Source organism: Scardinius erythrophthalmus, assembly GCF_964197995.2.
Source record: "Scardinius erythrophthalmus genome assembly, chromosome: 11".
NCBI classification, from domain to species: Eukaryota; Metazoa; Chordata; class Actinopteri; order Cypriniformes; family Leuciscidae; genus Scardinius; species Scardinius erythrophthalmus.
The window spans coordinates 27,472,575-27,577,990 of NC_138231.1; the positions used below are offsets into that span (position 1 = coordinate 27,472,575).

The 105,416-nt window shown below is 40.1% G+C and overlaps 4 protein-coding genes and 1 long non-coding RNA gene across 7 annotated transcripts; 3 read left to right on the forward strand and 2 right to left on the reverse strand.

Annotated features, from left to right (window-relative positions):
• The first annotated feature begins 8,260 nt into the window (after positions 1–8,260).
• psmc6 (proteasome 26S subunit, ATPase 6) lies at positions 8,261–18,431 on the forward strand. Its single transcript, XM_081379344.1, has 14 exons — positions 8,261–8,847; positions 9,237–9,316; positions 9,419–9,458; positions 9,549–9,601; positions 11,613–11,680; positions 11,780–11,894; positions 12,580–12,667; positions 12,790–12,851; positions 12,962–13,085; positions 13,172–13,233; positions 13,382–13,502; positions 13,594–13,674; positions 13,774–13,845; positions 17,958–18,431. Exons 1-14 carry the CDS (start codon positions 8,685–8,687, stop codon positions 18,074–18,076), a joined length of 1,248 nt encoding a protein of 415 aa, XP_081235470.1. The 5' UTR covers positions 8,261–8,684; the 3' UTR covers positions 18,077–18,431.
• Positions 18,244–22,510, reverse strand: cgrrf1 (cell growth regulator with ring finger domain 1). The gene is made up of 6 exons (XM_081379349.1): positions 22,216–22,510; positions 21,901–22,037; positions 21,622–21,799; positions 20,034–20,181; positions 19,842–19,949; positions 18,244–19,085 (listed from the first exon to the last, which is right to left on the reverse strand). Exons 1-6 carry the CDS (start codon positions 22,317–22,319, stop codon positions 18,747–18,749), a joined length of 1,014 nt encoding a protein of 337 aa, XP_081235475.1. The 5' UTR covers positions 22,320–22,510; the 3' UTR covers positions 18,244–18,746.
• Positions 22,511–23,577: 1,067 nt separating this feature from the next.
• On the forward strand, positions 23,578–41,744 carry ddhd1b (DDHD domain containing 1b). Of its 2 annotated transcripts, none has more exons than XM_081379351.1 (13): positions 23,578–24,636; positions 26,250–26,426; positions 26,763–26,891; positions 28,361–28,508; positions 28,586–28,695; positions 28,803–28,909; positions 29,157–29,404; positions 31,757–31,832; positions 31,922–32,071; positions 34,238–34,302; positions 34,482–34,660; positions 39,147–39,395; positions 40,817–41,744. In XM_081379351.1, exons 1-13 carry the CDS (start codon positions 23,868–23,870, stop codon positions 40,996–40,998), a joined length of 2,589 nt encoding a protein of 862 aa, XP_081235477.1. In that variant the 5' UTR covers positions 23,578–23,867; the 3' UTR covers positions 40,999–41,744. The 2 variants fall into 2 exon arrangements, with proteins under 2 accessions (XP_081235477.1, XP_081235476.1); XM_081379350.1 differs by having other exon boundaries at positions 23,734–24,636; positions 26,223–26,426.
• Positions 41,745–52,150: 10,406 nt separating this feature from the next.
• Positions 52,151–57,945, forward strand: stxbp6l (syntaxin binding protein 6 (amisyn), like). 2 transcript variants are annotated; one of them, XM_081378257.1, is made up of 7 exons: positions 52,151–52,468; positions 53,157–53,324; positions 53,444–53,574; positions 53,649–53,892; positions 53,987–54,085; positions 57,029–57,222; positions 57,536–57,945. In XM_081378257.1, the coding sequence occupies exons 2-7, from the start codon at positions 53,168–53,170 to the stop codon at positions 57,554–57,556; spliced, it is 846 nt and encodes a 281-aa protein (XP_081234383.1). In that variant the 5' UTR covers positions 52,151–52,468; positions 53,157–53,167; the 3' UTR covers positions 57,557–57,945. The 2 variants fall into 2 exon arrangements, with proteins under 2 accessions (XP_081234383.1, XP_081234384.1); XM_081378258.1 differs by having other exon boundaries at positions 57,032–57,222.
• Positions 57,946–88,431: 30,486 nt separating this feature from the next.
• Positions 88,432–89,108, reverse strand: LOC308698185. Its single transcript, XR_014031034.1, has 2 exons — positions 88,997–89,108; positions 88,432–88,750 (listed from the first exon to the last, which is right to left on the reverse strand). It is a non-coding gene; the product is annotated as an uncharacterized lncRNA (long non-coding RNA).
• Between the last annotated feature and the right edge of the window lie 16,308 nt (positions 89,109–105,416).

The window sequence follows — 105,416 nt, forward strand, 5'->3', positions numbered from 1 at the left end:
AGTGCTTTTGCTACTGCTGCTGCATCTTGTTTTGATGTTGGAAAACCTCCGCCCATTTAGACCACATGTCCACCATAACCAAGAAATATTTCTTCCCTTCACATAGATTCAGTTCTATAAAATCAATCATCAGATGATCAAATGCTCCCTCTGGTGGTGGATGAGATGCCTGGGGCATTTTTATCCCTTTTCCCACATTGTGTGTGTGTGTGTGTGTTACAAATAACACATCGTTTACAAAAATGTTCAGCACATGTTGTGAACCCCTTTGTAAACCAGACTTTGGTTAATTGTGTCACCATCCCCCCTTTAGATGCAGGGTCCAACAACCCGTGCATCAATTTACCATAATGGTTAAAAAACGTTTTGGAATGATCATATTGTCAAATCCTGCAAAGTACAGCAAACTGTGGTGGCAAACTATTTTCTAATACTGAATAAGAGACAAACATGTATCAGTCTTTAACAATTATTTATTCCCTTGCAAGGAAAGGTCAGCAGTCATACAGTCACAACAAAGTTCCTGTAGAGTGTGACAACGAGTGGGGGGTATCCTTCATTCTTTATAGTCGTCCCTTCCCCAAGGTTGTTTTCCCGAGGCTAAATCAAGATACATCTTAGCCATAATTAACACATTGTTTGGATTTGTCTATCATATTTAAGCATATTACACCCTTGAATGGAGACTCTCTGTCTCAGTCATACATTCAGTCACATTAACTTTTGTCAGGTCCATACAGGTATAATTTCTTAATTTTGCACTATTATTTTTGTGTTATTTTATTGTTTATTGTCAATCTATCTGTGCACCTTTTTTTAAATGTTTATTATTATTATTATTATTATTATTATTATTATTACTATCATTATTATTATTATTATTATTATTATTATTATTATGTAGTAGTAGTAGTGGTCGTATATTTCAATGTATTTTTTCATGACATTTGTTTTCAGTTCCAATATCTCCAAGTGAACCAAAATTGAATAAAGATGATAAGTCTGATGGTGATGATGGTGATAATACTGATTATGATGAGGAGGATGGTGACGATGAACCAAGTAAACCAGCGCCGGATCTGAGAGAGCATGGTAATATATCTGACAGACAGACAGACAGACAGACAGACAGACAGACAGACAGATAGATAGATAGATAGATAGATAGATAGATAGATAGATAGATAGATAGATAGATAGATAGATAGATAGATAGATAGATAGATAGATAGATAGATAGATAGATAGATAGATTTTCAATACTATTAAGTACAAATGTCATTTTGTTTTGTCGTTAACAGGAACAAAGAGGAGTTGATGTTGGTATTTGCATTTTTATTTTATTTATTTTATGTATTTTTTTGGTTGCACTAAATGCCTGTACGCCCTGGACAAAAGGACATACATCTATTATGAGTTATAGACAAATGAAGCACGTCAAGGTCTGTTCTTTTTTGCCCATTAATCAGTGTATTTGCTCCAATTGAAGCCTTTAGCGTTGTTTGGTCATGAATTCAAATTTAAAGACTTTTTTTCTTGATTTCTTTATAAAACATCTGTACTTTGGGTTCACCAAACAACTATTATTCAACTTTACATATGCCTGCTAACTATAAAATAGGAAATTTGATCATTATTTTGTCTGTTGATCATTATATTGTTACCAAATGTAATAAACTATCATCTAAGTGGACTATGAGTTATGTTATACATTTCTGTGAAGCAGCTTTGAAACAGTGTGTATTGTGAAAAACACTATACAAAAACAATTGATTTGACTTGACCAAGTCCTTTGTTACAGAATAAAATAATAATTTTAAAAGTCCTATGGACTAATAGCAATATATCCATCAGAGAAGACCAACCAAATTATACATGATTATGTATGGTAATGCCATGTGATTTGTGGAGGATAATAACTTATGAAAACAGATGAAATTGACAGCATTCATGCTTATTCCTCAAACTCCAAAAAAGAGAAGATGTAAAAGGAAATATGTTCTTAAGATAGCTTTTACTTTGAGTATTGCATGTGACTGATAATAGATTGCCACAGTCTCAATGCCAAATCTGTTCTTTATAAAGGTTCAAGTAACAAAACATATATAAAAAAAAAGGTTATATATTTTCATTTTTATATTATTTTCTCATTTAATGGTTTCAAAAATTAGATCACAACAATTTATCGATTGCGGTTTAGAGTAAAGGGTGGGACTTGTTTTTGTCAGTCGAGAATTGATTGGATGGTTGTGGTTTGCAGTTGATCTCATGTGAGTGACAGGTTGTCCCGCCCTCATGCCAGTAAACACATCATCAGAGAAGAAAAAAGTGGACGCTGCAAAAGGGAGGGGAACTATTTTGATTAAATACCATGAGGGCACATAAGTAAAAAAAAAAGATGTGTAAGAATAATTTATTTATTTATAATAAATAGCCCTACTGCAATAATCCATAAAAATGAGAATTGTGAATATTGATTTCATGGTCACTTTTAACCTTTTCATGAATTATGATAAACTCAGTCAGGATTTTTTCCCTATGTGTTTTTATTATACTCAGGGCATGAAAAACAAGATTTGAAATGTTTTTTTGTTGTTGTTGTTTTCAAAGATTTTTTCATCTTGAGTGGACAGCATGCATTTATGGGTTAAAGTGAAAATATACTGTATTAAACATAATACAGTAACACAGCAATATTGTGTGCATTTAACAAACCAATCAATAAAATGATTTAAATCATGTGAAAACTATAACATATAATAGGCTACAAAAAAATATAAATGCGAAATATTGCAAAGGCAAGTTGAACTTCGCGTATCTTTGATATCAGAACATGAGGATGAGATTCCATCAGAGATCTCTACAGCCTGTCAAGGTACATCTGTGGAAACCCAAATCAGATGCTCCCTCCAGTGTACCAGAGTATGTCAATTTACCCTTATTAGCTGATAATTCTGATTATGTTCAAGATGGACACATTTCTAACATAACTAGAAAACCTAGGGATCTGGGCCCGTATTCATAAAGAATCTAAGAATCCTCTCCGAAAACTCTTAATTTAGCTTAAAAACTTTTATGTTGGAGTCTTAGCCTAAGAGCAATTCGGGAACGATCTGAGAGCAACTCTGAGTAAGGAAAAGACAAAAACTTTTATCTCAGTGAGGAGGCGGGGTTGACCCCGTTGCTATGTATGACACAATCTTTTGAAGACTGTGATTGGCTGGTTGTCCAAGAAGGAAAAAAAGAGTGATTTTAAGTAAAGGGTCTATTCTAAGCCTTCACTTTGAAATTACATGTGTAATTTTTCCTTATTTGACCGTTCTCTCACACACACACACACACACACACACACACACACACACACACACACACACACACACACACATTATATATGTGTATATAAATCCTTTTTTTTATTTACCATGCTGTTAATTTCCTAAAAAGGTATTTGATTGGCTTAGAATGATAAAAATTGTTCCACTCTTTCCAATTACACTGATTAATGGCATGTCTATTTAAGTGGTGGTTTGAATGTTGGTTTTAATGTATCAAACATGGAATCAAAACCAAGAAGGGCGAGAAAGCCCAACTGGACAGAGGAACAGTGTTTACTGTTAGCCCAGTTAGAGGAGGAACACAAGGCCATTCTTAAAGGAAAATTCGGGCCGGGTGTCACAGCACGGGACAAGAAGCAGACATGGGAGCGTATAGCACAAACTATTAACGGTTCATTCCCCCTGCTTGTGCGCACCAATGAAGACTGTGAGAAACGCTGGTATGTGTTGCAATCAAAAGCCAGAGAGGAAATTGCAGCACACAAGCGGGAGTCTTCACGCACAGGTGAGTGCTATAACACTTTTTTGTACGCTGGCAAACTTATCTCTAACAATTATATATGTATAGCCTACTGTACATGTGGTCCACTGTATTGTTTTCTAGGGGGGGGGACCACCTGCTAAACAGCTGTCCCAAGTAGCCCAAACCGTTTTTAACATCTTAGGTCACTCAGAAACGAGTATCACCGGTTTGAAGGAGGGCACAGACAGCTCAATGATTCAGCTGGTGGAACTACAAAAATGGTAATTTTAATAAACCAACAGCCAAGTAACACAATATAAAGACACATTTTTATTTAACATAGGCAAGGCCATTTCTATCTGGCATTCTATGAACAAAAAAAAAAAAAAAAAAAAAATTGGCCTACATTTATTTTAAATAACAGAGATTAAATGTTTTCTCCTTTCAGTAGCACAGAGCCTTCAGCAGAGGAATGGGGACCGTCGACATCGCAGGTGGGCGACCCTCAGCCCGAAGCGCCTCATTCCCTGCCTTCTGCTGCCACCACAGCTGCTCCAACACCATCCCTAGTAGACAAAAAACTGGAGATGGAGATGGATGTCCTAAAGCAGCAGAAAATAGTACTCCATCTACAGGAGGAGTACTACAAGCTAAAAATTGAGCTACTCAAAAATAAAACTAATAACAAATAATATTTTTTTTGTGTCTTCATAATATCTTTCTAATGAAAATGTTGGCTAAGGTGTGTCTGTTTAGTCACGATTTTTATATTACATTCACAGTAACTTACATGAAATGCAAATTAGTAAACTGAGCTCTGTAAGGATTCCCACTTTGGGACAGATCCCTCCCTTTTGGAGGGTATTCTTCATCATCCTCTTCATCAGCCCGATTGTCCGTGGGAGGGTCTGCAATTTGTCTAGCTTTACAGATGTTATGAAGCACTGCACAGGCTGTTATCACTTTGCAGACCTTTTCTGGTGCCAGTCGCACCTCTCCATGCAAAATGTGAAAGCGCCTCTTTAGTTGACCAATACCCCGCTCAACTACGGCTCGTGTTTTCTTGTGAGCTCTGTGAGTTAATGAAAATTAACAGAATTCAGTTGATATTTTCAAAACAAAATGGTAGGTTATTTATGGGAAGTAGAGTAGCCTACAAATACTACTGCAACACATTTGTTGTTCTCTAAATTTGAAGTCCACACACATTAAGTGTATGTGTTGTCACTGTTACCTGTTGTAATTTAGCTGTGACCCCTGGTCAGGACGGAGGTAAGGCGTGAGGAGCCATGGTTTACAAGGATAACCACTGTCCCCTAACAAGTGGCAATTTGCTGGAATACGACGTCCTTCAAACAGATGTCTCAGGCCACTTTCTGCCAGTATCCTGGCATCATGTGTTGCGCCGGGCCATTTTGCAACAATGTCTACAATCTTATAATCTGCACCGAAAACAACTTGAACGTTTATGCTGTGGTACCTCTTTCTATTAACATAAACATCCTCGTCTTCCGACGGTGCAATAATTCGGATGTGGGTATTACTCCGACAACACCAGGGAAGCCTGCTATATTCATAAATGCAGTTTTTTGAGCCTGCACGGTGGGAATGTCCAGTGGAAACGAAATGAACTGTGAAACAATAAGAGGTTCTGAAAGTGCTGTAATTGTTTGTGTGATCACTCTGCTTACAGAAGGTTGTGACAGACCCAAATCATCATTGTTGCATTTTCCCAGTTGCCAAATATCGTAATGTAGTGATAACTTTCATTTCTGGCACTATGGCATTTCTGCGCTGTGTCGGAGATGTTAGCGCGTCTCTAATAAGATCAGTCACAAACATAATCCCTGCACGATCTAATCTATAGCGTCGTATTAACTCACTGTCATCCATTGTCTGCAACACATTTCTTCTCCTTCGTCTTTCTGCCATTTTCTCCTCTGCTAAAGAAACTCTTAAGCCTCTTAAAAGTCCTCATCCGTGCTCCTAACAATTTTGACCTTAAGACCTCTTTTAAGGGTTAAGATTCTTTCTGAATTACTTTTTTCTTTACTAGGAGTTTTTCTTTAATTTTAAGAGTCAACGCCCACATTTCTACGAATTTTCTTAGAATTTCGTCACTAGGAGCTACTCTTTGCGTTAAGATTCTTTATGAATACGGGCCCAGGGCCCGTATTCATAAAGATTCTAAGAATCCTCTCAGAAAACTCTTAATTTAGCTTAAAAACTTTTACGTAGGAGTCTTAGCTTAAGAGCAATTCGGGACTGATCTGAGAGCAACTCTGAGTAAGGAAAAGACAAAAACTTTTATCTTAGTAAGAAGGCGGGGTTGACCCCGTTGCTATGTATGACACAATCTTTTGAAGACTGTGATTGGTTGGTTGTCCAAGAAGGGGAAAAAAGTGATTTTAAGTATAGGGTCTATTCTAAGCCTTCACTTTGAAATTACATGCGTAATTTTTCCTATTTGACCGTTCTCACACACACACACATTATATATATAAATCCTTATTTTATTAACCATGCTGTTGATTTCCTATAAGGTATTTGCTTGGCTTAGAATGATAAAAATTGTTCCACTCTTTCTAATTACACTGATTGTTGGCATGTCTATTTAAATGGTGGTTTGAATGTTGGTTTTAATGTATCAAACATGGAATTTTCCCAGTTGCCAAATATCGTAATGTAGTGATTACTTTCATTTCGGGCGCTATGGCATTTCTGCGCTGTGTTGGAGATATTAGCGCGTCTCTAAAAAGATCTGTCACAAACATGATCCCTGCATGATCTAATTTAAAGCGTCTTATTAACTCACTGTCATCCATTGTCTGCAACACATTTCTTCTCCTTCTTCGTCTTTCTGCCATTTTCTCCTCTGCTAAAGAAACTCTTAAGCCTCTTAAAAGTCCTCGTCCGTGCTCCTAACAATTTTGACCTTAAGACCTCTTTTAAGGGTTAAGATGCTTTCTGAATTACTTTTTTCTTTACTAGGATTTTTTCTTTAAATTTAAGAGTAAACGCCCACATTTCTAAGAATTTTCTTAGAATTTTGTCACTAGGAGCTACTCTTTGCATTAAGATTCTTTATGAATACGGGCCCAGGTGTTTTCAATCTCATCTGAAATTAACAGTGTTGGGGGTAACACATTACAAGTAACATGCATAACACAGTTAGATTACTTTTTTGATGTTAAGAGTAAAGTAATGCGTTACAAGTAACGTGCATTATGTAATCATATTTTTAATGTTTGAGTAATGTATTACAAGTAACACGCATTTTGTAATCAGATTACTTTTTGATCTAACGAGTAAATTAATGCACTACAAGCAACATGCATTATGTAATCCAGGGATGGGCAACTTCGGTCCTGGAGGGCCACTGTCCTACAGAGTTTAGCTTCAACCCTAATCAAACACACCTGAACAAGCTAATCAAGGTCCTCAGGATTACTAGAAAATTACAGGCAGGTGTTTTTTTCAGGGTTGGAGCTAAACTCTGTAGGACAGTGGCCCTCCAGGACCGAAGTTGCCCATCCCTGATGTAATCAGATTACTTTTGATGTTACGAGTAAAGTAATGCATTAAAGCAGCACTATGCAGCTTTGCCGATTTCTTCGCTGTTTTCTCGCTTTTTGCTCGCGGGTTTATCTATAGAGCTCCCCTTACAGCTTCGGAATAGATATTTGACAACACTGTCGTCAAAACTCGTTGGCGACTCTCTCCCCTCCCATCTTCTCCCGCTGGTCATGTGCATTTGCCATGTCCACTGAGGTGTGTATGATACACAGAAGGCTAGCAAATAAATGTTTAGATAGTGTATGTGTGCAGTGCCGTAAAGCAATTCGTTACATCGCGAGACCTGATATCACGCAATACTTCCTGATGCTGCGGCCCGCTGGTCCAAAGTTGCAAGGGTGGTTGTTCCGCTCACAGGTGCTCGGGGGGTGCGAGACGACCACCATTCAACTCGAAAAATGTCATATAACCATTCCAATGACTCCGAAGCTGTTCGGTTAAGGTAAAAAAGTTACTCAGTTCACCTTTAAAAGCAATGTGCATTACGTAATCAGATTACTTTTTTGATGTAATGAGTAAAGTAATGCATTACAAGTCTCAAACATTATGTAATCACATTACTTTTTTGATGTCAATGCAGATTACATTCTAATAACAAATACGTTTATTTACAGTCAAACAAAATTACTGCAGATTGTATTTTCAAAAACAACAGTCACAGTAATAATGAATTGTAGCTGAAATGATGCATGAGGTCCACTATAGTAGACAGATGATTAATCAGAATTTTCTCCCAATCTAAAATCAATACTTGGAAAATTTTACTGTGATATGACTCATTAGATATTGCTTGATTATTTTTTACCTACAAGAGTATCCTAGAAGCAATGGATGGATATTCTGGAGCAACTTGGCATTTCTGACCTGCCATTGGCCATCTTGGTTTGAAGGGGAAAAATGTAGGTTACACACAACAGCTTGCAACTTGATGGCAATTTATGATGGTGCACCAGGGTTCACTGAAGATGTTGATGTGCAACTATGCCATCAAAACCCATGCAACTGCAAGAAAATGCTTTTTGAAAAGCTGACCTCTATGCATGAAAGGGTTAAAGGCCATAATTCACACCGCACAGTCAAACAAGTTGGCTGTTGGATTTAGAATTTTATGAAAAACAACTGCCATGTTCACACTGTCCTCAACAGACACTGACAAAAGAGAACATGGTCAGTCGGGTGAAAACAAACCCCAACCAGCACCAACAGACGCCGATAATAGACGCCAATGATCTTACAAAAAAACAACAACAAACGTGTTTGTTTGTGTTTGTCCGTGCGCGAGCGCTCTGTTCCTCCAGTAGGGGACGGTAATGCGCGTCACATGCTTTTGCCAACCGCTGATATTAAACAGCAAGAAGAAGAAGCGACAGAGCGGAGCGGTAGGGAACATGGCGGATACCAGGGAGAAAGGTTTACAAGACTACAGAAAAAAATTACTGGAGCATAAAGAGATTGACGGGCGCCTGAAAGAGTGTGAGTAAGATGTCTTTCTGTCCACGCCAGACTGTTATTTACCAGTTTGACACCGTCTCCGGCTGTTGTTTGTTTTAATTCGACAGTCTGTGCTGTAAGTCGCTTTGTCATGCAGTGCTGAAATGAATTAGCGGCTAATGGTAACAGCTAAGATTACCGATAGATATCATTCACATTATTAAATTAATGTACACAGCATGTTTTTAAGCGTTCTTTCTATATTTAATAACCTGTACAGTGAAAAATAGTAATTTCTCACTCAGTTATTCTCTTTGAGGAAACACTCACTAATGGACGTTTAGCATCTCTGATACATGAAGAAGATGAAACTTTGATCACGTTTTTACATGTAAATAAACACTTTATGTCGCTTCATTGGCCCGTTTCAGTGAGAGAGCAGCTGAAGGAACTCACTAAACAGTATGAGAAGTCTGAGAATGATCTGAAAGCTTTACAGAGTGTGGGACAGGTAAGGTCGAAGCTAAATCTGCTGCAGTGTTTTATTATACCAATATGAAATGAGCCGGAGATCTGCTTTTCTGATGGTCTGATCAGTTCATTGTCTTTGTAGATTGTTGGTGAGGTACTGAAACAACTGACCGAGGAGAAATGTAAGTGCAGAACACCTTTATTCTGGTGTAACTGTTAGTTGATAGTCAGTCTAATGTTGCTCTATTCCTTAATTACTTCTTTTTTTGCAGTTATTGTCAAAGCAACCAATGGCCCACGCTATGTTGTTGGATGTCGCAGACAGGTGATTGTATTGACATTAATGAATACATTTTTTATTGTTTTTTTATTTAAATGAAACAGAATGGAACGTTTGTGTGTGTGTATATATTTGTGTGTGTGTGTATGTATGTATATGTGTATATATATATATATATATATATATATATATATATATATATATATATATATATATATATATATATATATATATAATATGGACATGTACATTTATGTCTATGTCATTGCATTGCATTGCATTCTGGGTAGTGGATGTCATATTTTAGGAGCCATTCAGGAGCTTACAATGAGGACAACTTACAAATCACCATAGAAAAACAACTGAACTTATGTTGATACTTTTTAAATGCAAAATAAACTGGCTAATATTTGAATCTCTTACGTACATTCGAGCACTCAGTCGTGCGGCCAAGACACTGCCCATATTCATCACATTTCATACAGAAATCATATGGCTGCCACACACAAGACCAAATTAATGTCTCTAATCTCTTTAATCACAAGGCATTCTCTAATGAATCTGTAATTCATAGTAAATACTGTATATAAGTACAAATTATAAAGCCAATGAACTATTATGCTATGGCAGTTCATAAGACAGCAAGCATTCACCATTATAATGTTTTAACTGTATAGTATAAATTTTAACATCTACCTGCACTATGCCTTTAGGGCTGGTCCGAATACCATTTTTTGAGCTTCGACGCTTCGGTAGTAATGAACATCGAATATTCGAAGCTTCGGAGAGAGGGTGCTGAACATATTCTTCTCTCTAATAAAGGCAGGAATCTCTATGTGTCTGTCTGTCCGTTTGCATTGTTATTATTTCGAGAACCGTTAATCCAATCGACTTCACACGGGAGTGCAGTGTTGCATTTGGTGCAATATAGATGGACACGCGAGACGCCACACATTCAGAATTTAAACTTTTAGTAAACTACAGAACAGCGCGAGCGGGAAGCGGCCCCCCTCACGCGGGCAGGGCTTATATTCTCCGAAAACGGACACTGCACTAGTGATATAAAACGCACACACACAGGCCTGCTAAATTAAGCAATACTTTTAAGGTAGTCTAATATTTTTCTGACTAACAAATTACTGACACAGTAAAGGGTAGATAAAAAAAAAAAAAAAAAAAAACTAAATTTAAATAAAGAAAAACGAAATTTAAATCAAGAAAAACTAAATTAAGTTAAATTAAAAACGAGATTAATTTAGATTGATAATAACGGGTAAAAATGCTAATACATTTTGTTTCTATTATATTTTCCACAATGTCAAAGCAACTTAGCTTAACCCAAAACACAAGCTCAGGCATGCACTTCGGTCCATACAAACTCCGCTGTTCTGCGCTCTAGCCAGAGAACACTCCCATTGCTTGAACACTTCGGTTCTATTTCTAGCATACACGCGTTTTCCGTGTGGCTCGAGCCGCGCCTGAGACGCATCTCACGCAGGCAGTGTGCAAACTCCAACCTGTTAACATAGGAGCCGAAATAAAAACGGACACGCCACACAGCCAGTGAGTTGCCGGCCTTATTCAAGCGCGAATGAGAACCGTTTCGCGGGGGATCCCAGGTGTGCAAAAAAAACCCCGAATATTCGAATGTCAAATTTTCACATCGAATACCAACCCAGAACCCACCGAACGATTTTTCGAATATTCGGGTCCAGCCCTATATGCCTCATGTCTCTTCTTGTCTGTGTCTTAAAATCCCAGACTGCATTGCGTGGCTGACTTCACATTCCCGTTCTCTATATGAAGTTTACACTCAAGGAGGAAAAAACTCCTGTCCCAAAAATATCCAATTTACTGCAGTTGATAACATTTATATAGCCAAAAAGAAAGTTGAAATTATGACAGCTTGTAAATCAATGAGCTCTTATAACAGTATAGCAGACTACTTGCATAGTTTTCAATCTATATCTCCCAATAATATGTCTTAGGAAAGATGATATTTAAATGGTCAAAACTCATGTCCTTTATGTTATCTGGTCATATGTTGTTGTTTTAGCTGGATAAAAGCAAGCTAAAACCAGGCACCAGAGTGGCTCTGGACATGACGACTCTCACTATCATGAGGTAAGAGGTTCAGTCTCTCTGCTTGTGCTCTTAGCTGCCAGTCTAGTTTCATTTGTGCATATATAAAATAGTATATTTAATATTAATTTTTTTATAAAGGTATTTGCCTCGGGAGGTGGATCCTCTAGTGTACAACATGTCCCATGAAGATCCTGGCAGCGTTTCTTACTCTGAGATCGGTGGATTGTCAGAGCAGATCCGTGAGCTGAGAGAGGTCAGAAAGTCGCTGTGTCTGTATATCAGTATATCAATGTCATCTGATGAAATGTTCACCAAGGCTGATCAACAAAACAGTAAAAACAGTGGTATTGTGAAATATTAGTACATTTTAAAATAACTGTTTCTATTTTAATATTTCTTTCAATTTAATTTATTCCTGTGATGGCAAATCTGAATTTTCAGCATCATTATCAAATAATATTATATGCTGATTTGCTGCTCGAGAAACATTATTATTATTATTATTATTATCTTAACAGTTGTGATGTTTCAATTGACATCACAAAAAAAATATTTTTATATCATACTATGTTATACATATTCTTTGAATAGAGCTCAAAAGAACAGTTATTTGAATTAGATTTCTTTTTACTAAAGTTTTCACTGTCAATTTTGATCGTTGCTGAACAAAAGTAATAATTTCTTTAAAAACGAAAACAAACATTTGAACTAAGCATTTATATTCTTGGGAACATATCAAATAATTTTGTTAGACCATTTTCATATGCATCAAAATCAGGTATAAATCTGATACCCAGTCGTCTGACCTGAGTTTAAACACTCGTATGCCTGAATGTAAAACAGTGTTTAAAGGCTGGATCTGTGCATTACAGTGTAAATGCAGCTTTGGACTATACTGAACTTGCTGAACAGTTTTAATAATGGATTCTCTGTTGTAGGTAATTGAGCTTCCTCTGACCAATCCTGAGCTTTTCCAGAGAGTGGGCATCATCCCTCCCAAGGGCTGCCTCCTGTACGGACCTCCAGGTCAGTCACCCTGTTATGGTTTGGTGGACACTTGATATTGAGTTAGTTATTGTGATGTGCAAATATGAAACCAATGTGTTGTTTTCACAAAAATATTTTATTTATTTGCATTTTTTTTAAAGGCACTGGAAAGACCCTTCTTGCCAGAGCTGTGGCCAGTCAGCTGGACTGCAACTTCCTGAAGGTATGTTGGTTTAGATGCAGTAAATTTACTATTTAGCTGGAGTTTAACTTGGCACAAGTCAACTGTTATGGTTGAGGTCATAGTGTTGAATAAAACATGTTGTTTATCAGGTCGTGTCCAGCTCCATTGTTGACAAGTACATTGGTGAGAGCGCCAGACTCATCAGAGAGATGTTCAACTATGCCAGAGACCATCAGCCCTGCATTATCTTCATGGACGAGATCGACGCTATTGGTAATGCTCTTCTCCACATCGTAATCAAGCCATGGGAATTATGCCGTTGTTCTGAATATATATTAACACACGCTTTGTTTTTGAAGGTGGACGTCGGTTTTCTGAAGGAACGTCTGCAGATAGAGAGATCCAAAGGACACTTATGGAGGTTTCAAAATTTGTCAATTGGAATTTTTCTTTTAATAAACTTTTATCTTGTCTATTAATGCCTAATTTAATTGAAGACCTTCCTGCATATCAAAATGTACATGACAAAAAACCAATCGCATGATTAAATGTTTTTGTCTCTATATCAGCTGTTGAATCAGATGGATGGATTTGATACTCTGCATAGAGTCAAGATGATCATGGCCACTAACCGGCCGGACACTTTAGATCCTGCGCTACTGCGTCCTGGCCGACTGGACAGAAAGATCCGTACGTTTGTGTTTCAGTATCCTCAGTACCCTCTTTACACATTCAGTGATTGTACTTGGAAACTTGTAACTTTTCTTTCCCCACCGTACAGACATTGAGTTGCCCAATGAACAGGCTCGACTGGACATTCTGAAGATCCACTCTGGGCCCATCACCAAGCATGGAGATATAGGTGCGTCTCCATGACTTTCCGGTCTCTTTTACAGTTGTGACTCTTTTTCTTTGGGAGTATTTCCTTTTCCTCTCACATCACATCTCCTTTTGTCTTCAGATTATGAAGCCATTGTCAAGCTTTCAGACGGTTTTAATGGAGCAGATCTGAGGAATGTGTGCACTGAAGCTGGTAGGAAACATCACATTGAAAAGTGCAAATCAAAGATTTTGTTTTAAAGAAAAATGAACTGTATTTGCCATGCTCGCATGTATATACAAACTAAGGATGAGACAAAATCCAGTCATATTTTAGAACAGGAAAGATCTGGTGATTAAAAAAAATGTGCACCATGCTAATATAATTAGAGCTGCAATGAACAATTATTTTTTTTTAGTTTACACGGAGACGATAATGGTATCATATTCAAAAACTTGTACTTTGAAACCCGTTTAAACGCCATTGTTGTGTAAATAAATGGCCAAAATGCACAAGTTTTCTGTTTTTTTAGAGTCGTGTAAATGCATCCATATTTAAATTTTTATTTTAAAAGGTTTTTCTACATCCTGGCCAATGATGCCCTCCAAACAATAGGGCTTTTTACTGCGCTTAACCCAGGGTTATCGTCATTCTAAACCCCACTTTTAACCGTTGTAATTTAATAGTGGGTTTGCATCGCTTTTACCTGGGGTTATGAAACCCAGGGTCAGTACCACAAAAAAAAAAAATCAAATGGTGATCGAAAATGTGATTACTAGATTGAAGAGGAGACAGTTTAATTATTACCTTTGATAGTCAGAAAAGTATATTCTGAAACGTCATCTTATGAAAACTCAGAATTATTTGTTAACTCCGGGTAAATCATGAGCAAGATAACCCAGGTAATCTTGCTTCACGCAAGATAACCCAGGATTCTGTTTACCCGGTTATAGAATGACCCAGGGTTAACTATTTATTACATACAGTGCTATGCATAAGTTTAGACACCCATGCTAAAGTTGACTAAAAAGAGGAATAAAAAATCATCTTTTGGAAATTGAATTTAATGCCTTAATTTAAAAATTAGGAAAAATCCAACCTTTAAGGACACCAATTTTCTTTGTGAATGAATAATGTATCGTAAATAAATAAATGTTCTTCCTTAAAGGAGAACTCCGGTCAATTTTAACATTGAGCTCATTTTTTTGTACATTTAGAGTGCTGTCAATACAGAGAACAACGACAAAAATCGGTGTTGCCTACACCGAGTTATTCTATTTTTAAAATTTGCACCCTGTTGACTTCAATAGGGCAAGTACTAAACCTGCTTTTAGCCTCTTAACATCCTTCATGTGTCATTACAAGTGCACAGAAAATGTGAGTGATTCCTTCTGAGTGAACACGAGTGGATCTGACTGCAGTAGATGTGAAAGAAATGTATAAAAATGATGTTATTTAAGCCAGCGCAAATACCTTTGTTTACATCCTGTTTTCGGGTGAAGTCCAAAGTAGTCAATTGCCGAGTTCACGCGCATAGGTTTAGGACCTATGATCACGCGCGTGAACTCGGCAATCGACTACTTTGGAACAACAGGGTGCAAATTTTAAAAATAGAATAACTCGGTGTAGGCAACACCGATTTTTGTCGTTGTTCTCTGTATTGACAGCACTCCAAATGTACAAAAAAATGAGCTCAATGTTAAAATTGACCGGAGTTCTCCTTTAAAATACAGGGTGCATAAGTTTGGACACCCCTATGTTAAATTCCCATAGAGGCAGGCAGATTTTTATTTTTAAGTATTTTTTTTTATTATTATTTTAGGATACTATGCATCCTGATAAAGTTCCCTTGGCCTTTGGAATTAAAATAGCCCCACATCATCACATAGCATTCACCATACCTAGAGATTGGCATGGGGTACTTTCCATAAGATCATCTCTCAATGCAAATCAAACTAGCTATTAGGCTAACTGAAATAAAACCATGCCAATCTCTAGGTATGGTGAAGGCTATGTGATGATGTGGGGCTATTTTAATTCCAAAGACCAAGGGAACTTTATCAGGATGCATAGTATCCTAAAAAAAAAAAAAAAAAAAATACTTAAAAATAAAAATCTGCCTGCCTCTATGGGAATTTAACATAGGGGTGTCCAAACTTATGCACCCTGTATTTTAAGTAAGAACATTTATTTATTTACGATACATTATTCATTCACAAAGAAAATTGGTGTCCTTAAAGGTTGGATTTTTCCTAATTTTTTAAATTAAGGCATTAAGTTCAGTTTCCAAAAGATGATTTTTTATTCCTCTTTTTAGTCAACTTTAGTATGGGTGTCTAAACTTATGCATAGCACTGTATTAACCATTATAAGTGTGAAAATCCCTAATGTCTAAATCGAAGGCTATAAAAAAGGGTTGTATGTATCTATGTAGACTGTAATTTATGGGCGAAATAGGTTAAAATTAGTGGTGGGCCGTTATCGGCGTTAACGCGAGACTCTTATCGCGCGATAAAAAAAATATCGCCGTTAATCTATTCTCCAAGTTGGGTTGGGAGCTGGCTCAAGCTACACAAGCTATGATGACGCAATCTACCCGCGGCCACGAGGTACACCCGGCTGAAACGCATCATATTCGTCGTCATCTTAAGTAAACACGGCTGAAAGTTAAAGCTGGTGTAAAAGATCGGTGCTGGTGCAACATCCATTATTTGGACTTGGTTCGGATTTAAGCCGTCCGACGTAGACTGTGTGGTGTAACAGTTCGGTAAGTTAACACACGACTAATCCGTTCTACCACCTCAAATTCAAAACGAAACATATCACTGAATACCAGCGCGCGTGTATTATTCCCAATATATCTGAGTGGTGTAGAACATAACCTCTGTCTGCGCCCGATTTAAAGAATCGTTGTTGTGTTTCTTTTTAACTGAAAAGACATCAGTTAGACCTACTTAAGTCTCTGCAGCTAGTGTACTTAAATTTTATTTATCTGCAAAATTATGTTGTATACTTACAGTTTTGCACAATATATGTTCTCAAAACTACATGCACCCTTTAAAAAAAAAAAAAAAAAAAAAAAAAAAACCTTTAGCAGTTGTTTAGCAGGGTCTGTGTAACCTGTTCTGAAATGGTTTTATTATAATATCGTTATCGCAAGAGGCTGCAATGTATATCACAATATGGATTTTAGGCCATATCGCCCATCCCTAATTGATAGCCTATAGTAGTTGATAATAACATAGGCCTACCTAATGTTGCCTACGGACGGTAACAGTACAGTAGTAACTTTTTACAGTCTATGAGTAGAACACCTTTCTCAAGCAGTTTGTGATGCATTTTGGAAAGAGGAGATGAGCCCCTGGTCTAATGCACCACGAGGCTTGAGAAACCCGTTCTCAAAGACTTACTTTTATAGTCATTATTTGGGTAGCACACATATTGTGAATGCCTTCGGCAGAATTCAAATGAGCCATTTTAATCTAGATTAATTTCAAAATTAATCTAGATTAAAAAAATTAATCTATGCCCACCTCTAGTTAAAATATACATTACATTCTAAAGCCCACCGTAATAAAGAAAAACAAAAGCACCAACTAAATGCCTGAAGTGTGTGAAGTTTAAAGCTGCAGTATGTAAGAATGACAACTAGTGGTTGAAATCGGCAGTCAAATTCAAAATATCGGAGATCGTTGTTTCTCCCTCCACCTGCTCCACAAACTCGACATCGCTCACTCGGGTTGCCAGTTTGAGCACACGCAACAGGAACGAGCACAATGAAAACTGACAAATTGGCAACATGCAGCATCACAGACCAAAATAATAACAAACAGTCCAGCCTGGAAACGCACATTTCAAAGTAAAATAACTGGCAGTAGAAGTGTTTTTCAGATAAACGAGTATGTGAAATTAGCATGTTTCCTAAATTTCTGCGAGTGAAAAAGTGACATACAGCACCTTTAACATTAGCTTTCTTGACTTTCTAGCATTCACTGAGAAACTGTTTAATGCAAGTTATGCGCTGGAGAAAATGTGTCAAACGCTAGAGCACCTGATAGGGCAAGCTGTGTTAAATGCTTACGAGTTTGAAGCGATCTTATGTTTATGACAACTTGGGTCATGCACTTCTGCAGCAGCAGCTCAGTCTGTGCCCTCCAATACTTTTCAGATTCTTTTGTCAATAGAAATGTGGACCAAAAAAAATTAGACTATTTTGAATTTTATGTTGCTTGTCAACTTTTGTTTTTTAACAGCTGTTAGTGGAGAGGTGAACTTTTGATTGAGTCTCTCCAGTGTATGACCTCCTCCTCCGTTTTGTCCCACAGGTATGTTTGCCATTCGTGCCGACCATGATTATGTGACTCAGGAGGATTTCATGAAAGCTGTGAGGAAGGTGGCAGACTCCAAGAAGCTGGAGTCCAAACTGGACTACAAACCTGTATAAAACCACATTTTTGTGCAAAGTGTAAACGTGAGGGGTTAGTGGGATATCAACACTGTCCATGGACACAACACTTTTTTTTTTGTTAAAGTTACTGCAATAGATTTTGTGTCAACATTTGAAAACATTTCCATTGCTACCATCAAGTGACTTCAGTTGTTCAGTTAATGCATTGTTTAACCCCAATTTAATACAAATCTTTACCTGTTGGCCGAGTATGTAGACCTGAAAAATGATACGGCTCTTTATAATTCTGTGTGATCAGTTATATAAAATGTGTGCCTGGCCTGCTTCCTTCAACATCATTAAAGTCAATGATAAAAGAAAGAAATAATAAAATATACTCCCATGGTTTTTCCACAGTATCGCTGTACCTCAATCTCCACAAGAAAAACTCCACAATGAGTCATTCTGAATCATGTATTTGTTAGTTCAACCAATATATTGGAAAAATAAATAAATATCCTATTCAACTTAAAATCTCTATATTAAACACATTTTACAAACACATCCAACTTCAAAAGCCTAAAATTGAAATAATTCTAGAAGTGTCCATATGTGGGGTTAAAGGTCAGCTGCCTGCATCTCTTAACCTTGAAGATGCTACAATGTTTCCTTTTCAGGTTTAGCCTTTCCAGCAAAGGCTTGCCTTTAATACTGACTTTAAATAGGTTTAGTCTTCCATTAAGTCCTCCTCTTCAATATCATGAGCTGGTCGGTTTGACAGCGCAAAGGATTCAAGGACAAAAGCTCTGCAGATCGGACAGTGCTGGAAGCGGCACACGCAGCCGTCACATACGCACGCATGTCGGCATGGCAGAAGCACTCTGTTTGTCGGTGCATTTTGACACACCACACAGTCCTTGCCTTGAGTATCAGGCCACTCCCCCTCTGAATCAGACGACTCCCCCTTTGCACATGGCGTTTCAGGTTGCGGCTCCGCATCTTGAGTGCTAGTCGAAGGCTCTGTGGATCCAGACAAGTTGCTGTTTTCTGCTGACATGAAGAGAGGCTGTGAAGAAAGGAACAAGTTTTAACCACACGAGACAAAATTAACGGCACTGTGCCATTTTGCTTCAGGGACGCTAGGTGATGAAGGTTAAATGTGATCAAAACGAGCATACAAAACATGACTGCACCAAGAACAGTAAAAAAAAAAGAAAAAAAGTTGTATATACACTATGAGTAAATTGTTTTTAGATGGGTAAGATGTTTAATGTTTTTAAAAGAAGTCTCTTCTGTTCACCAAGGCTGCATTTATTTGATTAAAAATACAAAAAACAACAACAGTAATATTGTGAAATATTATTACAATTTAAAATAGCTGTTTTCTATGTGAATATATTGTAAAATGTAATTTATTCCTGTGATCAAAAGATTCTATTTGAAAAAAATGCTTTTCTTTTAAACTTTCTATTCATCAAAGAATCCTGAAAAAAATTGTACACAGTTGTTTTCAACATTGATAATAATAATGTTTTTTGAACATCAAATCCACATTTTAGAATGATTTCTGAAGGATCATGTGACACTGAAGACTGGAGTAATGATGCTGAAAATTCAGTTTTGATCTGAGGGATAAATTACATTTTAAAATATATTAAAATAGAAAACAGTTATTTTAAATTGGCAAAATATTTAACAATATTATTATTAATTTTTTTTTATCAAATAAATTTAGCCTTGGTGAGCAGAAAGAGACCTCTTTTAAAAACATTAAAAATCTTACCGATCCATAACTTTTGACTGGTAGTGTACATTTTGATACCTTCAGATCGTAAAAGTTTCCATGTGCCGTGAGAAGATACTGGAACAAGATTCTGGCAGAGAGTCTGTATTTGACATCAGGAACATGGAGGACTGTCACACTGGCCACCTAGAAAACAAGAGCTATTAACAGACTTCACCTGTTCTGTTCCCATCAAACACATCTGATAATGAAAGACTCTCAGCTGCTTACGATATTGTAGTCATCCCTGATTTCCGTATTGGCCAGTGTCAGCACAGCTACCAAGGGGTATCGGTCCCTGGGGAGCAACCCAAAATCGGTTACTCCGAGATCTGGTGGCATCTGGGTGAAGTATTCGACTTTTTCTTCTTTCTGTATACTTGTATTATGTTAAGGACAAAACGTGCCATTGTGTTCCATCTATGAATTTAAAAAGTGGGAGTGGTGTAAGATCTGTTTGTCACGTCACATGACTCTTCTTCAGGAAGGCACACTATACAGATGCATTATTAGGCCCTGTCCCAAATGGCACCCTAAACACTTGGTCTTCTGTGGAAGTGTGCCATTTGGGACAGGGTCTTACTACAAATTCTAAAACACTTCATACACATTTCAAATCATACTGCTGCTCTACAAATAATAATTATCCGTCAATTTGACTCAATGAGCAGTAAAATTTCCTTCATGTTCTATTTTCAGACGTCAGGAGAATAGCGTAAAGCTTGGTATTTTAATGCGACACGGTATAACACTTTTCAGTCAATGGATTATTTTCCTCCCGACTATTAATTTTTTCCCCTTTATATTCGCTGAATCAGTATGAAAAAAGACAACATATACTGCACATTTGTGGTATGCTATCCTGATTTATTCCTGATATTTTCCATGAATAATCACTGGAATGCAGTAAGAGTGCATCCCTTTTCACTTCTAACCCATAGCAGTGTTTACTGGAACGTTTTTTAAAGCAGGTAAATAGAATATTATTATTGTCTGTGAAAATAATGGAAATCACTTTGAAATATCATCAATCAATGTTCCACTTAAAGGGATAGTTCACCCCCAAAATTACAATTTTGTCTTCATTTACTCACCCTCATGTTGTTCTAAACCAGTATGAGTTTCTTTCTTCTGCTGAACACAAAATAAGACATTTTGAAGAATGTCGGTAATCAAACAGTTGACGGCACCCATTGACTTCCACAGAAGGACAAAATACTATGGAAGTCAATGGCTACCATCAACTGTCTGGTTACTAACATTCTTCAAAATATCTTCTCTTGTGTTCATTTATACATGTTTGGAGCAACATTAGGGTGAGTAAATGATGACAGAATATTCATTTTTGGGTGAACGATCCCTTTAAGTGGAACATTGATGAATCCACTTAAAAGACACCATTTTTTACTAAGGCAACATATGTTTCATGATACAGGCATATATTTCTACAGTGATATTTATCAAGTCCATAATATTGCTACGGAAATAATTGAGCTAATCATTAAGTAAATCATCATGATGATGATACAGATTTAGGCTAACTAATTTATATGCAGTTATGTGCATTGATCATGATGACATAAGTCTACCCTTAATGTGAGGCAAGTTCTGTCATCAAGTCATTTTTATAGCCCTTTGATGCAACTTGTTAATTTTTAGTTGATGGCACACACATACTGAAATAGATTTAGATATTTTCTGTACAGCTCAAGTAAAAAGTGGCACAGCTTACCTCAATTACATATGGATCTGGTAAAAGGACGATGTGGAATGTTATTACAGAGCTATTACTACTATAACAGTTAAATTAAAAGGATACTTGAAACTTTGGTGGTGAAGATAGCTTAACTGCAGAGCCTCTTGAAACCGCTCCGGTGTGTCGAGCCGGAGCCCACGCTGGTGACGCTGAAGGGCCGCCTGGAGCGCCGGGACCCCACAGCCCCAGAAACAGCTGAGGACACAGTCTTCAAGACAATACGGCCGCAGGCTCACACCCTCTGATACAACACACACACAAAAACACACACACACACACACACTTATGGACTACGCTTGACTCATTTAAAATGGATTCAACATTGGGTGAGTTGATTCTCACCAGTTACTGTCCCAGCCGGAGAGTCCATCTCCAAAGCGAAGGGATTGGTCACCTGCACCATCTTCCTCTCAGGCACAGGAATTATGGAGTCAGTCTCATCCGAACTGCGTAGAATGACGGGAACATCAAATCCAAACCTTGACAGGAGATACTAAAGTTAGTGAGACAAAGATTAAGAGTGCAACTTCTGCTTTGAAAGAGGAACTAACTCACTGGAGAGGCACAATTCAGACTGAGAGAAATCAACATCACACATAGTTCACCACTTTAACACTGGCCTAAAATGCTCATTTATCCTTATCAACATTGTCTTACCAGCCCAATACGGCAGCCACAGTGATGATGAAACATACTGATATAACAGCAATGTAAAAGAGAGGAGAATACTCATACAACATCACTAAAAACTCCGCGGCCATGCTCAAAGTGTTACATTAATGCAATGCGATTAAATGCCTGCACGTATAATAAAATCATTAAAAAAATAATAATAATGCGGTTGTCTTGTTCAGGCTGTCAGGCTGAACCCTGCAAGACTCATCAACGTAAACTTCCGGTTGTGACAGCCGCTACTACGGTGGCCCAGAGGACCAAATCCGCACATGACACCAATACCGTCACGCATAGGGAGGAGCGTTATGAGCGTTACAGCAAGATAGCGAGGGAAAGTCAGATTCATTCTGTGAATCGGCTCTTTCAAACAAATCGTTGCATGGAATCGGTTCAAAACAGATTCCGTTTTTACGTCATCACGTAATTGCGGCGTCATCTGGAAATGTTTTTAAATAAACATTAACAGTACATTAACTATATATACAGCTTCAAATATTGAACATCATACAATTGTATATACAAAAATAAATATACAACAGTGATTTAAAAATCAGAATAAAGGTGTATATAAAATAAAATTCAAATAATTTTATTAAAATATATATATTCAAAATAAATACTTATTCAATATTCAAATAATACTTAATAGTAAAGTTCACAAACTCACAAAGCTTTATCCAACATCTCCATGCTGTCTATGGACAGCCTTACATTCCACAAAACAATAAAGTTGGGCCTTATATTAGTATATGCTAATTACATTTATGAATGTGAAAATTGTTCAGAGTGACGTCCGATGAGTGAAAACAATTGTTTCAGTAAAACAATTAAATAGAACACTTTTCATTCCCTTTAAAATATTGTAAAAGTGTTTTTTTTTTTTCATAAAACTGAAATTGAAATTGAGCATTTTCATTGATAAATAAATATGTCTGTATCTCACACCACATTATAACTGAATAGTGGCAAAATAAACACAAGGTTTCATGATAGTTATTGCAGAAAGTACAGAGGCATATTTACGTGTACTAAATTAACATTTGTACACTTAAACACAAATTGCATATTATACTTAAGGTTTAATAAGGTTGTAATTTGTATCATACACATAAAAACAGTTATTTAGGATACAATACTCATATTTCATCAGCCATATAACACAAGGCATGTTCCATTCAGCTATGATTTTTTTTTTTTTTTTTTCGAAAACATTCACGGTTGAACAGTTGATGGATTCGAGAACCGCTCGGACTAGATGAATCGTTTGACGACTCGTTCAGACTGATTCTGTGAACAGCAAGATTCGACTCAACAGAAAGATCCGTTCACTCATCGGACGTCGCTACAGAGCAGAGGGGCTACTCCACTACAGGGAGAAATACAGGCGGCATATTAATGGAAAGTGAACAGGTTGGCGTGTCCGCCCTATAAGTTTAGGACTGTAAGCGTGAATTCGCTTTTAATCAATGGCGTTTCAGGTTCGGCGTCTGTGATTGACGCATCTGTACAGATGCTGGCCGCTTTGGTCGCGCCGGAGGAAGGAGAGGTTTTGACATCGTTAGATTTGTTATCATAATCAGCTGACCGCGGCTGAAATCGCTCCGTTTGCTGTTTTCCAGAAAGCGTTGACAGCGATGAGCGCTTGTCAGGACAACACGTCTTTGAGTTTTTCGGAAAGCAGGGAAAATGTCAGCGGGAATGAATGGGCAAGGATGGATGATTCGTATACGTCTTGCTTTGACGAGCCCACGGGCGACGCGATACACGACGGGATGAATGCGGTGCAGTCGGGCATAGAAGTGCATCTGCCGCTTCCCCTAGGCCAACGCGAACTGATGCTAGGCCTGGTGGAAGAGGGTTTCCCCGTCTATCATGGCCGTCTCGGTTCTGATCCAGACTCGGATTATCTCGACATCCCCAGCGACCCGAACTACAGCGAGAGCGACGGGAACGTCACCACGAAAAAGCGCAACCGCTCCAACAGCTCGCGGCACCGCGGGGAAGTTGTAACAGAACTCGGACCCGAAGAGGTGCGCTGGTTCTACAAAGAGGACAAGAGGACCTGGAAACCGTTTGTTGGACACGATTCTCTGAAAATCGAGTTGGCTTTTCGCAAATTCTGCGAGCTTAACCCGAACGAGGTCAAACGGAGGGATGCCAGTGAAGAAGCAGAGGATTTATTCGAGTCTCCGTCAGAATGTGAAGAGCCGGCGGTCCGGAGACAGTCCGCGGCGGCGGCAGCAGCATCGGCGCCGGGACACGAGAGCTCGGATGCGGGATGCTGCTCAACGGACGACACGGAGCTGGAGTCGGACAGCATCAATGTGGAGGCAGTGTGTGTCCGTGGAGGACTCTACGAGGTGGACATTAAAGGGAAAGACTGTTATCCTGTATACTGGAACCGTGAGTGTTTTTACAGTCTTATTGTATTAAAGAAAACAAACAAGATGCCCTAATTCAAACATATTTGTTATGTGGTGTTTGGAAAACAAAGAGAGGTTTTGCCGAATGTTCATGTAGGCTAGTTCTTCTTATACAAGTTACAACGATAGTAGGCTACATCCTACTTGAGGCTGACAAAGCGCCATAAAAGTATCCTAAAAGTAATGTAAATACTGTATTCCAAATCTTCTCTGAAGCCATACGATAAGAAACAGTGTTGGGCAAGTTACTCTAAAAAAGTAATTGATACTATAGCTATACATCATCAAAAGTTTTATTACTCTATCTAAAGTAGCCTATTGGATTGTATTACTAGGCTGATTACTTTAGTTAAACAATGCAAGGATAGACATGAACTGCACTTTTGATTATTTCTAATAAACAATATTCAACTGCATAAATTATTCTCAAACTGACCAGAGTGTGTAAAGGGAGAAGGTTACATTAAAAACATAAATTTTAACCTTACATTTTGATGTTAAATCCACTATTGTTTTATATAGATTTGTTCTAGTCTATACCATATTTTTAATGCAATTACATCAGAACAGAAGTAGGCTAACTATAATTAAATTACTGAAAGAGTAATTCCTTACTTTACCTTTTCAAGGGAAAAGTAATTTACAGTAATTAGATTAATTAGTAATTTATTACACCCAACACTGGTGAGAAACAAAAGCTGAAATGTAAGTCTTTTTTTTTTTTTTTTTTTGCCAAAAATCTTTGCAGTAGCTCTCAAATCATATTTTAGCATAAGCTCCATATCCAAACTTGACCCTGGAAGATGAATTGTGCCAGATTTTACGTCAATGTTCGAATGTGGCTTTCAGCAAATAGCCTAACACATTACGGGTATTATCTAAGGGGACGTTCACATAGAACGCGTTTTTTAGCCTACATTCCAGTGCGTTACTCTTCCATTGTTTTTCAATGTAAATACGCACTAGACGGACGTCTTTATCCGAGGCGCTAGCTTTCGCATCTTTTGCAGTGTCTAGCGCATGACACGAAATTCTAAAAACGCAAAACCTTGAAACGCAAAAATGTGTTATGTATCCTAATCCTCAAACAAAGGTAAAATTCGCCGAACAAGGGTAAATGTGACCGCACCTTCAAGTCAAGTCATTTATTATTGTCATTACAAGTTACCAAGTACCATGCTACTCCTCAGACTATAGACAGACCAAATACAATATATATAAACAAAACTATAGGAATTGCCAAATGATTGCTAAACCGTATGACAGGCGTAGCATGGCGCTTCGCTTCTCGTCTCGACCCGTGAAAGACACCTTTATATTGGTTCTTCAGTGGACATGAGCCGTAAAACAGCTGTAGGAGTGTGACCCAAATTTTCTGACACTGCCTGAAATTTGTCTGAGGCTAAGCTTCATCCCAAAGACCATTAAAATCGCCATCTGTGAACATGACACCCTAGGTGAGCAAAGACTCGTGATTTTGCCCCACGACAACAGAAATTCTTTAGGAAAAACAATTGTAAACCAAAAACGTACAGTGTGCTTAAGTCAGATGAATTGTTGCTTTAGGACGATTCGGACTGCTTGTCTTTACAGAACAGGACCACATCCCGGTCATGAGAGGCCAGTGGTTTACGGACGGTACCTGGTTGCCTCTGGAGGAAGAGGACAGTGACCTCATTGAACTGGAACACTTGGCCCGTTTCCGAGGCCAGCAGATGAAAGACACCTTTGACACGGAAGCGGTGGCCATCACGGTGGACAGCAAAGATGGTAACAGTCCATGGAGCCAATAGGGTTAGGGAGGCTTTGTACTAGGGGTCAAGCACACAAAAAAGATCAACTTAACATTGAAGCTTAGTTCAGCTGACCCAGAGGCACAGTCATGAATGTGCTACATCCCAAACCCAGATATCCTGTTTGTCCCATAACACATTTGAACTAAGTTAAACTGACTTGTATATACTGGTATCGATTTTCAGTTGTGTTTGCAAATACTTAAAATGACCCTTTATTGAAATGAACTGATCTAGTTAGACCACTTAAGATTACTTAACACTCAGGTAATTTGAAACAGACCTGTTTGACTTCTGCTCTTAATTCACTCAGCCATTCACAGTTTGAAACTGAGCCGTAGCCATGTGGACTGGCACAGCGTGGATGAAGTGTACCTTTACAGCGATGCCACCACCTCTAAGATTGCACGAACAGTCACTCAGAAACTGGGGTTCTCAAAAGGTTTGTAACACCCTTGATTAGTAAGTACTTCTCAGTGGTGTTGTTTACTTGTAGACCACATGAAATGGCTTGATGAGTTCAGTGTTTTATGTTATGTTTTGTATTTTCTTGGGCAGGACATACTGAAGGCCCAATTTATTAAATATGCCAAATGGCTAAACTCGAAATAACATACTGGCATGCTATTTACTCTTACTATTTCTGCCATATAAAAGTGTAGATTCAGCACGATTCACTACTTGCTAGTTCGATTGGGCAAAAATTTGTGTGCAAGATGAGTCATCAATATTTTGAGTCTTTTTTTCTCATATAAAATGAAGAGAAAGACATTAACTCATGGATCTGCTTAAAGTACATTATTGGAGTACACTAGCATACACATGATTTCAAAACAAATAGACATGGACTAAAAGCCAAAATAAAAACATTTAAAATTTGATGTGGTCTTTAAAGGTTTAGTTCACCCAAAAATGAAAATTATGTCATTAATTACTCACCTTCACATCCTTCCAAACCCATAAGACTTTCGTTCTTCTTCGAAGATGTTTTAATGAAATCTGAGAGCTTTCTGTCCCTCCATTGATAGCTACGCAACTAGCAGTTTGACCCTTCAAAAAGTTCATAAAGAGATTATAAAACTAATCCACATGAATTGAGCGGTTTAGTCCAAATTTTCTGAAGAGACACAATCGCTTTATATGATGGACAGATTAATTCTCGTGTTACGCAGCACGTTTGAGCTTCAGCAAGAACCAATGAGGTTCATTCTCGTGTTACGCAGCACGTTTGAGCTTCAGCAAGAACCAATGAGATTCATTCTTGTGTTACGCAGCACGTTTAAACTTCAGCAAGAGGTTTGTTTTTGCGCATCAAGCAGGTTCGGTTAAGCCTCTCTTTATGTTCACTGATCAATGTTTATATGTGAATAAAAGCCTAAATTAAATCTGTTCATCATATAAAGCGATCAACCTCATGATTCATATGGATTAGTTTTACAATCTCTTTATGAACTTTCTGAAGCGTGAAAGTGGTAGTTGCATAGACTGTCAATGAGGGACAGAAATCTCTTTCATTAAAAATATCCTTATTTGTGTGTGTTCTGAACATTAACGAAAGTCTAACGGTTTTGGAACGACATGAGGTAAATGATGACGACATGAGGTAAATGATGACAGCATTTTCAAATTTGAGTGAACTAACCCTTGTGAAAAAGAAGTACACTTCAAAACTTTTAATTCAGTATTATTACAAAGTGCACATTTTAAAAATCTCTTTTAAGTACACTTAAGCGGCCTTTTATTCGAATTAATTAATATTATATTATCTCTAAGTATAGTAAAAAAACAAAAAAAAACTTTTAAGATTGTACATTCAATACAGTTAAGTGCGCATCTTTTTCACAAGGGAAGTCACTGTTAAAACTAAAGATAAAATAAAGTGCATGGTATCAATTTAGCATGTCTGGTTAGCCTCCAGTAGTGGGACGCGTCTCCACCGAGGTTACGTGGAGGAGGCCGCTCTAGAGGACACGCCCCCTGAAACAACGCACATAGTCTTTGTGGTACATGGGATTGGCCAAAAGATGGATCAGGGGCGGATCATTAGAAATACAAGCATGTAAGTCCACAAATCACAGAGCTGATTCTGCAAAAAACATCTAGTCCTGAAACTGATGCATTTCATTGACGGTTTAGGATGCGTGATGCTGCCCGCAAGATGGAGGAGAAGCACTTTTCTGACCGAACAAATGAACACGTTGAGTTCCTTCCTGTGGAATGGCGATCTAAACTTGCCCTTGATGGAGGTATTGCCTATGGATCATGCTAAAAATATAAAGTGCATTATGTTTGAAAACTATTAGCATGATTATACATGATTATGGTCAATTTATGATAAAGTCTACTATTTCAGACACCGTGGACTCCATTACTCCAGACAAAGTGCGAGGTCTGAGAGACATGCTGAACAGCAGTGCAATGGACATTATGTACTACACAAGCCCTTTGTACAGGGATGAGGTGATTTACATCTATAGTTCTCTACTCTTTCATTCATTTTGCTCTTTTTTTCAGCTCTCTAACCCACATACAAGATTTTTAAAGCATCATTTGGGCTCCTGATGTGAAAGCACATCAAAAAAGTACACTTTAAAGCTCAAAAGACGTCCCACTCATACACAGACGCCCACTCTGTCCCACTCTTTTCTAGTGCACAAATAAAGTGTCACACTTGTTCGTTTCACGCTCTCTGCACTTGCATCCTCAGATCACCCGGGGTCTGACCAAAGAGTTGAACCGACTCTACATGCTCTTCTGCGAGCGCAACCCAGAATTTGCAGAGAAAGGAAAGGTGTCCATCGTCTCCCACTCACTCGGCTGTGTCATCACCTTTGACATCATGACAGGGTGGGACCCTGTGCGCTTTGTTCACAAAGACGTGGCAGATGCTGTGGAGGCTGATGTAAGCAGACAAGAGCGTCAGCTACTGGAGGATCTTCGTATGACATGCTTAAGGTTTACAACTAATTATAGTTACACTCTACACTCTCATGAAATTAAGTAAAGGATGTAAGCAACCATGCAGAACACTCTAGCATAGTGGTGCCTGCAGGATTTCTACATGGAAAAGCAACACTAAAAAGTTCAAAAATTTAATATATGCTCATTAAAAATGCAACTCTGCTAATGTCTAGTATTTATGTAACTATTGTAAGTTTTATAAGACTTGAGACTCTTCAGACTAAATTATCAATGACACTCTGTAGACACATTTTAAATATTTTGAAATGGAAAAAGCAACAAAATGGTCCCAGACATCCATCTAGTACATGTTCATATGTTCAGAATAACAGCACGGGTGGACACAAAAACAGTTTCGGTGTAAAAAGTTGCCTTTAGATTACATTTTTTGTAGGTGAACATCCACTTTATCCATTGCTGTTTGCTTTTTGTGTTCTCAATACTGTATGTTTTACTGACAGAGAAACCACTTTAGATGATTCAGTGAGACAGTGGATGCGAATGTGAAATGCACTAAGAACACCCTTATAAGACTCTAGCAACCTCTCAGCAATCGCAAAGAAACAGTGTATCAATAACCATTCAGATGACATGCTAACCACCTCTCACAACACTCTAGCAACACGTTCACAATCAGCCAGAACACTCTAGTAACATGCTAACATCCCCCCAGAACACACTAGCAAGTAACCCAACAACCACTCAGAACAGTATCAACATGTTAACATCCACCCAGAACACACTAGCAAGTAACCCAACAACCACTCAGAACAGTATCAACATGCTAACATCCACCCAGAACACACTAGCAAGTAACCAACAATCACTCAGAACAGTATCAACATGCTAACATCCACCCAAAACACACTAGCAAGTAACCAACAACCACTCAGAACAAAGTATCAACATGCTAACATCGACCCAAAACACACTAGCAACAAGTAACCCAACAGCCGTGCTAACATCCACCCAGAACACACTAGCAAGTAACCAACAATCACTCAGAACAGTATCAACATGCTAACATCCACCCAGAACACACTAGCAAGTAACCAACAATCACTCAGAACACAGTATCAGCATGCTAACATTCACCCAGAACATTCTAGCAAGTAAACCATCAACCACTCAGAACACAGTAGCAACATGCTAACATTCACCCAGAACACTCCAGCAAGTAACCCAATATCCACTCAGAACACAGTATCAACATGCTAACATCCACCCAGAACACACTAGCAACACACTAACAATCACTACCAACATTGTAGCGACTACATAGCAACATGCTAACATCCACTCAAAGCACAAGGCTGGGCAACTTTGACCCTCAGTTATCCACTGTCTTCCAGAGTTTTTGCTCCAACCCTGATCAAACCCACCTGGTGTGTAGCTTTCTAGTAATTCTGAAGACCCTGACTGCATCCGAAAGCTTAGGCAGCTGACTTGTTGCCTCTCTGTCCTATCAGCCACTGTCTTCGCAGGCAGCGTTTGCACACGAAGCTACCTCACGAAAGTGATTTCGGACAGGCTTCTGAGACAGCGTTATGGTTTAATGATCTAGAGCTTAACAGAGAGAGCTTTGATGATAACTAAGCAAATATTTGTTTGCTTAGAAATAACATTAAAATTGATATTGATCAAAATCATACATTTACGCACAAACTGACAAGCAAATGCAACGTTCAGACACCATCTTTGTTTTTTAGCTTAACTGTCACGAAATGGAACGCACAGGATTGTGGGATATCAAAGGCAGCCTTAAAAATCAATCAGATGATTGTATCTCAGGAGACAGGAAGTGAAGCTAACATTGGATTCGGACTTGCCTTGATGCATCCTCCGAAGTCTTTTAAGCATTGGGACGCAGCCTTTGATTAGCTTGTTCAGGTGTGTTTGTTGGTTAGAGCTAAACTCTACTTGTAAGTAAATGTTGTAGGCCAGAGTTTCCCAGCCCTGCCTCAGGATCTGTTTAACAATGTATAATAACCATCCACTCTTGCATTGTGGCCGTCGGTTTTGCACAGGCTAAGACCACTCTTGTTTTCTTCAGAAAATGTAAAAGTCGTTGTTATTGTTATTTTAATTTCGGTTTTACGATAGGCCTACACTAACATTTCTAAAGATTATCTTTTACAATCTGTTAGTTCTAAATGTATTATCCATTTGTTCAGTTGCCAGTTGCATTGATTTTACTGTTCTCATGTTTCCGATGCATTCAATGGGTTATGTATTATTTAAAGGTTTTTAGTTTTGTGTGCACTCTACTCCATAATGACCATCCCTCTGTTAATCTGGTGTGTGTACTTTTCCTCTCCAAAAATCTAATTTAATATTCATTTGCAGAATGAGGGATTTGGAAGATAAGCTTCAGCATGTCCAAACCTCATCCTCAAGACCCTCTCCAGCCCTGAAATTCAAGGTACGTTAGTATAAATAACCTTCTCTTCTCCTTCCCACCATCTGTTTGTGTAAGTTTCATGTAATAAACCATGTGATTTGGGGTTGTAGGTGGAGAACTTCTTCTGCATGGGATCTCCTCTGGCTGTGTTCTTGGCTTTGCGAGGTGTCCGTCCTGGAACCGACGGAACGCAGGACAACATCCTACCTAAATATATCTGCCAGCGGCTTTTCAACATCTTCCATCCCACTGATCCTGTAGTAAGTGATGGTTTTTGGAGTAGAAAGATAGCCTAGGATCAGATTTCTCAGTACAGTTACATATAAATTATGAGCCCATTTATTTGTCCAAAATTTGTCTTAGAAGTAAAATAATTGGTAACACTTTACAATAAGGTTTAATTTTTTAACATAAGTTAATATGAAGTAACAATGAACAATACTTCTACAGCATTTATTAATCTTGGTTAATGTTAAAGGGTTAGTTCACCCAAAAAGTGATTTTGTCAAGAAGTCAAAATTTCCTGAAGAGACTCAATCGCTTTATATGATGAACAGATTTAATTTAGGCTTTTATTCACATTTAAACATTGATCAACAAACATAAACAGAAGATAAACTGAACCTGCTTGAGAACAAACCTCATTTGTTCTTGCTGAAGCTCAAACATGCTGCGTAACAAGAATGAACCTCATTGGTTCTTGTTGAAGCTCAAACGTGCTGCTTAACATGAGAATGAACCTTATTGGTTCTTGCTGAAGCTCAAACAGGCTGCATAACACAAGAATGAACCTCATTGGTTCTTGTTGAAGCTCAAACGTGCTGCGTAACATAAGAATTAACCTCATTGGTTCTTGCTGAAACTCAAATGTGCTGCGTAACACGAGAATGAGCTTCATTGAATGAACCTCATTGGTTCTTGTTGAAGCTCAAACGTGCAGCGTAACATAAGAATGAACCTCATTGGTTCTTGCTTAAGCTCAAACCTGCTGTGTAACATAAGAATGAACCTCATTGGTTCTTGCTGAAGCTCAAACATGCTGCGTAACACAAGCATGAACCTCATTGGTTCTTGTTGAAGCTCAAACGTGCTGCGTAACATAAGAATGAACCTCATTGGTTCTTGCTGAAGCTCAAACATGCTGCGTAACACAAGAATGAACCTCATTGGTTCTTGCTGAAGCTCAAACATGCTGCGTAACACAAGAATGAACCTCATTGGTTCTTGTTGAAGCTCAAGCGTGCTGCGTAACATAAGAATGAACCTCATTGGTTCTTTCTGAAGCTCAAACGTGCTGTGTAAAACGAGAATGAACCTCATTGGTTCTTGCTGAAACTCAAATGTGCTGCGTAACACGAGAATGAGCTTCATTGAATGAACCTCATTGGTTCTTGCTGAAGATCAAACGTGCTGCGTAACACAAGAATTAACCTCATTGGTTCTTGTTGAAGCTCAAACGTGCTGCGTAACATAAGAATGAACCTCATTGGTTCTTGCTGAAGCTCAAACATGCTGCGTAACACAAGCATGAACCTCATTGGTTCTTGTTAAAGCTCAAACGGGCTGCGTAACATAAGAATGAACCTCATTGGTTCTTTCTGAAGCTCAAACGTGCTGTGTAAAACGAGAATGAACCTCATTGGTTCTTGCTGAAGCTCACACGTGCTGCATAACACAAGAATGAACCTCACTGGTTCTTGCTGAAGCTCAAATGCGCTACGTAACACGAAAATTAACCTCATTGGTTCTTGCTAAAGCTCAAACGTGCTGCGTAACATGAGAATGAACCTCATTGGTTCTTTCTGAGGCTCAAACGTGCTGCATAACACACGAGAATGAACCTCATTGGTTCTTGAGAAAGCTCAAACGTGCTGCGTTACACACAAGAATGAACTTCATTGGTTCTTGCACGTCAAGCGAAGAGTTGATGAATGTTTATATGTAAATAAAAGTCTAAATCTGTTCAGCATATAAAGCTATCATGTAATGTTCAAAATTAAAAGTTTAATTAAAAGAAGTTCTCGAGATTCGAGACTTTGTGCGGCTCTTTGTATTAAACTATTCTGCACATACATGATGCTGTTTTATTCATAATTGTTTATGTATGAAATTATATAAGATTTTTAAATGTTAGTGTATTTATTTATTTTTTATTAACAAGACATAGGTGCTTATACTAAGTAAGAGACCAATGAATTGCATATATATATATACACACACACACACAAGTAAAAATAAAGGAGAGAGAAAAAAGAGAAAATAAAACGGCAAAATATATAGATGTTATTTCATTGCTTTGAATAAACAGTTTATTATTTTTTGTAATTAAAGGTGTATAATATCCAAATATCAGTCAGAAAATATGAATATATTCTAAATATGAAAATAAGAATAACAACTAAATAAAAACAAATGGTTTCCTGCAGGCATACAGATTGGAGCCTCTCATCCTGAAGCATTACAGCAATATATCACCTGTCCAGATTCACTGGTGAGTAAAGCGATGCTTTAGCTAAATTGAAATTCTTCCTTTATTTTCACTAATAATCATAAAGGATAAAGTAATCAATAAGAAATGTTTTTTTTCATCAATAAAAAGTGCATTTTTGTACATACGTACATGTGAATTTTTTTACATTTTTTTTTTTTTTTACAATTTTATTTTTTTAGGTACAACACCACCAGCCCAACACCGTATGACCAGATCCGTCCCACTTTACTGAATCCGTCAAAGGAAAGTGCTTATGTGTCCGATACGGAGAGCCTCCCGAGCCCATGCACCTCCCCTCCACAGCCCCGCAGACACTATGGCGAGTCTATCACCAACCTGGGCAAGGCCAGCATCATGGGTGAGATGGAGAGGAAGATCATTAAAAACAACTGGAAGTGTAAAACACTTGCAGGGAGTGCTGGATGTATAGTGTGTGATGTAGGAGTAGAATTACGGTTCCAAAATTTCGAGATAATGGCGGTCTGTCTTCAATTACTGAGCATTTGCAGTTTAAAGCATCTGATTTGAATGTAAAAGCGATAAACAGAAACAACCCAGCAAAGCATCGGATCAATAGAAAGCAATTAGGAAGTGTCAATAATAAATCTTATAAATATTTTATATATATATATATATATATATATATACACTCACCTAAAGGATTATTGGGAACACCTGCTCAATTTCTCATTAATGCAATTATCTAATCAACCAATCACATGGCAGTTGCTTCAATGCATTTAGGGGTGTGGTCCTGGTCAAGAAAATCTCCTGAACTCCAAACTGAATGTCAGAATGGGAAAGAAAGGTGATTTAAGCAATTTTGAGCGTGGCATGGTTGTTGGTGCCAGACGGGCCGGTCTGAGTATTTCACAATCTGCTCAGTTACTGGGATTTTCACGCACAACCATTTCTAGGGTTTACAAAGAATGGTGTGAAAAGGGAAAACATCCAGTATGCGGCAGTCCTGTGGGCGAAAATGCCTTGTTGATGCTAGAGGTCAGAGAAGAATGGGCCGACTGATTCAAGCTGATAGAAGAGCAACTTTGACTGAAATAACCACTCGTTACAACCGAGGTATGCAGCAAAGCATTTGTGAAGCCACAACACGCACAACCTTGAGGCGGATGGGCTACAACAGCAGAAGACCCCACCCGGTACCACTCATCTCCACTACAAATAGGAAAAAGAGGCTACAATTTGCACGAGCTCACCAAAATTGGACAGTTGAAGACTGGAAAAATGTTGCCTGGTCTGATGAGTCTCGATTTCTGTTGAGACATTCAGATGGTAGAGTCAGAATTTGGCGTAAACAGAATGAGAACATGGATCCATCATGCCTTGTTACCACTGTGCAGGCTGGTGGTGGTGGTGTAATGGTGTGGGGGATGTTTTCTTGGCACACTTTAGGCCCCTTAGTGCCAATTGGGCATCGTTTAAATGCCACGGCCTACCTGAGCATTGTTTCTGACCATGTCCATCCCTTTATGACCACCATGTACCCATCCTCTGATGGCTACTTCCAGCAGGATAATGCACCATGTCACAAAGCTTGAATCATTTCAAATTGGTTTCTTGAACATGACAATGAGTTCACTGTACTAAAATGGCCCCCACAGTCACCAGATCTCAACCCAATAGAGCATCTTTGGGATGTGGTGGAACGGGAGCTTTGTGCCCTGGATGTGCATCCCACAAATGTCCATCAACTGCAAGATGCTATCCTATCATTATGGGCCAACATTTCTAAAGAATGCTTTCAGCACCTTGTTGAATCAATGCCACGTAGAATTAAGGCAGTTCTGAAGGCGAAAGGGGGTCAAACACAGTATTAGTATGGTGTTCCTAATAATCCTTTAGGTGAGTGTATATATATATATATATATATATATATATATATATATATACACTCATATATATATATATATATATATATATATATATATATATATATATATATATATATATAATCATTGAGTGGTGTTCAGTTTTATGACCGTAGATTATTGTTTGTAGATACCATAAAAGCAAAGTTCTTTGTAACTTCTCTTATAAAAAAGTATTTCTTTATAATTTCCAAATATAGCTCATTCTAAAATGAATGTTGATAAAGATTAGCGTTCACTTATCATAAAGTTAAGCATACACCATTTATCTTGTTTAACACATGCATTTTATCATCATTTGTTATATCCAGCAAAGCAAACTCTCAGATTGAAGGGTGATTCTTACAAAAGTGGGTTTTCTTCAAGCTTTTTTTCATGGTAAGTTTAGGAGTCTTTCCAAAAAAGTTTTTTTGGAGACTCCAAAAGGACACCAAATAACCAAGTGATATAAGGAATGCATATAATTCATACATTTCAGGCATCCGAATGTTTTGGACTGATTGTTTGAATTAATTTGCTTACTGGATCATTGGACTGAAAACTTTTCCCTAGTTTAGTGGCTTAAAAGGATCTGATCACAAACATAGAAGCGAAATCGGAATTAAAAGGTAAGGATAGAAATTTCCGCCTACCAGGGTTACAGGTGCTTGTGGCATTGTAGACGCTCAGTGTGATAAACCCCCAACTTCTAAGATCATCTAACTGTGTGGCGTAAATTACATAAATGACGCAATTTCACGAGCTTCAGTCATCTATTTGCGTTAAATTATTTGAACATGTTAAAGATTTTGAATTAATTGCACGAGTTAATGCGTTAACATTGACCACAGATCAAGCAACCTCTCAGTTGCTTAAAGTGATGCATCAATGGCGGATGAGTTGAACCATTTATTTGCCTGTTTTGAGCTTGAGTCTCCTTAGGCAGCCACATTACATCCAACAGCTCACAGTAGCCACATCTTCATTGTGGAGGAGCAAGAGGTGAGGTGCACACTGTGGGTGGTGAATCCAAAGAAGGCTGCAGGACCCGATGGCATCACTGGACGGGCTCTAAAGGACTGTGCAAACCAGCTAGCAGGGGTTTTTACTAAGATCTTCAACCAGTCTCTGTTCTGGTCCACCATTCCACCCTGTCTGAAGTCCTCACTTATAGACCCGCTGCAAAAAAAAAACCCTACCGTTAAAAGCCTATGGGCAGATTTACTAAACAGGGCAAATTGAGCGTGAGAGCGCAATTCCAAACCAGCGCAGATGGGAGTGGAAAGTTCTGCACTTGATCAACTGACTTTAGAGTCCTTAACACCACCAAGACCAAAGAGCTGATCATAGACTACAGGAGGAATAAAACAATCATTCAGCCCTTACTCGTTTCTGGGCGTCCACATTGATTGGAGTGCCAATACCACAGGACTAATAAAGAAGGCACAGCAGAGATTTGACCTCCTGAGGATACTCTGGAAGAACCATCTGACTGAAAATCTGCTTGTGTCTTTTTACCGATGCTCCATAGAGAGCATCCTAACATACTGTATTTGTGTGGGGTTTAGTAGCTGGACTGTAGCGGAGAGGAAAGCAATTCAGAGGGTCGTCACCTCTGCCCAGAATATCATGGGCTGCCCTCTCCCCTCCTTGGAACATATGTACAGTTCCCGCTGCCTCAGGAAAGCCTATAACACCAACCCTGGTCTCCACAGGACAGTAAAATCACGGACAAACAGACTTAAAAATAGTTTTTACCCCAGAGCCATAGTTGCACTAAATGCTGCTAAGTCTTGAAATTACAAATGGGAAATATCCATTATGTGAAATTAGGGCTATCACGTTATCAGATTTTTCACACCATGGTTATAGAGGCCAAACTAATTCACAGTAACAATATCTATAGAAACCTTAGAAAAAAAAACGTAAAAAAAAAAAAAACGATGTTATTAGTCAAATTCATCTTTACTTTGTTTATTTTTTGTTTTGCTTTCTTTTTTTTTAGCCAATGAATACAACACTCTACTGTTGCATTGCCCATTGCATACAATAATTACAACAATGGAGACTCTGACTTTCTCTGGCTTCTTTGACACTGCCTAAGAAATAACCAGGAGAGAGACAAGTTCATTATTAATAGTTTTTAAACACAACTAATACCTTAACCTGTTAACTTGAGTCCCCATTTGGAACCCAAATCCAATAAGTGACATACCCAAATTAAAATACATAGTTTATGAAGCCTTCGGACTTCAAATATTGTAAACTCATTTGAAAGAAAACATTTGGCAGCTTGTTGTCATATCGTCAGAATTAATTAAATAATTGATAAAATTCTGAGATTTATGGAACACTTTTAAGACAGTGCTATATGATTTAATTCAGAGGAGACTAAAAATACAATTCATTAGAATAACAGCATATTATACTCCAAAATCACTTTATAGCGTCAGCCAAGTGATTGAAATAACTTACTTCTGTTGTTCCTTCACATTGCACTAATGTGGCTTCTTATCACAGAATGAGGCAGAAATTATTATTTTATAGTATTTATACAGTGATAAAGACTGTCTATTAGCATTGCATTATAGATTATTCTGATGACAATAACCAAGATGGCATGAAGAACAAAGATAAACCATATTCCATAGTCACAATGGTGTGTTAATTCTCTTCATGTTTAATCAGTCAAAATGTCACTACCTGCATTTTATTCAGCTAAAGCGATGGCTGGATGTCTTTGTCCATATTAGAGATTTCCTGGAACATCAAAAGTTTAATACTTACTACAGAAATCGTTTTCTGTAATCCAAAAAAACTCCATACTTGTTTTTTGCAGTTGGATGGCAAGTATCATTATTCATTTTGTATAGTATACGATGACAAAAAAGATATTCAATTCAATTATAGTTATCACTTTTGGTGTGAACAGGCCTTTAAAATGTAACAGTAACTACATACATGTGTATTTTTCCACAGGAGCGGCAAGTATAGGTAAAGGCATCGGAGGTATCCTGTTCTCCAGATTTTCCCGCTCGAGTGGACAGGTGGGGGGTGTGGACGAGGAGCCATCAGACTCAGAAGGTGGGGCATGTGAGAAAGGGGAAGAGGGCAGATCTGTGGAGTTAGACGATAAACCGGAGGAGAAGATTGAGGAGAAAATCGAGGAGAAGGCAGGAGACACCAGCATGTCACAATCAGCCTCTGTCATTATGGATAACTCCTCCTGTAAGTGGCCCAGAAATCGTGCACTGCTGATTTAATAGCTTTCTGATAACGATAGTTTTTGACAACTTTTTTATAATAATGGAAACCTGTTTCTGCCTCTAAATAAAAAAATAAAAAAGGCTAATTGTGAGATAGTTTAAAATAAGAAGTAAAGTCAAATTGTCAGATAAAAAGTTGCAATCACGTAACACAAAGGTGCATTGCGAGTTTTAAAATCGCGTTGCAAGATACAAAGTCTAAATTGAGATATAAAGTACATTTAAATATATAGCCCCATTTTATAAAATAAACTCACAATTTCAAGAAATAAAGTTGCAATCATAAGAAACAAAGTCATGAAATATAGTCAAATTGCCAGATATAAAGACACAGTTGCCAAAAACAAAATCACAATTGCTAGATATCAAATCATCATTATGGAGTTACTGTCACATTGCAAGTTGCACTTGCAAATCGCAATTGTTAGCTATAACATCACACTGGAAGATATAGGGCCCTATTATAACGATCTAAGCGCATTGTCTAATGCGTACGGCGCAAATCCACGTTTGCTAGTTTAAAAATGGTCGGCGCGCCCAGCGCATGGTCTAAAAAGGTTGTTCCTATTCTCTTAATGAGTAATGGGTGTGTTTTGGGCGTAACGTGCAATAAACCAATCAGAGTCTCATCTCCCATTCCCTTTAAAAGCCAGTTGCGATCGCGCCATGGCGGATTCGCTATTTACACGGCGGAATTTGTATGCAAAAAAACTGAACGCTTCTCTAGCAAGGAAACAGATCAGCTCGTGTGCGAGGTTAAAGCATGCGAGTAGACCATCTACTGGACAAACTAAACGCACGTTGTGGACCCCCTTTTAGGCGCACATTACTAACATATTCTTTAAATGACAAAAAAAAAATAATTGCGCCATTGACTTTAGACCAGGTTTCAGTTGGTCAATGGACCAGTCTATTGTTGGCATAAAAGATCTAGTCTAGATCAGTCTATTTCAGCTGCCTCAAAATAGCAACGCGCCAACAATACACCTGAACACTCCTCGTTTTCAGACCAGCACGCCCATGGGCGCAAATGCATTTGCTATTTAAACAACGTGGCAATGGACGTAATGATAAAAAATGATAACGATGTCGGGCTGAAACTAGCAAAAAACACTTGCGTCGCATTGCACCGGGTGTATGATAGGACCCATAGTCCCAATTTGGAGAGATACAGATATAATTTGCTAACTATAAAGTTACAATTTGTGGTATAAAGTCAAATTGTTTGATATAAAGTTACGACAAAGTCACAGTCGCACGAAATATTTTTTTACTCTGAGGCAGAAACAGCTTCCATAAAGATCTTTGATGATTTGTAAATTCGCTTGTGCAAAGAAATTCATCAGACCTCGAACATCTGTCCTTCTTTTTACTGTTTTTCAGTGGAGCTTGAGAAACGTATCGACTTTGAGCTGAGGGAGGGCCTGGTGGAGAGCCGCTATTGGTCAGCGGTGACATCACACACGGCTTATTGGTGCTCACACGATGTGGCTCTGTTTCTGCTAACGTTCATGTACAGGCCAAATGAAGCGAATGACATGACAGAGGACAACCCTGAATCTTAACACACACACACACACACACACACACACACACACACACACACACACATATGAACTCTCGCACCCTTGATCACTCCCTTAATTTAGTTTAGCAGACCTTGTTCACTGTGCGTCAGGGATCCTTGCCTTGTTTCTCCTTAATTTTAGAAGCACACCCATGGAAGAGACTTAATCTCTACCCTACATCCGCAAACTAGGATTGTTCTTAACCTCGATCGATGAAATGATGACAATGATCCTACTTGTTTCAGCTTGGACAATTCACACCTTGAATCTTCCCAAAGTTGCAAACTCTTCATATTGACTGATGTGTATTAACTTCACTTGTGGTTGGATAGTATGACTGACAAGAATCTGCTGAATTGGAGGTTCACAATCAGAAGGGTTTGAGGAATGCATCTGATGTGATCTATTTATTGGCCTAACAATTATACTTTTTAAGATTTTTTATAAATTAAGCATTACTTGTATGTTTACTTTATTTAGATGATAAAAATAATCTGCATCTCTCCTAAAAGTGGCCAAATATTGAGTTGATAGTTGATGGAAGCAGTGCATATAACCACAACATTATATATTCACCCTCATGTTGTTCCAAATCCATGTGACTACAAAAGGAGATTTTGAAGAATTTTACTAGTTGCTTTTTTTTTTCATGCTATTACAGTGAATGGAGACCAGTGTTATTTTGGCATAAATTATATACTTTTGTAATATTTTCTGGTTTAATTTAAATTTTAGTTAAACTTAATTTTGTTGTTTGTTTTTGTCATTTTTCTTAGTTTCTTTTATTTATTTTTTAATGTCTATACAGGTTTTGTAAATTTTCGTTTAAAATTGACTAAAACTAAAACTTCAGTTCATTTTAGTTAATTTAGTGCTTTTTTTAAAGTGAAAATGAGAAATGAGAAATTTATTTTATTTCTGTTGTCTTATTTTATTAAGTAATAAAACATTTTTTTTTTTTTTTATGGTTTTAGTTTTAGCTAACGATAATAACTTTGAAAGGAACACTCCACTGTTTTTTGAAATAGGGCTTATTCACCTGCTTTCCTACATTTAGATAGGTGGGCAAATGCATTTTTGTCTCAGTGCATGCATTGTTTTAGTTTGACAGGGTCGGCACTAGCTTAGCTTAGCATTAGCTTAGCATAATGAATGGAATCCTTTGTTGCCAGCTAGCATGTCCTGAGTAAAAGTGATATAAAAAATAAAATAAAAACACCTAATTACTTCTTGTGGCCTGCGTATTCACAATGAGTACAAATAGCGATGCAGATTAACACTAGGCGATTTCCTATGCAGATATTGACTTGGGACTATATTAGGGGGAAGCACAAGCGAAGCACTACTACTTGGGCGCAGAGATATCACGCCCAAGTAGCAGTGCTTCGCCTGTGCTTCCCCCTAATATAGTCCTTAATATATAAGTCAGTATCTGCCTAGGAAATCGCCTAGTGTTAATCTGCATCGCTATTTGTACTCATTGTGAATACGCAGGCCACAAGAAGTAATTAGCTGGGTTTTTGTTTTTTATATATTACTTTTACTCAGGACATGCTAGCTGGCAACAAAGGATTCCATTCATTATGCTAAGCTAAGCTAGCACCGACCCTGTCAAACTAAAACAATGCATGCACTGAGACAAAAATGCATTTGCCCACCTATCTAAATGTAGGAAAGAAGATGAATAAGCCCTATTTCAAAAAACGGTGGAGTGTTCCTTGAAGACTGAAGCTTTTATGTTTCAAAAAGCACCATGAAGTTTCATAAAAGGGAAAATATTCCCATTCCTTTGAATTTAATGTGAACAGACTAAAATTGAATTCGATATTCCCCAAACATGCTGTATATTCTTAATCCAGTACATTCTTAAAGGGATAGTTCACCCACAAATGAAAATTCTGTCATCATTTACTCACCCTTATGTTGTTACAAACCTGTATGAGTTTCTTTTTTCTGTTGAACACAAAATAATATATTTTGAAGAATTTTGGTAACCAGACAGTTGATGATAACCATTGACTTTCATAGTATTTGTTTTTTTTTCCCCCTACTATGGAAGTCAATGGTTACCATCAACTGTCTGGTTACCAAAATTGTTCAAAATGTATTCTTTTTATTTCAACAGAAGAAAGAAACTTGTACAGGTTTGGAACAACATAAGGGTGAATAAATGATGACAGAATTTAAAAATAAATAAATTGGGGGTTGAATAATCTCTTTAAGAATTGATCCATTAGTCTTACATTGAAGAAAGGAAGTCATATGGGTTTGGAATCTCATTATGGAGAATTATGACAGAATTGGTATTTTTGGGTGAACTATTCCTTTAAAGACATTTCCGGTCTTGTTCCCTCTACCTTTTTTCTGATACACCGAGACATTAGTTTCTCCTTTACAATCGCATGATAGACATTGAAATCTACTGCATATTTGAACTGCACCCTTTGCTATGATTATCTCCACCGAATTATAATTTATTCTTTGACATGCATGAAAGAGAAAGTCCACAGAGACTTAAACGAAAAAAAAACTTAGTTCTGTCCAGGTTGAAACACTTAACATTTTTCATATATAGCATACTCTTTTATGCCAACAATGTGCAATCGGCATATCAAACACATTACTGTTTTCTAATGTATTACTGCACTAAAGAACCACACAGTCACAAAGACTTTGCCATTTTTTTGTGTTAAGTTCATGTTTTATGTATTCATTTTGTATGATTTGTTTACAGTAGTCCTGAAAATTGACACCCCCATGCCTTTACGATGACAAGAGAAAAGCACTTAACATTTCTCCTTACCTCACCCTTGAATGTGCCAATAAACTGAACTGTGAGATCTTCATTAGGTCTGTGGTCAGAGGGTACGGTCTGCATTATGTGCATATATATTAGAACTGGACTCCAGTGTGTCTGTTCATGTTTAGCTTCAGTGAACGCCGAGCTGTTCCTCTTTTACGAACCTCGTGATTTTCATTAAAGTTGATATCGACCGCCTGCTCTGTCTCATTCTGTGAATTACTTTTAAATCCTGACTCTATAGTTAATATATAGGATCAATTAGTGTTGCTGTGGACCTTGAAGTAAATGGAAAGCAATGGAACTTTATTCATCTCTGAGGGGCATTTAGTTTTAGCAATACACAATAGACACTAGAGCTGGTGGGTTGTGTCACAGGTCACCAGTAGCATATACTATACACTTGTAAAATGGAAGGTTAAATGCTTCCCATATATTTTGTTGTTAATGTCATGCTGTACATAATATAAAACTCAACTGTATTTTAATGTAAATCCATGTGTTTTTTTTTTTTTTTTTTTTTTTAGCTAATACTAATACAATATTTTGGGCCAGTGTTTGTTATATGTGTTAAGATGGTAGCCTAAATTGCTTATACATTTAAAATTTCTATTTTCTATTCCACCAATGAAATGCTAATAATTTGAGATATTGTTGTGCCTTTACAGCTGGGCTATGATAATGATGAAAATGATAAAATTGAACCCCTTAACTGTTGATCATAGACGTGAAAATACACTGTCCGAACTGAAATGTTTTTAATTCATGAATGCTTTGGAATACAGACCTAAGGTTGGTCTCTTTTTAAAGAAGACACTCAGCAGATTATTGCTACATTTTACTTTTGTATTATATTTTTATTATTATTTTTATTTTATTGTATACAATATTTAATCTACAATTGCTATAAAACCAAAGCCATATGTCTAACCAAGTTGTGTTCCAAATTTGAAGTTGATATCACAAAAATTTAAGCTCCCATGAGATTGTGTTTAAGTGTTGTACCAAAAATAGCCACCGGGTGACAGACACATTCCATTGATTTTTTTTTTTTTTTTTTTTTTTTTTTGGATGCACTCATTCAGTCACAAATTAATACAATTCTGTCACAATATCTCTTCTGTCACAAAACAATCACCAAACATGGAACCTTGAGTCTCAGACCTCTCCAACGATGTGTTTTGTCAAGATTAAGAAAGGTTTTGATTATAAAATGTTGTCATATGAAATGATATCGCCACTAATGGGGGAGGAGTCCGCTAAAGAGAATTTAATGGAAACGTACTCGGTTACTAACGTAACCTCGGTTCTCTCTAGAAGAGGGAACGAGTACTGCGTTTTATCAAAACGCTACGGGAAAAGTCTCTTTTCACGAAACACTGAAGCAAAAAATTATCCTTTAATTTTCATATATGTAAAACGCGTTGCGGCAGCAGCAGACAGCTATGGCGAGACGGCTTGCTCGCTCATTGGCTGCTCTGCGGCAACTGCTTAAGCCTATCGAGCGAGGCCTGGGATGACATCAGGCCAATGAGGGCGCTTCGCGCCCTCCTCGCCACTTCCCGCCGAAACGGGCGTGGCTTACCTCTATAAAAGGAGCTCGAGAAGGCTGACTCACTTGATTTTGATCGCCGAAGCGAACCAGAGTGAACCGTACGCACGGCAGAGAACGCAGTACTCGTTCCCTCTTCTAGAGAGAACCGAGGTTACGTTAGTAACCGAGTACGTTCTCTTACGAGAGTCCTCTCGTACTGCGTTTTATCAAAACGCTACGGGAACCCCTTGCAAAACGCTGTGCGTGCTGGGATAAAAACACTGATCACCGGAAGCTTTTTCAGGCATACAGTGCATAATCACCAGATTGACTCACACAGAGTCAGGGAATAAGGGTGAGAGCCTTAAATCCCTAAATCTTAGCGTCGTAGAAAAAACATGTCCACAGACGCAAGTATAATCATCACATAGACAGGGTAGGGAACCTGAACTAATGTGGAAAATGTGGGTCTTACACAGTTCTGCCCAAGATAGTCGGTAGCGCATAGCGCATGAGTTTCAGCGGTCTGATTAGACGGCTGAACAGATTACACCGACAAAAGCTTAGCCTGCAAGGCGGGAACCTCTAGGTTATAAAACCTGATAAATGTAGACGGCGAGGCCCAACCTGCCGCCGTACATATATCCTGTAGGGAAATCCCGCTGGACCAAGCCCACGAAGAAGCAACGCTTCTCGTAGAGTGCGCTCTGACTCCCAAAGGGCATGGAATGCCCTTGGCAGTATAAGCCAGCGCTATGGCGTCAACTATCCATCTGGATAGACTTTGTTTCGAAACAGCCATTCCTTTGGAACGTCCGCTGAACGAGACAAAGAGCTGCTCTGTCTGTCTGAAGACAGCAAAGCGGGACATATAAGCTCTTAAAGCCCTAACAGGGCAAAGAAAACTCGAGTCCCCTTCCTCACTCGATGCCGGCAGGGCAGCCAGGGATATAACCTGAGCCCGAAAAGGCGTGTTGAGGGATTTCGGCACATAGCCATGCTTAGGTTTGAGTATGACTTTAGAGTCATTAGGACCAAACTCCAAGCACGCCGGGCTCACAGAGAGCGCGTGCAGGTCGCCTATGCGCTTCACTGAAGCGAGAGCCATCAAAAACACTGTTTTGAAAGACAAATGTTTGAGGCTAATAGACTGGATAGGCTCGAAAGGGGCACCTTTCATGGCCGCTAGGACCGTAGAAAGGTCCCACAAAGGAACTGAAGGAGGTCTGGGTGGATTCAGTCTCCTAGCTCCCCTGAGGAAGCGGATGACTAAATCATTCCTTCCCAGCGACTGACCCAGCGTTGAACCAAAGAACGCTGAAATAGCCGCCACATACACTTTGAGCGTGGAAGGGGATCTGCCCTTATCCAACAGCTCTTGTAGGAAGGAGAGAACCTCCGTTACCTCACATTCGAGGGGTGAAATGCTCCGAGCTGCACACCAGCCAGAGAAAACCGACCACTTCGAAGCATAAAGCCGCCGTGTCGACGGTGCTCTAGCCTGAGTGATGGTATTCACGACTCCCTCTGTGAGACCAACGGGTATCCGTTGAGCACCCACACCTGAAGGGACCACAGTTCCGGGTGTGGGTGCCAAATCGAGCCCCCGGCCTGCGAGAGGAGATCTCTCCTCAATGGCAGCGGCCATGGAGCGATATCTGCCAACTGCATCAGAACTGGGAACCATGTTTGGTTCTCCCAGAACGGAGCTACAAGCAGGACTGGGCATTTCGTTTCCCTGACCCGTTCCAGCACCTGTGGCAGGAGGGAGACGGGGGGAAAAGCGTATAACGGGCAGCGCGGCCACCTCCGGGACAGCGCGCTGTCGGTCTTTGAAAAGAACGCGGGGCAGTGCGCGTTTTCGCGGGACGCGAAAAGGTCCACCTCCGCTCTGCCGAATCTCTCCCACAACAGCCGGACTGTTTGTGGGTGTAGAGACCATTCGCCCGGGGGAACATTGTTCCTGGACAGTCTGTCTGGGCCCACATTCTGAAGCCCAGGTACATGCACTGCTCTCAGCGAGCGTAAGTTGTGCTGAGCCCATAGTAGGAGGCGTTTCGCCAGCCTGTACAGGGATATGGATTTCAGACCGCCCTGGCGATTTATGTAGGACACCACAGCCATGTTGTCCGAACGGACTATGACGTGTTCGTCCTTGATGCGGGGACAAAAACGTGTCATCGCGTTGTGCACTGCCAGCATTTCTAGGCAGTTTATGTGTAGGAGCTTTTCTCGTTCCGACCACAGGCCGAAGAACGGTCTGCCCTCGAGCAGAGCTCCCCATCCCGAGGTGGATGCGTCTGTCGACACCATCCTCACTCTCGAGGAAGTCCCCAGGCTTACACCTGATTGGTACCAGTCGTCCGCCGTCCAAGGCGCCAGGGCTGAAACACAGCTCTGATCGACCTTGAGGCGTAATCGACCGGTCGCCCACGCTCTGCGCGGTACCCGCGTTTTCAACCAGAACTGCAGCGGGTGCATGCGGAGCAAGCCCAGCCGGAGAACTGACGATGCTGAAGCCATGAGACCCAGCATCTTTTGAAACTTCCTGAGCGGGGTGACAGCGCCGCGGCGGAAAGACCTCGCCGCGCGCTGAATGATCAACACGCGCTGTGGTGACAGCCGCGCTGTCATAGACTGTGAGTCCAGAACGACGCCCAGAAACAAAATCGTTTGACTGGGGTTCAATGAACTCTTTGTCCAGTTGACTGTGATACCAAGATTCTCGAGGTGATCGAGTAAAATGGTTCTGTGCTCCACGAGCTGTGATCGTGATTGAGCTAGGATCAACCAGTCGTCCAAATAGTTCAGCACTCGCATGCCTCTGAGTCTGAGAGGAGCGAGCGCTGCGTCCATGCATTTCGTAAATGTACGGGGTGCTAGGGACAAGCCGAATGGCAGGACTGTATACTGGTATGTCTGACCCTCGAAGGCGAATCTCAAGTATCGCCTGTGGTGTGACGCTATTTGTATTTGAAAATACGCGTCCTTCAGATCTATTGACATGAACCAGTCTTCTCGGCGAACATGCGCGAGAATTTTGCTGGTTGTGAGCATTTTGAAACTGCGTTTCACCAATACTCTGTTCAACCATCTTAGATCCAGTATGGGTCTGATACCGCCGTCCTTTTTGGGGACTAGAAAGTATCTGCTGTATAGCCCCCCTTCGCTTAGAGCTGGGGGAACGCGCTCTATCGCCCCTTTGCTTATCAGTTTTGATATTTCGGCTCGAAGTAGGTGAGCTACTTCCAACGAGACCGTAGTTTCGACGCGCGCTATGAAGCGGGGAGGGCGTCGACAAAACTGTAGCAGTCCGAAACCCCTGGGAGCGCTGCCCATGCTTCTGCATGGCTGGCTAGGGGCTGGATACGGAGCGCACTCTGATCGCCGTGCGACAGAGGTGCTTCGGGGGATACAAACATAGGCGTTATGCCTGTGGCATTTGAGGCGGGGCACGCGCTTAATACAGCGGGCGAGACGCTCGTCCTCGACCTTACTACAGTGCTTAGCTGAGTGAGGGAGGACTGAGAAAGTCTCATAGGACCCATGTGAGCGAGTAGATGTGGGCTGGGAGCGGGCACATTTACTGCTTTGGGCGCGGCGTCTGCCTGAGCAGAGCGCGCGCTCACAGTTCTCGTTTTTACAGAGAGCCTGTGATGTGTTAGTCATAGTGTTCGTGGGCACTGGGAAGTGGGCACTCTCACTATGCTGGAAGCGCAACCGACCTGAGTCGATTTTATGTGCGCGGGCCCTATGTGTAGGGCTGTGCTTATGTGTAGTGATGGGCACTGAGGAGTGGGCATCGAGACTACATTTATAGCACCATCGGCCGTGGCCGGGACACCAGAAAATACACTCTTTTCGAGATTTATCTGGGTAGCCGTGAGAACGGCTTTTGTGTGCAGGCAAGCGGGCGGCAGTGCAGGCTTGCTCTCTGCAGAAAACACTGGAACAGTCGCAAACCTTGGGACTGAAACAGCGGGGCGCTTGGGTGGGAGGCCGGCCGCAACGGGACTCACACACCTGCGCTTTCCCAGGCTTGCTAGGACTTCTTCGGCACTTCCGGTTTTACCACAACCCTCGATCGCGGCCCGCGCGAAGAGGGGCGCCGGGCGCTGGACCGAGAGCGGGGCCTCGAGCTGCGCTGTTGTGGCTGCTGCGAAGAGGCGGCCGAAGGCGGGGGCTGAGGCTGAGAGCTCCGCGGGGTCCGTTTGTCACGAACCGCTGCAGAACCGGAGCGCTTCGGTAGGAAGTGCTTGAAGGCTTGAGACGCTTTCTGGGCCTCGGTAAATCTCTCCACGAACTCGGAGAGAGAAGAACCAAAAAGGCCGGTGGAAGACAGCGGGGCATCGAGAAACGCAGTGCGCTCGGAATCGGCCATCTCCGTGAGCGTCAGCCATAAGTGCCTCTCAGCGACAGTGGCGGAAGCCATACACCGTCCCATGGCTTGTGCGGCGGCTTTAGTAGCTCGGAGCGTGAGATCTGAAGCGCTCCTTAAATCCGCGATGCAGATAGCGTCAGGTCCCATCTCGTCCAGCTTACGGAGGAGATCACCCTGGTAAATCTGCAGCGTAGCCATGGTGTGTAGCGATGACGCGGCCTGCCCAGCGGCGGAGAAGATTCGCGCGAGCAGCGTCGACGTCATGCGGCAGGCTCTGGAAGGCAACACCGGTTTAGTCCGCCGTCCAGCAGAGGGCGGGCAAAGGTGGGTTGCTATCGCCTGTTCCACCGGCGGAAGAGAGAGGTAGCCTCGGTCACTGGCATTATCCAGAGAGGAAAATGCGGGTGACACAGATGAGCGCGTCCGCGCAGAGTAGGGCGCGTTCCAAGCCTTCGCAACTTCTTCGTGTAACTCAGGAAGAAAAGGAGCGGGCTTAGATTCCGGAGAAGTGCGCTCACCAGGGAGGAAACTACCATCCAGCCGGGTTCGAGAGGGGGGCTCCGGTGCAGACCACTCGAGGCCGAGGCTCGCCGCGGCCAGTGCGAGTACCCGCATGAGCTCCGTCTCAATGTTGGCTCTCGTTGAGGGCTTGCGGGCAGGAGGCGCGAGATCCTCAAAGCTCGCCCAATCCTCGCTGCCTGAAGCTAGCAGAGAGCAGGAATCCTTCTCCCCCGACGCGGCCTCTGAACCGACTTCCTCTGATGAAGCGGCGGCAGACTGCGGGCGCTGAGCATCAGGAAGTGATTCGAGAGAGGCCGGTGAAGCTGGCGGGCGAACCGGCGAGCTTGGTCGGGCTGGAGCGGGTTCCGGGACCCGCTGCGAGCGGCGCTTTTTACGGCGCGGCATCGCGGCGGTGAATGCAGGCTTGGAAAAGGATGCCAGGCGAGTCCTCAGAGTCACCATCGGCAAAAGCTCACAGTGAGGGCATCCGCCGTCAGCGAGCGCGAGCGCTGCATGGTCCTCACCCAGGCAGGAAACACAGATGACGTGCTTGTCTCCCTCGGTGAGTGGGGCTCGGCACGAGCCGCAGGAAGGCATCTTGAAAAAGACGCAGCTCTTTTAGGGGTGAGTGTTGCGAAGAACACACACACACACACACAGAAAAGCAATAATATGAAAAGGATATAGGCGTCGGAAAGCGCAGCAGGTACGGCTGTAGAAGGCGGCGTTGGCCAGCGGCTTCGAGGGCTCGTCCCGCTGATGTGCTTGCTTCAACGACGCTGCTTCCGTGATCCAGCGATGCGTGCGCTTCGCTGAAGAGATTAAAATCAAGTGAGTCAGCCTTCTCGAGCTCCTTTTATAGAGGTAAGCCACGCCCGTTTCGGCGGGAAGTGGCGAGGAGGGCGCGAAGCGCCCTCATTGGCCTGATGTCATCCCAGGCCTCGCTCGATAGGCTTAAGCAGTTGCCGCAGAGCAGCCAATGAGCGAGCAAGCCGTCTCGCCATAGCTGTCTGCTGCTGCCGCAACGCGTTTTACATATATGAAAATTAAAGGATAATTTTTTGCTTCAGTGTTTCGTGAAAAGAGACTTTTCCCGTAGCGTTTTGATAAAACGCAGTACGAGAGGACTCTCGTAAGAGAACGCAATGTTTGATTTCTCAAAATGGTTTTCACGGGATGAATACTGATACTGTAAGCTTTCGAATGATACCAAATTTATGATGATTAATAAAATATGTAGGGGGGAAATTTAACAAGTTAAATGTATGACATAAATTATGAACTTTCTATTGACAAAGTGACAAATATGACAAAGTGAATTTCACATGAATATTAAGCAGCTCAACTGTTTTCACCATTGCTAATAATAAGAAATGTTTCCTGAGCATCAAATCATATTAGAATGATTTCTGAAGGATCATGTGACACTGAAGACGGGGTGATGATGAAAATTCAGCTTTGATCACAGGAATAAATTAATAATAGCCTATATAAAAAATAAAGCAAGCTGTTTTAAATTGTAATAATATTTTGCAATATTAAGGTTTTTACTGTATTTTTAATCAAGTATGGTGAGCATTAGAGACTTTCAAAAACATGAAACATCGTGTCGAGGCCAATTTTGAACGGTAATATTTGATTATATTATATTAGGAACCAACTGAGATCAAACAAGAATATAGAATCAATTCAATGTTCATTCAACAGTTGAACATTGTTCATTGTTAACAGTTCATTCAAATGCATAATGAATTTATGAAGAGTTCGGTTTACTTAAAACATTTTTTTTTAACAGTTTTTTTTATAAAGTCAATATAGACATGTATATTGACTTCATAAACAAACTAAAATTCGTTTTTCCATTAAAAATATTTTCTAATAAAAAAATATCGGTCCAATCAATATACCAACCGGGCTGCACGTGACCCTTAGCGAGTTTCCAGTGTTTTTTGATTGACTCTGTCTCAAATCCAAGCAGTTACTCTAGTCTGCATGTTTGAGCTCAGCTGACTCAAACTCTTCTGAGTTCGCCCTGAAGCGCTCTCTCAGTAGGCACTAGGCAGCTCACTGGGATAGAGGACACAGCCTGTGGGTTTTCTCCGGGACTCCCCACACGCCCTGCAGTCTCTGAGTTGAACACATGCGGGATAAAGATGGCTTGAACAGCAGAAACAGACTGGGCTTCTGGAAACTTCTCACTGCTCTTTAAGGCTCGAGGGAGGAAGAAAGCCTCAGGAAGATCAAGCAGAAGGTCTGTTGTTTTATCAGTTTAAGGATTTGTGTGGTTTTACTAATGCAAAGTTCTGTGTTTGGAAACCTTTTAGAACAACAGGTGAGCTAACAAGAGGTCTGTCAATTATTACATTTTTTACAAAAACATTTAACATTCATACGTTAATAGTTTTAAAAATCTCAATTAAAATGTAGCCTATAATAATATACCATTTTGACCGTATTTTAATGAATATGTTGTGAATATTTTTAAATATAGGCTACCAGCAGTTATATGTGCTGGTAAATTACATTCATATTGAAGTCAGTTATTGATAGCAATTTACATGACACAAATTTAGTAATGTAATCTAGAATACTCATTTTAGGTAATGTATTCTGACTACTTTTGGACTACTTTTTGGATTACTTTTTAAATTACGTTTGACTTAACTAATTAATCTTGTACCATATTGATAAAAATACAGAGAAAAAGGAAATATTTTCCATTATTATTTTCAACAACATGAAGTGCATTATATATTACATTACAACATGGTTTCCCAGACTGGGGTTTGTGAGTTTAATGAAAAGCTATTAAGTAAAAACATCATACAAAATTATACATTAAAATATCTCATTTAAAAATAAAAACAATCAAAATAAAACATTTCCTGTTGGGTGCAAAAATACATTTATTGTTCATACATTGTGGAAATATTTTCAAGGCATTTTGAAGATGAACATTCAGTCAGCAATCAGCCGTGAGATCTTTGTCCCAAAAGATGAAAAGCTACTGGTAGCCATTGAGGTGAGGAGAAGGATGAAGAGGAAAGGACTGTCGTTCCTCAATGCAAGTCACAAGAGGGACTACTCAACTTTTCTCTGCTTGTCAGGTAATGTGTCTTTATATTGTGTCTTTAAGTATCTCAGCGAGTGAGTTTGAGAAATAAGTTTGAGCCATCAGAAGTCTTGAAGTTTAATGGAGACATCATTGACTCATGTTTCCATGTAGTTACCAACAGTCAACCAGCTCAAGTTCTCATCACTAAAGTTAAGAGGTATCCGGGCACACGACAGTTTGCTAAAAGATCTCAATGGTCTGTGGAGCAGCTTCGCCAGGTCAATGGCATCAACCCTGATAAGGTGACCGTTCTTCTAAATGCAGCTTTTTATTCCAAGTGCATTCCATTATTCTGACTCCTCTGAAAATTTGTTAGGACACTCCTGAGTTCGACCTAGTGTTCGATCGCACCTCTGATCAATGGGTGGCCGGCTCAGCTGCAGAGAAATGCATGTTTGTGCAAGTTCTTTATCATGCTTGTCAGAACTACTGGGAGGCAAAGCTTGGCAAACCATCGACCCCTGGAGAACAGAAGATACCAGGAGCTCCGGAGAACAAGAAGAGCCCTGATGCTCCATGCCAAACTAACTTTGTCAACTGTCAGCAAAAGCTAATGGGAGGTGAGTGCGTACAGGAAGCCAGATCGCTGTATTGACCTTTGTATGGAAAGCCTGAGATATGTAACAAAACAAAATGTATGTTTCCATATTTTAGATGCTTGTTCTGTTAATATGGTCATCTACCGCTGCAAGATTTTTTTGAAAAGAATGAAGAACAGTATGACTGCAAACCAGGGTCAGCTTCAGCGTGAAGGTTAGTAGGATGTGTGTGTGTGTGTGTGTGTGTGTGTGTGTGTGTGTATGCTTCCAAATTCATTGAGATCACGTTAGTGTCTTATTGTTTTGAAAATAATTTATACATTAAAAAAAAATCTAATTGAATGATGGTGGTGCAACCATCAAGGAAAAATATTATTTTAATACCATTAAATCATGGACAATATGGGTACACATTAATTAATAAATATTTACTTTTATAATTATAATAAATATTATTATTTTTAATTTAAATATCTATTTTTATTTTTTCAAGAACATTTATTATTGTTATTATATTTGTTGTTATTTCTATTATTACTAATATTATTATTATTATTATTATTATTATTTAAATATTTATTTTCAAGAGTGCTTGTTTTTTAATAATAATAATAATAATAAATCCTTTTCAAAGTGTTCAAGAATGCCTCTTTTTCTAATTAATTATAAAAATTATTATTGATATTATTTCACCATTTTTTTCTAGAATGTTTATTTTATATAATAATAATAAATCATTTTCAAATATGTTCAAAAAATATTATTTTTTAACTATTATTATTTCAAGATTTCTCAAGATTTTTTTCAAGAATGCTTATTTTTTATAATTATAATCATTTATTATTATTAATATTGTCGTCATTAAATGGCTTTTTTCAGTCATTTCATCCTTTTAATGAGGCTTTTTTTCTCCATTATGAGATCAGGATAGCTGTCACCTTGACATTTTTGACTTTATTAAAAATGTAAAATTCAGAAATGAAAACCAACATGGTCATCATTGAAGAGGTGTATTCAAGTCATTGTGTGTATCTATGAATAGCATTTTCATTTATTAGAAAAAAAAGAACATCATTGACCCCCCTAAGGTAGACAATGTATCACAAATGCATCTTTTAGGCAGTTCCATTGGTTTCCATCCGTTCCTGTCTGTGGAGTTGTGTGGGTCAGATCAGTCAGAGTCCAGGCAGGAAGAGAGGGCGCTTTGTCGACTGGTTGTTTGTAGTGTTGTGATAGATCTCTCGGCAGTGACAGAGAATGGCTCCATTGCAAAGAGGGCCTGATTAGTTCAGAGGCCACTTTGTTCAGATGAAGGCATGCACAGGGACACAAAGACAGGCGTTGAGGAGGGGGAGAGTAGCGGAGATGAGTATAGTGGCACCAGCCTTCACAGCGGATCATGGATGAATGGTGTGTAATGAATGGGAGAGGTGCCAAGCTGCCCTGGAGGCACAAAATGCAACGTCCCAGTCCACACACCTCAGCTATAATCATATACTGCCATGCCTGTTTCTTTTTGCAGTTAATACGATTAGTTAATGGCATTGCAGAATTACATTCCAAGTGTAGATGATTCCGATATATAGAATAAATAAGTGTGTTATTTGTAACTTCACACACCATACAAATCACACAGATTAATCACGAGTTACATAATCAGATTACTTTTCAAATAACTAGTAAAGTAACGCATTACTTTTAAATTTACACAGAATTTGACTAACTTTGAATCAGTAGAGAGCTGTGCCCTCTGCTGTACAGGCGTGCATTTGCATTTCCTTCAGCCTGAGGCTTATTCATTTCACCTTTGGTGTGAAAAGGCCTTTATATTTGTCAAAAATACAACCTTTTTTTTTTGTTATTAAAAAACAAGCAAGCCCAGCCCAGGTGAGAAAAAGTAACGCAAGAGTAACATAACACATTACCTTCCATAAAACATAACTAAGTAACACAGTTAGTTACTTTTTTTAAGGATTAACGCAATATTGTAATGCATTACTTTTAAAATTAACTTCCCTCAACACTGATTAAAGTTATTGGCTATGATCTCACATTCAGGATTCTTTGATGAATGGATTTGATGAATCTTTTGTAATATTATAAATATCTTAAATTTTATATTTTTAATGTGTCCTTGCCGTTCTCATCCCAAGGCGTCATATACTGAAGCTTTTGACATTTCGTCTACATCGAACGCACATGGCACCCTTTAGCGTCAATATATGAGACGCAGATAGATATGGGCCAGAATGCGCCTCCTAGCGGTCTAACCCTAACCCTACACTAGACCTAAACCTACCCATAACCGAACAAAGCTCTGTGCGTGTCATATTGACGCTAAAGTGTGCCATGTGCGTTCGATGTAGACGAAATGTCAAAAAGAGTTCTCAACGGGCCTGAAAATTACAACCCGACCCAACCCGACCCGGCCCGTGGCTTTTAAAGCCCGGACCCGATGTAACCCGACACATAAACATGAATTATCTGCCCGAACCCAGATTTTTTTTCTCTCTTACACGTATTATCATGACCAGCAGATGGGAATTCAAATCAACCTTTAACGTTCACGCCTTTTAACAATACAAACAACTGAAACAATAAACTTTAAATATATAAATAGGCTGTAGTAGCGACGGTGAATTCACCTGCGGCAAGTTTACTTCTCACCAACTCTCCAGGCTAAGCCTGTTTTATACTTCTGCGTCGGACCTACGCCGAAGCCTCTACGCTGTAGGCAACGCGATGGTTTTCATTTATACTTCTGCGTCATTGTCCGCGTTGACGCGCAATTACACTTGCAGAAGGGAGCATGTGAAACCCGAGGGAGGGGTTCTAGCAGACCAATCACAGCGCTTGTGTCCGCGTAGAGTTGACGCGTTGTTACATTTTTGGAGAGGTGCACGTCAGGGTACGCCGAAGGGTACGCGTGCTACACACAGCCTACGACGTAGCTACGGCGTTAGTTCGACGCAGAAGTATAAAACAGGCTTAAAGGCGTGCACGCAGCGGCGTCAGGTCTGCCCCCGCCCCTCTCCATGATGCACGTTACACGCAGCAGCCAGACTTTCTTTACGGTGAACAGCAAGTTTAAGTGTGTAAAATAAGAGTTTTTGGAACTTGACTTAATGCTCATATGTGTTTGTGCTTGTGTCCTCAGCAGCAGTGGCTGTTAAAGCATCCAGGAGCAGGAGCAGGAGTAGCCCGTCCCCTCGGGCCGGGAGGAAGATGGGGAATGTAATGCGGAGGGCCAGTCAGGTTCTGAGTGAGCGCGGGGAGCGTCTGATGAGGGCGGAGGAGAAGACCGGACACTTCTTCCACGGAGCCAAGCAGTTTGCAGAAGCAGCTCAGAAGGTGAGCTGATCACAAGACCCATTCACTCTGATTCACTACTTAAGTTCATGAAACTGCGCACTGTCATATGAACAACCAGTCAGTGATACACAGTTGTGTTTATATATATATATATATATATATATATATATATATATATATATATATATATATATACACAGTAGTGTAAAGAACAAGTCAGAAACAATTATGGGTGGGTTGAACCATTTGAAGAAGAAAAAAAAACAGCATTCTGTATAAACTAGTAGCCATTTCAGTGAATTATATTTAATATGAATAATATTAAGCATCACATTTTCCTTTATTCCCTCAGCTGGCTCTGAAGCAGATTTAGACGTGTTCTGGATGACCTGCCAATAAACTTTTTTTAAACATAGCTTTTAATCCTCTGGTCTCTGGATATTTTACAATACAGCTTTCTCATCTAACTCAGATTTTGATTTTGAGTGTAAGGCAGTTGTTTCTCCTCGCCTGCAGACTGGACTTTTTATTTATTTTATTTTATTAATGTATTATTTTTTTTGCAAGCCACTGAGCACTTCAAGCAGCTGTGATGTGGTCTATCATGCTGTTCTGTCTCACCTGCAGATCTGTTCATTTTTTTACCTTTTCTACAGTAGCAGGTGGCTGATCCTCTTCTGCTGAGATGCGTTATTCCGCGAGACGATTTGTGTCTTTTTTTTTTTTTTTTAGTGACAGGAGTCTTAAAGGGATAGTTCACCCAAAAATGAAAATTCTGTCATTATTTGCTCAGCGTAAAGTTCCTCCTTCTGTTGAACAGAAGATGAATGTTGGTAACCAAACAGTTGCTAGTCCCCATTGACTTTCATAATTTAGAACAAAAATACTATGGAAGTCAATTGGTTTGGTTACCAAGATTTTTCTAAATATCTTCTTGTTTGCTCAGCAGAAGAAAGAAACTCATTCATGAACTGAAAGGAGAAATGCTGCACTTGTGTTGACTAATGATTTCAAATCTCTCTGTAGTCTCGTCTAAGTGGATTCATTTTTATTCTGCCAGCTGTACCCTAATATTACTGTTTCATATTGTAACACTGCTACTTTTTGTATCTACACAGTGTTTTTTTTTTGTTTTTGTTTTTTCTCAAATAGATTGCTACTTATGAGGTTGAGGTTCACTTTTGGTAATGTGTACTAATTTAATGCACGTTTTGCAATTGATTTATTTTCTGAAGCTTTAACGACTTTGTAGTTTTTTATTTTATTATTTATTATTTTTCAGCACTGAAAGTATAATGGTATTATTTAATATTTGACATTTAAGGGGGTTTCAGACAGATTCTTACATATGATACTGGTTGCCTTAACAGAGGTATGTTACTTCAATATTTGTGCAACATTAGTTATGTGTATAACACATTGAGATGATATCCTCATGAATGACGGTACCGTCCCTCTGATGTTCAGTTCTGCTCTGATCACATGAGGAGCCTGCTTTTATCTGCTTTTTAGATTTAAGTTCATTAGGGATGCTGCAAGCTCTTTTATAATTACAGCTATTCACTATGAACTGAATGTTCATCTATTTGAATGTGAATGTGTGTGGATAACACATTTTTGTTCTTCTGTCTTTGTCTCCTGATTCTATGTAATGTTATAACAGTCAGTCCGCCTTGTTTGTGATTGTGATCATCAGTAGCAGGAGCAACATGTCATGAGAAGCCAGAGGGTGTTTTCCGCACAGAGTCGGACACCCTTCATGTATGTGTGATGCATCCTGCTTTCTGCTGTTCTCCTTGTGTTGTCTTTGGTTTCATATTCCATAATATGTGTGTAACAGAGAATTCTATCTGTCCTTGTCTTTGACAGCTTTTGTCTGCATTTAAAAACATGCTAAATATGTAAACGCCCATCATTTGTACAATAAATGAAATGGGACCAACTTCGGAAAAGCCTATTATTGCACAAAATTTATGTGGTGGTTGTCTGTGCGCCTTCACACCACTAGAGCGCGCTCACACACAACCAGTTCAACATGCTGCAGACAAGCATCTTCCTCTGTGTGTGTTTGTGTTTTTTTCTATCCCGATGGGGACTTCAACCTGAATGCACACAGACTCACGGGGACTCGTGTCACAGTGGGGACCTAAATAGAGGTCCCCATGGGTAAACAAGCTTATAAATCATGCAGAATGAGTTTTTTTGGAAATGTAAAAATGCAGAAAGTTTTTTGTGATGGGTAGGTTTAGGGGTAGGGTTAGTGTAAGGAGATATAATATACAGTTTGTACAGTATAAAAATCATTAAGTCTATGGAGAGTCCCCACAAAGATAGTAAACCAGACGTGTGTGTGTGTGTGTCCTAATGTCTGAGACCACTCTGAGAATCTGTTATTCAGTCTAAAACCTGGAATTAATTTTAGTAAAATGCTAAGTTTTACTCATCTAAAACTTTCAAACCAAAGCATATATGATGGGGGGTGGGGGGATATTTAAGAAAAATCTAAGATTCTTCAATATTTCTATGGCAGTAATGGAAAAAGCAATTTTGTGAAGCAGTTGAATGTTCTGACGGACAGATGTTCTTGATTCCATTCCAGCTTGTGTGCTGTTTTTAGCAAAAGAGGGACATATCAAATGTAATAAAATGCCATTCTGAAATGTATTTTTTCATTGCATATTGTTTTAATTGAGCATTTCACTTAAACGCATATAATACATTTAAACTCATATAATACATAAAAATAAAAATAAAAAACAGAAAATAAAACATTTATTTAACTATAATATGTTTATATATGTGAACACAAGATCTTGACCAAAAATGTATGCACCTCTTGATGGAAATAAATGTTGTGATGTTATTTCCATCAAGAATTGCATACATTTTTGGTCAATATCTTGTATTGGCAATGCAAGAGTCCAGCACTCTGTAAAGTCTCCTCTAGCACATCCTAAAGACTTTTAATGAATTTAAGGACTCAGAGGTGCCAATTTATGTGTGAAAATGTGAAGATCCCTCCCAACCATTCTTTCACAAATTTGAGCCTGATGAATCTTGACATTGTCATCCTGGAATATGGCCATGATATGTCTTCCTATATGGTTGTTTAAGAAATGAAAAGCTACACACTCCATAAATTAGGATGAGAAGAGCTGTTGCCAAACATTTAACATGCTAGAAACATAATTATCACTGCAATCCAATCATAGACTCTTAAGCATTTGACTATTAAAATCCAAACAGCATTTTTTTATTATTATTATTATTATTATTTTTTTTTTTTTTTACATTTATGTGTGCGAATGTATACACCAATTATTCTGAATATTCATCTGTGGTCTTTTGAACTTTTTCATATTTCTAGTTAATAGGCTACCAGATGTACACATACACATATTGATTTTTTGTTTACTGATGCATTTGTGTTGGCATTTACATTTTGGCAAAGTGCTGGCGCGTGAAGTGCGTGATGAACAGGCACAGTGTGCAGCCGGTGACCTGCACGGTTGAAGCGCTGCATTGCTGGATCAGCATCTACTGCATGCAGCATCCTGCAGGATTATGTGCTTATGCTGTGACCAAATGAAGGTCAAGACTCACCGTTTGACTCCAGGATTGATGACTTGTAGGACTGTGCATGACACTGCGCAATTTAATTCTCTCTTATTTCATAATCTGGTGTGCTATAGATTATACCATAATCTGCCCCTCTGAAAAGCATCATGGTGATCAATCGATATGATTTAGCATTCTCGATGTGCATTGTGGGTGTGATATTGACCCGGAAGATATATTTCCAGAAGCACGAAGCCAGAGGTGCAGGTCGTGACTTTCTGATGGTGAGACGGGACTTGAACATCAATCGTGTATCGACTGGCACAGGATTGTCCCTCTTGAGTTTTAATGTTGGACCGGATCTTCAAATGACAACCAAATGGCCTTTAATGAATTTTGAATGGTAATTGACCTTAGAACTGTTTTGTAATTGGGTACTTTAGAGAGCATGTAATACAATGGACTTGATTTTTCTTAAACAGATCGTTCACCAAAAAAGCGTATATTCGGACATCATTTACTCAACCTCATGTTCCAATGTTTGTTCCAAACTTGTATGACCTTTGTTAATGTTAAAATTGTTCATGTTAGTTTACAGTGCATTAATTAATGTTAACATAAACAACTTGCGATCTTAAAATTATATTAGGTCTAGTAAGAAAGAAACATCGCCGTTTGATTAGCAATTGATTAGTCTGGGTAAATAAGCATTGACCTATCGCTGGAATGGAAAGTTTTTTAAATCATGGCGAGTGCTCGTTGTCGCTGTTCCTTTTCGATACAGTTCACTCGCATTGCGTTGGTTCACTAAAGCTTATGGGAAAACACACTCTTTTAATTCGAATCCTGAAGCCTGAAGCCTCTTAAGCTCTAAGGGCCCTGATGTGCCTGCTCGTCCTCCGTAAGCAGAGGGGCTGACAGCGCTACCACCTGCGTTCTGAACGGGGTCGAAAGCACTTTCGGCACGTAACCTTTTCTCTGCCTGAGGACCACTTTAAAGTCGTTAGGACCGAAGGTTCAAGACAGGAAGGTTCCACAGACAAAGCCTGCAGATCTGGTTTAGAGTTGGAGATCTGCAGGCTCTGTCTGTGGAACCTTCTTGTCTTGAGTTCAGAAGTGTTTTCGACCCTGTTCAGAACGCAGGTGAAAGCGCTGTCAGCTCTTCTGCTTACGGAGGACGAGCAGGCACATCAGGGCCCTTAGAGTGTATACTGAGCGCTCTAGCCGGTTCCGGCAATCAGAGCAGCTGTTTGTCAGCTTCAGAGGCCACACCAAAGGGCTGCTAGTTTCGAAGCAAAGGATTTCCAGATGGATTGTGGATGTAATAGCGCTAGCTTACAAGGCAGTAGACTTGACCTGTCCCCTAGGGGTTAGGGCCCACTCCACTACGGGTATGGCCTCCTCTTGAGCGTGGTCCAGTGGAATCTCTATTGCAGATATCTGTGCGGCGGCCAGCTGGTCCTCGCCGTCCACTTTCTTCAGATTTTACAACCTGGACATTCCTGCTCTTCAAGCACGGTTGTTGTCAGTCTAAGTGCTTGTGTACTATGTAGTCCGGCGAGTCAAGCTAGCCACTCCACAGTCGAAAGATTCTGATGATTCGGCATTTCTACGTGGCTTATATTGGCAGCCAACCCTGCCCCTTTTGGCAGGCGGAAATGCAATTTGTCTGTGAAAAGCACAGACGTGAAACAATCAGGCTTCAGGATTCTGAGAAAACAGGAGTTTTCCCCATACGTGTTAGTGAGCTAACGCAATGCTCGTTCCCGGTATCTCGGGGAACCATACATGTTATCAGTTATCTCTTGGCGCTCGTGCACAGACGAACGCTTCAATCAATAGCTTAAAGGGTTAGTTCACCCAAAAATGAAAATTATGTCATTAATGACTCACCCTCATGTCGTTCCAAGCCCGTAAGACCTCCGTTCATCTTCGGAACACAGTTTAAGATATTTTAGATTTAGTCCGAGAGCTTTCTGTTCCTCCATTGAAAGTCAATGGACGGCATACTGTTCACGTCCAGAAAGGCAATACAGACATCATCAGAGTAGTCCATGTGACATAAGTGGCTCAATATTAAGTTTATCAAGCGACGAGAATACTTTTTGTGCGCAAAAAGTAAACAAAAATAACGACTTTATTCCACTATTAATTTCCTTCTCTCTGGGCCTCGAGCTATTTCACGTAGTGTTTTTGCACAGCGCATCTGTGTTGTACGTCACACGTAGGCTCACTATTGGCCGACGCTGGTCATGTGTGATGCGTGTGACGTACAACACAGACGCGCTACGCAGTTACGAAAGAAAGCTCTCGGACTAAATCTAAAATATCTTGACTGTCCTGAAGATGAACGGAGGCCTTACGGGCTTGGAACGACATGAGGGTGAGTCATTAATGACATAATTATCATTTTTGGGTGAACTAACCCTTTAACGCCATTGCGGAGACTCTGTTCGTTACAGTGAAATCACAAAACAAAATGCACTCAAACGTGTCCCTGCTCTTGATATAAGCTACAATCATTGATGAACACCTTTGGTAATTGTTTTTTATGAGAAAAAAAAAAAAATATATATATATACAAGGGTGGATTAGAACCCAGAACCTCTCTGACACGCTTAACAAAAGTTCTTTCACTAGACTATTAAGGAATTACTTTACTCGTTACTTAAAAAATGTTGGTGTAAATTTAAAAGTAATGCGTTACTTTACTCATTACTTGAAAAATGTAATCTGATTGCATACCTCAAGTTATTCGTAAAGGCCCGTTCACACCAAGAACGATAACTGCTGTATAAAGATAACTATATTAGCGTCCACACCAGCGGACGATATCATTCAATTTATTCTAAGCACGTGCTTGTCTGTCACTTTAAATGCTTGAGCTTGTTACAGCAGGATGGATTCTGATTGGCTGTCAATGTTTTTATTGTTCATCAGCTGGATAAAATCATTCTGAAAGTGATTCCAATTATATTGTTTCTCTGTGCTGTTATCGTTATAGCTGTGATGTGAACTCTGCTATTTTTTAATATTGATATTTTTTTTTAGAACTACATCTTTATAGTTATTGTCCTTGGTGTGAACGGGCCTTATTGCGTTACCCCCAACACTGTTAATAAATTATGTACAGGTAGAAGTATTGTACATTGTGTTACCAAAAATAGCGCTGTCCATTGTCATCTTAGCTTCAAAACAATAATTTAAATATGTTTAAACATAAACAGCCCATAATTCCACCTCCTGATGAAAATTGTATTTGTCACTGGTGAAAATGAAGACCTAGAAAAAGCGATTAGTGGATGGAGAGATCATACACCCAGTACACAAACAACATCATTCTTACCCAGAGTTCTCTCTGTTCCAGACAAATGCTGTGTTAGGGATGGGGGAATAATACAATTCAATTTGTTGCTCATAAGAAAACAGAGAGTAGAAGAGCAGGAGAGAGAGAGAGATATTGAGAGAGATTTAGGCCAGATGTTAGTTAACGGAAGAAGTGGGACAGGAAAGTCTCTCTCTCTCTCTCTCTCTCTCTCTCTCTCTCTCTCTCTCTCTCTCTCTCTCTCTCTCTCTCTCTCTCTCTCTCTCTCTCTCTCTCTCTCTCTCTCTCCCTCTATCTGTGTCAGAAGCCCATCAGGTCCCACACCAACGGATTAGATGAATTCTCAACCTCTCTGAGGGGATGTCAGACCCACCAACAGACATGCAGAGAGAAGAGATGGTACTTTATCAGACTTCTTGCAGTTGTCAGGTCATACTCGTATTCTAATCTCCAGTCTGTACCTACACAAGTACAAATGTTAAAGGACTAACCCACTTATTCAATCTCCATATGATTGATTTACATTACAGATTAATTAAAGTGGCCATTAGACATGGGCTTATTGAGTAGAGTTAAATGATGTAGCCATAATCTCAGGATGGGTTAAAAGTCCTAAATTAGTTGGCACTGATAGCCTCTTGGGCAGTGCGCCAACATACAGCACCATTGCACTTCGGGCGACTGAGTTCGAGTCCTGGCTCAAGGACCTTTCCCGGTCCTGTCCCCCGCTTTCTCTCTCCCACTTCGCTTCTTGTCTACATACTGTCCTAACATAATATAAGGCAAAAATGCCAATAATAAATCTGTTTAGATTGGTTTAGAGCCAATAGAATATAAAGAAAAGGAAAAAGCTTTTTGCAGTGTAAATCTCATGGGCCATGTTGAAAGTTCAGATTGGTTCATGTTGTTTTCATATAGTTTTGAAAAACGTTTATACCCCCCCCCCCCCAAAAAATAAAATAAAAAATAAATAAATAAATAATCGAAACTGTAATGTGATGCAACCATCAAGTAACAAGTAACATATTTTCCTTTCCACAAACATTGTTTTCATAATAAAATATATTAAAAGTTAAAAACTTTTTCACAAATATCATGAATTATTAATGTAGAAATATAATGGATTTTATGTCCCTATAAAACATTCTGAAACACTTGACAGGCTAATTCCCATGTCCTCAGTCATGTTTTCTCTACTTCACTTTAATTTAAAAATAAAGGTTACACATACATTTTAAAATAAGCAATTTTAATTACTCTTTGACACAAAATGCAATTTATTGTGGTACATTATTTTTAGTTTATGTCCCTCAAACTCCAGTCCACCCTTTTACATTGGTGCTACTTGCCCTTTAAAATCTTAAGCAAATGATCTAAATCACATGACTTGCTAGAAGTGACATAATATAATTGGAGGGAAAGAAACTTAAAGAACAAAGTATCAGTCATAAACCTTTCTCTCTTTTCCTTATTCTTAGAAGACTTGTCTAATGGTGTAAAACATAACATGTCCACCCGGTTGTGTCAATTTATATTCGGCATGAAAATGCATGAACATTTAAATTTACAATTGGATTTTATATAGCTATTAAAATTAGCTGTTATTCTTCTGCTGGGATGTTGATATTTCCTTAATGGGCTTTATTAGTTTAAAATATCCACCCTGTTACACATTGCCATGTAACTATGCCATTTAACAGGGTGGACAAAAGTCATAGAATGTGAAATATTTGGTCAGGATTGTTTGGTTATACTCGCCTGAGTTTGACCAATGTGTCTTGTTTTTTGTTTTTTTTAATGATTGACAGACCAGACATTCTCAGGTGAAACGACAGACTTCTCTCTGTTGAAGTACACCAGATTCTACAATCATTTAGTCCATTTAAACCCCACCTTTTTCTTACAATCAACTGCAAGCCCGTATTCAGATCTGCCTCCATCCAATCAACAACCAAATGATAGAACATATCCTGTACATCTCAACTTGAATGTGTTTTTGAATAAATTATGGAGTGGCAATGACCCCACTGTCACTGATCTAATAGTGAAGTGCTATTTAGGACACTATTAGAGTCATGGAAAGAGTGTGGAACAGCTGACAGAGCAGGTAGGGTTTTGCGCTATCAGTTGATTTCTCACAGGCCTTTCGCCAGTGACTCTGCGATATCTCTCACAGTAGGGCCATATGTTTCTCTCCACCTTCCATCCCAGCCAAACCTCTGGTAACCTTCAAAATTCAAGTGCTGCCAAGCCTCCGTCCTCTGAGAGATCACTGTCTGTGTTACTGTCTCTCTTACCTGTCACTGTCTCTCTCTCTCTCTCTCTCTTCGGACTGAGGAATACCCTGGTGGAGTCGCGTACCTGTTCTGATGTTATCGTTGGTGTATAAATCATTACTCTCTTTTTCTCCTGGCAGTCATATCAAAAACTTTTTGTTTATCCTTTGTGACAGCTTGATCTGGTTTTGAAATCAGTTTCCTATGTGGGTTAAAACAATGAGTGCATTTATGTATGGGACTAGAGCCAGGCAGAGGACAGTTTAGGTAAATAACAGGCAGTTCTAAGCTTCTTTGAAGATCACATCCTTAATCCCTCGGCTGGTGATTTATGAAGGGAGAGGTAAGTGTGCACGCGCGCATATGGGTTCATGGTCAGGACGCTGCACGGATATTGAGAGGTGGAGACTTCACCGCGAGGTCAACAGTGTTGATTTCATCAAAAGCATGGCTGAAACTCGGAGAGCCTTTCAGTTGAATGTGAAAAGTCAAATAGGCTTCACATCTGTATATCAAACCATTTACAAGAGGCATTTTTTGGGGGGATTTTAACTCTAATTTACTAATAAATATAGTTGTTAAATAGTAAATATAAATAAATATAGCTAGTAAGTAGTTACACACAGTTCCACAGCAGAACCGTTACGCATTTCCGAGCAGCTCAGTGGTATTTAGTTCATGAATTAATTCGTTTTTTTAACTTTGAGTGAATGATTCAATGAACCACTTGCTTTGTTACTGAATGCATCATTATTATTTAAAGGGACTATGTGTAGCTTTTTAGGTATTTTATTATCTAAAATCAATATTTTTATTCATAAATATGCCCTCAATGGTGTACAAATACATATGCCAATGATCAGACTAATCCTCGTAAACAAAGAATTTATTATCTTTATATACATGGGACGGGTAGGTCCACGGAGGCTTCCATGTAGTTCCGCCATCTTGAAAAACGTCTCGGTTACTGATGTAACCCTCGTTCCCTGAAGGAGGGAACGGGAGACGTAACGTCGACGTGACGACGTAATTGGGATCACTTCAGGGAGCCCTATCAACTTCGAGTGTCTACAGAACGAGCCAATGAAAGTTGGCGTACGTGAATCGCGTCACGCGCCCCCGCCCCGCCGCGCGGGTATAAACAGGAAGCGGGCGCACGCACACATTGTTTTTCGCTGAGGAGCCGAGATTTGTGACGGCCATGCAGCGATGGTCAGCAACGGTGGCGACGGGACGTTACGTCTCCCGTTCCCTCCTTCAGGGAACGAGGGTTACATCAGTAACCGAGACGTTCCCTTTCAGTCGCTCACGTTCGACGTAACGTCGACGTGACGACGTAATTGGGATCCCATGGAAAACGCCACGGTTGCTGCCACATCCAGCGCCCTACGCAAGACTCTCAGACCCCCAACTGCTGGGGCGGAAGACCTGCGTAGAGGGAGTTCAACTGCTGTTCCATTATACCCCACACAGCGGAACTCTTGGATAACACTGGGAAAGCGTACCTCTCCAGGGGAAAGAACGCTGCGGAGCCACATCCTGCCCGAAGGGAGGTAACATGTGGAGAATACACATATGGACTGGCCGAGGGGGCAGTGCGACATATGGAATGTCACTGGGGTGGCTCCACCCGAAGGGGGAGACACACCGGACAGTGACGGCAGAGCAGACTCTGCCAAGGGAAGACATGGGCTCACCGCAGGGAGCTGGTCGTGGAAGAATACACATATGGGATCGCCGCAGGGATCACCACATATGGAACCCAGCCTAGCACAAGTTACACAAGCATACGAGCACTAGGCCTGGCGTCGGACGCTCCGCAACGTCCGACTGCCGAAGGGGTGCGGAGGAACTCACAGGGTTCGCCAAAGGGGAACTCGACTGGAGTAAAAAGCGCACGTATCCGTTCCTAGGAAGGGAGTGGCGCAGCAAGCCGACACTAGAGCGGGAACTTCGGTGTTACCGGCTAGTAGAAGCGAGCACACAGGAAGAAACCGGCTCAACACGTAAGCTATAAAACCTAGCGAACGTGTTAGGTGTCGCCCAGCCCGCAGCTCTACAGATGTCTGTCAGCGAGGCGCCGTGAGCCAGCGCCCAGGAAGAAGCGACACTCCTAGTGGAGTGGGCTTTCAACCCAGGTGGGCAGGGCACGCCTTGGGCTTCGTAAGCCAAGGCGATGGCATCCACTATCCAGTGGGCCATCCTCTGCTTGGAGACAGCCTTCCCTTTCTGCTGGCCTCCGTAACAGACGAAGAGCTGATCTGAGGTCCTGAGGCTTTGCGTTCTGTCCACGTACAGACGCAGAGCGCGAACGGGACAGAGAAAAGCCAGGGCTGGGTCTGCCTCCTCCGAAGGCAGTGCTTGCAGGTTCACTACCTGGTCCCGGAAGGGAGTGGTAGGAACCTTGGGCACGTATCCGGGCCGGGGTCTCAGGATGACGTGAGAGTTATCCGGGCCGAATTCTAGGCACGATTCGTCGACCGAAAATGCATGCAGGTCCCCTACCCTCTTGATAGAGGCCAATGCAACCAGGAGTACTGTCTTACAGGACAGAATTTTTAACTCAGCAGATTGCAGAGGCTCAAAGGGTGGTCTCTGAAGTGGCGAAAGGACCAGAGACAAGTCCCAAGAGGGTATAGAGAGTGGGCGAGGAGGATTCAGTCTCCTCGCTCCCCTCAGGAACCTGACGATCAGGTCATGCTTTCCCAAAGACTTACCATCAACAGCATCGTGATGTGCGGTAATAGCGGCAACATACACTTTAAGGGTGGAGGGAGACAGCCTTCGCTCCAGCCCTTCTTGCAGGAAGGAAAGCACGGCTCTGATCGAGCAAGATCGGGGGTTCTCCTCATGAGAGGAGCACCAGTCAACGAACAGGTTCCACTTCAAAGCATAGAGGCGCCTCGTAGAGGGGGCTCTAGCGGAAGTGATGGTGTCAACTACCGCAGGGGGTAGGTCACTTAGAACCTCCGCGTCCCATCCAGGGACAAGACATGGAGTTTCCAGAGGTCTGGACGCGGGTGCCATAGGGTGCCCCGACTCTGAGAGAGCAGGTCCTCTCTCAGAGGAATGGGCCAGGGAGGGGCTGTCGCGAGGAGCACTAGTTCCGGGAACCAGGTCCGGTTGGGCCAATACGGCGCAACTAACAAGACCTGCTCCTCGTCCTCCCTGACTTTGCACAAGGTCTGTGCAAGAAGGCTCACTGGGGGAAACGCATACTTGCGAAGGCCCCGGGGCCAGCTGTGTGCCAGAGCATCCGTGCCGAGGGTCCCCTCGGTCAGAGAATAGAACAACTGGCAATGAGACGTGTCCGGGGCGGCAAACAGATCTACCTGAGCGGTCCCGAAGCGCCTGAAAATCAGCTGGACCACCTGGGGATGGAGTCGCCATTCTCCCGGTAGCACCTGCTGCCGTGAGAGCTCGTCGGCTGCACGGTTGAGCAGGCCTGGAATGTAAACGGCACGAAGTGACCTCAAATGCTTCTGACTCCAGAGGAGGAGATGGCGGGCGAGTTGTGACATGCGGCGGGAGCGTAGACCACCTTGGCGGTTGATGTACACAACGGTCGCAGTGCTGTCCGTACGGACCAGTACGTGCTTGCCTAGCAGCAGCGTTTTGAAACGGCTCAATGCAAGACGTACTGCTAACAACTCGAGGCAGTTGATGTGCCAATGCAGTTGAGGCCCCGTCCACAGACCTGAAGCTGCATGCCCGTTGTACGTGGCCCCCCAGCCGGTGGTAGAGGCATCCGTGGAGACCACAGAGTGCCTGGACACTTGTTCCAGGGGAACACCTGCCCGCAGGAACGAAGGGTCCGACCACAAGCTGAGAGTTTGGCGACAGTGCGGAGTAACTTGGACCCGGCACGAGCCGCTCTGCCACGCCCATCTCGGGACTCGATCGTGGAGCCAGTGTTGGAGCGGCCTCATATGAAGCAATCCGAGCGGCGTAACCGCGGCTGCAGATGCCATATGCCCCAGGAGCCTCTGAAACAGTTTCAGTGGTGCCGCTGTTCTGCGTTTGAGCGTGCTCACGCAGTTCAACACTGACTGGACACTGGCCTCGGTGAGGCGCGCTGTCATGCTGATCGAGTCCAACTCCATACCGAGAAAAGAGATCCTCTGCCCGGGGGTGAGTTTGCTCTTTTCCCAGTTGACCCGAAGCCCTAGGTGGCTGAGGTGACTGAGCACCATGTCCCTGTGTTCGCACAACTGCTCTCTCGACTGGGCCAGAATAAGCCAGTCGTCGAGGTAGTTGAGGATGCGAACACCACGCTCGCACATGGGAGCAATGGCCGCCTCCGCGACTTTCGTGAAGACGCGGGGCGACAGGGTCTGCCCGAAGGGTAAGACCTTGTACTGATATGCCCGTCCCTCGAACGCAAAGCGGAGAAATGGTCTGTGTCGAGGGAGAATCGAGACATGAAAGTACGCGTCCTTCAGGTCGATCGCTGCAAACCAATCTTGGGGACGGATGCATTTGAAAATGCGTTTCTGCGTAAGCATCTTGAACGGTAGCCTGTGAAGGGACCGGTTCAGGACGCGCAGGTCCAAGATTGGTCGTAACCCACCACCTTTCTTGGGTACAATGAAGTACGGGCTGTAGAAGCCGGTCTTCATATCGGCTGGAGGGACCGGCTCGATCGCGTCCTTCGCCAGTAGGACTGCGATCTCCGCCCTGAGCACCGGGGCATTGTCCGCCAGAACACGGGTGAACAGGATGCCCCTGAAAGCAGGGGGGCGCCGGGCGAACTGAATCGCATAGCCGAGTCTGATGGTACGGATGAGCCAGCGAGACGGGCTGGGAAGCGTTAACCAGGCTCCCAGAGACCGAGCAAGCGGGACTAACGGCACCACAGACGTACCCGGGGTGGGGCAGCGCGGCGGAATGCAGGGACCCGACTCGGACGGCACAGTGGCCCGAAGTGGGGTCTGAGTGTGTGGTGCAGCACATACCTGCTTCCGTCGAAGGGCAGAGTGAGTGTGTGGAGGCGACAGCACGTCCGGAACACAGCCACTGCTGCTCGCTGGCGATGAAAGAGGGGCTCGGGAGTGACAAGGCATGGCGGCGTCGTCGACTGCCAAGCGCACCCTCTTGGGGCCCAGAGGTTTCAGAAATTGCTATTTTTTTGAAAATGTGGGTACCACTGACCCGTGGGTCAGTGGCGGAACAAAAAGAAAAGGAAACAAAAGATTCTCCGCCCGGCCCTCCACCGGGGGAAGGAGTGGCGCCTTCGCCATCTCCTGAAGAGCAACTTGATCCACCTCTGGGCCGCCCGTCTCAGGGTCGTTTGCACCGTCGCTTGCCTCCTGGTTTGGCAGCGGCCTGGACGGGCGGGGTCGGCTTCCTGCGGCTTGCTCCACGCTGAGGCCTGGATGATGGCTGCTGCTGCTGGGGCTTAGCGGGAGCGGAGGACGCCGCAGAAGGCCGACCACGGCGACGAGCAGACGGAGGGTCTGCGGCCGGCGGACGGGTGGGAGCAGCAGGGGTCCGCCGGGGCAGGATGTGCCGGATGGCCTCCGTCTGCTTCTGTGCGGCCGAGAACTGTTGGGCAAAGCTCTCGACCGCGTCGCCGAACAACCCAACCTGGGAAAGAGGGGCATCCAGGAACCGATATTTATCGGTGTCCCTCATATCCGCCAGGTTGAGCCAAAGGTGGCGTTCCTGGACCACCAGAGTGGACATCGCCTGACCAACCGAACGTGCGGTTTCCTTCGTCGCCCGGAGGGCGAGGTCGGTTGCCACACGGAGCTCCCGGAGGAGCTCTGGGTCAGAACCACCCTCGTTCATGTCCATGAGCGCCTGGGCCTGGTGGACCTGCAAGAGCGCCATGGCATGGAGGGCGGAAGCAGCCTGTCCACAGGCCTTGTAAGCCTTCGCCGTTAGACCGGACGAAAACTTACAGGCCTTGGACGGGAGGCGTGGATTACCCCGCCAAGAGGAAGCGGACGCCGGACACAGCTGCATCGCGACGGCCCGCTCCACTGGGGGGATATCCACATACCCCTTAGCTGCCCCGCCGTCGAGGGTGGCGAGGGGTGAGGAGCCACTAGAACGGCTTCGGGCACTATACGGTGCCTTCCACGTCCTAGAAAGCTCCTCATGCACTTCTGGAAAGAAAGGTACCGGGGCGGCGCACTGAGAACCAGCACGGCCCGCCCCGAGAAACCAATCGTCCAACCGAGAAGGTTCGGGACGTGGTGGAGGATTCCACGCAAGCCCGACCTTCTCGGCGGCCCGGGAAAGCATAGCAGTCCATTCTGGATCCGGCTTGGACAACGCTACACACCCCGAGGGGGGCAACGCAGCCGAGTCGTCATTTCCAGAGGACAGCTCCCCCTCCGATGCTGCGATCGACATCTGGTCATCAGCCGGAGCCCCAAAGGAAACGGTTGGTCGTTCCGGAGAAGGACCAAGGCGTCCACTAAGGGGCTCCAGTGGCGACAGCGCTTGTGAGGCGTGAGGGGCCCGCGGAGGATGACTCGACGGGGAAGCCCTCACGGTAATCCTCAGATCACCCTGGTCATGCGCCAAAGTAGGTCTATTCTGCGGGGCAGAATAGACACGAGATCGGGGCATAGGCGAGGGGACTGCACCTCCCTTGAGGTAAGCAAGTCTCGATCTCAGCGCTGCGATAGTCATATTCCCGCAATGGGAACATGAACTATCCACAAAAGCTGCCTCCGCGTGTTGAATGCCCAAACACGAGAGGCAACTGCTGTGGCCATCTGCTGGCGCCAGGGAACGACGGCATCCAGAAACGCACAAGCGGAATGGCATCTTGAAAAAGACGCAGGGTCACGCATGTGTTGCTCTTTTAGTAAAAAATAAAAAAGGATTTAGAACTCTCTTTTTGTGTTGAGGCACCCAGGGGTAGCCGCAGTGTGAATGCACACACAGGGGAAACGCCCACCGAACCGACACACACACACAGACACAAACACAGTGCTGTGAAAACAGCAGTTGAGAGCTGCAATGCTCGCGGCCACCGCTGATCGCGCCGTCACACCAACACAGGAACAGAGAGAGATGATCCTCTTTGAAGTCTTCAAGGCTGATTCTCATAGACAAAAAAGTCTCACAGAAACTCGGCTCCGAAGTGAAAGACAATGTGTGTGTGCGCCCGCTTCCTGTTTATACCCGCGTGGCGGGGCGGGGGCGCGTGACGCGATTCACGCACGCCAACTTTCATTGGCTCGTTCTGTAGACACTCGAAGTTGATAGGGCTCCCTGAAGTGATCCCAATTACGTCGTCACGTCGACGTTACGTCGAACGTGAGCGACTGAAAGGGAACTATAGTAGCAGAGAGGGAAAAAAAGTACTAGGCCAACGCGTTTCCACAACGCGTTTTCGTTCATAACCAGCGTCACGTGACTGAAGCCAGCAGAAGCGGAGGCGCAGAGCAGTGGGAGGCGTCACTGCCCCGGCAAGTTTAAAAGGATGCACACTGCACGGTTATTTATACACCGTTCATTCATACATATGCTGAGTCACAGGATAAGGAGTCCTCGTCGTCGAAAAAGTCCAAAATAGACCGTAAAAGGAAACGTGACTGGAGATTACGAAAACAAGGGTAAATGTCGGTATAGCTAATGCAGGAGAAAGCTTTCAAAAGAGACCCTGAAGTTGCCTGCTTTATTCTTTTAGACAGGTAAGTCAATGTTAGGGTCTTAATTACAAGCTTTTTTTTCATTGCTTGGTTGTGTACTTTATTATATAGACAGTAGAACATTAATAGTTAAAAGTTAAACAGGCTCTTTGATGAATAGCAGCTATTGAGTAAAGTAATGTTAGAGAAGGCTCTGATGATGATGATATCTAACAATGCACGTACTTCAAAAAATATAACGAGTAAAGAAGGCATTACTACTAATTACCATAGTTAATGGTTTTCACAGTCAGTAATTGATAACTGTAACATTCTTTTTTTCATTGTTTCAAGTTTCAGTTTGTTTTAAATAACAAACCTGTTCACCTGAAGAAAAACTCGAAGTGCTATTATAAGACATCCTGTCATAGCTTTTTGGTACATAACGGCTACCGTAGATGCAACGCGCATTTGAAAAAGTGAGGCGCTGGAGAGCATTATTCGTTTGAATGCAAAATACAATTTCACCACTAGATGGGAGAAATTCCTACACACAGTCCCTTTAATAAATAGCTTAAATTGATGACTCGCTCATTAAGAAAGTGACTTGCCGCCACCTACTGTTAGTTTTAGTTTCAAATGTAAAATTTTCATTAAACTTTTTCCATCATTTCATATTTTTATATTCAAAATGCATATTTGCAGTGTAAATACAGTTATGCCACCTGAGTTGTGTAGATACATCTAAGGCCCCGTTTACACGTACATGGTTATTTTGAAAAACGGAGACATTTCCCTTCGTTTACGCCCTTCGTTTACACGCAAACGGAGGATTCGCCAATGAAACCGATTCTTTCTAAAAACTCCGGCCAGAGTGGAGATTTTGAAAATCTTCGTTTGCACGTTTGCATGTAAACAGAGAAAACCGGAGTTTTAGGTAGCGACGTCAAAGAATGTGACTATTTTCGGGATTCTGATTGGCTAAGGTGGGCTTGAGCTTCTCGTTACACTGCCACCTACAGGTTTGGCATGCTCTTGACAGCATAAACACAGGTTCGTGTGCACGATGTTATTTTTGAAAACGAAGAGGGGTGAAATGTCCGTTTATGAAAATAGCCACCTACGTGTAAACGTAGCCTAAATGCCACTTCAGATGCAGCCTCTGTGCAAAGATGGATTTTGTTGATATTTCATTTGACTAGTAGAAGCATTATAGTATCTTATTATTCTAATTGAATTGATTGAACAATGGAGCCAGTTTACTGGAAATAGAAAAGTTAATTTATATCGTGGCATCACACCAACTGTTATTTTACTCAGAAAGTTCTAAAGAGTAACTTTCTGTCAGTAATTTTTGTCGGACAATCATTTGAGGTTGTCTTCCGCAACCAAAGTTGTTGTTTGCTGTTCTTAGCACAGTTACTTAGCTAGGGCACTTAGTGTTTGTTTTGCTATTTGCTTGTGATGTGTAAATTTCATAAAAATCTATTGTATAATTAAAGCAGCATTCCTTTACTTCCCGAAGTGCTTCTCGGTCAGATTGCATCATTAGTGTTATTAACTAAAGGAGGTTTTGAGGGCGATGTCTTCCCTAATCACTGATTGGAGTGTGTGTGCAGTGGCTTTTCCACTGTTGCCATAGGTGATTGATTGGTTCGGTTTTGTTTTTATGTGATTACCAGGGCTACATCATATTCTCAATTTTACTATTGTGAAAATGTGAATGATTAAAAGTGACGTATTGATATTCTGCTCACGGCTGCATTCGTAGAGACCATTTGTGGCAATTGTTCTACGATCAACTTGGCTTACAATGCTTTTGGGAAACACAGCCCAGATTGGTCAGATGGCTAAGTCTGTTGTGATTGGTCTACTCTGCTCTGATTGGTCAGATGGTTTAGTCTGTTGTGATTGGTCTGCTCTGTTCTGATTGGTCAGATAGCTTAGTCTGTTGTGATTTGTCTACTCTGCTCTTATTGGCCAGACAGCTCAGTCTGTTCTGATTGATCTACTCTGCTTTGATTGGTCAGACAGCCCAGTCTGTTTTGATTGGTCTATGATTACAGCACATGTAAGTAACAAAACGCCTATTACCATGTCTGAATTTCAGCTACAGGTTCTTTCTCAGCACTTGATACACATTGATACGGACAGTAACAATGGCGTCGGTTTTACCATATCAAGTCAAGCCCGAGTCCTCATCCTTTGGAAGTGCATGCAATGTGGATTAACTTTTGCTGCACAGGAAACAGAGTCTTCTCAACATGTTTTTGCTAGAATTTGCTAGTAATTGCTAGAATATCAATGTTGTGTCCAAGTTATGTTTTAAATTTGAAGTTGATATTACAAAAAATGTAATACAAAATCTTTTTCCATGGTAACACAATGTCCAATTTCAAAACGGTTTTCAGGGGATGAATTTTGAGTGTTAATGCTTTTGGAACATGATTACTAAAATATGTAACGGGGGAAAAGGCAATAAAAAAGCTTCAGAGATACTGACAGTTAACAGGCTATATAAAAATGTACTAAAGCTACAAACTATATAATGCAAAAGTGTTATAGCCTTCAGATTATGTTTATTGTAACAATGGGAATACTGCTAGAGTAGATGAAGTATGACAGAAATGTGTTGTTGAATTAAAGTTTTTACACAAGCTTTGCTTTTATTGCTATGGTGAGCTATAGTTTGAAGCACTGCCATCACAAACATATTAAAGCCAAAAAACAAACAAAAACAATGCTCAGCTTTAGCACTCATACATATCTTGTAAATCTTTTTAAATGTTTAATTCACATAAAATCCAATTGTCTGTTTTGTGGCCTCAATAGGCATAGGCATAGTTCTGTCATTACAAAAAGAGTCTATGGCAAGTCTGTTCACAACAGACTGTTTGTCATTTATTAATCATGAAAGCCTAGTTGTGCCTACAGCCATCTACTGAGCTAAAACACCAAGATGTGATCTGCAGTAAAATCAGTGCCGAGGGTTCCTGGTGTCCCGTGTTTGTCTGGGCATGAATCCATCGTTGGAGCGGCTGGAGCTCTGGGCAGATGGTTGGCATCAACATACAGCCACTGTTTCAGCATAACTTTCCCCCATGTGTCCTCACGTCATCAGATCAGGCTATGATGCTCTCAGAGAGGACAGAAGAAGACTGAGAGAGAAGATTAAGGAATATAAAAATATAAAGATAAAAAATCACGCTTTATTTTGATAGTCCACTTTAGACATTCTACTAACTATAAGTAACTCTTCCACTACATGTCAACTTACTCTCATTAAAGTATTAGTATAGACTGTTAAACAGGTTAGGGTTAGAATGTTGGGGTTAGCAAAATAAGTTGGCATGTAGTTGCAAAGTTACTTAAAGTCAGTACAATGTCTGTTGGCATACCATCAAAATAAAGTGTTAGCAGATATTAAAGGCAGGGTAGGCGACTATGTAGAGTTGTAGACAGACACCAGTCACAGAGCACCGCAAACAAACATCAGCCACATTTTACAGTTCCTCCTAAACCAAAACAACAAGTTTATGCTGCGTTTAGCCATAACTACCGCAATAAATAGATTGTTCTTCTTGGAGCGGTTTATCCTCAGATTTGAATTCATGCCTTTCAATGGCAACACTGTCAACGGTGAAATGAATCTGCAGCAGTCAGGTGGTACAGGTCAGAGCTCTGTAAGTTGTTTACGTTCATTATTGTTGTAATGTTACTGTATGTGCTTTGGGACATTAGTTAATTTAACACTGTTTATCGTGACGCTCTGCTCTGAATGTGGGTTCATGTGTTTTGAAGGAGGCGTGGCTTTGGAGATGCTCTACATACAGAATTAGTCAATTACAGGCCGATCTCGAATCTACCTTTTCTGTCAAAGATACTAGAAAAGGCGGTATCCTCACAACTATGTTCCTTTTTTAGAAAGAAAAGATATCGCGAGGATTTTCAGTCAGGATTTAGACCATACCATAGTACTGAGACTGCTCTCATTAGAGATGCTCATCTACAAATTATTTGCTCTTATCATCCGATCGTGGTTGTATCTCGCTATTAGTGTTACTCGATCTTAGTGCTGCATTTGATACTATTGACCACAACATTCTTTTAAATAGACTCAAAAATTATGTTGGCATTAGTGCAATTACATTAGCATGGTTTAAATCATACTTATCCGACTGTTATCAGTTTGTAGCAGTAAATGAAGAGATGTCTCATCGATCAGTATATTCAGTATGGCGTACCACAAGGCTCAGTACTAGGACCGTTGCTTTTCACTCTGTACATGCTACCCTTAGGAGATATCATTAGGAAGCATGGAATTAGTTTTCACTGTTATGCTGATGATACTCAGCTCTATATTTCTTCACACCCCGACGAAACTTACCAATTCACAAAATTAACGGAATGCATAGGTGATATAAACAATTGGATGACCAGTAATTTCTTACTACTTAATTCTGAAAAAACAGAGATTCTAATTATTGGACAAAAAACTTCCTCACGTAATAATCTAGAATACTGTCTAACACTTGATGGCTGCTCTGTCAAGTCTTCGTCGTCGGTTAGGAACCTGGGTGTGCTCTTTGATACCAGTCTTTCATTTGAAAGTCACGTGTCTAGTGTCTGTAAAACCACATTTTTCCATCTTAAAAATATATCTAAATTACGTCAAATGCTCTCTTTGACAAATACAGGACAATTAGTCCATGCGTTCATGACATCAAGGCTAGATTATTGTAATGCTATTATGGGTGGTTGCCCTGCACGCTTAATAAACAAACTTTAGCTGGTCCAAAATGCAGCAGCTCGATTTCTTACCAGAACCAGGAAGTATGACCATATTAGCCCCAACACTGCATTGGCTCCCTATTAAACATCGTATACATTTTAAAATATTGCTGATTACTTACAAAGCACTAAATGGTTTAGCTCCGCAGTACTTGAGCTAGCTCTTAACGCGAGCTCTTAACTCTTAACATTATAGTCCTTCACGTCTATTGCGATCTCAAAATTCCGGCCAGTTAATAATACCTAGAATATCAAAATCGACTGCTGGCAGTAGATCCTTTTCCTATTTAGCACCAAAACTCTGGAACAGTCTTCTTAACATTGTCCGGGAAGCAGACACACTCTGTCAGTTCAAAGCTAGACTAAAAACACATCACTTTGACCTAGCATATACATAACACATTATAGACTTTTATAATTCAATGTTAGGCTGCATATATTAGGTCAGCCGGAACCGGGAACACTTCCCATAAATCCTAATGTACTCGTTACATCATGAGAAGAATGGCGTCTACGCTAATATTAGTCTCTCTGTTTATCCCGAGGTTTACTGCAGTCCGCCGGATCCAGGCCGTATCCAGATCTGATGAAGGACCTGCGCCTGGACGCGACGACAGCACAGTCCTGAAGTGTCAACTAGTGTCTCCCCTGTGAAGGCTTCCTTCCCTTTAACTCTCTACAGATAAAGGGCCCTATCTTGCACCCAGCGCAATTGACTTTGTACACCGACGCATGTATCATTCCTATTTTGCACCCGCGCAAAGAAGCCCTCCACAGAAGCACGTCGCTAAACTAGGGAATGAACTTGCGCTCCCTGGGCGGTTCAGCGCAAAAAAGGAGGCGTGTTCCAGCGCAAATGTTCCTTCATGCTATTTTGCAGGTTTAGAAAACAATTGCGCAACTAACCAGGAAAAAATTGTTTAAAGTCAGTGGCATGTTGCGCATGTTATTCATATGCTATTTTAAGGGCGCATGCTTGGCCATAATCAATGTAGCGTGTGCTCAACGCGCATACACTTTGATTCTCTCATCTACACAGAAGCAGCAGTTTTCATTTTTGCAAATCATACATTATTATGATAGATAGATAGATAGATAGATAGATAGATAGATAGATAGATAGATAGATAGATAGATAGATAGATAGATAGATAGATAGATAGATAGATAGATAGATAGATAGATAGATAGATAGATAGATAGACAATTTATTATAAAAGCATACATCTAGCTTACACATTTACCCAAATTATCATACGCCTGTTTAACCGAAGTTAATTTAGGTGGGTTTCTCCATTTCAATGTAACTTCTCTCTTTTACGGCCGTGACGAGAGCGTTGCTCTCCTTGGCTGTGAACCGCTCCTGGTGCGCGCCTGGCAAATCCGCCGTTATAATCGGAATCCGCTTTAGAAAAAGCGCGTCTGCTCTTAAAGGGAATGTGAGATGACGCTGTGATTGGTTTATTTCACGTTACGCCCAAACCACACCTATGAATAATGAAGCCACTTCAGACCAACCCATTTTAGATTTGCGCCTGGCGCAAGAGTCATTTATCCCGCCGGGAAAATAGCAACAGCGCCAAGACCCGCCCACAAAGTTACTTGCGCTTTGCGCTTTGACACTTGCGTTTCAGATCGTTAAAATAGGGCCCAAAGTGTTGTCGGGATAATTCCGGTTCGCGTGGCTATACGCGGAAGCGATAAAAATTCTGTATTATAAATTTTAGGGTTGATTTGTAGGGAAGGACTACATGCCTGCGAACATATATTCAAACGCACATACCTATAGACTGAACTCGTAATGTGCATGTGCACGCCATCGTGTTAGCGGCCCCTAAGTTAATAACTAATGATCGTTGTGACGGAAGTGAATCAATCAAACTAACTTTAGCTGGACAATAACTTTATTCTAGAGCTGCTATAAAGCCAAAACAATCTCTGTTACTTTAATTTCCTATTATCAATGTAAAGCCGCTTTGGAACAATCTACATTGTTAAAAGCGCTATATAAATGAAGATGACTTGACTTGACTTGACTGATGCTCTGAAGGGAGGGTGGGATCTTATGCTTTCAAAGCTAGCTCGCTATTTCTAGCCTCTCTAGAATTGCCTACCCTACCTTTAAGCAGACAGTCTAATACTCTAATGACTGGTAGTTGACATGTAGTTGCAAGTTAGTTAGTAGAATGTCTAAAGTGGACCACCGAAATTTTGTGTAACCTAATATAGTTAGTCTCGTGTAGCCAGACTTTTGACTTTCTGCATTAAGTCTGCTCCAGTTTGCGGCTTATTCTGGCCAAGAACTGGCCACAAATGGTCTGTTAACAAACAGTGAGTTTTTGCATTCCAATTTTTTAAATAGTTTTTCTAGGTAAAAAAAAAAAAGAAAAAAAAGTTGAGTGTCAAGAAGTTTGTCAAGAAGTGTCAAGAGTGTCAAGAAGTCTCAATATGCATTATTATTTAGCTGCATATCTTTTTTTTTTTTTTTTTTTTTTTTTTTACGGAACAAACCTTAAAGTTGTGATAGTCTTTTCTTCCCTATTGTGAAGTATATATGAGTGAAACAGCTTCTCCAACAAGAGCAAATGTAGAGTGGGACTTGACTTTGACCATTTGGATTTAACTTGATGGTTGTGGTTTGCTATTGGTCAATCTCATGTAAGTGACAGGTTGTCCCGCCCTCGCGCCAGTATACATGTCATCAGAGAAGAGAAGAGATGTCACTGCAGATAAAATTTGCTTTGTGAATAATACTGGTTGACCAATAAGTTAAGAACTGACTCTCTTGTCTCTGAACTCTTTTATAATCACAATAGCGAATACACAAATCTGTTCCAAAGCATAGTGTGTTGAAATGAGTAAGGTACACAAATGGTCTATCTATTTCCAGTAGACTTTTGAACTAATATTAGTTTCCCTGTGAACTGATAAAAACCTGTTCATAGGTTGTAATGTATAAGCGCGAGAGTATTATATAGGCTGTGGCTGCATCCGAAAATAGCATACTTCCCTAATATGTGACAAAACAGTATGTGACAAAAGAAGTATGTCCGAATTCACGGTACTCATAAAAGATTAGGCAAAAAGTACCTAGATGACCTACGTCTTCCGGCGAGATTCTGAAGTCTGCATACGTTGGACATTTTACAATCTCATGAGGCCACAGGAGAGGACTTGTGAATAGCAATGATGCTATGCAACTGACGCTACTAGGTCATGTGATAATGACGTCCCGCTCCGCAGCTGATTCTAATGATTTCATTGGTCATACCTACACAACTCTGAAACAAGAGCACTGCATTGATGACGCATTTTTGTAGGCCAGACCGGAAGTAGCAACACCCTGGTCCCTTCGACAAAGTCCCCAATAGGACTTTCCCATTGGCTTTTGGAAATAAGCTAGGTGACCAACAAAACTTAATGATTCTTACTCAGATAATCTTCACGAATGAAGACGACTTTCATATTTTGAAGCCTAAATACAACCGGCTGAAGTAAAAAGCTAAACGTATGCTATAAAGTCTTGACTTTAATGTCATCATCACTAAGCTTTTGACAACTCTTTTAGTCTTTATTGAAAAAAAATATGTCCCTGAAATATTGCATTTGAATAGTTTGCAAGAGCGCGATGATAAGCACAACAAGGCTGTAAAAGCGGACTACTGAGTAGATGAATTTACCTGTTCGGCTGATGACGTTTAATGTCACAAGACATCCTCTGTTGTCCCATTTAGCCACTTGTTAGTCAGGATGTTGGAACCAGATTTGTTGCACATCCTCCTATTTGTTGCAGTTGAATCCTTGATATTTCTTAACACTGAACTTTTTTTGGCTGGTGAATATGTGAGTGAATTGAAATCAGCTGTGAGCAGGATTTGCGCATGGTTTGTTGAAAGATATCATGCATGTAGGTGACATCAGCAGCACTTAATGCACTGAAATGGACTTCAAGGACTTTTTTAGAGGTTTAGAGGTTTCAAAGACTCTGCTGTTGCTGAAAACCATTTATTTAAAGCCTTCATTCAATATATCTTTTAGATGATCAATATATGTTCCTCTTTATTATCTAAGTCATCTTCTGAAGGCTTCAGCCAGAGAAGAACGGTGGATAGTTTATGAAGACTGATGGTGTCCAACAAAAGCAGTGGCGTATTGGATGACGAAGCTCAGCTGCATTAACGTCAGCGCCCATCCCCCACTGACCCCAGAACAGTGCTGACATCTCATAGTGTGAGCGTCTACACAAGGTCGACATAAAGGGGCACTGACGTCAGATCAGTTACTCGCTGCTGCTCAACTGTATCGTTGTGACTTCCAGAGGTGAAGGTGTACAGTGTTTGCTCGATTAGTCAGCAGAGGTTACCAGGTTCAGTGTAGTTTGTCAAAGCGTACAGAAGATTGCGGGTGAAATAATTCTTGTACATTTCCTGCCTGCTTTTATCTTCTTCATCCTCTGCTGTATAAATTCCTGGTTTAACCATCATGGCAGCTATTGATTTTTGTTGTGAGATAGCTTTGTCAAGTCAAGTCAAGTCAACTTTATTTATATAGCGCTTTTCACAATACAGATTGTATCAAAGCAGCTTCACAGTGTTAAATAAAATAGTACATCAGTGTTTGTTTCTAGTGTAAAACGTCCACGTTTGGTAATGCTGATCAATAGTATTGTTGATTGATTAATTAAATTAAGTATCCTTTGTCAAATTTTATTTAACCTGTTTATAGTGTTTGTGGCATGGTTGTCAAAGTTTCTTAGGTTTCAAATGATAAAACAAAATTACATTAAAGGGATAGTTCACTTTGAAATTAAATTTTGGTATGTTTTAGCTTACCTCAAGGGCACGCGTGCATCCTGGTGTGTGACGTGTACGCAGACTGGTGCATATACATATACACATATACACATACACTAGATGTCGCCTTAAAGACATTTGCTCCAATGAACTGCTGTAGACAAGGCAACATCTAGTGTATATATATCTATGCACCAGTCTGCGTACACGTCACACACCAGGATGCGCGCGCGCCCTCAGATCACTTGGACCTGGCTGTGTATAAGAGGTAAAAACGATATAAATACTGTTCGTTTTCTCACACAAACCACTCGTTTCATGTCTTAGGCCATCAATGTGTACTTACGATGGGGAATTGTTTAATTTGGACGATGGGGAATTGTTTTAATTTGGACTCTGTGCATGCTCTTTGAGACAGTGACCACAGGCCTGCATTCAATGAATGACAGACAAGAACGGTTTGACCTAAAAATATCAAAATTGAAACTACTGCGGAAAAAAAGACACCTACATCTTGGATGCCCTTGAGGTAAGCTAAAACATACCAAAATTCAATTTCAAAGTGAACTATCCCTTTAAAGTCCCCGTGAACCGGAAGTTGCAAACGACTTTTCCCCAGTGTTGTGACGTATTTCCAAGTGAAACGGAATATTGAATAGAGGGCAGGGTTTTACTTAAGTGCTCCTCCTCTCCATCTCTGCTCATAGCAGACTAACGGCTTGGTTAAGCATTTTCAACCCAAGCCGTCAAACTGACGTCATCAGAAAAGGAACGCCATTCCAGACCGGAAGTAACTTTTCAGATTTTGATTAAAGATTACCACGGCAAACAATTTTTTTTTCGGTGTATTAACTTGCACGGATTAATTGTTCACCACAAGACTAGTAATATGCGCTAACAAGGTAAATAGGGTCAATTTTGATTTCATGTCGACTTTAAGGACAAAAAAATTACATTAACCCTTAAATGCTTGAATGTTTCGCCAGTCATTATTACATATTCTGGTCTTTAGCGACCCGGATCTATATCTAACACGGATGGATCTCTAACTGCCACAATTGTTTAAAACTCTCCTGATATTTTAAATAACAATTACAAAACAAAAAAAAGAAAGCATATTTCGTTACCTTTTGGAACTTGGAAGGTTTTCATTTGAGTTTTACCATCATCACTGTCCTCGTCAGAGCTCATTTCCCAGTACATTCAGCATCTGGCTCATATGCGTGATATTCACTATCATAATCAATGTTTTTAAAATCAATATTTTGACAGCTGACAGCTTCTTCACCAGATCCACCATCAAGTGACAGTGACAGTAATATTTGATTGTGTTCAGTACTTGCTCTGCAGTAAATCGCTGAGCCATTTGAAGTTTTGCTGATGATCGTTCCTATTCTTTTGTTTTCTGCCTGCAGTAACTATGAGTGAAACGTCACTTCATCATTGTGTATTAGACATTGACACCTTGAGGAATAAAGGTGATTTGGACTTATTCAGTAATCAAAGATTCAAGTATTGTTGTGCAGAACAAAATATACTTATACTTTTACACACCTCAGGTCATTAGCGACCCTATACACTTTGTACAATTTTTGTTTTTAGAAAACAGACATTCTTTTATATTTTTTTCCTTATTGTTTATAATGAATATATTGTGAAATACTAAGAAGGTTGATGTTTAACTGATGTTAAAATTAGTGAAGGGGATGGTAGTGAATGGGTCCCAGGTCAATAAAAACCTGAAGTTTGCATTAAAGGGTTAATCAAAAAAAATATTTATTACGAGTTGTGGTGCTCATGTAAGCAACTTAAGCTTGAATCTGGCTTGCAACATTTCTCTGCAATGTTCCATATATATTTCCATATATGTACTATCCCATCCAATTACAATTTTGACGTCAAACATAAGCATCCAAACATGTGACTAAAGCCTCCATTCATACATGGAGGTTTGCTTCTAAAATTAGAATTAATACATGATACTGTTGCAGTCAATCAGGATTACTCATCCCACTGAAAGCATGTTCTCTGTTTCTCGATACGCTCCTCTGTGTATCTAACTGGTCAGTGAAGGGAGGCTGATGCTTGGATTATAGCATGTGTGACTAAATGTAATGGTTCTGTAATAAAGGGAGTGTCAATCTTGCATTACTGTCATTAAAGCTACTATTGGATATCTGCCTTGTGAAGAAAGCAAACATCTGGCTAACAAAGAACCAGTGCAGTGCATAAAACGCACACTCACACACATACGCACTCACTCTGAACTCCATCATATGTCAGAGTGTATTGTACTTCCTCCCAGTCTATTTATAGAAGCCAGTAATCCAGTACATATTAGTCTAAATCTCATGCCATGCTCTGTGCTGCACAAGGACGCACTGCAGTATGATTTGTGTTTTCATTGACCCTTTGTATCATATTTTATGTATTAAACCTTCTTTAACTGTGGCCCGAGCTGTACATCTGTTCAATCCTGAGAGCAGTTTTAAATTCCAGTAAAATTCCAGTAAAGGACGTGGATATGTGGATACCACCCTAATCTCCGTTAAAATGGCCCAGTGGCTTAAATAACATTCCTGGAGTGCATTAGTGCGTGAACGATTGCATGTATGGCCGATGTTGTGCCCTGTGGGCTTTTTGAAAATAAAACACTTTTCACACTCTCGCTAGTTAACAACATTTCATTTGTCAGCTAACAATGTACAGCAGTGGATATACGTCACAAGAGAATTCTGTCCTTTTCTGATCTAAAAAATGTAATTCCCATAGTATTTCAAACTCATGTTTAATATATATTTAAATAGAAAACAGTTATTTTAAAATTAAATCATAATTTTGATCAAATTACCGCAGTCTTGGTGAGCCTAAGACTCAAACATATCTTACAGACCCCAAACTGTTTAACGGTAGTGCATATATAAGAGACCTTGTAAAAGTTATGTTGTAAACTAGGTAGTTTGGTCAGTTTACATAAAAACTAATAGTGCCTGTAGTTCAAAAAACACCCATATAAGGTGCATGTGTGTGTCTGTATGTCAGAGATCACTCAGTGTATTATAGTGAAGAAGAGTCAGTTCAGACACCTTTGCATTGTTGATCACCTGACTGGACGGAGGTATCGGCTAGCAGCAAGTCAGCAAGATGGAGGGCTTTGTGTGTATGTGTGTGTGTGTGTGTGTGTGTGTGTAAGCCAGAACTAGGAGTCATTGTGCTTACTGGATGCCTCTGAAATCCTGCCTGTGTGACTTTTATTTCACCTTCAGAACTGTTGCTATTATTCAGCTTTTTATGTCCTGTCTCACCTATAATTATAATTATGCCTGACAGAAATGTCTAAATCTCTTAGAAAAATGAACAAACTGTGAATAATTTTAATTGGAAAGCGGTAAAGAGGTTATCGAATCATGAAGGTCCTTTAGGGGTCCTGTAATGCTCTTTTACGTTTTCAACTTTGTTTAGTGTGTAATGTTACTGTTTGAGCATGAAAAATGACATCATTAACAACATCTGCAAAGTTACGACGCTCAAAGTTCAAAGGAGATATTTTCTTTTACAGAAATCACTTTTAAGGACTTCCTTCCGGGTTAGTGACATCACGATGTCCCTAAAATTTACATAAACCCTGCCCCACATAACAAAGGAATACACAACAAAGAAGATGAGGCCATGTGGGCTCCTTTAGAGAAGAGGAAGAGTTGTTGTCGTTGTTTTTACACCCCTAAAAAAGGCAAACTTAGAGAGGTTAAAATTTATTTTTAACACTGTTCCTGAAGATTATAACCTCAACGTTTGTCTGTGCACTGAACATTTTATGGAGAACAGCTTCCAGAAGAGAGTACAGTGCAGGCCATACGCACAAAAGCTTCTCCTGAAAGACGTTTTTGTCGTGACAACGTGTTGTTTATGGATCACTATTTGTAAGTATATGTCTTTTTCTTGTAGTTGTGTTTTCTATTAACAGTTCCAATGATAAGCTTTATGTAGTTGCTATGATAGCTATGATATAAACGAATGGCAAAGCTTTGCCTCTGCTAGCCTTCTAACCAACATTACAGTATTGATGTAGTGTTTACTTTAGCTTTTGTAAGCTCTTGCTTTTGTTTTCACCGCCCTTTAGGAAAATGATACATGATTTTGTGATCGATTGCTGTTTGAATTACCATAGTTTTTGAGACGTCCTTCAAGATGGCTGAGTTCAATTGGGCTGGAGGACGGAGGAGCGAGAAAACGAGGAAGCATCAACTTCAGTATTGAGAAGCTCACTCAGACTCTGTTTACCGAACACTTTCTCATACGAACATACGCACACAAAATGACCAATGAGAAAGCTTGTTACTAACCCAAGTACTATTTCTCACAGGGGGGGGCTTCAAGAGACAGGAACTAAACAGAGTGTTACAGAGAGACAGAGAAGAGAAGTGCTGCAACAATGCAAATTATGTGAAAAATAATGTGTTTTGAACATTATAGCGCCCAAATCTATTCTAGTAGACTCCGAAAAACAAAATCAAGACTTAATAGGCATAACAGGTCCTCTTTAAAAACAGAAAACTGGCAGATTAATTGTAACGGTCAGTGACTAGGTGGAAAACTACACTGTAAAAAGTTTAACTATTATTTACTCAATTTTATTGGTGAAACATTTTTACACTCAAAAAAATTGAGTAAATTTTAAAGCTGTGAAATCAATGAAATATACTGTATGAATTGAGTAAATGCAAGTAAAAAAATTAAGTAAATCTGAGTAACTGCATCTGGTACATTAACAAATAAAATTGAGTAGAAATAATTTAACATTTAAACATTAAAAAAACAATATTTATGAGTAATATTAACTGTTTTTATTAATGAGTAATATTAACTTTTTTATTTTCTCTAAACCTTTGTAAAAATAGTACTCCAGACAACCACCATTATACATTACATTGGCCTTTATTTTCAATGAGTACAGCAATACAGCACATTTTAGACTGTTTTTTCATGTATACAATATTGCCTGCATTTAAACTTATTTAACAAGTAAAAATGAAATATTTAAACATTCAGGTAGCCAAATTCAAGTGTAATCAACCACTCTGTTATCCAATATCCACCGAATCTGCGCTGGTCCTCGTGCCGGAGACAGACTCGCGCTCTGCGGGTGAACTTTGAACTTCATACCGCCGTCTTGCATTTCACTCACAGTCACTGTCTGAGGCACAGCCGAAATATACTGCGAGCGACTGACATAACCTGCCAATAAACAAAAAGTGATAGTTCTGAGGACATTTTATCATCCAAATGATAATAATTATATTCATTATCATTATGAAAGTCAGTCATGTGTTTATGCAAAGCGTTTCAATCACGCAAAAAGACAAACGCGGCTCTCGTCTCGTTTAGGTGTCGAATTACGCCTCTGTAGGCTATGTTGTTTTGCATTAAATATGATTTAAAGCACAGTAATGATTTTATAGATAAAATAAAACATACACCAACCTGAATTTCACAGTGAAAATGCACCAAATCTGCGACGCTGAGAAGAGAGCTGTTGTTCTGGAGACTGGAGAGTTCAAACAGCCACGCTCACTCCAACCGTCGAGTTTTCGTCACGTCAGAGGGTGGGGGAGGGGGGGGGGGCATTGTTTTAATTGAGTAAACTTACTCAATTTTAAGAGCGTGTTAAATATATTAATAATATTGATTTGAATTAAGTAATTTTTTTGTTTCTTGAAACAGATCAGTTTAATTAAACATTCTCAAATATTTTGATAGAAATTTCACATATATATTAAGTATATTATAAAGAAATAATTGGTTAGTCAAATACTAAATTATTTTATTGAAAAAAACTTAAATATATCTGTAAATTTTAGATAAAATTAACTGTTGGATTTTTACTCAATTATTTTGGTATGTTTAACTCAAACAATCAAGTAAACGATATACAGAGATTTTATTAAGTTAATAAAGTTAAAAATTTCTGTAATATTTACTAAGCCACAGAATAATTTTTTACAGTGTATCCCGTGGACCAAAATTTCCTGTTTTTAGTGCAAGAAACCTCACATAACTAACTAAATATATATATATATATAAATAAGGAGAAAGACTTTCTGATAAACGATAAAAAGCTCATGTTCACATGACTGTGGAGCAAAGCAGAGCTGCTTTTCAAACTCAGCTCTATTCAACAGAGATATCCATGGCAACCAGCTGCAATCTGCAGCCTTGATCTACATGATGAGAACGAATTCCTGGCCGGAGCAGATGACTCGGTTCCGGTGTTTCCGGAGTTGAGCTTTCACAGAATCATGCAAAACATATATTATCTAAACGTTAATCTTGAAATGATCCAAACGATCAAATGCAATACACACAAAAAAGCAAACAATAGACTCATAATATATTTAATATCTCACATTAATGATCAAATAAATAAAATAGAGCATATATATATATATATATATATATATATATATATATATATATATATATATATATATATATATATATATATATATATATATACAGTATATATTAGTTAAAAACATTTATTCATTTGATGTTCCATGAATTCCTCAAAAAAACTTCTTTCACTATCACCATCACTATGTTTTTCATAATTACTTGGTCATTTCTGTGAAGAAAAGTCCAATACGGGTATTGACTGCTTTTATGCATTAGTGAAGGTTTTTCATTTTAGGATTAAAAGTTTAGTGGCCTTATTTTTTATTAATGTTATTACGGCAAGTACAGTTTCTAAAAAAATATATACTTTTAAACTTTGAAGTACACTCCAAGTGCAGATTCAATACAATTAAGCACACTTCTTTTTTTTACGGTTTGAAATTTAGGGTAGGGCCTACGTTTACATGACAGCACTAGTTTTTCCTTTGAGTTTTCCGCATATAGTCGACACCATTGTCAAAAGATCCCCATACACACGGATCCGTGAAAACGATGTATTGTGCTGCCAGGCCAGGATCCGTGAAAACGTTGTATTCTGCTGCCAGGCCATTAGGTGGCGATGAAACACTATGGACTGCACACGTAATGCGCATGTGTATGACATCGTCGTCCTTCAGAGATTCACGTTTTTGTTGTTTACACGGAGACCGTTTTCAAAAACTTGCACTTTGAAACCCGTTTTCAAAAGTTTGCATTTTCAGGCACCCAAAATCAAGTTGTCGTTTGCATTTTCAGGCACCCAAAATCAAGTTGTCGTTTGCATTTTCAGGCACTCAAAATCAAGTTGTCGTTTGCATTTTCAGGCACCCAAAATCAAGTTGTCGTGTTAACGAACGGCCAAAACGCATAGAAGTTTTATGTTTTTAGTTGAAAACGGTGACGTGTAAACAGCTCCTATTGTTGCAACGTGCTTTTTTGAAACAGTAGCCTACACCCTATACATTGTATACTGCACAGTATGCAGTCTTTTTTCATTCCAAACATAGCCAAATACTCATTAACCCCTTCTACATTTCCCCTCTCTTTTGTTTTTCTAGCAGAGCATTCTGGGTAGTTGAGTTGATGTGAGGCTACATGTCGGTTGTTGGCCTACTTCACCTGACAACAACGGGGAGAGAGAGAAGAGGCCACAAATCTCATAATCCACCATGACTCTGAACCTGGGATGATTAAAAAACCAAGCCTGAATAATGCACTCTGCTTTAAATATACAATCACAACCCAAATACTCCTAATGGGCTCACCAGAGGGGCAGCGATGAAAAAAACAGAAGACATGAAAGTGGAGCAAACATTTTGGCAGAGCTAAATCTGCTCAGGGTGGATATAGAAGGACAGACCAAGCAACTTTGTCTTTGAACATCACTTTAGTTATTCTCATATGCTGCGACATAAGAAACACGACGACTGGTGAGATAACATGATTACAATGGCGATTCCTGTATAGACACACAAACACACACATACTTGCACAAACATATAGGTCAATGACAAATAAGGATATCCAAAATTAATAAAAAAGAAAAATCTTTATACCACTTATTTTCATGACTATAAAAGGTCATACAAATGAAATAGACTTTCCACACTGTATAGCAGAACTTTCTATTCATAAAAGATCTAAGCTTCCACACAAATGTAACTGTTTTCAACATTGATACAAATTGAGCAGCAAATCAGCATTTTAGACTGATTTCTGAAGGATCATGTGACACTGAAGACTGGAGTAATGATGCTGAAATTCAGCTTTGCCATCACAGGAATAAATTACATTTAAAACATATTAGAATAGAAACCGTTGTTTAAAATTGTAATAATATTTGACAATATTACTGTTGCTGTTTACTGTGTATTTGAGCAATTAATTGCAGCCTTGGGAAGAATTAGAGACATATTTCATGAACATTAAAAAATCTTACCCCAAACATTAAACCACTTGACCTTTGACTCAGACAGCAACATAGTGTCGGCCCAGATCCGGCCCACATCTGGGGCCGTGTGGAATCCACGAGTACCAGATGTGGGCCTGATCTGGGCCGACTCTATGTTCCTGTCTGGGAACCTGCCTTCCAATGTCAAAGAGGTCAAATGATCTTATATTTGAAAGAGTCATCCTCTCTCTGTGTTTTCATTTTACTTCAAATCTCCCACAAAATAAGCTGTGATAGCATTCACTATTTTGGGAGCTAGTCTCTGAAGCCCGAGTGTCTGTGGTGCCTTATCTGTCATGTCAGGTGATATTTTTGAATTAGTAGCTCTGCACCCTTCATTCTTGAGGCTTAAAGACATGTTGGTGATAAGTCTTAGTGCCCTTGAGAGTTATGATTACAAAGAATGCCTGGCATGTGCCGCTCTGTGGAACAGAAATCAGCTTAACGCTGAATAACAGACCTTTGCATTAATGATCCCAGAGAGAGAGAGAGAGAGAGAGAGATAGATGGTGAAGTAGGACATTTTTGGAGTTTAAATCATGTGCATATTTGGGACTTTAAGAATTGAATAAAAATTAAGACAATACCTGCCTTTGAGCAAACAATTGATCCATCAAAAAATAATTTTAATAAACTGATTTGGTGCTCAAGAAACATTTCTTATATTATGATGAATAGAAAGTAAAACATTATATGAAATATAAATATTTTGTAACATTTTAAATGTCTCTACTGTCACTTTTGATCAATTTAACGCATTCAGTGCTGAATTAAAGTACTAATTTATTTTATTTTTATTTTCCACAGACGGAAAAAAAATCATACAGGTTTGAAACAACACGGGGACGAGTAAATGATGACAGAACTTTAATCTTTGGTTGAACTAACCCTTTAATACCCATTCAAAACCCATTAATCTTATGGCAATTTTGATGCAATTGCAGCATAAATGCAATAAACGGACTATAAATAATAAATACCAACATTTTATTTTAATTTCTTGTCATATTTATCTATTTTATTTATTTTTATTTAGTCTTATGGTTATGGGTGGATATTGGGCTTTGTTGTAAATAGTTATACACACAAAATGTTTAATAATTAAAGAATCACAAAAAAATAATAATAATAAAAAAATAGCCTACCAATTCAGATGCAGCCTCTGAAAAAAATATCATGACACTTGTAGACTAAATGGATATGTTCAATAAATTCTGTTGAATCAAATAAAATCTTTAAAGCAATTTTTCTTGTAATGTATGCTTGGTGCTTTTCTCATTTACCACAAGAATGACTTTAAATTATCTTTTATATTCCAGTGCTTTGTGTCCCACGTTATCCGTGTGACCTTTTCACAGAAATCAGGGCGAAATCGCAATACCCAGATCTTACAACAGAATAAAAAAAAAAAAACATCCATGCGTTTGAACAAACAATCGAGGGACTGAATGGATTCACCCCCCTATAGAGACAGGGTTATCTCCCTCCCAGTGCATGCTGGGTAACAGTTTTGGGCACATTCAGGTGTCAGCAGATCTCTGTTGTTGGACGTCAGTGCCGATATTTCATGGCGTGACAGCGTGTCCCTTCACACAGCAACCTCCAAAGGCCGACGTCAGCTGGACATGACGAGATGTGTCACACCGCATGACCAGCACAGTCTGGAGACAGGGACAAAGCCTGCATCATAATGTTTTCAGGGCGCGCAGAGACGATAAACCCCGTGGTCAGGCTGGAAGTCTACAGTGTGATCGTTTGATTGATGCGTCAGTCAAAGCCGAGGTTGACAAGAGAGCATTTCAGCTCAGATGTCCTGTCGTCGGCAGGATCATTTCCATTGGGATGCGGTTGTTGGCTGCTGGTTGTTGAGGCTTTGGGCTGGTAGTTCAGATGTAGCAGCTTTAATCTGCGTTAGGCATGTTGACTGAGAGTTAGTAAGAGAACGCTGTCATCGCCGTACCCTTGAGCGGGGCACTTAAAAGTGAGGTCGCTCCAGGAGAAGCGTTCTAGCGAAGTGTACTGTAAATGGCTTTGGATTAAAAGCCTCTGCTAAATGACAAGATATGGTCTGCAGTTTCTGGGAGACATTCTGAAACCATTTATGTCCATCACTTTAAAATTGAATTTATTTGTTGGGTAATGAGTGTCCACAATAAAGAAAAGTACAAATCTTTTTAAAATTGAATTTAAAACACATGTGCCAATTCATATAAATGTACTTTTTGTATTCATGTTGATTTTATACTATGCTTTTTTATACCATTGAAGAATATTTTTAATTGAATTACTTTAATGTCAAATAAGACTATTTTCCATATTCTCTTTACACATTGAACACGTGAGTAGATTATATCAAACATTATATATATATATATATATATATATATATATATATATATATATATATATATATATATATATATATATATATACTGCTGGAAAAGTTTAATGTTTTGCTCACCAAGGCTGCATTTGTTTGATAAAAAAAATACAAATAAAATAAAAATGCCCCCCATTGTAACATTATACACTATGTTAAAAATATTTTAAAGGGGGGGTGAAATGCTATTTCATGCATACTGGGTTTTTTACACTGTTAAAGAGTTGGATTCCCATGCTAAACATAGACAAAGTTTCAAAAATTTAATTGCACGTTTGAAGGAGTATTTCTGTGCCAAAAATTGTCCTTCCGGTTTGTCACAAGTTTCGGAAAGCTTTTTTCGAGTATGGGTATGTGTGACGTCAGATGTAACGGAATTTCCTAATATGGGTCCTAAGGGCACTTCTCCGGTAAGATCGCGGGCGCGCGCGCACTCGTAGACCAGAGAATGAGAGCGAAAGCAGTTCGCCATCAAAGCGCCCTGCCTGGCTTTTGGGAAGCCAATGTCACCAAAGAAGTGTGTTTTTGGTTGCCAGGGCAAGACAACCCTGCACAGATTCCCAAAGAACCCGGCGTTAAGGCACCAGTGGATGGAGTTTGTTTTTCCTGAGCATAAACGGAGTTGTGTAGACTGTTTGTTCCCTGCATTTCGACGATGATTGTTTTATAAACAAAGCCCAGATCGACGGATTTGCAGATCGTCTAATGCTTAAGGATCGAGCAGTCACAATGATAAAGGTTTGGTGAGTAAAACTGCTTCTAATCTATTGTCTCTGTGTGTTGTTACTAGCTCGGCGCGTTAGCACAGCTTTAGCTTCGCCCACACGGCCCGCCTCCAGCCGCTCGTTTTTTTCCGGAAAGACTCGGTACATCCTATCTTTCTTAATATAATATAATAAAACTAAAGACTTTTTGGAGATATGAAGGATGCAATACTACTCTATAGGTACTCAAGATTAACAGGAGATTGAGTGAAAATGAGCATTTCACCCCCCCTTTAATTTTTTTTTGGGGGGGGGGATTAATTATTTTATTCAGCAAGGATACATTAAAGTAAAGACATTTAGAATGTTAATAAATGCTGTTTTTTTTAATAATCAAAGTTTCTAATAATCAAAGTTTCTTGAGCATCAGATCATCATACTAGAATGATTTCTGAAGGATCATGTGACACTGAAGACTGGATTAATGATGCTGAAAACTCAGCTTTGCATCACAGGAATAAATTACGTTTGAAAATATATTCAAATAGAAAACTGTTTTTATTTTATATATATATATATATTTCTGTGATGGTAAAGCTGAATTTTCAGCATCATTACTCCCATCGGTGTCCTTCAGGAATCACTTTTGACCGGTAGTGTGTATATAGACCTATATATATATATATATATATATATATATATATATATATATATATATATATATATATATATATACCACTGAGACCGCCATGCCTCTAGGGGTCGTCTTTGGTAAACCCATTTACATGCATGACTCTGGCCATTTAGGTTTGGGAACATGTAACAACATTTGTGGCGAGTCCTTGTCACACTGATGTCTCTGTTAGGTGTCAATCAGACAAGCGGGGGAGGGTCTGGCATGTGTGTTTAATGTATGTGGTAGCTGATGGATCACCCTTGTGTCACTGCGCTAGTCATCTGGCGTAACAAACCAGCACTGGCCTTCTTCTCCTCTCACAGAACGAGATGATCGACACGGCCACAGATGGATACAGCACACACAAACACATTCTCACACACGTGATGTGTATCTCTAACATTGATTGGCATAAGTGTAGCCTTTGGGTGTTTGAGCACCATCAAAACCATTGTAGATTCATGGTCTACAGTAATATTTCAGACAGCAGATGAAAGTCTAAATCCAGATTAGCTCTGCATTAGTGATTATTAATATATTTTGGTAACAATCATATTTGTTAACATGAGTGAAGGCATTAGTAATCATTAAATAACTTTTTTCTTCAGCTGATTAATCTTGGTTAATGTTACTTTAATGACTATATTACTGTTCATTCTTAGTTTATGTTAGCAATAACTAATGTAACATAACTTCAAAAATTAAAAATGTATTATAAATTATCATTAGCCAAGATTGAAAGGATAGTTTGCCCCAAATGAAAATTCTGTCATTATTTACTCATCTTTCTTTTCTGTTCCTGAGAAGGAAGAAATTAATGCAGGTTTAGAAGAACATGAGGATGTGTTGAAGATGTTTTGTCCAAATTATGCAAGTGAATGGGGTCCAAAACAACATAGGACCTTACTGACTTTCATTGTTGCCAGGGGTGCGTGTGTGAAAGACCCATTAATATGGATGATATGGATATAATATGGATGATTTGTTATCACAACTTTTTTTCTTTTGTCAAATCAACTTAGATAATTAATGTTGTTAAGAAAACATAATATTTTGAGTTTTTGTCGATTAAACCAATCTCCTTCATTGTATTACCTCAATTTTTTTTTATTTCAATTAACTCAAAATCTTATGGCAACCAGGTAACAAACTTTTTTAAGTTAAACCAACTATATTTTTTACAGTGAGGGCTTAAAGGTGCTATAAGCGATGTCACGCGTTTTTTAGGCCAAAACATTTTTTGTCACATACAGCAAACATCTCCTCACTATCCGCTAGCTGTCTGTCCCCTGAACACACTGTAAAAAAACGCGGTCTCTCTAGACACCACAGGCTCCACAAACGGCAACAAAAACAAACTGGGCTCACCCGCACCACGAAACACAACAAACAGTGTTCCAGCCAATCACTGGCAAGAAGTATTTGAGGGTGGGGTTTGGGGGGTTAGTGCGCGTGCACATGAAGGGGGTTTGGAGGAGAGAGAAGCATGAAGAGGGAAGTTTGAATTATGGCTGACACACGACCAAATAGACAACATTCCAATGAACAAACTGCAAAGAAGAGTGACAAGGATAAGGAACGCGCGAAGTCCCGAATTTACATCGGAAAAACCTTCGAAAGGTGGCGAGAACTCCGATCCGACATTCAGTTGCTCTGTTTTGCAGAACAGGTAAATCCATTTTTCTTTCTAAATTGACGTTCATGTTCGCCAAACCAACACAAGGATGTAATTAGCTAGAACTATGCAGTCAGCGTTAACTTTGGTGAATACAACATGTATGTTTCTAGCAGCTAACATTAGCGATCAATCTCTATTGTAAATGATCAAGCAAATTCACAGTAGGGCGACAATTTGTGTGAATGATGTTTTCATCCACTGTTTGTTATGAATTTGAATGTTCATTTATAGGCTATTGACAACTTTGACTAAATTTGTTTATGACGCCGCCGTTGTTTATGCTCACTGGGAAATGCGAAGCTAACGTTATCATGCTATTATTGCGTCCTTGTATGGGAGCTGTATTATAACGTCAGGTGGCGAAACGATTTTAAGATATTAAAGATGTTAAGATACAGTATATATATTTATCTAACTTGGCATCAGTAAAGTAAAGTAAAACTTAACTTTGTTTGTATTGACTACTTTGACTTTCCTTAATGTCGGAAGGGAGGGGAGGAGGGAGGAGACGGGATGAGGAGGAGGGAGGGTCTAGCTAGCCTCCGTTTTGTTTGACAATAATTCGAATGTCAACAAGAGGTTACGACTCCCGGCATCGCTTAGAGCACCTTTAAATACAAGGAAGATCATCAACAGAACAGGGAGCAAGTGAGAACTAATCTAAAACCATGACAACTGATGGATGACTCGAACACAAGCAAATACAGACAATGAAAACTAAGACTAGACACTAAACAAGACAGAGAAACTAAACGTGACCGTGAATATTGTATGGGCAAACCAAACCAAAAAAATACAGGACCTTACTGACTTTTATATGGACAAACAATACAAAAAAACTAAACTAAACAAAACAAAATGTTCCAAACCTGTAAGAATTTCTTTCTACTGAGGAACAGATAATTAAGATGTTTTGAAGATTTGTTTTGTTTATGCTATGTTAGTAAATGGGGTCCAAATCAACAGTGGACCTTACTGACTTTCATTGTGTTGGCAAAAAAAAAAAAAAAAAAAAAAAGACCGGACCTTACCCATTTTTAATTTATGGACAAAACAAAACAAAATAAAACAGATTTGGAATGACATAAAGTTGAGCAAATGATTAAACAATTTTGATTTTACTTTTGAGTGAACTATAATTTTAATCGCTTTGCAATGGGTTTTTCTTAAAGAAACAGTAGCAATATACAGTCTGCTTATTTTTAAAGGTCAGAGATTGAGTGGAAAAAGGTAAGTAACATAAAAATAGGCCTCAAAAAATAATAAAATAAAATGATTTTAAGTATAATTTGACTGAATTCTGTACTTGTTTCCTTTTATAATGACATAAAAGTAATATTTCTGGGAACTGTATTATTTTATCTTAATAAAGAGAATTCTCACCATTAGTTTGCTCTGTTGTTACTCTATCTCTCACTTCTCAGCATAAGAAAATGAATTTGATGTTGAGATACGTGCGGATAATATGGAGCTGTCTCAAACACTCCTGTTTGGAGTGAGCTGTCACACAGAGACTCAGGAGTTACTGTGCCTTCATAAATCCAGTCTTGTGTGCTTGTGTGCTATTATCTTATTGATTGCTTATTTTCATTAGGGCTTGGTCAGGGAGGGGACCAAGAAATCACCCATAAATCCTTGCATAAGTTGTAATTCAAGGCTTTGCAGCCCCTCCACCCTGCGAAAGGCCAGCTGTTTCCTGAGGTCTGTTCCAGAGAGCAACAAGGATATTTGGTCAGTTCACTTGCTTGGGTTTTAGCTGCCATCACAAGATGTTTCTTGTTTAAGCTCACAAATCTATCACCTCATTGAATCTCACCTTGGATTGGAAATGTAACCCAATAAAACGTGATCTACAGCGGCTGCTTTAACCCCAACCATCCATCCTCAGAGACGGAGAGCCTCTGACAACTACATCACTGATATGTTCAACAGTTTCGCTTGCTCCTTTTTAAGGTAGTGTTTTTAAAATAGCATTTGGTATGAAAATAGCTAAATGTGACATCAGTCAATCAACCAATCAATCAATCTTGCCTGAGAAGCTAGGATAGGCTCTCTATAAGACAAGCAGTTTATTAATGTTATTTTATTATTATTATTATTATTATTTAGTATTCATATTTGTTATGCTATCTGTTATTGAGTTATTTTGCTATTGTTATGATGACTTGCAGTAGTGTTATATTATGTTTTTGTTGTTGTTTTTTTCACTTGATGTTGTTTAAATAATGTTTTGGTGATGATGATAATGAAGTATATTTCAATTCAAAAACCTTTCCTAATTATCTTTTTTGTTTACCATAACTATAACTGATTCAGCAGTTTTTCTTTTTTATTACATGAATAAACAAGATTTTTGTTATCAGCTTGACGATGTGCGTGGACGTCAGGCCAATTTGGATTAAACCCAATTTATATGACTGTGCAGACAGTCTGCGAACAACAGCGCATGTACAATGTTTTGACAGAAGAATCCACTAGGTGGCAATACTCTCAGTTGTGATGTGCAGTGCAGTAGTCGAAAAAGGGTGCGTAAAGAAAAATGGTAAACAAAGCAGCAAATCCTTCTTCATTGTTATTGTTTTGGTTCTTGTTCTCAGCTATGCATGCAATGGGGGATCCTCTACTTTCTTCTTCTATCCTTCAGAGCGAATATCCTGTAAATGAAAACGACTCATTGCTGCCCTCTGAGGTCTGGTAGAGTATAAAAAAGCAGTTGCACTGTGAATGTGTCGAAACGAGTCCATCCGCACTCATGAGTATACTTTTGAAAGCTGTGTGCATGAGACAAAGCGTAATGCGGAAAATGAAGTACAATCAGGCCTTAAGGGACCATTCACACAGAATGCATTTTCACAGACGTGAGACGGAGGTCAGTGAAACGAAAAAAAGCAAGAGTGAATTTGAGTACCATGTCTGCAACATATATGAGTCAAACACATCATGTTTACATAGAAAAAAAAAACAACATTTGAAAAGCAAAGCAGTGGAATACAAAAGCGCTTTCTGTGAGAATGCTCCCTTAGGCCTTATCAGACACCCGGTGCAATGCAGCGCCATGCGCGATACAAGTGTTTTTTGCTAGTCTCAGCCCAACGCAGTTATCATTTTCACGTCATCCGCCACGTTGTTTAAATAGCAAATGCATTTGCGCCCATGGCCTTGCTGATCTGAAAACGAGGTGTGTTCAGGTGCATTGTTGGCGCATTGCTATTTTGAAGCAACTGAAATACACTGCGCCATTGACCAATTGAAACCTAGTCTAAAGTCAATGGTGCAGGGTTTTTTTTATTTTTTTTATAAAGAGCACGTCAGTAATGTGCGCCTATAGGCTGGTCCACAAAGCGTGTTCACTTTGTCCCGTAGATGGAATGCTCACGCGCTTTAACCTCGCGCACGAGCAGATCTGTTTCCTTTCAGGAGAAGCGTTCAATTTTTCTGCTTGCATATTCCGCCATGTAAATAGCGAATCCGCCATGGCGCGAGCACAACTGGCTATAAAAGGGAATGGGAGAAGATTGGTTTATTGCATGTTATGCCCAAAACACACCCATTACTCATTAAGAGAATAGGGACAACTATTTAGACCATGCACCAGGTGTGCCGACCATTTTTCCCGTCGTAAAACTAGCAAAAGTGTATTCAGACATGCCCCAAGTGCACTTGCGCCGTGCACTTTAGACCATGAGCTTAGTTAAAATAGGACCCTAAGTGTTTACATTCTGTCCAATCAAATGTGTTTGACTTGTTCTGAAGGCTTCTGATGGTAAGGTGCAGAAAATCTCATACACATACACACACACACACACACAAACAAAAACACACACGTCCATGCACCCAAACTTGCCTGAAAGTTAATCTGGGAAATCTTCTAGAGCCTGTAGTCTTACATTAAGAAAGAAAGAGCAAACCATGCAGGCGAGAACAAGTGAGTGGTTGTGAATCGTGACGTATCAAGTTGTGACGTCTTAATTAATAATCCACTTAGAAGCACGGCTCAGTCGGGATTAACCCGTGCTGAGTCTTTTCTTGGCAACGCAGATATTGACTACCTGTCCTTACATGCCCAGGTGCAGCAGTGATAGTAAAGTGTGCTTGTGCACGAGACAGCTCAAGGGCTAATACGATTGGGTAACATAACAGCAACAACACTGAGTAACTCATTAAGGTCGGTCTCTTTGTTGACTTCTTAAGGGCTTTCTTTACAGTGTTTCTGCAAGGATTGTTTCTAAACCATGTAACCTCTCTCTCTTATCTTTACGTACAGAGGTCAGAAAGGTCATAGAGGATAACAATAACGCACAGGAACATGGTAATCAGACACTAGTGCGGCCGGAAACCAAACCAGACCTTTATCTGTGAGCTCCTGCCATACATCTCAATCTAGAGTCAGGGACAAGGCTTGGTTGTACAACATATCTTAAATTAGTTTAAGTTTCTTGGAAGAAAGAGTTTTGCAATGACGTGAGGTTGAGTAAATGAAGACATAATTTCTATTTTAAGGTGAACTATTCCCTTTAAATAAAGACATGCAGAAGAACAGATCAATTATGAATATTTCAGGTCATGGTTACGGATATTTTGATTAAAGTAATTACAAATGAATGAGCACCATGAAACCCCTGACAGTATTAGGAGTGTGATAAGCGGTTTTTAATGAGCGTATGATGTTCTAATGCAGATGAGTCCATTTCAATTCCCTTTTATTGTAGATAAAGCCGACAGAGTGAGAGTGAGAGTGAGAGTGAGAGCGAATCATGTGACCAGTTGTATTATGACGGCATGTGCAGAGGATTAGAGCAGGAAGACAGGCTTGAACAGCTGCGGTGGGACTGAATGACGACCGCTCCTCCAGGTCTCCCTTTAGAGATGCTGGGAGATACAGAGCAAAAAGGAAGCTCTCGCTGTGCCGCACTTCCATTAGTGCAGTTGTTCATTTGTTCAGACACTCAGTCACTATGATATTCCAGCTATCCACTGCAATGTAATTACAACAAAAACAGGAAGTCTCCGAGGAGAATTGCTGACACAAGGGACTTGCAGAAACTTGAGGGGATTTAATGTGTCAGGCTTTATGGAAATTAACCCGCCTTTCACAATGGCTTCTCGAGAGGGGTAATTCTGTTGTACATTCCTGTGACGTGCATGTTTGGTGGAAAAGCAATATTCAGAGTAAAAATTACACAGGGAAATTATCAAAAAAAGACAGTAGCTTCAAATTTGTCACAATAAAGCTCAAATTTAATATATAAGCAAGTGCAGTTCAGTCATTTCAGGTCAACATAGAATTAAACTATTCACTATTTAAATGTCTTTTTAAAAGTGTAGCTAATAATTGATGCATTATTTCAGAGACAATTCATGTTAAAGTTTAAAACAGTATGGTAACAATAGCAAACAAACGTATAGGATGGAACCATGTCCAAAAATTCACAGAGCATGTTTTCATGTCCAAAACACATGGAAGTACCCAAACCCTAGTTGTTTGTACACCACTTAGTAGGTTGTGGATTTGAAAGAGTTTAAAAAAGAAACAGAAAATACCTTAGCAACCACCATAGTAACACTATAGCACCAACTAAAGGACCTAACTCTGATAGTAGCAGTGTGACATATAGAGTCACAAATTATTTGCTCTTATCATCCGATCGAGGTTGTATCTCTCTATTAGTGTTACTGGATCTTAGTGCTGCATTTTATACAATCGACCACAACATTCTTTTGAATAAACAATGGAAATTATGTTGGCATCAGTGGAATTGCATTGGCATGGTTCAAATCATACACCGTTATCAATTTGTAGTAGTAAATGAAGATGTGTTATATCAATCAGAATTTCAATATGGAGTACCACAAGGCTCAGTACTAGGACTGTTGCTTTTCACATAGTAACTCAACAGCACCCACCAGAACACCCTTTAAATGTCCAAGAAAGCAATCAGATGTCTTTATCAACCACTTAGTAACCATGTGGTAACATATAGAACAAAATAGCAACACTCTAAAACCACTCAGAACACCACCTATCAACATTATAGCACCAACCACATCAGACTAGCAATGCTCTAGAAACCATTCAGATAATTTTAGAAACTATAGACAAGTTTCCTGAGTGAAATAGGCGGGCCGCCATTAGCCTTTCACTCTGCCAACGACTTCCGGTTGTGTCTGCCAATTACTTCCGGTTAGCGAGTTAGCGTCTTTTACTGTCTTTGATTAGCGTGCAGAAAAAGTAAACTATGGATGGTGTTACACGCCGACACGGCTCCGGGACATATTGTGCTGTTCGCGGTTGCAGCAACTCGTGGCGATTGCTGAATGTTTGGTCGGAAGGAGAATGTTTCGACCATCAACCATCTACAAGGCGCCAATGTGGATGTGCTCCCCCGTATGCGTTGTATGAGAAACCAAAAACAGATGTTGAATCTCGGAAGTGGCTAGCGGCTTTGAAGTTGAAGAATCCGCCCAAAAGACTTTTTGTTTGTTCTTATCACTTCATTGATAAAAAGCCCACAGTGGAAAACCCTTTCCCGGAACTTTGGTTGGGATACGAGCGACCTCCCCAGCAAAAGAGACGTAAACTCGACAGAAACACAAGTGACACGCAATCGGATGGTAAGTGTATCTTGATATTTTTCTGGTTAGCTAAAGTTTGCAGCATAAGTTCGACTGTTGATATATGTGTCTCTGTCCTGTGTTAGTAGGTTATATACATTTATAGTTTATGCTGTTTGTCTTTTAGAAGTGTGCATCGAGCCGAAGTTTAAAGATGCTGCAACACAATGGGAGGACCTGACAAAAACTGACCACAGCTACGCGGCAAAGTTGGACCAAGTGAACAAATCGACGCAGACTGGGAGTCAGACTGTGGCTGATGATATGCTCCTGGATGATGGTACCTCGCTGCTGTACACAGGACTGCGTCTGGTATATTTTTTTACTTTGGTGAAAACGATGTTGCCATTTAGTAAACCATCATGTAGTATTCCTGTTGTTGACCAAATACTGATGACCCTCATGAAACTGAAACTGAACCTTGTGTTAGGGGATGTGGCAAAGCACTTTAAAGTGTCTAAAGGTGAAGTAAGTAAGGTGATTGCTCACTGGATTGATACATTGGGTGAGCAGCTTGAACCCATGGTTGCCTGGCTGCCAAGAAGTGTTATTCGTGCTAACATGCCACCATCCTTTAAAAAGAACCACCCACAGACCACTTGCATCATCGATTGTGCTGAAACGGCTATTCAGAGAGCTACAAACCTTAACTGTAGGAGTGCCACTTTCAGTCATTACAAGGGAACCAATACTGCCAAATATCTTGTTGCTGTGTCACCTCATGGGCTGATAATGTTTATATCAGAGGCCTATGCTGGTAAAAGCAGTGATAAGTTCATCACTATAAACAGTGGGTTTCTGGAGGCCCTAAGGCCTGGTGATGAGGTAATGGCTGACAGGGGTTTCACGATTCGAGATGTACTACATGAAAGGAAGGTGAAATTGAATATTCCTGCCTTTACCCACAAGCGTGGTCAATTGACCAATGAGGAGGTAACGCGCACTAGACGAGTGGCCAATGTCCGTATACATGTAGAGAGGGCAATCCGAAGACTTAAAGTCTTCAAAATTCTGTCCCAAACTGTCCCCATCTCCATGACCCAGAGGTTGGACAAGATTCTTACCATATGTGCTGCTTTAGCAAACATGAGATCCAGACTCATCCGACTGCCACATGAGGTGTAAGTCCCAATGAAAAGTCACCTGCAGTTTTTTTTATTTTTTTTTTTTTTTAAATTGTACATATTCCTTTTATTTTATTTTATATATGTATATATATATAAATAATTTCAGCTAGAAAAACCTGTGTAAATGTATTGTTATTGTTCCCTTTCTGGTGTTGTGATTATTAAGACAAAACAGAGTTTTAACTAAGAAAAACTTGTGTGAGTGCTATTCTTTTTCTTGTATTGTAAATATTGACACATGACAATAAACAATTTGATTTTTGAGAAGAAATGAATTCATTTTTATTGATCCTATTCCATAACAAAGGGACAATTTCATTAACTCCTTAATGGCTGAATTT

Coding starts and splice junctions, on each gene's coding strand:
- ddhd1b (XM_081379350.1), top strand. CDS start 23,868: ATGAGCGCTTGTCAGGACAACACGTCTTTGAGTTTTTCGGAAAGCAGG. Junction 24,637..26,222: donor TTATCCTGTATACTGGAACC/GTGAGTGTTTTT, acceptor TTGTTGCTTTAG/GACGATTCGGACTGCTTGTC. Junction 29,405..31,756: donor CTTCGTATGACATGCTTAAG/GTTTACAACTAA, acceptor ATTCATTTGCAG/AATGAGGGATTTGGAAGATA.
- cgrrf1 (XM_081379349.1), bottom strand. CDS start 22,319: ATGGCCGCGGAGTTTTTAGTGATGTTGTATGAGTATTCTCCTCTCTTT. Junction 19,950..20,033: donor TCAGGGATGACTACAATATC/GTAAGCAGCTGA, acceptor CTTGTTTTCTAG/GTGGCCAGTGTGACAGTCCT. Junction 19,086..19,841: donor GAAACTTTTACGATCTGAAG/GTATCAAAATGT, acceptor CTTTCTTCACAG/CCTCTCTTCATGTCAGCAGA.
- stxbp6l (XM_081378257.1), top strand. CDS start 53,168: ATGAACATTCAGTCAGCAATCAGCCGTGAGATCTTTGTCCCAAAAGAT. Junction 53,325..53,443: donor AACTTTTCTCTGCTTGTCAG/GTAATGTGTCTT, acceptor GTTTCCATGTAG/TTACCAACAGTCAACCAGCT. Junction 53,575..53,648: donor ATGGCATCAACCCTGATAAG/GTGACCGTTCTT, acceptor AAAATTTGTTAG/GACACTCCTGAGTTCGACCT.
- psmc6 (XM_081379344.1), top strand. CDS start 8,685: ATGCGCGTCACATGCTTTTGCCAACCGCTGATATTAAACAGCAAGAAG. Junction 12,668..12,789: donor CCTCCTGTACGGACCTCCAG/GTCAGTCACCCT, acceptor TTTTTTTTAAAG/GCACTGGAAAGACCCTTCTT. Junction 13,503..13,593: donor CCGACTGGACAGAAAGATCC/GTACGTTTGTGT, acceptor CCCACCGTACAG/ACATTGAGTTGCCCAATGAA.